Source organism: Vigna unguiculata, chromosome 3, assembly GCF_037176805.1.
Source record: "Vigna unguiculata cultivar grain cowpea cultivar isolate G323 ecotype 2 chromosome 3, ASM3717680v1, whole genome shotgun sequence".
Classification (NCBI taxonomy): domain Eukaryota; kingdom Viridiplantae; phylum Streptophyta; class Magnoliopsida; order Fabales; family Fabaceae; genus Vigna; species Vigna unguiculata.
In genome coordinates this window covers 26056067-26195825 of record NC_140794.1, presented here as the reverse complement: position 1 = coordinate 26195825, position 139759 = coordinate 26056067, and the positions used below count along the sequence as shown (strand labels likewise).

The window sequence follows — 139759 nt, the reverse complement described above, 5'->3', positions numbered from 1 at the left end:
TTATTTCATTTTTAAAACACATATTAAAAATTATAAAACATATAAATTTTAAAAAAATCACTTTAAAAATTAAAAAAGTAATAAAAATAACTAACAAAAAATTAAAAAAAATTTATATTAAAATAATAAAACTTTAAATTTAAAAAAATTAAAATATATATATATATAGATAGATATAGGAATCGGAAGTCCGATTTCCGTGTATATATATATATATATATATATATATATATATATATATATATATATATATATATATATATAGTCGACTTCCGTGTATATATATTTGTATATATATATATATATTTTCTTTTTAATTTTTTTTTAATTTAAAGTTTTATTATTTTAAAATAAATTTAAATATTAAATAAAATAAAACGAAGGAGAATAATTTTTTATTTATTTAAAATTTAATGTTATCTTAATTTTATATTAATATTTATTTATCAGTATATTAAATAAAAATAAAGTTATATATATAGATATTAATATTTTTTAAAAATATTTATTAAAAAAATATAAAAACATAAAAAATAAATAAAATAATAAACCAAAAGAATCATTAAAAATTAAAAAAAGTAAATTTTAATACACATATTAAAAATTATAAAACATAAATTTAAAAAAAATTACTTCAGAAAATAGATAACAAAAATACTAAATAAAAGAATTCAATATATATATATATATATTTTTTTTCTTTCTGTTTTTAAGTTAATGTTACTATTTTAATTTAAATTATTTTTCAATTTTATTTTTAATTTTATTTATTTTATTGATATTATTATAATTTCTGTTATTTTTAATTTCTATTTTTTGAATTTTTGAATTTTGTTTAAAATTTAAATATTTTATTTTAATCAAATTTTTAAAATCATTTCAATTATATATTTTTTTATATTTTTAAATTTAAATTTATTTTTAATTAATTTATTAAAAATTTAATAAAAATTAAAAAAATTAAAAAAATCATATTTAAAATAACATATATAAATAATATATAAATAATTAAATTTAAAATTTTAAAAAAACGAATATATATATATATATATATATGTATATATATATATACATATGTATATATATGTATATATATACATATATGTATATATGTATATATATATATATGTATATATATATATATATATATATATATATATATTTATATTTGTATTTTCTTTTTTATTTTTTTTTAATTTAAAGTTTTATTATTTTAAAATAAATTTAAGTATTAAATAAAATTAATTGAAGCAGAATAAATTTCTTATTTTTTAGTTTTTTTTATTTAAAGTTTAATATTATTTTAATTTTACTTATTTTTATATTTATATTTATTATTCAGTATATTAAATAAAAATAAAATTATATATATAGATATTAATATTTTAAAAAAAGTATATATTAAGAAATTTGAAAACCTAAAAAATAAATAAAATAATAAACGAAAAAAAATCATTAAAAAGGTAAAAAATGTAAATTTTAAAAAGAATTAAAAATATTTAAAATAAAATTTGATTTTTTACTTACGGAAGTCAACTTCCGTAGTATTTTTTTTGACTCCCGGAAGTTGACTTCCGAGAATATTTTTTGACTTCCGGAAGTCGACTTCCGAGAATATTTTTTGACTTCCGGAAGTCGAGTTCCGGTGATAATTTTTGACTTCCGGTGATAATTTTGACTTTTGGAAGTTGACTTTCGATGATACATTTTGACTTCCGGAAGTCGACATAATTTTGAGGGTGTGGTGTCTGCGGGTTTTCTTAAATGGTCAAAGGGTTTTTTAGGAATTTAAAAAAAGTTTGGAGGTGTAGAAGAAATTTTGGAGGTGCTGGAAGAAAGACCCGTCATTCTTGTCTTTTTTTATTGACTTGTTATGGATCATTTGATTGAGTTTTTTTTTTCTTTTTCTCATCTGGTTTAATATCTGTTAATTTCTAATATATGATTAGATTGAGAGGTATTTTATCCAAATATTTCGCTTGTATTTTTATCTTATGTTGATATAGCCTCTGATTCTTCTAACTTCTTTATATAGGTAGTTTATGCTAACTTTATCATCATGTTTTATTTTCTTGCTAAAAGTTGTGCTTTGTTCTTTGAATTTTTTTCTAATGTTCATTGTTGTTGAATAGTTTTTAGTCACTAATTTATTCCTTGTTTTGTTGAGAACTTGATGAAGGATTATCTTGTTTCCTTTTAGAGTTATGAATATGGTGAAGTTGTTTAAGAAAGCTTTTTGAAAATTTCTACTGGACATTAAGATAGCATGCTATCTAGATGTGAAGGTTCATTTCTCAAGCTCTTGAAAGGAAGAAGATAGTTGGATTCAAGCTTAAACACACACGACAATAACAACACTAAAGAGCAAAATGAAAGAAGAAACAATAAAAATGGAAAGCATAGAAGATGAAGAATGGAAGAAGCACGCCACTCATAGGGGGGGATCTAAGCTAACCAAGCCCTAGAGATGAGTGATGGTGCCGCCACTTGCAAGCAAGATAAGGCAAAGGTGAGTTCACTTCTAGGAAGGAGAGCTCACAAAAATTGGTGGTTGAATGCACAAAGTTTATAACAAAATGATCAACCCTTTTACAAGACAAGGAGTACCCTTTAAATAGGAATTCATAGGGGTCCTTTAACAAATACAAAAACATGAAAAAGGATTAACTAGCAAACCCTAAACCTAATGTGAGAGTGAGTCTTGGCCAAGTGAAGGGAGATGATTGGTGGAGGCATTCCCATGAGGATTCTAGGCCAAAAGAGGAAGGAGACCAAGTGACCTTCTAAGGCATAAACCACAAAGGCAAAAAGAGACAAGGTACATGCCTACTTTTGCTTTTGCTTTATGCTTTTTGTTTTCCTTTCTCTTCCACTTCATCCAAGTGCTCCAATCACCAAGTGCCACCTAGCCATGCTCTACTTTTTCTTAATTACCTACAAAACAAGACAAACAAGGATTAGCATGTTGGTTTAAGTTAATCTAATCTTGGTCAAAGGTCAACTTTGGATCAAAGTCAACAAGTCAACCAAAATAAATTAACTAGAAACCAACTTAGGGAATTCAAACTAAAGTAATGCAAAACAAAGATAAAGGTGATAGAATAGAAGACTCCCCTCTAGACATGCTTCTAGTGATCCTTCTTGAGGAAGTTTCTAAGGAGGTGGTCATGCCTTCATCAGAACTTCAAGATTATTTTTTTTTCCACTACTTAATTTTTACATGTATTTTGAGATGTACATGGTTAAATATAAAATATAATTCCATGCTAATATACATGTAATCGATTGAGAGACTACGAATTAGTTTGTATATATCTTGGGACGAACATTGAATTTTTTTCTGATGTGATTAACATTTCATTAATTTTTCTAGAATGTATTGTTCGAAAAGGTTCAAAATAATAAACCATTTGGAAAATTTCAATGGAATGTCTTTTCTGATTCAGATAAACCAGGAATTCCTTCCTAGGCTTAAAATAGTACATGAGACCAAACAACCATATATACATTTGGAGATTCATCTTGAAAGAAAAAAAATCTCCAAGTAAAGAATCTTGTGGAGATAAAATATTCAACATTTTTATCTTCGAAAATTGAATAAAAATTATTATGTCAAGGATAAAGATTGGGATGATCTGGACCATTAGATGATGGACCGAAATTTTGGAAGGCCATCTGAGATGCACGCCAATAGTGACATGTGACAAGGTTTGGTGAAGACTAATAGTTGGAAAGTTGAGTTGCTTTGAGTCAAAGTGATGAGAACGTGTGTGGTTGAAATGAAAAGAAATAGAGATGAAGAGAAAACATGGAGCTGTTAGGAAATGATAGCATTTTTGTAAGCGGAACTAGTAGACAAGACTACCTAACCCCGACTCATTACCATCCTACACTAACGATAATTATTCCCAATTTGATTTTTAAAACTAAAAACAAATCATCTTTCCATTGGGGTAAAACCTTACACATCATTATGCTATTGATAAGATGAGCTTCCATGGTGGTTATTAGAACCATAATACCACAATCAATATAGGTGTTGGTTCCACAGTAAAGTGAACAATGTTCCACAGTAAACCTTCCCAAGAGTAAGTATGTTGAGAGGGCATCAGGATCCGATGGCCTATGTGAAGATGTTCAGAGTTGGGATGTTGTTGGATGCAAGATGTTCTCTAGAATGTTGTTTGAGGCTTGTCCCGAGCATAGTATTACATCCTTCCACGTCTTTTCTAGCTTACTCGTCGATCCTTTTGCGGCCAACAAGCCCAAGATAGGGGGAGTTGTTGAAGAGTTTTATGGGTCACTTTTGTGAAATGTCTGTCCAAATTACTCCACCCAATGAGCCATGCTTTTTATGCCTTCACTAAAGGGTTAATGGTAGGTTAATTTGGAGAATCTCTCGTGGAAAGAAATTAGAAAACATCACAGAGGTTAAAGAAAATAATATTTTGATTGCACAAACTATTTAATATTAGGAAGATGTTTTTTTTTTATATCAAATACTTTAAAATAAATTATAATTATTTACGTTTTAGATTATAGTATCAAATAAATTTGATGAGAACCAAAATATTTATTATATTTGCAAACATTAATGAAACCTAGTTAATAAAATTTAAAAATATTTTTTAAAAAGATATAAAAGGAAAACAAATATTCAAATTAAAATATATTTTAAATATTTTTTTACTTCAATTTTTTAAATTCTAATGAATCTCTTTTTTATACACTAATAAAAGTTATAATACATCACTTTATCAAAATGATGTAAAGAATAAATAATAAACATAATAATAAAATTTTAACATAGATATTGTATCTTTTGAACTCTAATATATGTTGGATAGTGATAAAAAAAAAATTCATGCAATTACTTTAAATTTTTATATTATAGTAAATAAAAGTTATTTATACAATTATAGTGAAAAAATTATAGTATAATTGATAATGTGTAGGCTTGGCAAAATGGGTCGGCTCACTAACCCGCTTCAAAAAAGGTAGGTTGGGACAGAAATTACAGCTTGTTAGCCTGTTCCAACCTGGCCCACTCGGCCCGTTAGCCTGTCAGGCCAGCTTGTGCATCCAGGCGGACCAACCCGCAACACGTTATCAATTTAAAAAATTGGGCTGCATAACTCGTTCACAATTTAAAAAAAGTGGGTTGCATTAGTTTTGTTTACCACACACAACAACATCACTCTCGAACTTTCACACCAACACTCTAAAACTCACATCAACACTCTCATCTCCCACCACCACCAGTGAAAAAGCGAACCCGCCTCCGTGTACAACAATCACCCACTGCAAGCAGCAACCACCACTACGAGAAGCAATCGCCACTGCGAGCAACAACCACCATTGCGGCACCATGTGACATGATGGAGAGCGAGATTTGGAATGGAGGCGCACATCGATAACAACCACCTCCTCGATGCAAGGGAGAACGAGATCGTCAACCTACACGGTTGTGGCTAATTTGGAGAGGATGTCGGCTCTGATGTTGTCGGTCCTGGGGATGTGTTCGATGCGGACTTGTTCAAAGACGGATTGGATGACTGTGCGAATCAAATTGTAATATTGTAGAAGGATGGGGTCTTTAATATGGAATTCGTCGTTTAGGTGTCCCATAGTAAGCTTGGAGTCGGTTTTGCACGTTAACATTTTGACGCCAACTTCGCGGGCAAGGGAAAGGCTGGCGAGGATGGCTTCATACTCGGCTTGGTTATTGGATGTTTTGAAGGCAAAGTGGAGGGATTTCTCAATGAGAATATCGTTGGGTCCTTCTAACACGATACCAGCACCGACACCTTTCGGGTTTGAAGAACCATCTACATGAAGTGTCTACTAGTTCTCCGTGGGTGTCTGTTGAAGGTCATTGACAAAGTCTAGGAGGCATTGGACTTTAATGGGGCCATGAGGTTCATAACGGATGTTGAACTCTAATAATTCAACGGCCTAGGATGACATCCGTCCTACTAGGTCCAGTTTTTGTAATATCTTTTGGATGGGGTAATCGGTTTTGACCGTGATGTTGTGGTTTTGGAAGTATGGGCGCAGGCGGCGAGCTGCATGTACCAAGGACATGGCCAACTTTTCCACCATCTGATATCTAGTTTCAGGATCCTGTAGTGTTCTGCTAACGAAGTAGACAGAACGTTGCGTGCCTTCTATATCTTAGACAAGCGCGGCGCTGACAGTGTGGTCAGTGGCTGTGATGTAAACTAGAAGGGGTTTGCGAGTGTCCGACTTGTGGAGGATAAGTGGTGAGGTGAGGGTGGTTTTTAGTTTTTGAAAAATTTGTTCACAATCGTCAGTCCACATGAATCGGGCAGATTTTTTGAGGAGTTGTACTATGGGTTGGGTTTGTTCAGCTAATTTGGGAAGGAAGCAGGAAATGGTTATAAGGCGACCTATGAGGCGTTAGACCTCTTTGATGGTGGTGGGGCTACGCATCTCGATAATTGCCTTGCACTTCTTAGGATTGGCCTCTATGCCGCGCTGGGTTAACACAAATCCAAGGAATTTACCGCGGTCGACACCGAATACACACTTGTCGGGGTTGAGGCGAAGGTTGTATTGGCGTAACGCGGAGAAGACTACGGAGAGGTCCTGGGCGTGTTGGTGATGGCTTGGGGATTTGACAACCATGTCGTCGACGTACACTTCGACACATTGTCCCATCAGATGGCTGAAAACTTTGTCCATTAGCCGTTGGTAGGTTGCTCCAGTGTTTTTAAGACCAAAGGGCATAACTCTGTAAAAGTAATTGGCATCGTCCATGATGAAGGCGGTCTTGTTCATGTCTGATGCGGCCATAGGGATTTAGTTGTACCCAGAGTATGCATCCAAGAAACTAAGTACTTTATCCCCTGCCACGCCGTCAACAAGTCGGTCGATATTGGGTAAGGGGTAGGCATCTCGAGGAGAGGATTTGTTTAGATCTGTGTAGTCTACACACATCCGCCATTTGCCATTGGCTTTCTTCACCAAGACTACATTAGAAAGCCAAGTTGTGTATTGAGCTTCTTCAATGAATCCTGCGCTCAGTAACTAGTCGGCCTCAACCTTAGCTACTAGGCGTCGTTCTTCGCGGAGTTTGCGTTTTTTCTGGGAGATGTAGTGGGCTTCTTTGTAGATAGATAACTTGTGGGATGCTACTAGAGGGTCTACCCCGAGTAAGTCAGCGGTTGACCAAGCGAAAAGGACCGTGTTGCTAACCAGGATAGGTGTGATGATGGCACGATCGTCAGAGTTCAAACCGGTGCCTAAGTTGATGGAGTGGCCATTTGGAAGTTCTAGAGGGGAGGTTTCTTCAATAGGTTCGAGGCGAACATCCCGGCCCACTCTGGGGTCTAGATCTTTGCCCGATAAAGCGATGCCAGAGCCAGGTGGTCGCTCAATGTTGTTGGTTTGCTGGATTGGGAGTTGTGGGCGTAGGCTGGCCATGTAGCATTTGCATGCCAGGCGTTGGTCGCAATGGACGGTGAGGATGTCGCCAGAAGGGGAAGGGAACTTCATGGCCAGATGAGGGGTGGAGACGACAATGCCGAGGGTGTTGAGCGAAGGACGGCCAAGGAGGACATTATAGGATGTGGGCGCGTCGACGATAAGGAAGCGGATGAGAATGGTTTTAGTCTGGGTTCTATCGCGAAACACGGTGTGAAGGTCAATGTAGCCGCGGGTGGAAACTTGTTTGCCAGAGAAGCCATAGATGGGTTCGTCATATGGAACCATGGCAGTGTTTGGGAGCTGGAGTTTTTGATAGGTGGCCCAGTAGAGGATGTCGACAGAGCTGCCCTGGTCAACAAGGACTTTCTTAACGGCGTAGTTTTCGATTTTAACAGTGATGACCATGGGGTCGTCTTGTTAGTGGTCGATGCCGTGAAAGTCGTCGTCTGTAAAGATGATGGGAGACATGTGGCGTCTGTGATGGGAATGGGTAATATAGTTGATGGATTGAATATGGCGGAGGTGTTTCTTTCTGGCAGAAGAAGTGGATCCTCCACTAGCGAAGTCACCAGAGATGGTGTTGATAGTGCCACGTAGGGGAGGATCGGCGGGGGTGATGTCGGTGCGAGCCGGTTGGGGGTCCTGGTTAGCGGGTTGGGCGGGGCGTCTGTCGTGGCGAGAGTCGTGTGGAGGGTGTCTATGGTCAGATAAAGGGGGGTGATGGGATCGAGAGGGATGATCATCTCTACGGATGAAGCAGCGAAAGTGACCAGCACGTACCCGTTTTTCTATTTTTTCCTGGAGTGCTTTGCAGTCCTCTGTAGTGTGGCTATGGTTGCGGTGGTAGCGGCAATATTTGGTCATATCAGCATTAGGGGGAGTGGTTGTCTTTCGTGGCGGCGGAATGAGGTCAGCTTGTAGGGCCTCATCAAGGAGGCGGGATCGGGCTACAGTAAGGGGAGCATATCTGGTAAAACGGGTTTGGCGGGGCTCGCGTGGGCGGGTGTCGGAGCGAGGGGGTTGTGGGGTGGGGTTGGCGGAGGTGGTGGCATAGTCATTACAGAATTTGGTATGGAGGGTCTGCACTTCCTGCATGCGAACATACACTATAACGCCAGGTGGAGTTCCCAAATACGAACATAGTTCGCATAGTCCCAAGACTACCAAACTTGTCAGCCAACTACTGAGGAGGGTAGTCTATCTGGACCCATCCGTACTGGCCACAACCAGCACACTCACACCGGCAATACTCGCCAACCCGAGCCACAACTCAAGGGTTCCTCGTGTTCATCCGCCATCCCAAGCCACAACTCAAGAGATGCTATTTCGAGCCACAACTCAAGGAATACCACGTGCTTAACCCCTATCTCGAGCCAACACTCAAGAGATACGTTCTGAGCCACAACTCAAGGAACCCAACAATCCTACCTTTAAAGCATCACTAGAAGCCTCGTAGATCACACATATGAAATCAACAATTTCAAGCTGCAACAGTACAAATCACTTGGTAGGGGACACGTGCCGCCAGGCACTGCCAGCTCCCAGACCACCTGGTGGGTGTTGCATACCGCCAGGCGCACAACGCCTCAAAAATCCTTCTCGCTGTAGGTACCGCTTGGCGGGACTGCCCTCACCGCCAGGCGCACCAAGCCTTGAGACCCCACTGTATCCCCGCTACCGCCTAGCGAGTCGTGTATCACCGCCAGGCTCCATGACAGTACTGCGTGTTACTGGTGTCTACTCACGTCTGGCACAATTTCTTACATCATTTCCATTTGATCACTTCCCCAGTATCATATAACTTAGATGGTTACTAACAACAGTGAGGTTCAGTCTTCACTCCCTAGCTTGATAACACTACATATTCAATTATAACATCAAGCTTCTTCCTTCTCAACCTATTATTACTCTTGGATTCCTTAACCTTAAGTTGTTGCCAAGCCTATTACACTGGTATAGTGTCCTCTTCACACAATCAAGCGCCGACGCTAAAGAAATCCCATTACTTTTTCTATGATTCCCCCCTCTCTAGCGTTAACTTAGGGTTAAACTCCCATTCAAAACAATTGGTCAATTCTCTAAACCCCTTGCACCCAACTTATCCAGATCCAGAATCCCTACTATGCCATTATATAGGCAAGACCTATAATAGCTAATATCGTTACCTCCTAAGGTAGTCCCAACCTCTTTAGTTCATACACGAAAACTCCATCATCAAACTCCCACAAATATCACAAAAATCCAATCTACTGATCCCAACTCAACTGAAACAGAACCCAACCTCGGCGCATGACATCACAACCACGCAGCAGCACTGCCACTACGCTGGCACCTGGCGACTGTAACATCCCGATTGGATATTACTAATTTAAGTAATAAAAATTAAGAAATATGATGAAACATCATTTATTATACTTCGCTTCCCAAAAATGCGGGAAATTTTAAAACATTTATTAATCGGATGTTATCCAAAAATCCATAATTTATGAAACTCCAATACAGTATCCAAATTCACAAATCAGTAAGACACTATTTACAAATTTCATAAAAACAATAACGGTAAAACTCCAATAAAAGCTTTTCCCAGTTAACCCTCTCTCCAATGCTATGCCTCATCAGCACCACCTGCAACATCACCTGCTCCCGTGTAACGCATTACACGATCATCGCCAAACACAAGCAGATAGGGTGAGCTCATAAATAGTTAACATATAAGTTAATAAAAAAGTCAAGATACACCCATCTATTTTATTCCAGTTAATTCTTGGCCCAGACCTTAATCCCCAAGGCTTTTCAACCTTCACAACACATAAATAATTAGCCTCGGATTCAAGGTTTATGATGCTCACACGAACCTGCCCGCTCGTGGTTCTGCCTCTACGAACCTCCCTGCTCGTAGTCCTGCTCTACGGACCTACCCGCCCGTAGTCCAACACATGTGATCCACCGGCTACGTACCTCCCCGCACGCAGCATCTGTCAAGTGTGAGCACGAAACATACGAACCTACCTCGCTCGTATCCCCACACGAGAGTAACATGACACGAACCTCCCCGCTCATATCATCACGTGTTCACCACCATCCATGAACCTACCCGCTCATGGCACAACATCCCCTGATCCAAGTTTCACAACACAACATGATAAAGAAAACAAGCAAAGCACACCACCCTACACAAGGTATATACTCAAGCTGGTCTTAGGGATTCCTATGCTTCCACGAACCTGTCCGCTCGTGGTCCAACTCTACGAACCTCCCCGCTCGTAGTCCAACACACGTGATCCACCAGCTACGTACCTCCCCGCACGCAGCATCTCTCAAGTGTGAGCACGGAACATACGAACCTACCTCGCTCGTATCCCCACACGAGAGTAATAGAATATGAACCTCCCCGCTCATATCGTCACGTGTTCATCACCAGTCATGAACCTACCCGCTCATGACAACATCAAGCATATCCTAGACCAGGACCTACACCACAAACCATGCAAAACATATCACAATGCACCCTACCACTACACCATCGCCTAGCGTAGCCTAAGCGCCGCTAGGCGAAATGGCAGTACAGACCGCCTGGTGGTTCCACATCACCGTCGGGCGCCACAACTTATAAGACATTCCTGTTTCATACTATCGCCTGGCGGTTCAGTCTACACCGCTAGGCGCTACACCAGTAATGTGACACTACTGGTTTTAGGTACTCTAATTCATTTCCTAGAATTCAACCATTTAATTCTCAAACATCCAGAAATCAACATACACATTCATATATTCCAAATTACAACATCACAACATATATGCATTTTTCAAGTATAAGCACACATTCCTCTCTTTTATAATTCATATATACTTACCTCTTAAATCAATTCCAACACACACTTTATTTTCCCCTTCTCATTTTCCCAACCCTTTGCATGCTTACAATTCCATTACATTTAAAGTATGATTATCATGTTCCCATACTTTTCCAAAACCCGTCATGATCATGCAACACTCCGTCATAGTGATATCATCAATTGTGGCCTTATTCCCACACTTATAACATCTTACATTCGAGCTAACATATATAGGTTCATATATTCAACATGTCTCAACAAGCACTACCAAAAACATACTCATCAATCATGCATCAATATATTTATATATATACATTCACCAATCAAGGCCATACCAGCACTTGATCACACTTAATCATCCATTAGTATCATACTATTAGGGAATTCAACAACCAATCATGAGTGACGTATATCTCCCTCTTCAGGCATCCAATTTGAATCTCCACCGTTCAAAGTGAAGAACAACATGTTGTGAAACACCTTACAAAATTTCACCCAAATCGGACGGTTAACGAAGCGGGAAATGCAGTTTTACGAAAATTGCGCAGACCAGAAAAATCGGTGGCGCCTGGCAGCATGAACTAGCGTCGGGCGGTTCCTGTTCCACAAAAAGTACGAAAAACAGCGTTTTTCATGAATCAGACACCACGCTTCACTGATATGGCGCCTGGCGGTAACCAGCGTGCCGCCAGGCGGTTCCTGCTATTCTAGGAACCCCAACATTTTTCTTTGCACTTGCGAATCTCAACCCTTTCAGAACAACTCTGAGTTCAACCAATTTATGACTCTATAGGATACGATTCCATCTTTTAGGATTACAATTCATTCTCTAACACTTCCCATACCCGAATTCATTCACCCTTTCCATTTAGATTAGTGTCGTTTTCGAAATCCCCAATTCATCATCCCTAAGATAACCTTCATGCAATCTTTTTCTTAATTAAACTCCAATTCCACGAATTTCCAATGAAATACTATGTTTAATCATTCATAAATATTAGAAATCAATTTCTCCTTGATTACAAACCTCCCAGGACCTGTGAAACATCAAAATCGAGACAAAAGTGGCTCGCGTCGCCTAGCGGGTATTCGTCACCGCTAGGCCCTTCATAAAACCCAGAAAACTGGGTACTCTAACATGCACCGCCTGGCGGTTAAGCCCGTGCCACCAGGCGGTTCCGTCTCCAGAACCCCCAATTACCCAGAAATAAGATGAGTCGCCTGGCGGGCGATTTCTGGAAAATTGCAGAAAATACGAAAATACATGAAATAGCAGAGTACATGCATTCAAATTCTCATACATTTCATACAAATAAAAACAAGAAATAAAAGATTCAGTTCCAGCTCCCCTAACCTCTGATCCTCGCTCCAAACACGGATTGCACGTGACTTTTAATTCAAACTCACCCTTGCTCTTGCCTCACTCTTCCACAATGGTTTCCCACTCCAATTCTCCTCTACAATTCGTGCCAATCGCCCAGAAGTCTGTGATTCCGTATGCACTCCCCTGTCTCAGACCCTTAATCCCTTAATTATCCTCTCTCACTCTAATTCATTCCACCCTTAATTTCACTTAACCTTTTAAAACGAAAATTACAATAAAAGTGTGTGTTAATGTCTACTCAATATCCCTCACAGTGTATTTTTCCAGCACTCACGGCTGCCTTCTTGGCTACTAGGTTTTTCCAAACCTTTTCACATTCATGCCAAAGGAAAAATTGGCAAAAAAAAATTATTTAGTTCTCAACAAGGTTTGAACCCACACCCCCCATACACATACCAAACCAAGGCCAAACCATTCAACCAATCCAGATTTCATGATAACTCTTACAATTCTAGGAATTTATCATCACCCCATGCATTCAATATATAAACACACAAAAACGCATAATTTAAATAACACCCAAGTGGCACACATAAGACTCGAACCTAAGTCCTCACACACAATAAAGTACTCTCAACCACTTAAGCTAGTACTTTTCCACATCATAGTTCCTCACATTAATTACTTTAAATGTTTCTATTACCCGCCATAATTAAATAATTATTTAAATAACTATTTAATTTTCTCGGGTCTTACAACGACAAACCCCGAACCGCCAGGCGGTGCTTATACTCCTGGCAATTTTCCAGAATTTCTGCACCTGCAACTCCATCCAACCCCAGTTTTTTTTTCTGATTTTAATCGGGTTCACTACCCAATGGCTGCACTCATGTATTCATAGTCATGGTTCATTCCTCAAATTCATAACATACTATCCCAAGAACAATTACCAATTAACACAACGCGAACTGGAATAGTCCTACATAATCAACCCTAAAATATCTACTACTGTTCCATTCAATTTCCACTTCAATTTCGTGATTATACCAACATTAAGATATCTAAACCATTCTTTAAGAATATGGTTAGCTTTCGTCCCGAAAAGAAATCAGCCCATGCACCCGAAAATACCAAAAATGAAGGAAAAGGTTCGCGTCGCCTGGCGGTTGATCGTCACCGCCAGGCAGTTCAAGCCAAAACCTAGAAAACTAGGTAAGTCTCCAAGCGTCACCTGGCGGATAGAGTGGTGTCGCCAGGTGGTTCCGTCTCTAGAACCCAAAAACACCATAAAATAGCATAAGCCCCTGGCGGCTTTAAATGCCCGCCAGGCGGTTTCTGGAAAATTTCCAGAAAACACGAATATGACAGAAATCACAGAGCATGCATCCAATTTCACAAAGTAAAATAACGATTATAGCTCCCTTAACTTGGATCCTTTTGCTTATAATTAGTTTGCTTGAAGGACTCCAATGATCACCAACGTTCCCCCTTTCTGGTGTGCTCTCACTTTGACTTCAGAACCTCACTCAAACCTCACCAATCTCTCTGATTTTCGTGCTTAGCTTTCTGGTATAACCTCAGTTTTGAAAAACTCTAACTATAAGCCAAATCTTTCTTTTTTAAAGGGTGTCTAAAAACTAGGTTAATTACCTAAATGAAAATCCAGTCTTTAATTGAGTTGTTAATGCCATTTACCATCTCCTTATGACCATTTTCCAACCACCTCTCTGCTGCCCCCACTAGGGTTTTCCCCCCAACCTTTCATATTCAATTCAAAGCCAAAATACCAAAAAATTAAGGTTTTGGTTTGGGTTCTCCAAGGTTTAAATCCATTACCACTCAATCACAATTCAAGAGCACAACCAATTCAACTAATCATATTTCATGCTTAACAAATCCAATTCAGACATCATATCATTCCATAACATGATTAATATAGATTTAAATAATAAAAACAATAACATAAAAATTAACATACATAGGACTTGAACCCAAGTCCTCTCACACATATATAGTACTCTCAACCAATTGAGCTAGCACTTTTCCACATCATACCAACCATAATTTAATGTCATAAATGTTCTTCCCTCCCTCATTTATTAATTAATTAATTATTTAATTAATTAAATTCCACAGGTCTTACATTATCCCAACCTTTAAAAATTTTCATCCTCGAAAAAGAGAACTTACCAGTGAAAAGATGAGGATAAGACCTCCTCATGACATCTTCCATCTCCCATGTCATTTCCTGAGTTGCCTTATCCCATAGCACCTTCACCGTTATGATTTCCTTCCCTCTGAGCTGCTTTACTTGAGAATCAAAGATTCTCACTGGTCCGACTCCAACTGTCAAGTCCTCCCGCACTTGCACATCATCCTTGTAACATCCCTGGCTACCCCTCCTCGGGCCCCAGAGGCTGTCAGGTTACTACAGCCCAATGCACCCCAACCCCTCACCCTTCTCCGTCCATTCATACTGGGTGGATTGTTGCCAGTGGGAATCGAACCCCCAACCTGACCTTTAACACCTCTGGCTCACCAGCAGATGCTACCAGTTGTCCTCCAGGACATGTGTAGGATCTGTTATGTATTTTCTCAGCTGCGACACATGGAAAACATTATGCAAGTTTGCCAAGTGTGGTGGCAAAGCGATCTCATATGCTGCAGGACCAATCCCCCTCGTGATCTAATACGACCCAATGAATCGAGGAGTTAACTTCCTTGATTTAAGTACTCTTCCAATGCCAACTCGAAGAAACATGTGATCACCTGCCTCAAACTCAAGCGGCCTCCTCCTCTTGTCTACATAAGATTTCTGCCTGCTTTGAGTTGCGCGCATCCGATCCTGAATCACTCTCACCTTCTCAGTAATCTGTTGTAAGAACTCTGACCCAAGAACCACTGACTCACCATCCTGCTGCCAACACAATGGTGTCATGCATCTCCTACCATACAGAGCCTCGTAGGGCGTCATTCCAATACTGGAATGATAACTGTTATTATAAGTAAATTCTACCAGCGACAACACATCACTCCATGTACCCAAATGGTCTAAAACACATGTCCTTAGCAGATCCTCCAACGACTGTATAGTCTGCTCAGACTGTCCATCTGTTTGAGGATGGTAGGCAGAGCTCATTCTCAGCTGAGTGCCCAAGGTGTTCTGTAGTGACTGCTAGAACCTCGATGTGAACCTTGGGTCTCTATCCGACACAATGCTTGCCAGTACCCCATGTAATATGACAATCTCTCTGACATACAAATCCGCCAGTTTATCCATAGAGATCTTCTGATTAATCGGCAGAAAATGAGCACACTTCGTCAATCTGTCTACTATCACCCAGATTGAGTCATGCCCTCTCACTGACCTCGGCAAGTGTGTGACGAAGTCCATAGAAATGTTGTCTCATTTCCACTGTGGAATATCCAGAGGCTCCAACATACCACCCGGCCTCTGATGCTCAATCTTCGCTTTCTGACATACCAAGCAGGAAGCGACGTAATCAGCCACATCTGTCTTGATGCCCGTCCACCAGAAAGTAGCTTTCAAATCTTTATACATCTTAGTCATACCTGGGTGTATGCTAAGACGACTCTTATGCCCCTCATCTAGGAGCATCTTCCTTAAGACTCTACTGTTGGGAACACACACTCTCTCCCTGAACCGTAGGATACCGTCCATGCCCATCCTGAAGTCCTTCCTCTTCTCAGTGCCCAACTCACTAATGATCTGTTGTAGCTCCTGATCATTACCTTGTTCCACTCGAACCTCATCTAGGAACTCATTAGTTATCCTTAACATAATGCACCGTATCTGTCTTGCCCCCATATCCAGCCCCAGATTCATATCTCGTAGCTGCTCTATCAGTTCCAACTCCTTAATCATCATGGCTGCCACATGAACTCTCTTCCTACTCAGGGCATCTACTACGACGTTAGCTTTACTAGGGTGGTATAATAGCTCAAAGTTGTAGTCCTTTAGATATTCCATCCAGCGCCTCTGCCTCATATTCAGCTCCTTCTGATCAAACAAATATTTTAAGCTTTTATGATCGTTGAATACCTGAAACTACGTTCCATACAAATAATGCCTCCATGTCTTGAGGGCAAACACCACTACCGCTAACTCCAAGTCATGCGTCGGGTAATTTTTCTCCTGCACCTTCAACTGTCTCGATGCATAGGCCACAAGTTGTTTATCCTGCATCAGCACACAACCCAACCCCTGGTACGAGGCATCACTGTATACCTCAAACATTTTAGTCGTGTCAGGGATTGCCAGTACTGGTGCGGTAGTCAATCTTCTCTTCATATCTTCAAAGCAGGCCTCACACTCATCTGTCCATGAGAAGGGTTGGTTCTTTCTGGTGAGCTGTGTCAGGGGACTCACCATCTTGGAGAAACCCTCCACGAATCGCCGATAATACCCTGCCAAACCCAGGAAACTCCGCACCTCTGTAACTGTCTGTGGCCTCTCCCACTTCACCACTGTCTCGATCTTGGCCGGATCAACTGATATTCCTTGGGCTGAGATTAAATGGCCTAGGAATTGTACCTCCTCCAGCCAGAACTCAAATTTTGATAACTTCCCATACAAATGATGTTCTCTGAGAATCCCCAACACCACCCTCAGATGCTCTGCGTGTTCTTCTCTGTTCTTAGAATAGATCAGAATATCGTCAATAAACACTATCACGAACTGATCTAGTTATGGCCGGAAAATCCTATTCATATAATCCATGAATATGGCCGGCGCATTGGTCACCCCAAACGACATCACCACATACTCGTAGTGACCATAGCGCGACCTGAAAGCGGTCTTCTGTACATCCTCTGGCCTGACTAGGATGTGATGGTACCCCGACCTCAAGTGTATTTTTGAGAACATCGTCGCTCTCCTCAGCTGATCCAACAGGTCGTCAATCCTCAGCAGTGGGTACTTATTCTTTATCGTTAACTTGTTCAATTATCGGTAGTCAACACACAACCTGGAGCTACCATCCTTCTTTTTCACTAACAAAACCGGTGCTCCCCACGGTGATGCACTCGGTCGGATGAACTTCTTCTCAAGTAAATCATCAATCTACTTCTTTAATTCAGCTAACTCAGCTGGCGCCATCCTGTACGTTGCCATAGAAATTGGCCCAACGCCAGGGATGAGATCAATGGAGAAATCCACATCCCTGCTAGGAGACAACTCTGGAATTTCATCCAGAAAAACATATGCGTATTCATCCACTACTGGAATCCTGCTGATTTTCTCGGCCGTACTCATCTTCTCCGCATGAGCCACTATCATAAAATATGTAGCTCCAACCTCAATCTCTTTCACAGCCTGATTAAACGAGATAAGCTCCAACCCGACTGTATCTGGGAACACTACCCTGTGTCGTCCGTAACCGATGACAACATGGTTGCTCGACAGCCAGTCCATTCCCAGAATCACGTCCAAACCCTCCATCAACAGGCAAATAAGATTCAACTTGAACCTGTGGCCTGCCACCTCCACAGGGCACCCCACACACACAGAATTGGTGGATACCTCACTAGATGCTGGCATCGCAACTATCAGTTCGCACCCCAGCTCTCGCATCGCAAACCCGAGCCTCCTCACACATTCATTAGACACGAATGAATGGGTGGCTCCTGAGTCAAACAACACCACAACCTCATGGTTACACAACAAACACAAAAATTGCACTAGGTTACCTTACTGTGATGCCTCGGTGGTCGTCAAGGCGAACACACGCCCCGGTGCTCTAGGTCGATCACCGACAAGTTTATTATCTGGTTTACCCCCAGCTGATTTTCTGTTAGGACACTGGCGTGCAAAGTGTCTCGTCTGCTCACACACGTAGCACTTACCAGTGCTACTGCCTCCGCCTGAACTGCTAGCAGGTCTAGTACAGTCCCTCCTTAGATGCTCCCCGCCACAATTATAGCACTGTAGCCTCCTAGAGGTAGTTGGTGGCCTGCTTTATGGTTTTTTCTGTGATCTGACATCTAGAGTAGTCTTTTGTTGTCTCCCTCCCCTACTAGATCACGTCTCCAACTGCTCCACAATTTTGGTCTACTCGACCAAAACTGGAAGCTCTCTAATCCAGAGCGGCACAATGAAGCGGCGTAGCTCATGTTTCAGTCCGCCCTCGAATTTCTTGCACCTCCACTCCTCTGTAACTACGAGCGAGTAGAAACGTGCAAAGTACTCAAATCGCTCAATGTATGCCTGCACGGTCATAGTTCCCTAATGGAGGGTAAGGAACTCTGCCTCCCGCTCGTGCCTCGCACTATCTGGAAAGTGCTTCTCCAGAAACCTCGTCCCGAAGGTAGCCCAGGTTACTTGCTCATCACGGGTCTGCATCAACTGCTGCATCCCCTACCCCAGTACTCCGCGTCTACCACCAGAAGGAATGTGATAAACAATAGCTTCTGAGCATCCGTGCATTCCAGCACTCTGCAAATCTTCTCGCACTCCCGCATCCAAGAATCTGCCTCATCAAGAGTGGCCTTGCCAGAGAACTTAGCTGGCTGATGTTTCATGAAGTCCTCCACAGATACCGGTCTGGTAGGTGCCACTATGGCTTTGGGTGGCACCGCTATGAGCTGCATCGCGTCCATCATGCGATGAATCGCCTGAGCTATGTCATCAGCTCCAACCGTGTTCCTTCTCCTCCTGTTAGCCATAGCTTGCGCGCGCCACATATTACAGTTGTTCACACACACAGCTCAAAATTAGGATTTCTCATCCAAAAATAGCACAACATTACAAACAATTAGTCACGCTAGTGTAACACAATAAGCTCACTCCCCATACACCCCAAAATCATTTTGAAAACCATTGCTCTGATACCAAATGTAACATCCCGTCAGGATATTACGGATTTATAAATAAGTAAAAGCAATAATTTAAAATACACAACATTTAATAATACCTCATTTTCCCAAAACACAGGAAAATTCAAAATTTATTAGCTAACCAATAACTGTTCAAGTCCATAATCACTAAACAAATGATTATAAAAAAAATCTCGTAAGGGTTTACGTCTTATTTCAAAAACCAAAGAAAATAAACAATAGCTTTTCCCCAAATCTATCCCCTCTCCGCAGCTAAGCTTCACCTGAGCCACCTGCATCAACAACATCTGCTCCCGTGTACCGCATACACGATCATCGCCAATCACAAGCAGATAGGGTGTGCTTAACAAATAATACATATAAAAACAATACATCATATAAAACACATTTATATTTAATCATCCCCAAACAATCCTTAGAGTACCATGTTTTATAACCACACCATAACTTTTGTGTCCTACCTCTCCTAGTGATTACTTCAAGATGACTTGCTGCCATACCTATCGGCCACAGCCGATAGAGCACGTGCGGGAAACCATGTTACGGATCATACACCATAACGCCAGGTGGAGTTCCCAAATACGAACATAGTTTGCATCCTCCCAAGACTACCAAACTCGTCAGCCAACTACTAAGGAGGGTAGTCTATTTGGACCCATCCGTACTGGCCACAACCAGCACACTCACACCGATAACACTCGCCAACCCGAGCCACAACTCAAGGGTTCCTCGTGTTCATCCGCCATCCCAAGCCACAACTCAAGAGATGTTATTCCAAGCCATAACTAAGGGAATACCACGTGCTTAACCCCTATCCCGAGTCACAACTCAAGGGATACGTTCCGAGCCACAACTCAAGGAACCCAACAATCCCACCTTTAAAACATCACTAGAAGCCTCGTAGATCACACATATGAAATCAACAATTTTAAATTGCAACAGTACAAATCGCTTGGCGAGGGACACGTGCCGCCAGGCGCTGCAACTCCTAGACCGCCTGGCGGGTGTCGCGTATCGCCAGGCGCACAACGCCTAAAAAATCCTTCTCGCTGCATGTACCGTCTGGCGGGACTGCCCTCACCACCAGGCGCACGAAGCCTTGAGACCCCACTGTATCCCCGCTACCGCTTGACGGTGATACGCGAACTGCTAGGCTCTATGACAGTACTGCGTGTTACTGGTGTCTACTCACGTCTGGCACAATTTCTTACATCATTTCCATTTGATCACTTCCCCAGTATCATATAACTTAGATGGTTACTAACAACAGTGAGGTTCAGTCTTCACTCCCTAGCTTGATAACACTACATATTCAATTATAACATCAAGCTTCTTCCTTCTCAACCTATTATTACTCTTGGATTCCTTAACCTTAAGTTGTTGCCAAGCCTATTACACTGGTATAGTGTCCTCTTCACACAATCAAGTGCCGACGCTAAAGAAATCCCATTACTTTTTCTATGATTCCCCCCTCTCTAGCGTTAACTTAGGGTTAAACTCCCATTCAAAACAATTGGTCAATTCTCTAAACCCCTTGCACCCAACTTATCCAGATCCAGAATCCCTACTATGCCATTATATAGGCAAGACCTATAATAGCTAATATCGTTACCTCCTAAGGTAGTCCCAACCTCTTTAGTTCATACACGAAAACTCCATCATCAAACTCCCACAAATATCACAAAAATCCAATCTACTGATCCCAACTCAACTGAAACAGAACCCAACCTCGGCGCATGACATCACAACCACGCAGCAGCACTGCCACTACGCTGGCGCCTGGCGGCAAACCCCGAGCCGCCAGGCGGTGCTTATACTTCTGACAATTTTCCAGAATTTCTACACCTGCAACTCCATCCAACCCCAGTTTTTTTTTTCTGATTTTAATCGAGTTCACTACCCAATGGATGCACTCATTTAATTATAGTCACGGTTCATTCCTCAAATTCATAACATATTATCCCAAGAACAATTACCAATTAACACAATGTGAACTGGAATAATGCTACATAATCAACCCTAAAATATCTACTACTTTTCCATTCAATTTCTACTTCAATTTCGTAATTATACCAACATTAAGATATCTAAACCATTCTTTAAGAATATGGTTAGCTTTCGTCCCGAAAAGAAATAAGCCCATGCACCCGAAATACCAAAAATGAAGGAAAAGGTTCGCGTCGCCTGGCGGTTGATCGTCACCGCCAGGCAGTTCAAGCCAAAACCTAGAAAACTAGGTAAGTCTCCAAGCGTCACCTGGCGGATAGAGTGGTGTCGCCAGGTGGTTCCGTCTCTAGAACCCAAAAACACCATAAAATAGCATAAGCCCCTGGCGGCTTTAAATGCCCGCCAGGCGGTTTCTGGAAAATTTTCAGAAAACACGAATATGACAGAAATCACAGAGCATGCATCCAATTTCACAAAGTAAAATAACGATTATAGCTCCCTTAACTTGGATCCTTTTGCTTATAATTGGTTTGCTTGAAGGACTCCAATGATCACCAACGTTCCCCCTTTCTGGTGTGCTCTCACTTTGACTTCAGAACCTCACTCAAACCTCACCAATCTCTATGATTTTCGTGCTTAGCTTTCTGGTATAACCTCAGTTTTGCAAAACTCTAACTATAAGCCAAATCTTTCTTTTTTAAAGGGTGTCTAAAAACTAGGATAATTACCTAAACGAAAATCCAGTCTTTAATTGAGTTGTTAATGCCATTTACCATCTCCTTATGACCATTTTCCAACCACCTATCGAAGATGTGACCAAATTTAATTTTTATATCAAAGTTATAATGATGTGAATTTTAATATATTATATAAATATATTTAATAAAAAATGTGAATTTTAATATAAAAATTAAATTTGGTTTTAATTGGGAGAGGGACCAAATTGGTTAATGTTAACAAAAATTGGGACCTAATTGAACAAAACTAACAAATATAGGAACCAAATTGAATTTAGAACATTGACTTTGACACGATGCACACTACTAGGTTGACACGTGGACATTTAAAAAAAATCAAAGAAATTCAAAAAAAATTCAAAAAAACCACGAAGTGACATGTGGCACGCTCCTAGGTTGACACGTGTACATTTAAAAAAAATTAAAAAAAATTAAAAAAAAATTAAAAAAACTTAAAAAAAAGTAAAAAAGTTCAAAAAAACCACGAAGTGACACGTGGCAGTCACTGTTCATGGCCGTTAATGATTTAAACGGTGTTAGCAAAAAAGGACCCAATTGAACAAAATTGACAAAAATTGGGACCTATTTGAACACAAAACCAAAATTAGGACTTATTTAAAAAAACTTGACGAAAATTGGGACAAAAAAAGTATTTTAACCTAAAAACAATAACACAAAAATCAACATACATAGGACTTAAACCCAAGTCCTCTCACATATATAAAGTAATCTCAACCAATTGAGCTAGCACTTTTCTACGTCATACCAACCATAATTTAATGTCATAAATGTTCTTCCCTCCCTCATTTATTAATTATTTATTTATTTAATTAATTAAATTTCACGAGTCTTACATCCAACATTACCAAGTAATCTAAGAAATATCTTTTAATCAAATTTTAGAAAAATTTTAATTTAGTTTTAATTAAAATGTTTGAAATTTTTTTATAATAAAATTAATTAAATAAAATTAACTAATTTTTATTTAAATTATAAAAAATGATTTGATTTTTTTTTTTAATTTCAACAATAGAAACGTGTAAGACCCACTTTAATTTTTATTCCTTTCTGCCCTAAATCTTAAGGGCCTATCTTAATCAAATGGGCCTAAGATTGGCCCATTGAGTGCCAAGGCCCCCCTAAAGCAGCCAAACCCCATTCTGGTTTCACTTTTACAAAAACAGTACTCATTCCTCTCCCTTTTTCCTCATCCAAAGCTTTGCTAAGGTTTCAAAGTTTAATCAGATTCAAGTTTAGCTCGACCTCATTTATGCTCACGTAAGTGTTCTTCAACTCATAATTTTTCTCTCTGATCTAGTTTCGTGGTCATTGTTAGGTTTTCCGTAATAACCCCACTTCTGCTCACTGGTTCTAGCTCGCAAATCTAATTCTAGAGTTGTTGTGCTCCATGGTTCAGTGTCGGGGTCTTGTACTATCTATTTCTAGGTAAGGGAAGTTAGGGTTTCGCGTTTTAAGTCATATTTGATGAGTTCTGCTATTTTTTCGTGATTTTGTAAGCCTGAGTGAAGTTTTGATGATATGAATATGGACTGTGTGATTGGTGTGGTTAAATGATTGAATTGTGCATACGCGAACAGTGGAGGGTTCTGATTTTCTCGCCCAAGCGAGCCTGTCTCGCCTAGGTGAGATTAGCAGTAACTCACCCAGATTGCCTGCGCAAGCTGTCGCTTAAGCGACGAGCTCCAGTTTTAAGCAAGAGCACATCTCGCTCAGGCGATGAGGTCTCGCTTAAGTGAGAGTACGTGACAATGCCACTGTTCCTCTTTTCGAGCCCTCGCCTGAGCGAGAGACCCTCTCACCTGAGCGAGACCCTTTTACCTGAGCGAGGAGCTGGGCGAGAAGTGCGTTTGTTCTATGGTTTCTTGGTTTTTGGACGTTGGTCATATATTTGGACTGATTATATATTTTTAAAGCATGAGTTGAGTGATTTTGCATGAGCAAGATGAATGATGGTTTGTGGTTTATGAGTTTAACAACGATTTGGCATGATACATGTATGGGATGGTTGGTACTAAAGTGACATGGAATTGGTATGAGCAATACTTGTATATTGGTTGTTGGAACATGTTGTTGGTTTAGGTTAAGGCGTAATTCCATGAGCCTCTAGGTGAGACCTCATGGTGGTGCCTCAGTTGGTCGGGACATAATTCCATGACCCCTGTTAGTGGGAGTTCATGGTGGTGCCCCACTTATATAATTTAGTAAGGATTCAAGGTAAGGTTGCATCCTGACACTCTAAGGAGTCAGTTAGTCTCACATAGAGCGGACTGACTCTTGTGGTGAGAGTAGCAGGAGGCCTGAAACCCATTAAGGTCTAACCTTGTGTGTGGGGGTTGAGACATTGTAACACATAGCTCGGGGGAAAGCAACTTGGTAGAGCAGGGAAATCCACCACAAGTGCAAGCATCCGCTGAATCTGACTAATTATATGTATTTGGATGAGTCGTGTCTGAGTCTTAGTGTATTGGTTGAAAGGTCATAACATGTTTGGTTGGCATATACATCTTGGACTGTGAAATATTATGTATTGTATGATAAATTTCTTACTACTCTAGCTTACCCTGCTGTTTGTTTGTTGTATGTTCTATATGTGTGGTTTCCTCCTTTTGCGATGATCATCAATTTATTGATGTGAGCAGATGTGAGAAACACCCATGCTCATCAGGATGATGGAGGTTCCGCTACGTAGCCATTTGGGCTGGGTTCTGTTCATTTGAGTCTCTTTCAGGGCTATGGCCCGTGTATTTTTCTGTCTTTGGGTTTATTTTGAAATACTGTCGAATTATTATTATGCTTGGTTACTGGCATCGTGGTGTGCCTTAGGTCATTTCTTGTTTTCCTTTGGATAACTGTAAGGAGTAGTAGTTATACTGTAAGACCTGACATCTATTACTATTGTGTGTAATGTTTCATTTAATTATATTATATTTAAATGGGACGTTACAAAATGCATAAAAGAAAATAATATCTTTGAATTAACATTTGTGTAAAAAGAATATTTAATTTACATTAGTAAGCAAATATATACAAAAAGGAAAAAATTGGTTGTTCAAATAAAAAATAATTGTCAAGAATAAAGTAGAATTCATTTATAAAATCAATAATTTTGGTGAACATGCACCGAAACAATTTTTATTAGGATTAAATATGTTTTTGATCCCCTTAATTTTCATTCAAAATTGAAATTTGTCATTCTTTGAAACTTTGACATATGTAATTTAGTCCTCAAACTTTAGACATATGTAATTTAGTCCTTTTAATTAGATTTTGTTAAGTTGATTTGATGTTTTAAACGCGTTTTGTGACAACATTTGAGTTGTTTACATAGTTTGACACGTTTTCTCTTTAGTATTAACTGAGAAATGTGTTTGAAACGTCAAATAAACTTAATAAAATTTGGTAAAAGTGACTAAATTCATGCATTTATTAAAGATGTAAAACTAAATTGATCTAGAATTTGAATTTAAATGAGAGACTCACTACTGAAAAATGGGCTTATAATGACAGGTAAAACGAGCTTACTATGACAGGTATTCTGGTGTCATAGTTTCAAGAGTCATAGAAAATGCGCGCTTTTTATGACACTGCAGAAATCTGTCATAGTAAGTCTGACTTACTATGATAGGTGTCCGATTAACAATCATAATAAGTCTAACTTACCACTGCACAAGTTGACGATGCTGGGACAATTAGTGAACTTACTATAACAATTTTTTGTTAAACCTATCATAGTAAATCTAACTTACTATGACAGGTAATGCAAAGTATGTCATAATAAGTCCAAATTACTAGGATAGGCAGTGCAAACTACGTTATAGTAGATCCAAAAGTTATTTTCTATTTTCCTAGATATTTGTGTATATCAAACATAGAGTTTTTTTTTTTTTTTTATAAAGTTATAGCTATTATCTTCTTCGATTTTTTTTCACAACCATTTTTCAAAGCGTTAAACTCTTTCGGAATAATTTTTAGTTTCAAGTTTCAAAATTCTAAAAATCACAATTAACTTTAGTTTAAGATGATTTTAATTTTAAAAATTATTCTTTAATTATAAGTTTCCAAATAAACCACCAAAGCCATAAAAAAATGGCAATGTGATTAGAGATAGACACGAAACACTTTGGCATAAATATAATTTGATCAATTTGGCTAGTTTTGACTAATCAATAAACTAATTAGATTTTAAAAATATTTAACCTAATTAATTTGATATTATTTATCTTTTAAATTTATATTAAAACATAAATTAAAACCTAAACATTTTTATTTTTAATTGGTTCAACATGTCATATATTGATCACAACATAAAATAATAGTTTGAAGGAAATTCAATTTTAGTTGAGCTAACCCCACTTTCCACATTTGATCCATTAGGTTGAGTCAAACTCACCGACTAACTTTACAGCTTAATAAAATAATTTAAATTTTGTATGATATTAACAAAATTAGATCATCATTATATTCATATGGCAGTAATAATTCGATGATTGTGTTGATAATAAGAAGAATAATAATTTCGGTACAAATCATAATTATGATAATGATGACTCTCATAATGAATATTGCAATAATACCGGTTGTAATAAAAAAATATTACCATATATAATGTTAATCTTTAGGTAGGGATAAAAATGGATATTGTCCTATCCGCGGTCTGAGTTGGAAAAAAGATCAACTCCTACTTATTTATTTATCTATTGCATATCTATGTAAAAGATACTTGTCAGTTTAAAAATTTATAAATATACGTGAATATTTAAAAAAAAAATATTATAAATTTTTATAATAAAATATATAATATAAATTAAATTAAATATAAATTAAATTTTAACGTTAATTAAATTTAATCTAATAAAATATAATTTTAATTTTAATTAAATTTAAATTAATAAAATATAAATTAAAATTTAATTTAATATTTTTAGGATAAAAATATTATAGGTACAAATAATATGATACTTGCATTCGACTATTTATAAATACATGTATTGAAATACCCGCTACTCGCAATAATAAATATTCATGAGTACCAACTATCAGGCACAAGTACTTAAGATACTTTATCTGACACTCAAGTCAAAATGTCTTAGATGACAATAAATGTAGTAATAAGTAATAAACATAGTCAATTTACCTTGTGCAACGTGCTACTTAAATTACTGCTCATAGGCCCTTACTTTGATGATCCTAGGGCACATGGTCCAATTATCTTGGTTGATCGATCCTCCTTTAAACTTTTTTTCTTAACTTGATTATATTTTACCAATATCAATAATCTACCAAGGTGGTCCCTTTTTAGTCAAATATGATTGAGACAAATTTATGTCAACCAAGTGACAAAGATATACTCATATCATATTATATATATATATATATATATATATATATATATATATATATATATATATATATATATATATATAAACTTTGTCTAATTTAAACTTGAATCGAAACTCGTTACAAATTCATTTTCTTATCATCATTACCTCGTAAACATGTACGATTATATATTATTTTTAAGAAATGAAAATTTTAAAATACATTATTAACTTTAGAAATATAGCTCGATAATGTTTTAAAAATTATTCTTAATTTTTTTAGCACAATATTTATTAATCGATAATAAGAAGTCCTATAACAATTTTGAAATACATTTACAACTATTTCATAATACCAATAAGGATTTGTATATATGTATTAGAAAATAAGAGTGAATACTTTCCATAATATTGATTTACAAATATATCTCTCTTCAGTGGCGGATCTTGACCAACATTGTTGGGGGTGCCCAAATAATACATCCAAAATTTATACATTTCATTATTGTCACTAACACAATAAAAAATGAAGTATACGAAGAAAATTGATAGACATAAATACCAAAAATGATTTATCAATATACCTATTTAAATAATATATTCCTTTATTTTTCATCAATATACCTATTTAAAAAAAATAATACTAAAAAATGATTTATCATAATCTAATAAAAAATTGAGAGACATAAATACCAAAAGAAAATTCGATGATAATCAAATCACACTTAAAATTCAATTATAAAAAACACACAGTACAATCATTTTTTCTTCTATGTTGATAAAATAAAAAATTAATATAAAAGAGGCTCATTAAATAAATTATTAAACAAATATTTCACTATCAAGTGAGACAAAAGAGAATTACCTTCTTCTTTATTTCTTCGAATGGAAGAGAACAGTTGAGAGATGAAAGCAAAAATAATTGATCTTTTTCTCTTTCGAAAGAAAAGAAAATAGGTAAGAATGGAAGATGAAAACAATTTGTAAGAAATTCAAGACATAGACATATAAAAGAGGCTCATTAAATAAATTATTGAATTAATATTTCACTATCAAGTGAAATGAAAGAATTACCTTCTTCTTTTCTTCCTCGAGGATGGTATATTTTGGTATAGTTAAGACCAAGTTTGTTGATGATTTTCTTAGCCTCATACAAAAAAAGAGGCAACTTTGCTTCATTAAATGCATCTTTTAACAAATCTAGGATCATAGTCATTACCTTGTCACTTAATCCACACAAAACCTTGATATGATATAATTTGATTACAAATTCTAATTTTGTGTACTTGCTCCCATCACACAATGTTTGATTTCCATCATTGAGAAACTCATTGAACTCATTATGATCCTTCCTTGGCCTTTCATTCAAAACATCCTCTACACCCAATGGTTGTGTTATGCCTAGATTAGTACCTTCTTGCCTATAGTGCCCAAATGCTTCATTAATCATTGTTTCCATTGGATTTTCAAAACGAAATGCCTTTCGTATATCATCTTCATTACTAGAAATATCTTCTATTTGTTTCTCACCATGAAGATTCCATATAACATAATTTATGGGAAATGCTTTTAAAATCAAGTGCTCCTCAACTACACCTCTAGTTTGCCATTTCATAAACCCACATTTGGGACATGGGCATTTAATTTTATCTCCAATAGCCCCATTCTCAAAAGCAAAATCTAGGAATTCTTTTAAACCAATTGAATATTCAATTGTATTTTGAGGCTTAGCAATCCAAGATTTATCCATTGAAATAGATACCTAAACAAAATGGCAATGAGTATTTTATAAAATAACACTTATAAGATATAATATATAAAAATATAATTTTGGCACAAGCAAGCTTGAAGCAAAGAATTGATAAAGTCATGTGCATGAAGATCATAGGTGTTTGATGAAGATTGATGAAGATCCTCTTGAAGATTAGGTTTTAGTGTGTTAAATATGAAAATAACATGTTAAATGTAATGTTTTAGTGTTATATCATGTTGGTAGGCTATAAGACATAGGTTAGATGTCTTGTGTGCCTTAGTGTGTATCTTTTAGTTTGTTAAAATGAGTTTTAACAGGTTAAAAGGCTTGTTGTTTATATTTTTTAGTATGAATGCATTCAGTCAGTTGAATTATTTTTCAATCGAATGATTTCACTTAAGTCAAGTGAAATCAGCTGATTGTATGAAAAATTCAATCGACTGTTTTCACTTAAACCAGACTATATAAGATGTGTTTTCACAAGCAGAGGTGTGTATATGAGTTTTTGTGCACGAAACTTTGTCATTATTCTCTGGAAAGCTCTCTCTTTGCAATACACAACTACAATTCGTGTTTTGAAGATCTTGGTTGATCTTGGAGGCGTTTGGGCTTGTGAGTAGCTTGAAGAACACATGTATGGTTGGCTAGGGACAACCACCATCAAGTTTGGATGTTCTTGTGCCTCTGGTTAGTTTGTCTGATGTGATTTCAGGTCTGTAACTGTGATTCTTGCAGGGTGTGTCTAGATTTTTGTGAGTCAAAAATCTTGTGAGTTTCTTTGTTCAAAAGTGTAATCTTGGTGTGTGATTTGTAAAAATTTTGAATATAGTGGAAACCAAGCTTAGGTTGTCCTAGTAAACTGGATGTAGTTTTGTGATTGAGTGAACCAGTATAAAAACAACTGTGCAATTCTCTCTCCCTCATCTCACTCACTTTGAATCTCTTTAAAAACTCAAGAAAACCAAGCAATTCATTATTTGGTGTGATTTAATTCGTTCTTGTGTAATATGAGACTTTATACTTGTTATAAATATTGATTGGAACAAGTCTTGTATGTAAGAGATTGTTGTTTGAGTTGAATTTGCGAATTCTGCATAAATCTCTAGTATTTTAGCCGACTGATTTATCTTTTTAATCGACTATTTTATAGCTCAAAGAACAAATTAGTCTGCTATTTTATATTTTATTTGACTGAAAGTGTATTGGTTTGCTGTATTTACATCCAAACTTTCCAATCTATTTGATTCAATTGAAAAGAGGTTTAAGCTTTCAAAAAAAGTTTTATAAAGCCAATTCAACCCCCTCCCCCCTTCTTAGCTAAAATCACCATTTCAAAACTAACATATAAGAAATATGGTTCACCAATAACTAAATATGTAACATTTTCATTCATTAATATATATCATACCAAGGAGGGAAATAACATAAATAACAAAGATGTGATTTCTAGTCATTTCATAGAAAAATCAAGATGCGTGAATTTAAATCATTCATTTTTCTCTTTTTTTCCTACATAGGCCATTCAAATTTTAATAATACATATATCCTAAAACTGTCAAAAACCTATATTTTAAATTTTTCTGCAAAATAGAGACACGAATGCTAGTTGATCTTCTATGTAGGCCACAAAAATTTTAATAATGCTAGTTTTAATAATATAGATCACACAGACATGACAAATGAAACAAATAATAAAGCAAATGAATAAAAAGACAAAGAATAGAACCAAGATGCTAATTGATATTAGGTGATGAGTCCATTGATGGTTGCAAGTAAAAACATAAAGAGAACTTGTTGATATATTAGTTTACATGGTGATGTTGGTGATTAATAGATGAGAAGGAAACATTGAAGTTGTTGGACAAAGTGAACAACAGTAGAAGCAACAACAACAACAAGAAGAAGAGGAAAGTTGGGAAGTGCAACAACGAATCCCATTTTGTGGATGCACAACCTGAAGAAGAGTAGAAAGAGGAGAACAGTAAGATTTCATCTAGCACTTTCATACAATTTAACAAAAAAAGTGATTTTTTTTGTTTCGAAAAAACCAAAATCGTTATTAAATTGATTCTATTTATATTTTAAATCCAAATTAACTTGAATAGTATGCACCATGCTCACATGCCACACTATAAAATTTAGTCTACCCAATTGTTACACACAATCCCTTGGATCCTATGGTCCTAAGTGAGGAACTCCTATTTTTATATATTTTTCCTTTTATTATCTTAAGATATTTGGCCTTTAGGGTTACTATGTGTTAAATATATTAGTTTGTCAGGTATTAATTTTTAGTTTTTTTACCTTTTTTTCTAAATTATTATGGAAAACAAATAAAACATACTAATAATTAAGCAATGAATTAAAATAATCTATTTGTTACATGTGAATTAAGATTTAGACTAAAAAATATTAATTGTTGAATGCAATAAGAACTTTTCTTACACTATCTTTATAACAAAATTCATAATACAAGAATTCAAACTTTAGAAAGTTGACTTAAACTTTTCAGATGAAGGATGCTTGAGGAGCCATTCGATGATTTGTGTAAGACCCAGGAAAATTAAATAGTTAATTAAATAATTATCTAATAAATGCGGGTAATGGAAGCCTTTAAGGCATTTAATGCAGAGGGATATGATGTAGAAAAGTACTAGCTCAAGTGGTTAAGAGTACTTTAATTATGTGAGAGGACTTGGGTTTGAGTCCTATGTATGTCATATGTGTGTTATTTGATTGATTATTAATTTTAATAAATTGCATGGTTATGTTGGGTACTAACATAATTATATAATTAGAGGATTTAACACAAACATGCCTTGGTTGAATTGGTTGTGTCCTAACTTTGGAAATTCAAGGATGTGTGTTTAAATCTCATTCATAACGAAATTGCTCTCTTTATTTTTGCTAATGAAATGGTGGTCTGAATGTGAAAGAGTGGGAAGACTCTAGAGGCAATGGGCAGCCAAGAGAGATGGGAAAACAACCCATAATGGGCCTTAAAATGCATTTAGAGACACTTAAAAGAATAAGAATTTCATTTTTAGAGGGAATCAAGAGAGCTGGAATTAGAGGGCACCAAGAGAAGTTAATTTTGGGCAAGAAGAACCATCATCCTTTCTTGTTTAAATCCTAGGAAACCAGGTTAGGGGAGCTCTTCTTGGTAGCTATATACATAATCTGTAATTTTTTTGTGTTTGCTGTAGTGTGCAATGAATAATGGTATCTTTGCTATAAAAATTTGAGTGCTCTATATGTTGTTATGGAGTTGTGATTGTGATTGTGGTATTTGAGCAAACCCTTAAGTTTCTATATGAATATGCTAATGGTTTCTGCAATGCGCGAATTGGTAAGGTGTAATCTCATGTTTTGGGGGTTTATTTGTGTACATGACCTGTGCTCGTGAATGGTTGTTAAAATTAGACTCTTGGTATGTTGTAATGAAGATTTAGGGACTTAAAATTGGGGTATGTGTGTGTGAACAGATGGGAGGTTCTGCCATTCTCGCTCAGGCGAGCAAGGTCGCTCAAGCGAAAATAGCAGTAACACGAAACCGGATATTGGTCAAGCAACTCGCTCAGGCGAGTAGCCCAGGAATTGGGCGACAAAACACCTCGCTCAGGCGAGAGGTACTCGCCTAAGCCAGAAAGCGTGATGGATTACTTGTGGTTGCAGGACTCGCCGCCTAGGCGAGAGAATTTTGGGGTTTAGGCGAAGTGTGCTCTCGCCTAAGCGAGTAAGGTCTCGCCTAAGCGAGTTATCGTATCTTGTTACTGTCACAGGCTCGCCCAGGCGAGAGAGCCTAGCTTAAGCGAGTCAGGCCTGATCGCTTAAGCTATAGCTTCTTGCCTAAGCAAGATTTGTGGTTTGTGTGTGTTGTTTGGATGCAATTGAGGCGAAACTTGGATCAGGGGATGCTGTGCCATGAGCGGGTAGGTTCATGGATGGAGGTAACACGTGATGATATGAGCGGGGAGATTCATATTCAGTTACTCTCGTGTGAGGATACGGGCGAGGTAGGTTCGTATGGTTCGGCTCACACTTGAGAGATGCTGCGTGCGGGGAGGTACGTAGCTGGTGGATCACGTGTGTTGGACTACGGACGGGCAGATCCGTAGAGTAGGACTACGAGCGGAGAGGTTCACAGAAGCAGGACCACGAACGGGCAGGTTCGTGCGAGCATCATAAACCCTGAGTCCAAGGCTAACAATGTTAAGTGAATTGAAGGTTGTAAAACCTTAAGAAGTTAGGGACTTGGCCAAGAATTAATTGGAATAGAATAAATGGGTGTGCTATTGTTATTTATGTGTTATTATATGTTATTTAATCTTTTATAAGCTCACCCTTTCTGTTTGTGTATGGTGATGATCGTGTAGTTCGTTACACGAGAGTAGATGGTGTTTTAGGTGATGCCGAGAACGCTCAGGCGACGGAGTGAGAGCTAGCTGGGATTAAGCTAGGATTTTGTTTATGTTATAACTTATGTTTTGATTTGTTTTGGAAATTGTAAGGTTTTAAATGCTACGATTTTAATAAATGTGGCGCGATGTTTAAACAATCTAATTTTCCCGCGTTTTGGGATTAATAATATCATGATGTTTTTCTTTCTTTTCTTTATGTATTTAATTAAATTAATAATATTTCTTAGGGATGTTACAATTTGCAATAAGTTGTTTAAAGATTAGATGGGTTAGTTCCTTTTATTGTTATGTGCCATCATCCTATGCTATTTCAACTTTTTTCTACTCTTTTCACATTGAATTAGGAATCAAATGTCAAACGCACCAATTAATTATCTTCTTCCTCTCACTCCAAGTCTTTTTATCCTTAATATTATTAACTCCTCATAAATGAAAAAAAACACAACTTAATTTATAGCATAAAAAGATTCAAGATCAAGAAAATATGGAAAATAAAAGTACTGAATTGGATTATAACAAGATGTTATTACCTGCAAACATATTCTAAAATATTGAGCATTTAAGCATAAAAGTGAATTAAATTAAAAGCAATATGATGCATGGTGGTGAAGCTTTGAAAAATAGTATATTTGAAAGACTTAACAAACTTTTTGGTAAAAGAAGAAGAAAACAAGATCTTATGAGGTTGAACAGGTAATGTACTTTAAGTTTTTTGTGATCGAGCCATATTTGGTAACTTGCTCATGTTTTTTATGTTGTTTCTTAGCACATGACAATTTTTTTATTTTAGTCCTTGGACTCCAACAAAGTATAACCCACTATACTCTATAATAATTAAACTCATCCTCTCTTTAGTAAGGTTCTTAAAATAAATAATAAGCAGAGATAAAAACTAATAAACAATTCAAATATTTTGTAAGTTTTATATGAAGTCAAAACATATAAAACATCCTTTATAATATTACTTGATATAATTAATTGATTTTCCTCTAATGGACACTCGTATTTTGATAAGTGTCTGCATAACATACTAATTGCATAATATATTAGACACTTATTTTAGGTTAAAATGTCATTTTCCAAAGAAATATGCCTTTTTCTATAAAAACATCATGCTCCCAACTTTTTGGAATGATAAATGAGGAATCTAAATGAAATGCCACTCTTTTGCAGAAAAACAATAGAAAAAGGTATCAATTGGCTAAGCCATGCCAATCTAACTCAACCACAACAGTTGAAAACACAGAACACAGTTAGAAGTCCTTCTGCTATGCCAAAAGAACGTTGTTAAGCCATATACTTGAAAGTTGATCAGTGATGAGGAGAAATCAATGAATTCAATGACAAAGGTATCTCAACACTGATCTAGACTTTGGGCTAAGCACAAATAAAAGGGAGGTCCATAACATGAAGATTGTGTGGCTGAGCTTGGGAAAATTGGCTGAGCACCGCCCATACCAAGCTATAAAACAATTACCCATCCCTTTACTAGAGGAAGCAGATATGTAGAGAATAGGCCTTTCTTCTATTCTTTCTTCCTAAAATTTCAATAGATCAATTGTATAAGGGAAAAGAGGAATGAATTGTTGTAATGGGAGAAGATCAATGCTCACCATGAGTGGCTAAAACCTTAAAGAGGAAAGGTTACATTGTAATTGAGTTCCCTTTCTTTTATGATGAATTTCCTTTCTGATTTATCTCTTACTCTTTAAGATTATTGGTTGCAAGTTGTTTAGGTAAATTGTGATATTTTTAACTGTTTAAACTAAGTTGGGAAACTAGTTTGAATTGTGGTCCTTTTTACAACAAGTGTACTATTGTATTGTAGTAGAAAGTCGTCTCAACAAGAACTTGCAAAGGTTTATCAATAATTAGATCATAACCATTACACACCGAGAATTTGAGTTTTAATTAGAGATTATGAAAGTTAAATAGTGGATTAGAGGACAAGGTTGATTGCTTTTGCCTTCCATTTTAATTCAGATTATAATTTCCATTCTTTTATCTGACATTTCTTCAACATCATTTCTCTAGAAGCACTCTTCTTAGGTAGATGCAGATGCATCCCTGCTATCTAGAACCTAAGGAGTTTAAACCCAAGGTGATCTCTCAACTCTTGGAAGAATAAACCCCTACATTATTGCTTGAGCCTTTCCTTGCCCAGCATCCCCAGTGGATACTTGGTTTTAGAACCAATACAGGTATGGCCAGCTTATAGGACCACAATACAAACTAGTTTCCCAACTTAGTTTAAACTAGTTAAAAGTATCAAAATTTATCTAAACAACTTGTTGTTGACATGTGAAGCATGTATCGTGTGTTTCATGAAGATTTGATGAAGTTTTGTTGAACTAACTTGAAGCCATTGCTTTGGAATCATGCTACATTGATGAAGTTATGGAGATTTGATGTTATTCATGTTGAACAAGCCTTGAACGCGTGCCCTCCACATGGATCAATCATCAGGAAAGAATGTTTGATGTTTGTAATTCACATTGTAGACCTTGTAGCATTAGTTTGATGTATTTGGTCTTTATTGTGTTTTTTAATCTATTGAAATATTTTTCAACATGTTAAAATGTGTCTTTCTGTTGAATGGATTTTCAAAAAATTAAAAGGTTAGATGTAATAGTCTTAAACTGTGACTTATTCAATCAGTTGATTTATTTTTTAATTGACTGATTTCACTTAAGTTAAGTGAAATCAACTAATTGATTTAAAAATAACTTGTTGAATCTCGTAACAGTATGACTATAAGTGCTGTGATTTTTGAAAGAGAGGTAGCAAGACCATTTTTTAGCGCGAAACTGTTCTAGAAACCTGGGAATTCTCTCTTTCGTGATCATACTGATTACAGCTGGTGAAGATTGATCTTGGGTCAATTCTTGGAGCTTTTTGCTTGTGTTTGAAGGTTGGAGAAGGTGTTTGTGGTAGGCAGGGTTGTGCTACCACTAAGGTTTGATCTTTCTCAAGCTTTGTGTGTGTGCTTGGTGGTTTTCTAGGTCTGCAAGAGGTGTCTTGCTGTGCTGTTGTAATTATTGTGTGATTCAAGAGTCTTTTGTGTGTGTTTTTGCTTATTTTGAAAGTGTAAGAGTGTAAAATTTGTAAATCTTTTGAAATAGTGCAAAGTCAGGTTCAGGTTGCCTTGACAAACTAGATGTAGCTTAGGTTTGAGTGAACTAGTATAAAAATCTTGTGCATCAATATTTTCTCCAACCCCTCTCTCTTGCATTATCATTCAAAGTTTAAATAATTTGGATTTAAACCATCATTTTTATATGCTTGAGTGTTTTGGTGGCATTTGTAGCATTGAACATGTTTGTATAACTAATTGGAACCTGTCTTGATTGATCTTTTACATTGTTCTTGCTTTAAATCACAAATCTGCATTTCTGTATTTTTCCTAGTATTTCAGTCAACTATTTTTCTAATTCACTCGATTGATTATACCAGTACAACATATGTCTAGTAAAACCGATCGACTAACTCTGTTTCTGATCGGTTGAAAGTATATTGTCCAGAGGTGTTTGCATCCAAACTTGGTGATCAAAATTGATTCAATTTAAAATAGTTTTAAACCTTCAAAGACATCCTATTTTTTTATCTAGCCAATTCAAGCCCCCCTTCTTGGCATTTCAACCATTTCAAAACTTACACTTGCAGACAATAATCTTAAAGAGTAAGCGGTAAATTAGAAAGGAAAACCATCATAAAAGAAAAGGAATTCAATTACAAAGCAACTTTGCCTCTTTAAGGTTTTATCCACTCATGGTGAGCATTGATCTTCTCCCATTACAACAATTCATTCCTTGTTTCCCCTATACAATTGATCTATTGAAATTTTGGGAAGAAAAAGTAGAAGAGGGGCCTATTCTCTACAGATCTACTTCCTCCAACAAGGAGAGGAGTTACTATTTTATAGCCTGGTATGGGCGATGCTTAGCTAGTTTTCCCAAGCTCAGCCACACAATCTTCATGTCCAAAACCTCCCATTTATTTGTGCTTAGCCCCAAGTTTGGATCAGTGTTGAGATACCTTTGTCATTGAATTCATTGATTTCTCCTCATCACTAGTCAACTTTAAGTTCGTGACTTAGCAATGTTCTTTTAGCTCAGTAGAAAGACTTTTGACTGTGTTTTGTGTTTTCAATTGTTGTGGTTGATCTAGATTGGTGTGGCTCAGCCAATTGATACCTTTTTTTCTATTATTTTCCTACAACATAGTGGCATTTTATTTAGATTCCTTATTTATCATTCCAAAAAGTTGGGAGCATGATGTTTTTACAGAAGAAGGCATGTTTCTTTGGAAAATGACTTTTTAACCTAAGATAAGTGTCTAATTTGTTATGCAATTAGGATGTTATGCAGACACTTATCACATTTTCTTGTGCTAGATATATTAGGCTCTGCATCAGATTTGTATTTCCTATATTTCACTCCTTTCACATCCTAATAATACATACGTCATTCTTTTGGGTTGTCCATTATATTTATCGGATCTTAGAATAATGACAACAAAACCAAGATCAAAAGCAACCCCTTGAACCTGCTTAATTAAATCTTCACGTGTGAGGAAAATCTCTTCGTTTATAAAGTTAGATGTATAATCTCCTTCGCATATATCATTAATGAAAGAAGAACAATTTGACATCAAACTCAAATTTACTTGAAAATCCGAAAAAATCAAAAGAAAAACTTCCATAATTATAATCGCCTACAATAATACAATAGTATGACATAACATAATCATACAATACTTAAAACAATTAATTAACAAAAAACACAAAAATATCAAATCTAAAAAAAAATATTTATGTAAAAAAAATTACAAAAATAATTAATAACTCAATATTTTGAATACAAAGAATTTCATATTCGAAATGTAAAAAAAATGATAAATAAAAAGTACACCCTCAGCAATAAATTTAAAAACAAATATAAAAACTAAAATAAAAAATTACAAAATTTATTAATATGTTAAAAAAATTATAAAAATAAGGTATAATTAGTCGTAATTATACCTAGTTTCGTCCCAATGTGTCTAAATGGTACCCACTTTTAACTTTGCATCTACTTAGTACCCAAATTAGTTAATTTGCATTAATGTGGCCCCTTTTCGTTTACTCCGTTAAATAAGATAACGTCTGACTGTGTTGACCAGTTAAGTGAGAAAAAATGTTATGACGTGGCACGAGAGTAGTGTGTGGTGTGGAACAGTGCAGCGTAAGAGGAAATTGAAAAGAAAAAAAAGGCACGAATTGGGAATAATTTGTGCGATAGAATAGGGGTTTTCTGGAGTTAGGGTTTATGAAATTTGGGCCATTTCATGCGTTGTGGACAAAATTGAAGGTATAATTGACATCAAATTGGTAGCTATTTGGGATTGTAGGTGCACAAACCATTTGTTTTTTGTCGTTGATTGCATTATTTGTTGTTGGGATGGTGGGGTTTAGGGTTAGTGATTGAATGTTATGCGTGGTTTAATTTAATGGTGTTTTGGGTATTCTGAAGGAGATGGGTTATGCCAATGTGAAGGAGATGTGGTATTCCACCCACTGACCCAAATACAGAACCAGGAGAAGAAACGTTGTGGTTATGTGACCCACACGAATAAGACGACCACGAATGAATAAACCATGCGACATTTTTCACTTCACTTGCCACCTTACCCCTGCAACAAATCAGCTTCCCGACGAAAAAATGAAGATGAAGATGAAGATGGGAATGGGAAATTAGGGCTTTTTGAATGGGGACAATCAATTCAAATAGGACATGACACGTTATCCACAAATTGTCACTGTACAATTATTTTCATTGACACATATCCGTTTTGCAATGTCACATCACTGATCTGTTAACGACGTTTCTGAAAACTTAACGGGATGGACCACATTGATGCAAATTAACTAATTTGGGTACTAAGTAGATGCAAAGTTAAAAGCGGGTACCATTTAGACACATTGGGACAAAACTGGGTACGTTGTGACTAGTTATACCTAAAAATAATTAATAACCCTAAACATTTAATAGAAAAAAAAATACATATTTGAAATGTAAAGAAAATGTGGATAAAAAGTACACATTAAACAATAAATTTAAAAAAAAAATAAAGATAGTGTTAATTAATTTACCTGTGCATGCATTTGTGGCCATCAATATAGGTTTGAGAATTCCGCTGCGTCCCCACAAAAATTAACCCGTAGTAGCCATGAACTAAGTCAAGCACTGGTTGTTTTACAAAACTCTAATTTCGTGGTGAGAAAGCCATTGACTAACCAAACGCCACCGTCTCCAATGAAGCTCCATTGCAAACCATAGAGTGAACTTTAAATCTGCCACCACTAAATACCAAATGTCTACAACTCGTAAGTATGTAAATCGGAAGTGGACATCCACTTCAGAACCATGACATCCGTTGATTTTTTATGATACCGATTATTGCTATCCGGTGTATATGCATACTTTGTTAAATTATATATTAATTTAATATTTGGTTCATGTAATTTAAAAAATAACTTTAATGTAAAGATTCTAATGTGATGATTATTAGAATATAAGTTATTAAAGTTATGGAGATTATTTTAGACTTATTAAATTAATTCCCTTACTTCTCACTTCATAGGGGTATTATAGTATTTTATTAAAGTTTTAAAATACTAGAAGAAAAGAATGACAGTTGCTCCTGAAAAGTGGTAGAGTTTTATGTTTCAAGAGAACGTAAAGAAAGGTGACTTTGACAGGAGAAGACTTTGTACTTGGTAATTCTATATCATCAAGAAGCCATTAAAGAGAAGTAAGAGAAGAGAAAACATTGATTAAGAGAACTTTGCAATGGATCCAGGTAAGTTCTTAAACTCTTCTAATAATATAATTGTGAGAATCATAATTCCTAAACGTTCCTCCTCTATGATAGAGTAGTTTCTTAAATTGATTAGAAAATGGAAACTACATAAATTATATATTTTACATACTTGACATTTGTTTTATCATTAAATTGGATGTCGTTGATTTATGTGCTTATCAGATGTCGAAATTTGGTACATGTTATAATCTTCTAAAAATTTATTGTATTATGGATGTCCACATCCGGTATTCATATAAGTTGGATCTCGACATCTAAGTTGGATCTCGACATCTGACTTTTGGATTTACCAGATGTCAATAATTGGTATAATCTTTAAAAAAAAATCTTGTATTACAGATGTTCGCATCCAGAATTCATATAAACCGAATCATAATATTTTATTTTTGATATACCGGATGTCAACGACCGATATGTTTTTTATTATATTTTTCTTTAACGGAGGTTCATATCCGGTATTTAATGAAAAATTTTATTCAGTTAAAAAATGCACAAACAATATAATGGCCATCTTACCTCAACAAACATCACAACTGATATAGTTATACATGCAGTGCAAATAAAACTTGTGCAATCAAAATACATCTTACTGAAAATAACTTACCTGGAAAGATGACAATGATACAGATGAACAATGACAACGAGAGATAAGAGTGGAAACGGGAACCACAGCTTCGAACAGGAAGGAATCACAATGTTGATGTTAAAGCTCACCACTCAGTGGCATAGTATAACATTTCAGAAAAAAAAATGTTGTCAGAGGATGTCGGACAACAGATGACGGAGTGTTTCCTTCAAAACCTGAAAACTTTGGAGGTGCAAGGTTTCAGTTAAAATACATGGGAGGACAGTAACCTTTTTAATTACCTCATCTATTTTGGTTGATAGGAACATAAATGTAATCAATGCAGATATTTTGGGTAGAGGAAAAGTTGTTGGAGGTGCAGGAGAAGCCCCCAATGCCATGACTTTCGATCTCTTTCATTGTCCACCTCATTTTGACATTCAATCTCTCATCTTATGAGCCCTTCGTCTTTGTTTGCCATTGGAAAAAATCAATGGAAAATCGAAACCAAAATTATAAAGAGCTATTTTTTGTTGTACTTAAGGTGATGTTATGAGAAATTTTTTAAGGTTCCGTTCTACTTGTAAAAATCCATTTTAAATTAAAAAAACATTTCTATCATTTTTATACATAAAAAGGATAAATTTTTGTATTTATAAGAATTGAAAAATAAAAAATAATATGAAATAAGTGTAAGAAAATTTTGACTGTGAACATGGCATGCTAATTTCATTTAAAAGGGGACAGCAGTGTCCATGCAGTGCGTCGTCATATTAAATATAAAACAACAGGTTCCTACTTTCTCTCGCTTCCGAAAATCTTGAATGAGAGTTTATAGATTACTGTGCGCTAGGTACTCTGTCCCTTTAATCCCTTTCTCTCTCATCTTTTTCTTCTTTCTCTCTTCCCTTGTCGTCTTCTCATTGCTTCATTCTGCTCCTGAAGACCACCAATAATTTAATTAAACAAAAACAAACACTGTAATTGAAACAGTTGAATCATCATCATCATCATCAATTAATCCTACCCATTTGAATCTGGAGATCTCCTTCTGGTAATAAATTCTGCATTTCCAAATTCTTATTCATTCTTTCTATCTCAATCTCATTTTCCTCGGTAATGCTCTGACTATGCTTGTGAAAAATCTCTTTGTGTTCATTTGTGCTTTGAAAGTGATCTGATTTGCGGATTTTGTTTTCATTGCCAAGTTCTCACACCTCTTTCATGGCTCCGGGGGTATAGGATTGTGCTAAATCATTTTTTCCCCTCAGTTTTTCTTCTTTCTTTCTTTTTCTTCATTTTCTTTTAAATTTTCAAGCATACCCTTTTTAGATTTTGAATCAGTTTGAAGGCATGTTCGCTCTTTGTTATAATTTTGATTCAAATTTCATTTCTTCAAGTTTGGATTCGGTTTATTTTAATTCCCCAACTTGATTTTGCATCCTAGGATTGTAGGGTTAGGTATTGTGAAGTTTCACTCATTTGATGATATGGCTGGTTTTATCTTCCGTTCAGTTTAACCTGATTAATTTCAAGCTATACTAATGTCTTAGCTTTGGTGCCTTAACTTTGTATGTTTTAATATTTTCTGAGGTGTTGATAAAAGTCATTCCTTGATCTTCTTCTAACAACTTTAGCTTTTGCAATGGCTTGTTCTTGTCATTTAGAAGTTATGATTTTGGAGCAGTTGATTTTTTGGGAAATAGTGCAATACCGATAATTTTTCCAATTCATCCCTCTTAATAGGTACTTTAATTGAGCATATATCTGTTGTCAAAATTATAGTTTTCTCACTTAACTTGTCTCACCCAATTCTAATATAAATAGTATTTAATTGCACGATGACATGCTTATTCTTGGTACAAATATGGCTACAAAGACGATTTTGGGATCCACAGAATCAATGATCCATGCCATGACTTTTGAGCATCTTTTACTCCCATATAGCCTGTTCATCCTTATGTTTGTCTTTATCAGGAGCAGAAGCATTGCCATCAATGTGATCCCAAGATATTTTCCTTTGACAAATATATATAAATGGAATCTCCAAGTTATAGTTCTTGCCATTAAGGTGATTGAAACATCAAAATTATTTTGAATACTTGACTAAGAACCAAAACTGGATTAGGAAAAACTGTAGAAAAGAACCAAGATGGTAAGAATTGTGAAATTTGAAACAAGGTAGAGAAAGAAGTAAGAAAAACTGTAATGGTGTTAGGAGTGTAAGTGAGATTGATAACATGTAAAACTCATAAAATTACGTTATTTTTCTTGAGAATTCTCAAATTAATCGTATTCTATTGCAAGCTGACATGCTGATTCTCAACTCAAAATATTGGGTAACTCGAGTTCAAACATTTATCCTAAGTAAGAAGAGAATAACAATTAATTTAATGTCCAGAAATTTTTTTTATTTATTCTATTTAAGGAGAGAATAAAAACTACAAAATAACAGCTAATTCAAAGTCCATATATTTTCCATTAATTCCATTGACAAGAACATGCCTTAATTCTTCTATTCATCTTTACCCAGTTATTATTCAGTGGGGTCAATAAGAAAATATCCAGTTATCTGCGTAATTTCTAGTTACTGCTTTTCTTAGTGACAATGTACCTGTAAAAAAATTATTTTGTTTTTTGTTTCTCTTCCATCTAAATCTCCTGATAAGGTGTATGTGCACCAGCCCATTTAACAATACTCTTTGTCAAAAAAAAAAAAAAACACGCATGTTTGAGATATGGTTCTACCTAATTTATGTGTTACTAGAGTAGTTTTTTAGACTTTTCATTGAACTATTTTTCTATCTATTGTTTGATATCTTACCTCATTGATTTTATTGCATCGATTAAATAGTTAAATTTCGACTGTATATGTGAAAAAGCATGCTACACCCTTTAATTTCATGACAACAGTTGTCATCTGCAGGCTATATATATGACTCTGGCACACACCTTACTATAGCTTGAGATTTGAGAATCTAATATATGTTTTTTGTTGATTAATTTAGGTGGGATAACTTGATTCTGATCTGATGCAAGGTCAAAGGAGGACTGTTGGATCGTTCCCAGCAATTATTAGTATGATGCAAGGGCCCAGTTCTAGTGGCACTGATACAAATCATCAGTCTTCCTTAAATCATGTGCAAAATGCTGTAGATTCCCGATTTTCAGATTATGGGGGATCTTTTGGTGAGACTGCATGTTTATGTAGTACTAGTCATGATGTTCAAAGCTTCAGTAGTTGGAATTTAGGGGAATCTAGTTCTAGACTGAATCTGACCAACCAAGGCAATGCAGAAGGTCTAAAATCAGAACATGGTTTATCTTCTTCATATAATGCTACTAGCGAGGATGGTCTTATATCTGAGGAAAGACAATTTGAACCAAATAGAGTAAATTTTCCTGTTAGCTCAAATAATAATCTACATGGCAATGAACCTAGAGTTTATCCTTCCTTTTGTCAAGGCTCTAGTTCTAATCATATTACCCAAAATATTAGTCTAGATATGGGGCATGTTGCTAATGCTTCTGACCGTGGGAAGGGAAAAGAAGCTAGTAGTGTTGATGACTATAATACTAGTGGAATAGATAGAGAAAAGACATTATTTTGCAGTACATCATGTAATTACACAGGAGCTTCATCTGAAAACTCTGGATCCATGGCTTGGGGTGACGGTGATAGTTCAAGTTCTCTAGTTAATTGGGGTTCTTCCTGCAAGAGAAAAGCTCTTGAAGGTAGTTCTAGGCAACTGTGCTCAGGAGGAAGCTCAAGCACTTTTGCACAATCTGAAAATGATTATTGGCCTATTGGTCCTGCTGATCCTAGAGCTTCTAGCAACTTAAGTGATGTTACAACTTTGGAGGATATTCCTGTTACTAGTCCTCCATTACTGCAGAATGTAAGAAATGAAGTGAGACAAAAAGCTTCCAATGCATTTCCGTTGATAAGTATTGCAGAAAATCTAGAAAGGCCTGTAAGAAACCTCAATAGAAGAATGAGCCAACTACAGGATCAGGAATCTATACATGTCAATTTACCATCAATAGGGAGTTTTAGGCATCTTAATCATTCTTCTCTGAGTCAAATACCCGGCTCTCAGTCACTTAATGATTCATTGGAATTGAGGTTAACAGCCGGAGTAACAAATGCTAATTCTGGTACTTTAAACCAATCACCTGCCCAGCGTATCCATTCTTTTCCTTTGAGTAGAATCGCCAATCCTAGGGGGGGAAGATCTTTATCTTCTTATAACTCTGGAGATAGAGTTATTCGAGAAGATTTTAATTTGAGAGTGTTTCCCAGAGATAGTATTGAGCACCCTATGAATGCACCTGCATCTTCACAACATGAATCTACACGTTGGCATACACCTTCTGGTAATATGAACTTTTCTGAAGGTGTACCTCCTCCATCCTGGATTGGATCTAGTTCAAATGCCCACTTTTCACATAATTCTGGCTGGAATTTTAATCATGAAGTCCCAATTGAAAATGTGCAGAGTGTGTCAGAGTTTAATCTTTGGCCCCTTTTTCCTTCAGTTTGCTCTGCATCTGGTGTTCATAATGGTCATTCTACTCCATCTTCTTCTGGTCACCCCTCGTTTACCCAAGGTTCTGGCGACAATCAATCCTATCTAAGAACAACATTGTTAACAGAAAGAAGAGGTGGTGATGTTCTCCCTAGTCCCCATTCACTGCAAGCATTAACCTTTGACAATGAGGGGAGACGACGACTACTATCCGAGGTATATTTTTTGTTTCTCTTCCTTTTTACAAATTATTTGTGCTGTTATTTGAAGGCTACAGCATGAATTTATCATGGTTTTACATGACAAGATATGTTCATATAGCCAAGGCTTACAATTTAAACAAGATATACAGATGAGTGAATAAATGATGCAATTTTTTCAGATTGATATTATTCTCTGATAATTCTTAGTGTCTTGATGTTTGTGCAATTTCTTGTGGTATCTCATTTTTTCATAACCTTTTTCAATTCACTTTTTACAAAATAGCTTATTTGTAGCAGCCCACTAACAAGCATCTTTATGAAGTGAAATTTCATCAACAAATTAGCTAAATTTGGTGACACCATTGTCGTATCTGTGCTAATTATCTATTTGTTCTTTGTGCCAGATTCGCCAGGTCTTGATGGCAATGCGGAGGGGTGAGAACTTACGAGCTGAGGTTTGAATCTCACTGTACAGATATATCTCGTGACAATTTATGACATTTGTTGATGTATTGTGAAATTAATATTGAGTATTTATGATAATTGTATCACACTTGGTGAACTTTAAGTGTGCCTATTTCTGTTTCATCTTAGAGAGAAATCTATTCAAGTATAAAATATTGGTTATAGGGTTGGGCTAATAAAAGTATTTGAGCAATTATCACCATTAGGGTTGATGCCATTTCTCTGCAATGTTTATTATATCTTGTGTTTCACATTGTTTTTAATAAGAATTAAAATAATGTAGAAGAAATGTTGGAGCCCAACAAGTTTATGGGCCGAAAGAGCCATTGGTCCATGAGACACCTAAGGCATGAAGGTGGTATTGCCTAAAAGGAAGAAGGGAAATCCTAAAGTTGAGGTGACATGAGTAGTGGAGAGGTTATTATAAGATTGAGGTGGCATGAGTCATGAAATAATACTTTTATTTAGACTCATGAGGAAGAGGGGGACATGCATTATGTTATTTTCTGATATTCTTTTAGAAGAGCTATGCTTTGGGCAATAGGAGGTTTCCTCCATTTGTAGCTTCCTTTCTATTGCAAATAATACATAATTCTCCAATTCCTTAATAATAGTGTGTAACATTTATGGTTTGACTTGGCGGATTTCCACCATCAAGGGTGAATGCCCACAACGAGAAAGACAGGATAGAAGAAACAAATTGTTGAATTAATGTTATCGGTCAAAGACAATGAAATATCGAAGGACATGAAGCATGCGTCAGACAAGTAGAAGGAAAACTAACGAGGATGAGAATAACTATGGAATTTTTATGAAGCCAAATAATCACCAACCAATCAACACTAGAATCTCTATGGCATGAGAATACATAGGTGTAAACCAAGCTTGTTGAAAGTCAAGTGAAGCTTATTGATATGATGTCCAAGAGCTTGGGAAAAGGCACAATGGAGGAAGAAGGAAGTTCCATGAAAAAGGAGAATGAACTACTGAATCATGAGCAACTGTTTATAATCGTAGGGTTTGGTTTGAAATCTCTCTACTAGCTTTTCATGGGTTAGTGGAAAAACCCGAAAGGTAGACCAAAGGAGTTTTGCTTTCCACATAATTGCAGTCTTGAGGTTCGAAGGAATTGATGGGGAAGGAGTTAATGGAAAATTATGGAAAACAAAACTCCTTTGTTCAAAGAAATTGATAGGGAAGGAAGTTAATGGAGAACAAAGAAAGGTTGATGTTGAGCGGTTGAAGACATATGAAGGAATTTTTAATGAACTAAAGGGACCATGCTTACAAGTCAAGGAGCATATGTTATCAATCTAGTTCAAGGTCAAGGGCCTATAATGTATGACCCTATTGCTATCCACACCATCATAAAATGAAATAGAGAGGCAAGTAAGGGAACTCTTGGAAAATGGATATGTTAGAGTAAGTCAGAGTTCTAGGTTGACCGTTTTGATGAACAATATTGCAAGTGACATCAATTGTACTATGGTGGAGGCTAATTGGCTAAGTCACAATCGTATCATGGCCCCTAGACTTCAATGCTCTTAAGTGAAAAGAGTTGCATCTTGACTATTAACTAAAGCTTTTGACCTAGTAGGAAGCGCTCAACCCAAAATTGGTATGAGAGCCAAGATTATATGTTTGATTCCCCAAGGAACAATTGTTGATGGGATATTATTGCAAGTGGGATCAATTGTCTCGTGACGGAGGCCAGATGGGTCAAGTTTCAGTTGAATTGTGGCACTTGGGTTGCTATGCTCTTAAGTAGAAAGAGTTGTACCCTGACAGTCAATTATAGTTTTTTTCTTAATGATAAGCACTCAATCCAACGAAGAAGAACAATAATTGGAGGATGTGCATGGACTATAGAGTAATAATTTAATAAACAAAAACCCAATTTTGGGCAAGTTTCTTGTTCTAGTGGTTGACGAATTGCTAGAAGAGCTTTATAGGGCCATGTATTTATCATCAAGTGCGCATGATTGAAGAGGATATTCCCAAGGCAGAGTTTCGTACCCATGATGGCCATTACAAGTACTTGGTAATGCCTTTTGGGTTGACCACTTTGTCTTTCACATTTCAATCTCTCATAAACGAGGTGTTTTGGGATTTATACCAGAAATATGTTCTTGTATTTTTTGATGATATTCTTGTTTGCAGTTCAGATTGTGTCTCATAAATGATGCACTTAGAGGCTGTTTTAAAAATTTTGTAGGATCAAATAACTATGTAAGAATTAGAATAAATGCAAGTTTGGTCAAAATGACGTGAACTATTTTGGACACATAATTTCTAACAGTGGATCTGAACAAAAATTGATAGTGTTGCAATGGTTAGTACCCAAGACAGTAAAACAGGTCAAGGGCTTCTTCCGGTTGACGGCTATTACTGCAAGTTTATTCATGGATGTGGGAAGATTGCAAAGCTACTCATTGAATTGACCAAGAAAGATGGAATCATGTGGAAACTGGAAGCTCAAAAGGCTTTTGAAGAATTGAAACTAAGACTCACAATAACCCCGCTACTAGCACTGCCTAATTTTGAGCAAGAATCCGAGCTATAGAGTATGATGCTTTAGAGGTGGGTATTGGTGTTGTATTGAGGCAAGCGAGAAAGCCTATTGCTTATTTTAACAAGACAGTTGGTGAGAGGAACTTAAGCAAATTAGGGCACTAGAAAAAGTTGATGGCAATAACTTTGGCTATTCAACATTGGTGTCACAAGATTTTAAAAGCTCTTGCTTCAGTGAATCTCGACGGACAACCAACAAAATTGGTAGGCCAAATTGTTGGGATATAGTTTTGAAATTATATATAAACCTAGAAAGGAAAACAAAGAAGCTTGACACTTTATCTAAGCGGATTGAAGTGGGGTTAGAGTTGCAGACAATGGTCTATTTTAAATATGGCTAGATTGTCAAGCGTTAGTAGATGAAGTTCATGCAAGTGAGAAGCATTGCAGCAAGGATCAAACAAGTATCTTAAGTTCTTGTATAGACAAGAGTTTTTTCTATAAGGATAGGCTGGTGGTGTACGAGGAATCCTTTTGGATTCTCCTATTGCTCAAAAAATTTCATTTGACTTCTCAAGAAGGACATTTTGGTTTTTACTAGACGTATAGACGAATAACTTCGAATTAGTATTGGAGGAGAATGAAGATAGCAATAAAAAAGTGTTTAGAGTTGTGATACTTGCCAATGCCAAAAATAAATCGGTGCTGCACCTTTTTGAACTTCTTCCTATTCTGGAATGGGTGTGGGAAGATATCTCGTTAGACTTTATCATAGGGATACTACGGTCAAAAGGGTATGAGACTATTCTGGTGATAGTGGACATATTGTCTAAATATAGCCATTTGTATCACTGAAACACCCTTAAACAGTGTAGGTTATTGCAAAAATATTCATGAAAGAAGTAGTTTGATTTCATGGGGTACCTAGTTTAGTGGTGAGTGATCGTGATCCTCTTTTCATGAGTCTCTTTCGGAAGTAGTAGTGGAGAGATTGTTAATCATGAAAGATTATTTTTGTTTAGACTCATGAGGAAGAGGGGATAGGCATTCTGTAATTTTCTGATATTCTGTTAAGAGGATCTATAGTCTGGGCAATGGGAGTTTCCTCCTCTTGTAGTTTGATTTCTATTGCAAATAATGCACAATTCTCCGGTTCCTTAATATTTTTTGCTTCCACATTTACTCCTATAATTGGTCTTTAACAAGATATGAACTGAACTTTGTATTTCAATATATAGCTCAAAAGAATTATTTGGATTCGAAGTAAGCTCAAACGGTTAGCTTGTGTAGACCATCTTGTAATTGACTGTGTAAACTCTAAACTATTGAGAAGTACTCTTTTAACATTTTCCTTTGCCACTTGTGAAATATCAGGATTATGCGTTATTTGACCCTTTCCTATATCATGGCTTGGCTGAAATACATGACAGACATAGAGAAATGCGCCTTGATGTTGACAACATGTCTTATGAGGTAAAAAGGGATATATGGTCTGAGTTGTTTTCTGTTGTTTCTTCTAACTTACGTTGGGGTTGTAGGAATTGTTGGCATTGGAGGAGCGTATAGGAGATGTTAGCACCGGATTGAGTGAGGATGTCATTGTTAAGTTGATGAAGCAACGACTCATGACACAGAGTTCTACAGTTTTGGAACCTTGTTCCATTTGTCAGGTATGAATGATGTTTGTCTGAGTATGAGAGAACATGAAAACCATTACAATGGTGTGTTTAACTTATGAGTTAGATACTGACTGCATTTTTTCTTGTTCTGATGGCAGGAGGAATTTGGTGATGGAGAGAATGTTGGATCAGTGGATTGTGGGCATGAGTTTCACAGTGCCTGCATCAAGCAGTGGCTAATGCAGAAGAACATCTGCCCCATTTGCAAAGTAACAGCCTTAGCTACATGACAGGGAGAAACCTTTATCCTGTGTCAGTATTTATAACTTGTTTTACTTTATGAAGTTATTCTGTCATGATTCGAGCGCATGTCTTCGTAATGCTACTTCGAGTCCTTGCTTAATGGACACTCTTCGATCTTAATTTATTTACAGGTTAAATATATTTTGGATTCCTAAATTTTGATATAAAATTAAAGTTCATTGTTTCAAATTTTGATATATATTTTTGTTCTTAAACTTAAAAAGTAAATTAATATAATTTTTTTAATTCAAAGATGTTAATTTTATTTACATGTTAAATAGTGTTTTAAATTGTCATTTAAACTATTTAATTCATTTGATACGCTTTAGTTTAAATATTAAACTAGAACATAATTTGACATGTAAAAAAGTTCAACATTATGGATAAAATTAATTATATTTATTGATTTTTAAAGTTTTGAAATTAAAATGTATCAAGTTTAAGACAAAAAAAAATTCATGTTTAAATTTAAAGACTAAAAATATTTTTAATCCTTATTTATATTATTCATTAATATTAATCTTCTTTTATTAGTTCAATGTATTCAATTAATACAAATATAGATGAATTTTTTTATATAAATGTGGGATGGGAAAAAAAATTATACACAACAACAGATATTATCTTTTATACTCGCGAATTATGTTTTTTTAATTAACTTCTTAAAAATTATCTTTTTATTAGCAATTTTTAATACGAACTTGTATATAAATATATTAAAAATAATACTTTGTTATTATTTATCAAAATATTTTTTGTAAAGTATATTTTAAAACAAGTGAAAACTAAAGTATCATGTCGTAAAAGTAAAAGATTGTCTTTCAAATACGAAAAACTTTTAATATTTGAGGGAAACCTCTTTTGGGTTACTCTTGAAAAAACAAGGAGATTGTCAATTGTTTTGAGTTTTTAAAATAATATGTGGTCTTAAAACGAAATAATAAAGATATATAAAACAAATATTAGTACATTTGTAATTATAGTTTTACTAAAAGTTATATTTACAATTTTATTTGTAATTCAATTTAAAATTATAATTTTATGATTTAAGTTTCTTACAATTTAAATATAGAAAACTTTAAAATATATTATGATATTTTTTTTATTATATAAGAATATATTATTTATAATGTGTGAACATATTAAAATTTTGTTACAAAAACTATGCTTACATAGTTATTAAATTATTAAATTTAATAAAGATATATCTATTAAATATAATATTATATAAAATACCAGTATATGCATTTATGTATATAACTATCATGTTATAGAAATTAGCATAGAAGTACAGCTGTACAAGTGAAATCACAACCTTTTCCATACTAAGTATAGTACATGAAAAATAATTAAGAAAAGAAATTCAGTTAAAGTAGTGACTAAAGGAGTTCTATGAAAAACTTAATGATCAATCAATTCAATAATAATATTAAGATTATAAAGCAATAATAGATTAATATAATTTGAAATTAACATGAGCGTAATTTTCCCGACAGTTCTCAATAGTCTATCTTCTTGTTTCTAAGCCAACCTAAGCTCTACTCATTTTTTGTTTGCAGATTTGGAAGCTTCTGCTTCTGCAACGTTGGAAAAGTTGGTTCTGCCACTCTTCAAGAACAATTTGTACATCAGTGATTCAGTGAAACCGTAGTTTTCGTATTCCAAACTGTGTTTTTTACTACCATTTAACATTATCTTTATTTATTTTCTTTTTCTTTTAAAAATATAAAAATTAATTTTTATTAAAACTATTTTATCCTTATACAATTATACAAATTTTTAAATTTTCGTCTGATCGTGTTAAACAACTTTTTTTCCTTTCATATTATAACGTTCGTATTTAGTCTTTCAGTCGGTGCTACCGTTTATGAAAATGATCACGCCACCGCGTTTCCTCGAAAATGATTACGTTTCTTTCTATAATTTGATTAAAAAAAATGTTCTATTTAATTGTTTAAATTTCAATTCAAAATTATTTTTCATCTAAAATAATTCTAAACAATTAAAAAGCAATGGAAGGTAAACACACACAGCCATCGTAATTACACATTAGAGCAAGTAATCATATTTATAAGTGTTGGAAATAGTTCAAGTGTGAATTAAAGTTCCACATTGCATAAAATAGACAAAGTTAAACATTATATAAGAATAACGACTCATAACAACATTGCCTTAAGGTTTTGGGGTTAAATTGGTGTCTAAGGTCTTATATGTGTAAGACTAATGTCATGTAACCATATAGAACCACAATCTCTCAATATCCATAACCATGCCAATAACTATGACTATAAATGCATATATGAAAAAATTATATATATAACCCATCAGTGGTATCAGAGCAACCAATCATGTTATGTTACAAGTGTTTCAATGAAATTCAGGTTATACACCCACTAACAGGAGTCATGGAATTATGTCTCGACCACTGAAGATTAATATGTTTCATGCCACTTAACAATAACCAACTCATTTAGTTCACATGCCAACTTTCATACCAGACCCATCACCTAAATTTCATGATTCATGCCAAGCATGCTCAGGCTGAAGGGTCTCGCTTAGGCGAGATGTGCTCGCTCAGGCGAGCCCCCCTTCACCTAGGCAAGGCCTCGAGGAAGCATCCAGAGAACATCACGGGATCTCGCTTAGGCGAGACCCCTCTCGCATGGGTGAGGTGTTCGCTCGCTCAAAAATTTTAGCGGGTCGCCTGGGCGACCTTTCGCGCATTGGGGTTTGGGCGAGCCTTCGTCAGACTCGCCTGGGCGAGATTAATAGCTCTCGCCTCTGATTCACCTGCAACAAAGATGTTTCTCGATCCAACCAAACATACCAAGCACTACACACACCAAACCAGTGATTTATCCATGCAAACCATTCACAAGCTCAAGAACAGGCATAAAAACACAACTTAGACTCGGACTCCAACTTCCCGTACCTAGAAAAGGGTTAACAGAACTTCGACACGGGACCTCGGAGCACAGCAGCTCGAGTGATGGACTTGCAGAACTGGCGGAATAGCGGAACAGTGGAAGAAAACAGGATTAGTTCGAACTCTAAACGGTGAAATACGAAGAACAGCTTTAGGAAGTAAATACAGTAGGGTCAGAATCACTTACGTGGTTGAGCTTTTAGGCGGACTGGTTCGAAGCGGGAAACAAACCCTAGTAGAGCTCTAGCGGTACAGTGGAGAGGAAGGCGGCTGCGAATCTGAGAATGAAGAAAGTGTGAGCGTTAGGGCACCCTGGACTTAGCTTTAACCTTTGGGCCAGCTCTTAGGCCTATCAGATTTGGGGCAGCCCCTTTATATAAGGTAGAAAAAAAAAGAACAGGGCCTTACATTCTCCCCAACAACAAAATTTTCGACCTCGAAAATAAAAACTCACCAAGTAAACAGATGTGGATGTGATTTTCTCATGTCCTCCTCTAACTCCCAAGTCGAGTCACCCGTCCTCCGATCCCAGATGACTTTAACAAGACTAAAGGTCTTTCCACGGCGTTCCTCAACCTTGCTATCCTTAAGAGCGATGGGTGGTACTTCCACGGTGAGGTCTTCCCTAATCTGTATATCTTCGGCTTCTAACACATGAGCTGGGTCAAACATGTACTTCCTCAACTGTGAGACGTGGAACATTGGGTGAAGGTTTGCCAACTGCGGGGATAAAGCTATCTCATAAGCCACCGGCCCAATCCTCCTCGTGATCTGATAGGGGCCAAGGAACTTGGGCGAAAGCTTCCTTGAGCGGATAGCCCTTCCCATGCCCGTGGTTCAGGTCACCCTCAAGAATACATGATCTCCCACTGCAAACTCCAAAGGCCTCCTCCTGCGGTCCGCATAGGCCTTCTGCCTACTTTGAGAAGCCTACATCCTATCTCTCACCATCCTCACCTTCTCGGTGGTCTGCTCTAACAATTCTGGTCCAATCAACACTACCTCTCCATCCCGATACCAACAGAGAGGAGTCCTACACCTCCTACCATAAAGAGCCTCGTATGGCGCCATGCCAATGCTCGCATGAAAACTGTTGTTGTAGGTGAACTCTATCAAAGGCAATACCTCATCCCAAGCACCCAGATGATCCAATATGCAAGTCCTCAACAAATCCTCTAATGACTGAATCGTTCTCTCAGACTGGCCATCGGTCTGAGGGTAATAAGCTGAGCTCATAGTCAACTTGGTCCCCAACGCCTCCGGTAAGGTTTTCCAGAATCGGGATGTAAACCGTGGGTCTCTGTCGGAAACTATGCTCGAAGGTACTCCATGTAACCTCACAATCTCCTTAACGTACAGCTGGGCCAACTTGGCCATGGACATCCTCAAGTTCATCGCCAAGAAGTGAGCACTTTTTGGTCAACCAATCCACTATCACTCAGATGGTGTCATGTCCTCTAAAAGTCCGCGGCAGATGGGTCACAAAGTCCATGGAGATGTTGTCCCATTTCCATACTGGTATCTCCAAAGGCTGTAGAATCCCACCGGGCCTCTGATGCTCCACCTTCGCCTTCTGGCACGTCAAACACGCCGACACGAACTGAGCCACATCTTTCTTCATCCCTTGCCACCAGAAGGTTTCCTTGAGATCTTGATACATCTTAGTCATGCCAGGGTGCAGACTAAGACGACTCTTATGTCCTTCCTCAAGAATTAACCGTTTTACCTCCGCATCATCGGGTATACATATTTTGCCCTGAAACCTCAGTATGCCATCATCACTCAAAGCAAAGTCTTTGGCTTCCTCTGATCCAAGCTGTTCTCTGACTCTGTTCAGACTGACGTCCAACAACTGCCTCTCTCTGATCGAGTCCAAGAAGTCACTAGATATAGTAAGGGTACTACACCTAATGGACTCGGACCCCAACTCCACCTGTATCCTCATGTCTCTGAACTTCTCTAGTAGTTCTACCTCTTTTATCATGAGATGCGCTGTATGTACTGTCTTCCTACTTAGAGCATCTGCCACCACATTTGCCTTCCCTGGATGATATAGGAGCTCGAAGTCATAATCTTTCAGGAACTCCATCCACCTCCTCTGCCTCATGTTCAGCTCCTTCTGATCAAACAAGTACTTGAGGCTCTTATGATTGTTGAACACACGGAACTGAGCACCATAGAGATAGTGCCTCCAGATCTTCAAGGCAAATACTATTGCTGCCAGCTCTAGATCATGAGTGGGGTAGTTACACTCATGCATCTTAAGCTGTCGTGAAGCATACGCCACTGCCTTCTTTTCTTGCATTAAGACACAACCAAGCCCAAGATGAGATGCGTCGCAGTAGACTTCAAACGGTTTCCCCACGTCCAGAATCACCAATATAGGAGCACTCGTCAACCTTCTCTTTAGCTCCTGAAAGCTCTCCTCACACTTGTCCGTCCAAGTGAAGGGTTGGTCCTTCCGGGTAAGCAAAGTCAGAGGCGCTACTATCTTAGAGAATCCCTCTATGAACCTCCTATAGTAGCCCGCTAACCCCACAAAGCTCCTGATTTCCGTTGCCGACTTAGGACTTTCCCATTTTACCACTGCCTCGACCTTCGCTGGGTCCACTGCAATCCCCTGGGCGGATATCACTTGCCCCAAAAACTGAACCTCACTCATCCAGAACTCACACTTGGACAACTTGGCGTACAACTACTTCTCTCTGAAAACATCAAGCACCAACCTCAGTTGTTCTGCGTGCTCCTCCTGAGTTCTGGAATAGATAAGGATGTCGTTTATGAAGACTACGACAAACTTATCTAGGAAAGGCCGGAAGATCCTGTTCATGTAGTCCATGAACACCGTTGGAGCGTTGGTCACACCAAATGGCATAACCACATACTCATAGTGGCCATATCTGGATCTGAAGACCGTCTTCTGCACATCATCAGCCTTCACTAAAATCTGGTGGTAACCCGATCTCAGATCTATCTTCGAGAATACCAATGACCCATGTAGCTGATCCATTAAGTCGTCAATTCTCGGAAGCGGATATTTATTCTTGATCGTCATCTTGTTCAGTTGCCTGTAGTCCACACACAAGCGCGAACTCACATCCTTCTTCTTCACTAACAACACTGGTGCTCCCCAAGGCGAAGTGCTGGGTCGGATAAACTGTTTCTCCATCAACTCTTCTATCTGTTTCTTGAGTTCCACTAATTCCACTAGAGCCATACGATATGGAGCCATCGACACCGGGTCGTTCCTAGAACCAGATCAATAGAGAACTCCACCTCTCTACTGGGAGGCAACACTGGTACCTCATCCGAAAACACCTCCTCAAACTCATGTACCACATGTATAACTGATGTTCTTTCTCTCTTTCCCACCTCCATACGGGCGAAGATTATGAAGCATTGCGCGCCACTCTGAATCTCTCTCGCCACCCCCTAAGGAGACACCAACTCAAACTCCTCTAAGTCAGGAAACAACAACCTCTTCTCCCGACAGTCTATCAGAATGTGATTGGCAGAGAGCCAATCCATCCCTAAGATTACCTCCAACTCCTATAGAGGCAGGCAGATTAGATTTACTTTGTACTTGCGTTCCTCTACCTCTACTAGAAGCCTAGCACACAAGAACGACGTCCTGACCAGACCTAACGCCGGGGTAGATACTGGAAGTTTACACTGTAGCTCGCGCACCGACAGACCCAAACGCTCCACACAAGCAATTGACACAAATGAGTGTGTCGCTCCAAAATCAAACAGTACACACAAAGATTCACCCGCTATCATGCATCGTCCCATAACAAGATTACCTGAGCCTGCAGCCTCTGCTCCGGTCATGGCATATACCCTGCCTGTCGCTTGAGGCCTGTTGCCTCTATCTCTCCGCTGGTGTTGGTGAGAAGCCTGAACTGGAGGGCATGCTGCTGCCCTAGCAAGAGTGGGACAATCCTTCCCAAAATGGCCTTCCTTGCCACAGTTGTTGCATCTACGGTAACCCTCCATACGTGGACAAGCACTCCTCAGGTGAGGGCCTCCACAAATGTAGCACTGAACTCGGCCCTGTTGAGGAGAAAAGCTCCTAGACCCTTGAGGCTGATGGTGAGGTCTATCATATGGTCTCCTCCGCTCCTAGTGTCTAGGCTTGGACCCAGATGGTCCACCAATCCTCTGAGGCGGTTGTGACTGCTGTGGGCGCTGACCTTCCACCTCACGCTTCATCTTCTCCATCACCCTGACTTTCTCCACCAGAGCGGCAAAATCCTTGATGGACAAGGGAGCCACCACCAAGCGGATGTCACCGCGAAGCCCATTCTGGAACTTCCTGCATCGCCAATCCTCATCGAGTGGCAGGGTGTAGAAACGGCTGAGGTACTTGAACCTCTCAACATATTGCGTTACCGTCTTCCTTACCTGGGTCAACTGGAGGAATTCTATCTCCTTGGCGTACCGGATACTGTCTGGAAAATACTCAGAGAGGAATCTCTCCTTAAAAGCCTCCCACATCACTAGCTCGTCTCTCTCCTCGAGGATAGATTTGGTGCTGATCCACTAATGCTCTGCCTCCCCCGTGAGCATGTACATAGAGAATGCCAACCTGTTCTCCGCAGGGCACATCTTCACATCATAAATGCGTTCCAGGTCCTTCAACCATTGGTCTGCGGCGTCAGGACTAGTCTTGCCATCAAACTTCGCTGGGTGGTGCTTCAGAAAATCCTCTAAGCTCCACTCACTGACTGTAGGTCGTGGTTCAGGACCAAACATAGGGGCAGTCGCCCTATTCTCCTCCAGCTGGCGGAATGCCTCCATGTGCTGTCGATGGGCGTCCTCAGCAGTTGCCCTAGTAGCCACCATCTGCTATATCACAAGTTATTGCTGTTCAAGCGACGCTGCCTGTCGCTACATGGATGCTTCGTGCTGTTGCATCATCGCGGTGCTCTGCTGCATCATAGCAGCTACCATTGCCTCGATTGCCCTGGCGTACGAGGAGGTGCCATGGATCACTGGCACACAGAAAATCACTTGGTTAAGTTTTGATAAGGCAAGAATTTAACTAAGAACACTCAAAAGACACAGAGAAAGCTAAGCGGACATCCAAGTCCACAGACCTAAGGAATAACCGTTCTGATACCATAAATGTAACGTCCCATTTAATTTAATACACAAAATTAAAGGAAACGTCACACAGAGATAATAATGTAGCATAGTCCTGGGGTTCTTAACACAACCCCAACAAACCGGGCACACCACGATGCCAAAGGAAAACTAAATAAAGGTCTAACAATAGAGCGTAGATCAAGAAGGCATGAAACAATACATGGGCCATAGCCCTAAGGAAACCATGAAAAGAATAAAATCCAGCCCAGATGGCTCAACAGCGGAATCACCATTCCCTTGCTGACCACGAGAACCTCGCCCATCTGCTCCCATCAATCAAATTAGTGATCATCGCAAGAAAGAAGAGCCACATACAAGACAACATTACAACAAACAGGGTAAGCTAGAGCCAAACAACATTTTCATCATTCAGTCAAATATATTTTCATCATCCAATATTCATACAACAACCAAGCATGTTATGACCTTTGAATCAATACACTACGACTTGACTCGACTCATCCAGATACGTATAACCTGGTCGGATTCAGCGGATGCTTGCACTTTTGGTGGATACCTCTGCTCACCCCCGAGCTGCTCACCCCCAAGCTATGTGTTACAAGTGTTTCAATGAATCAAATTTCCCTCACCACAAGGTTAGTCCTTAATGAATTTCAGACCTCCTGCTACTCTCACCACAGGGGTCAGTCCGCTCTAAGTGAGACTAACTGACTCCTTAGAGTGTTAGGATGCAATCCTTACCTTGAATTCTTACCTAGTTATACAGATGGGGCACCACCATGGACACCCACTAACAGGGGTCATGGAATTACGTCCCGACCACTGAAGCGCGACCCTGAAAGTCTCACCTAGAGACCCCAAGGAATTATGCACTGACACAGATCAACCATATTCACATAGCCAAATAATAATCACCACGTATAGATATACATTAATCGTACCAACCTTTAAAGTCAAAGCCTTTCATGATCCAGGCCCAACCCATTTCAAATCATCATATACCATTCATGCTCATAGGATCTTAACTCATCTCATTTTCATGCCACTTAACAATAACCAACTCATTTAGTTCACATGCCAACTTTCATACCAGACCCATCACCTAAAATTCATGATTCATGCCAAGCATGCATAATACTCCATTATATACATGTTTCTTATCATACATTCATACTCAAACCAATATCAGTCATCCAAGAATAAACAAGCACCCAAACAGCGTACTGCCTCGCCCAACCCATCGCTCAGGTTGAAGGGTCTCGCTTAGGCGAGACGTGCTCGCTCAGGCGAGCCCCCCTTCGCCTAGGCGAGTGCTCGAGGAAGCATCCAGAGAACATCACGGGATCTCGCTTAGGCGAGACCCCTCTCACCTGGTCGAGGTGTTCGCTCGCTCAAAAATTTTAGCGAGTCGCCTAGGCGACCTTTCGCACATTGGGGTTTGGGCGAGCCTTCGTCAAACTCTCTTAGGCGAGCCTGACTCGCTTGGGCGAGATTAACAGCTCTCGCCCCTGATTCACCTGCAACAAAGATGTTTCCCGATCCAACCAAATATACCAAGCACTACACACACCAAACCAATGATTTATCCATGCAAACCATTCAAAAGCTCAAGAACAGGCATAAAAACACAACTTAGACTCGAACTCTAACTTCCCGTACCTAGAAAAGGGTTAACAAAACTTCGACACGGGACCTCGGAGCATAGCAGCTCGAGTGATGGACTTGTTGAACTGGCAGAATAGCGGAACAGTGGAAGAAAATGGGATTAATTCGAACTCTAAACGGTGAAATACGAAGAACAACTTTAGGAAATAAATATAGTAGGGTCAGAATCACTTACGTGGAGTAGAAATCACTACTTGAGCTTTTAGGCGGACTGGTTCGAGGCGGGAAACAAACCCTAGCAGAGCTCTAGCGGTACAGTGGAGAGGAAGGCGGCTGCGAATCTGAGAATGAAGAAAGTGTGAGCGTTAGGGCACCCTGGGCTCAACTTTAACATTTGGGCCAGCTCTTAGGCCCATCAGATTTGGGTCAGCCCCTTTATGTAAGGCAAAAAAAAAAGAAGAAAAAATAACAGGGCCTTACAGGAGTGACTGACCGCATAACCATAACCATAACAAAAAGGGGTCACCGAAATATATCCATATGAAAAAGAAAAAAAAACAAGGGACTCACCCTTGGGATTTAGGGCTTTTGATAATATAAGAGATATAAGAGATATATGTGATATGTTATACGGAGGGACATATTGTATTTTATTGATATACCCTATATATAGATTTAAAATGTAACAGAATATCAAGTATAAAATAATTACAATATCTCACCCTTAATATAAAATAATAACTAATTTCCTAAAACTGAAATATATCTCTAAACCTGAAATATTTTCTAAAACCTAATTTAAATAAAAAAAATGATATTAAGTAATATTTCCAAGAAGTTCATCTCTTAATCTGATCAATAATGAATGACTAATTATTTTTTCTTCAATATTTAAAGATGGTTAATTATGTTCAACAAAGTTAGTGAAACTCTTACCTTATCAACATAGAACCATGGGCACGTTGCGTGTTGCAGTTTTCTGAGTTTGGTTTGAAATGTGTGGACTCAAGTGTGAGGAAAGCACTAGAGTTGCATGTATACGAATGAAAAGCTAACTTTTCGAACTTCATAGAAACTTAAAGCGAATAATACACTGTCCTTTAGTTATACCATTAATTACTGTCATTGGATTATATATCTCTCTTTATTACTTGTATCACTCCTAGATTACGTGATATTTATTATTATCTAAAGTAGCATGTTCAAGAGTCTGGACTCAAAGTTATGAAAATATAAAGACTTGTATGTAGTAAATGGAGCCATTATATTTTTTCCTGAGATAATCAAGTTTGATATACATGAAATATTTTGTCTTACTTAAATAAATAACATAAAACATTAAAAACTAGTTTATAAAAGTTTGTATGGGCTTGCAAATGCTGGCAAACAAAAGCGTTTTATCACTCATATATAAGATAAACCAGATCATGATAGAGTTATTAATAAGTTTTTCAACCTCGAACTATTAAAGAATTATATTTCATCTTTAAATTGAATTATAAAATATTTAATATATACACACTTCATAAAATGAAGTAAAACATTTTCTTTAATAAATGATATGTAAAGTATTTTATATATAACTACAAGTCCTGTGTGTTCACATTTATTTATTTATTTATATATATATATATATATATATATTAGTATGTAATAATATTGTGAATAGTTAATATATAAAGTAAATTTATATTTATTAAGAATGAAATGGAATAAATGAAAAAACAATAACTCTTGATGAATGAAAAAAAAATTATCAAGAAAATTTTATAAAAAATATGTAAAAAATAATTGTTAATTTCAAATAACTAAATAAATAATTTATTATAAAATGTAAAATAGGAATAAAAATTGTGTACACAAAACAGAATTTCTTTATATATTTTATATATAAGAATAGATTATAAATAGTTATAGATAAGAAGTTATACAATCAACTAAAATATAACTTCTATATATAGTTAGTCACAAGATATTTTATATTTTATGACTTTAATCAAATTTAACGATAAAATATTTTATAATTTAATTTATAAAATACAATATATACAATAGATTAAATATTTATTTATTAATTTGATTTTGTGAGATTTTAATTTTTTTTAAGTGGCATCAAAGTTTATTTTAATAGTGTTTGTTAGATATTTTGTCACTCAATATCAAACTGTAGAATGTAAATATTATCTTATAAAATCATTTCTAAGGTTGAATTGATCTTAAGCCTATTTTTCCGATATGAATGTTAAAATCTATAATAAAATTTATTCGAACTATTATGCCTTCTATTATTACATCTTGATTATGATCTGTGAAGTTAAATTCTCACACACGAATTTATAAATAAAATACGAATATTACTTTACTAAACTAATAATTTTATGATATTGAATTAAAATCACAATTCAATGTTTTTATTTTACTTAATATTTATATATGAGTTTCTTACATAATGGCAACAACCTGCATCTAAATCATGATTACTTTGTAAAATTAACGTTAGCATCTTTTTCTCTCATCAGGAAAGTTAAAGAGAGTGTATTCATTACCTAATACGTATATTTCTGTCCAAAAACACCATCATTTGCACTTGCAGATAAGAACAAAATTTGTTACAGGGAATATTATTATCATTAGAAAGATAATATAAATAATTTGTTTAACAAAACACATTAAGTTTATCAGTTTAGATTTTCTAAAGTAACGCAGATAAGAAGCATTAAAAAAATAATATAAACATGTAAAGATGTGAATATCTTAATTCAAAAGAGATTGTTATTTTTTAACTATCAAAATGTGAGTTTTAATAATTTTTTTATATCTATGAAATGGATATGTATTATTAATAGGTCATAACTAATGTTAAACCATAAATAAATCATTTTGTTAAAAACGCGTGCCATTATCATTTATTCATACAAATATTATCATATAACTATAAAGCTCATTAATTATTTACTTTTTTAAAAGAAGAATTTAATGGGATGCATATTTATTGGGATTTGAACACACTAGAGATCACAAACATGTTTCTTAACTATTTATAAGAACCAATAAATGTTTTTTTACCAAAGTTTTTTTATTAAAAACCAAGGTGGAAACACATTGTTCACAATAAAACCTGTAATTTTAATGAAAACTATGAAACCATTTTTTTAACATTTAAGTGATTTTTATTATGTGTCTATAGGTATATAATGTAAAAGGACATATTTTTTTAATTGCTTAAAGAATAATTGAATAACTTTTGTGTTTTAAGTAGAATTATAAATATTCTTATCCTTTTTATTTGTTTATCATATATTCACATACATCCAATACAAAAACTTTTTAAATTAAAGAGATTAAAGGCTTAATACGAAGATGAAATGGAAAAGACAACAAAATATAATAAAAATTAGTATATTTGACATAAGAGTTTTGAGAAAAATGTCTTTTGCTATCATAATAAATGTTAATCTTTCGAAAATTACCATTAAATGAAAAACAAAAATATCCAATAAAGAAGATCATAATTTATAACTTCAGATAAATTGCTATTTCATTGTCACCAAAGTTTACTCTACATCTGACAACAATAATAGATATAATATAATTTATTAAAATTGCATTTATATTATAAAAATAAATTACATATATGTATTAAAGAATGAAATAAATGAAATGAAACTCTTCCTAAAATCATGGTTACCATATCTAGTGGGACTGAAATAATATTTTAGCATAATTATGATGTTAATATATTTGTTGTGATTCAAAGTAACTGCATTGTGTTATGGTTATAGTTTGGAGAGAGTTAATCATCATCATTCATATCTTCTCTTGCATCTTCAGCTGTAAGCTCTCTCTCACTTCTATATAAACGTGTCTTCTCCATTCTTCTTCTCATCAAATCTGCCTCTCTTGCGTCAAATCTATCATGCTCTTCATGTCAGAAGATCAAAGTTCTCATGATACGAACGTGCTCTGGGGAAACACGAATTCACAAAAGCAGAAGAACGAAAAGGACGAAGGTGTCATGAAAAAGAAGCGAAATCGAGAGCTGAACAAAGCTACCAGTGCAGAAGGAAATGCTGAAAATAATCGCGAATCTGATCATGAAATGCATATATGGACTGAGAGAGAAAGGAGAAAGAAAATGAAAACCATGTTCGCTAGTCTTCATGCATTGCTTCCGCATGTTCCTTCTAAGGTAAATATTTTCCATCAGATTCATGTTCATTCTTAGGTTTACTTCGTTTCAACTGTTTGATCATGGTTTTGCAGGCGGATAAATCAACGGTTGTGGATGAAGCAGTGAGCTACATCAAAAATCTCGAGAGAACCCTGGAAAAGCTTGAGAAGCAGAAAGAAGAAAGGGTCCGATGTGGGTCCACGTTTGGGTATGGGTCATCATCACCGTCGATGTTTATGACTGCTCAGGGACTTTCTTCTAATTACGGCTTTTCGAACGCGATTATGGGAACTTCTTCAAACGCGCTTTTACTCCCTGCGCAGCAGCAGCCAGTAGCTTTTGATAAAACCTGGGCCTCTTCAAACATGGTCTTGAATGTTTGTGGAGACGAGGCCCAATTCTGCATTTGCGCGGCCCATAAACCGGGTCTGGTGTCCAGCATAGTTTTTGTGCTTGATAAATACAAGATCGAGCTTGTGTATGCCCACATTTCGTGCATGGGGAATGGAAATGCAATCATGATTCAAGCTCATGTACGTTTCAAACTCTTGTGCACTTTTCATTATTACTTCTTATAAAAAACTAAATATTTCTAATTACTCAGACACGCAATTTCTAAATTATTAAAAATACAAAAAATAAATAAATTTATTAATTACTACAGCTTTAATACAAAAATGACACGCATTCATACATTTACTTTAAAAGAATTCAACATTTTTCTTATTATATAGAAGCATGTTACATTAACATAAAATTAGGGTTAGTTTAACTTAGATGAAGTTTTTTGATGATTCAGGGAAAACGAGCTTCACATCAGTTCCTGGATGCAAATTCAGTGGAAGAAATTTACAGGCAAGCTGCGGGAGAGATTCTGCTATGGATCGCTTAAAACTTTGGTTGAAAACACTTATATTATTATTATTATTATTATTATTATTATTATTATTATTATTATTATTATTATTATTATATGTTTATTGTAATTAAGTAATTTTTCTTAAGACTATTAGTGGGATTTTGTGGCTTAACTTCATATGTTCAAATATTGTTGTTTAAGGATTAAACTAAATTTGTATGTTTAATTATCGAAAATCAATGAATAAAATATTTAAATTTATTTTCAACGTTTGTAACTGTGATTTTGTAATATAATAGTCCTAAAAAATAGTATTAATTTTAGATCTTCATATTTTTTTTCGTCCAAAAGACTTAAAAGATAATTAAGCCAAAATAAAGATATACCATTCATGATATAAGTATATAAATCTTAAGACAAATAAAGTTTGTATTCACAATAAAAACAAACATAAATTAAAAGGAAATTTTCAATTCGTTTAAAGTATATAATCGTGAAGTTAATGGTTAGGAATAGTATACAAAGTTTTATATTATCCATCGATGAAAAAATATTAATGGCATGATTCTAAAGTAATTTTTGTAAAAAAACGAAACTTTTTATACATTTTTTTTCATTAGATTAGACGATTATGTAGAGTTGTTTTATTTTGTTAGCACTTAGTCTATTTTCTCAAAATCGTGAATCCAAAGTAGAATTGTCTATATTGTAGGTTATGAAATTATTAGTTTATTTTTGTTTTAATTACTAACGATCTTGCCTAGTTAAAGGAAGCGTTGGAACAAAAAATTGTATAAAATGTCATATCAAAGCTATATGTTAACAAAAATATATATTAAATGTGTATATTCGCCTATATTGATAATTTATTAACGTAGTTGAGTCTTACTATTCCTCTTTACATAACAAAAGGATTTAACTTATTCCAAAACATATTTTTCAAAAAAGGTTTTTCGTGTATTTGATGAAATTGTATATTTGAAAATATAAATAAGCAAAATATTATGAAACCTTTTAGCAAAACAAAAATAATTGGATTTGAAAGACGACGAGGATGGTGTGTTTCTTTGATGAAATTAAACCCCAACAAATTTCTCAATTTTTAAAAGTTTTAAAATATTAATTTCTGAATAAATCAAAAATATAAATTATCATAATCAAGATGCTACAAAGCCTATGAAATTTTGGAAAAAGTATTTTGATTTAGTTTCAATTTAATTATTACTAACATGATGACTACCTATTATAAGAGACATATAGTAAACACAACGCTAACCTAAGGCCAAAATGGTAATACACTTGTTTTAAGTCCTTAAAAAAATATTTTTAGTATTACTATCTTCTATTAAATTATTTATAAAATTATGTTTGAGAATAAAATTTAATTAAAATATTATGTTACGGTTAATTTCTATTGGTATTGAAAATGATATTAGATAAAAATTAATTAAAATAGTGTTATGGTTAATTTTTATTGGTAAAAAAATGATAATGAGTTAATAACTTTTTTTAATAAATCATAACTTTAGTTAGGAAAAAAAATATTGGTTAATTATCTATATTTTTTATAATCATGACTTCTTATTTGCGAATTTTAGGGTTTAATTTCTTGCTTTTTCTATTGCTTGGCTCTTTGTTTTTTGATTGAACATTGTTTCAATAGTTTTAGAATTAACCGACTCATTTGAAATATTATGATGGTATTTAATAAATAAAATTTAAAGACTTATTGATTATTATTATGGGAAGTGATAATAAAATGAAATAAACTAAAGATAAAATAAAAACCAACTTGATGGACGTTGATTTATAAAGGGGATTGGTGTTCTGTCTCTGGCCATAAAGTTCTTTTCATAGTAACCCATCAAGAATGTGTGAGAAGAGAAAGAAAGGCAAAGAGGTAGATTGGGAAACGGTGGTTGAAGAGCACACAAAAATTATAAATTGAAGAACGCATATTCACACAGGTTAGTGCTCTATTATGTTTTATCGTGTGAGAATCATAAATCTTAATGATCCTTAATTAGTTTTACATGTGATATCAGAACCAAGTTTTATAGGATTTATGATTCTCCAATTTTATGACAATGTTTCCCAAATTTTAGTGAACCCTAATTATAGAATTTAGGGATTTTAATGTTTTTCTCCCGCGTTTATGTAAAAGAGAACCGTTTCTCTTTTGATTTTAAATCGCGTGTTAAAATCGTCATCAGTGGCATGAAACTAGTTTTTGGTGAAAACTATCATGCGTGGTTTAATTTGAAATTGGAAAGTTTTTTGTTCGTTTTAAGTGATTCAATTGCAAATTGAAAGGCATCAACAATTTTATGTTTATTGAATTGTATCAAGTTTTTATTATAAGTGTACAAATGTTTAATGCGAAAGAGCATGATGCCATGATGCCATGATGCCTCCCGTACGAATAGGATTAACTGGAATTGTGTGTGTGGTTTAACTACAAATAGATTGAACGTGCCATTATTGAATACGTGCCACTAATTGGAATCATGTTTTTCGCTACTGTTACGTGTGTACGTATGAAAGTTGTTTATTTTAATTTGGAATCAAGTAATGAATGGCATATTGTGAAAGTATGAAAATCGTTACTGTGAATGTGCCAATTCCAATTCCTTTTCTCCTTACGCTATTTTATTTTTTTATTTATTAAGATTAAAGTGTAATGTTTTTATTAGTTTATGTTGCCAATAAAATTAATATTAATTATTTTATTTATATAAATAATTAATAATTTTATTTTAATTTGCAATAATATGTATGTTTGTTATTGTTAAATTAAAATTAAGATTAATGAGGATGCTATATACAGTTTATAGCAATTAAATGTGTAATTATTTATTTGAAATCAAGTATGATAAATTTTGTTAGTCACCTTTAAAGTGGCCAAAATTTTTAAGTTTTTGTGATTTCAAATTATTAATGTTTTTATTTCAATTACCCTTAGTATGGATGCTAATTTATGAATAGTTAAATTTATGAGTTAATTGAAATTCATTAATTATAAGGCATTTCAGGATCGCCCAAAAGTTGATTTGTTCTTATAATTAATGAGCATGATTGTAGATAATTTTGTATGTGTCACTAGTTTTATTTATATACCCAAAGGTAGTAAGTGATTCTAGTTGATGCATATTTTAATTATCAATTATGTTATAATGATTAGAATCATTATGTTTATGTATTATTGGATCTCCCAAAGGAGAACATTAGTATGCATAGAATGATTGTTTATGTCTGAATCTGTTTTTACGTTTAGTTTTATGACTCAAAGCATTAATGTTAGGCATGTGTTAATTGCAGTCTTTGTTACGGTATCTTTACACTCGCATGCTTCGTCTGTTCCAGTCTTTAATAGGTTGAATTTCCCTGGCTGGAGTGAGCAAGTCCAATTTCACTTAGGTGTGTTGGATCTTGATCTAGCTTTTCAAGTTGAAAAGCCGACTACTATCACAGATGCCAGTAGTAGTGAAGAGAAAGCTCATTACAAAGCTTGGGAAAGGTCAAACAGACTTAGCTTAATGTTTATGAGAATGAGTATAGCAAGTAATATAAAGTTAACTCTTCCCAAAACCGATAAAGCAAAAGAATTTATGAAATTTGTGGAAGAGCGCTCCCAAACTGCTGATAAATCTCTCCTGAGACACTGATGAGTACGTTGACGAATATGAAGTTTGACGGTTCACGTACTATGTATGAGCATGTAATCGAGATGACAAATATCGCAGCAAGACTTAAGTCTCTAGGAATGACAGTGGATGAAGGTTTTCTCGTGCAGTTCATTTTAAACTCATTACCATCTGAGTATGGTTAATTCCAGATGAACTATAACACCATGAAAGACAAGTGGAATGTGCATGAATTGCACAATATGCTAGTTCAGGAGGAGACCCGATTGAAGAACTTAGGAAGCCACTCTATTCAGTATGTGAAGAATCAAGGAGCTGTATGAAAGAAAGTTACTAAGAAACATGGAAAGGGTAAAGAACCACTAAAGATTGTCGATTTCTCAACCAAAATCCAGAAGAAAAATGACAAATGTCATTTTTGCGAGAAGTTTGGACATTTCCAGAAGGACTGCATAAAGCGCAGAGCTTGGTTCGAAAAGAAAGATGAGCATAGTGCTTACGTATGTTTTGAATCAAACTTAACTAAAGTTCCCCATAATATGTGGTGGATTGATTCTGGATGTACGACTCATGTTTCTAATGTGATGCAGGGATTTCTTACAACCTGAACCATAAACCCAAATGAGAAGTTTGTCTTCATGGGCAATAAAGAGAAAGTTCTAATAGAAGCGGTCGAGACTTGTCGTCTAATCCTCGACATTTGATATCACTTAGACCTTATGGATACTTTTTATGTACCTAGTATCACTGGGAATTTAATTACTTTGTCTAAACTTGATGTTGCTGGATACTCTTTTAAGTTTGGGAATGGTTATTTCAATTTTTTTAAGCGTACTTTTATGATTGGATCTGGTACACTTTATGATGGTTTATATAAATTGAATTTGGATAATTTATATGCTGAAACTCTTTTGACTTTGCATCATAATGTTGGCACTAAACGTAGTTTAGGGGATGAACGATCTGCTTACTTGTGGCATAAACGTTTGGGACATATTTCCAAAGAAAAAAAATTGCAAAGATTAGTAAAGAATGAAATCCTTCCAGATTTAGATTTTACTGATCTGAATGTGTGTGTGTGTGAGTATTAAAGACAAACAAATAAAACACACAAAGAAAGGAGCCACGAGAAGCACTTAGCTTCTTGAAATCATAACACCGATATATGTGGTTCGTTTGATGTAAATTCTTTCAATAAAGAGAAGTACTTCATCACCTTTATTGATGATTTTTCGCGTTATGGACATGTCTATCTACTGCATGAGAAATCTCAATCAGTGAATGCCTTGAAAGTTTATATAAATGAAGTAGAAAGACAATTAGACAAAAAGGTGAAAATCATAAGGTCTGATAGAGGTGGTGAGTATTATGGAAGATATGATGAAAGTGGACAACACCCTGATCTGTTCGCTAAGTTCCTTGAGAAACGTGGTATTTGTGCTCAATACGCAATGTCAGGCAAACCACAACAAAATTGTGTATCAGAAAGGCGTAATCGAACCTTACTGGATATAGTTAGGAGTATGTTAAGTATTCATGTTTAATTGTATCATTGATGATGTATGCTTTAAAGACTGTCATGTATTTGTTGAACAGGGTTCCTAGTAAAGTTGTTCAAAAGACTCCTTTTGAGTTGTGGACGAGTAGGAAACCCAGTTTGAGACACCTACATGTTTGGGGTTGTCAGGCAAAAGTAAGAATATTCAATCCGCAAGAAAAGAAACTGGATGAAAGAACAATCAGTGGATATTTCATTGGTTATCCAGAAAAATCAAAAGGGTATATGTTTTATTGTCCTACCCATAGCACAAGAATTGTAGAAACTGGAAATGATCGGTTCATTGAGAACAGTGAAACCAGTGGGAGTGAAGCTTCACGAAATGTGGAGATTAAGGAAGTTATAGTACAAGTTTCTTCTTTATCAAGAGTTGTTGTTCCACATGTTGTAGAAACTCACAACAATCAAGAAGAACAACAAATTAATGATCCCGAGGTTATTAATGAACCAATAGTAGAACGACTACAAGAAATAGTATTAAGAAGATTTCACAAAGATAGAAAGTCTACTATTTCGAATGACTATGTGGTTTATCTACAAGAGTTAGAAAATGACTTAAGTATTGATAATGATCCAATTTCTTTTTCAGAAGCCATTAATGGTGATAATTCTGATAAGTGGTTAGATGCCATGAAAGATGAGCTTCAATCAATGACACATAATGACGTATGGGACCTTGTAGAATTGCCAGAAGGATGCAAGAGAGTTGGGTGTAAATGGGTCTTTAAGACTAAGCGTGACTCTCAAGGCAATATTGAACGTTACAAGGCCCAACTTGTTGCCAAAGGTTTTACTCAGAAAGATGGCATTAACTATAAGGAAACATTTTTGCTTGTTTCTAAGAAAGATTCTTTTAGAATTATCATGGCATTAGTAGCTCATTATGATCTTGAGTTGCATCAAACAGATGTTAAAAATGCTTTTCTGAATGGGGATTTAGAAGAGGATGTCTATATGGACCAACCAGTGGGGTTCGCTAAAGAATGAAAGGAACACATGGTGTGTAAACTTAAGAGATCAATATATGCACTTAAGCAAGCTTCTCGGCAATGATATCTTATGTTCAATGATACTACTGTGTCCTTTGGATTTAAGGAAAACACTGTTGATCGGTGTATATATCTGAATGTTAGTGGGAGTAAGTTTATATTTTTGATTCTGTATGTTGATGATATCTTACTTGCGACTAATGATCTTGGTCTATTAAGTGAGACTAAGAGGTTTCTCTCTAATAACTTTGAAATGAAAGATATGGGTGAGGCATACTATCTGATAGGAATAGAAATATTTCGTGACAGATCACAAGGACTATTAGGTTTGTCTCAGAATGCATATATTAATAAAGTTTTAGAGAGATTCAGAATGGATTAATGTTCAACATCTCCTGTTCCAATACAGAAAGGAGACAAGTTTAGTCTCATGCAATGTCCAAAGAATGATTTGGAACGGAAACAGATGAAAAATATCCCTTATGCATCTATTGTTGGGAGTTTGATGTATGCTCAAACCTGTACGAGGCTGGATATTAGCTTTGCATTTGGTATGCTTGGTAGATACCAAAGTAATCCAGGATTGGAGCATTAGAAAGCTGCAAAGAAAGTTTTAAGATACCTACAAGGAACAAAGAATCACATGCTTACTTATAGAAAATCTTATCACCTTGAGGTGATAGGTTATACAAATTCAGACTTTGTCGGCTGTGTGGATACAAGAAAGTCTACATTTGGTTATGTGTATCTTTTAGCTAGAGGAGTGATTTCATGGAAAAGTGCGAAGCAGTCTGTCATTGCTGCATCCACCATGGAAGCTGAATTTGTGGCATGCTTTGAGGCCACAATTCAGGCTAATTGGTTGCGGAACTTTATTTCAGGACTTAGAGTAGTCGAAAGTATTTCCAAGCCGCTGAAAATTTATTGTGATAATTCCGCAGCAGCCTTCTTTTCTAAAAACGACAAGTATTCCAAAGGTACTAAGCATATGGGGCTGAAATACTTTGTCGTTAAAGAAGAAGTTCAGAAACGTAGAATGTCAATAGAACATATTAGCACAAATCTTATGATTGTTGACCCTTTAACAAAAGGGTTACCGCCCAAATTGTATGATAGTGATGTAAAGAACATGGGCATTATGTCTACTAGTGAATGTTAAATGTTGATTGTTAATGTTATTAATGTTTATGTGACACTCTGAGCTCCCTAATGTATAAGTTTCTGAAATCTGTGTTTTCTTCTTTATGTTTATGCATGCAAATTATGATGAAGAAAACAAATTATGTTATGTTATTGCTTTGTAAAAATTACATTATGTTTGAACCCATTATGGACTTCTCGTTTTAAGGTCATATTAAAAAGAAATGGATTATATAATAGTACATGGAAGGGATCATGTCGGTCGAATGATGTGTGACCGCCATGACACTTATTATTTTTATATCTTTAATTATGAATAATGATGGAACCAATTTATACAAGGTCTTTTAATGTGTATTATGTTTATGTATTAAATCATATAATGTTATGACATTATATGAGTCAAGTGAGAGAATGTTAGAATTAATTGACGAATTAATTCTATTAGTGACTCATTTGAAATATTATGATGGCCCAATTGTAATTTAATAAATAAAATTTAAAGACTTATTGGTTATTATTATGGGAAGTGATAATAAAATAAAATAAACTAAAGATAAAATAAAAATCAACTTGATGGATGTTGGTTTATAAAGGGGTTGGGGTTTTGTCTCTGACCATAAGGTTCTTTTCACAGTAACCCATCAAGAACGTGTGAGAAGGGAAAGAAAGGCAAAGAGATAGTTTGGAAAACGGTAGTTGAAGAGCACACAAACATTATAAATTGAAGAACGCATATTCACAGAATCTCTCATAGATCAAGGTTAGTGCTCTATTATGTTTTATTGTGTCAGAATCATAAATCTTAACTATCTTTAATTAATTTTACAAATAGTTCGATTTAAGACATTAGTCATATAAGATAAAATGTTAAAAGTAAAAAATTAAAACTTGATATATTGTTATTCATTTAATTTACCTGTTTGAATTCTAAATCGACCTTGGTTACATATTTCTTTATCAAATGATAATTGTCTTTTTTATTAAAAAAGTGTTAATTTAATATCTTAAATATATAATATCTTGATAATTTTTAATTGCATAAACAAATTTTATATATATTATTAAGCTTCTATCCAAATCTCTCTGTAATCGATCTTCAAAATATATTTTTTAATTATTTTATTAATGATTAATAATTAATAAATAAAAAGATATCATTATTACGTTTGTTTTAGATTTTTTAAATTCTTGAGTCATTCTTGACTCACAAGATAAGAGTATAATTTAATCATTTGTATATCTATGAATAAAGTTATTAATGAAAGTTAACAAAAGAAAAACTATTTTTTATAACATAGTGCAGTTTTAGTAACTATTTTGTAATTTTGTCTTTTAAGTCGCTTTGCTGAAATTTATGAAAACAGTTACATTGTGATTTGTAACTGAAAATAAATTAAATTAAACTACATACACAATCAATTATATTGTCAAAATAACAAATATTTTGAAGTATTTTTTGTATACATAATTAATTATGAGTCACAATAACGTAATGCATAATAAATTATGAGTTTATATTATAATAATAATAATAATAATAAATAATTAAAAAATGATATTAAAAATAATAAATAAAGTCTCTAATAAAAAATAAATTTATTTTATTTTTTATTATTTTATATTTTTTAATTTATTAAAGAATCACACTTTTCACTTTATAGTTTTTCTTTTTATTTTTTTCTCTCACTTTCTTTTGTACCATTGAAACTTTAATTTTGTGTTTTTAAATTAAACAATATTTTTTTTACATTAACATAATCTTGTGTTTGGACGAAGGATTTCAACAATTTTAAAAAATTAAAATACATAAAATTCAAATTATTTATAATTGAATTTTCTTCATTTCTTAAATAATTTGTTTGGATGGAGTAAATGAAATATCTCATATTTCAAATTTTTTATTTGGATAAAGCAATTGAATTTCTATTTTAAGGGAAACTCAACATTATCATTGAATCCAAGTTAAGCTAGCTCGACTATAGAAGATTCAACTTGGGACGATAGACCCGACCTTTAGTCTGGTTAACTCGTCTCAACCTTCACTCTAGGCTGACTTGACCTTTAGCACAAGCTAACTCGACTCAAACTTCAATATAAGCCCACTCAGGTCAACCTTCGCCCTAGGCCGACTCAAGTTGACCATTGGCCCGGGCCAACTCAAGTCCACCTCTGACCTAGGCCAACTCTATTCAACATGTGGCCCTTATTGACTCGGCTCAACCTTCGAACCACGTGATTTGGCTTAGTCTTCAGCCCGGGACGACTTAGCTTGACCAATGGCCCGAACTGACTCAGCTCAACCTTCGTGTTGGGCCCGATTGACTTGACTTTCATCCTAGGCTGACTCAGTTTTGCCTTCGGCCCTTCGATTGGGCTGACTCGACTTGAACTACCTCCCAGGCTAGCTTGGCTCGACTAATGGACCAATGGCTCATGCTGACTTGGCCTGATCTTCCATCTTGAACAACTCGGTTCGACCTTCGTCCCAGGACAACTTGGCTCAACTTTGTCCTGCCCTTGCTCGGCTCTACCATTGATATGGATCGACTCGACTCGACCTTCGGTCCGAATTGACTTGGGTTAACCTTTAATCCGAGTCGAATGGGGCTGACTCGTGAAATTTCACAACTTGTGAAATTAAAATTTTCTTCTTTTTTGAGTGAATTTCCAATTCTATCATTTTTATTATTTAGGTTAAATAATGTCTTTGGTCCCCATTTTCGTAACAAAATATAGATTTGGTCCCTCTATTCTTTTTTATCTCAATTTGGTCCCTATTTTGGAAAATTTGATGCAATCAAGTCCTTTTTGTTAGTGGTGCAATAACAACGTTAAATAGGTGCAGCGTGTCAGTCCCTGGATTTTTAATATATTTTTTAAAATTTTTAAAAAAATTAAAAATTTTATTAAAAAAACTAAAAATTTGCCATGTGTGTCAAGCTAACGTCATGCCACATGTCACTATTATGTTAGTTGTCGTTTCCTCATTCTCAATTTGGTCCTTGTATTTTTATTTTTATCTCAATTTAGTCCCAATGTTTATAAAAATTGTGCAATTTCGTCGCTCACCAAGTTGAAATTTTTTTTTTATATAAATGTTATACAAATATTTTTATTAAATTTGATATTTTTATTCAAATTGATATTTTATAATATATTTTTAACAAAAATAAGTTTATTTAAATTTGTGTTTCACATTCAAATTTACTTGAAATTGTTTTCAAATTTTAAATTTATTTGTTTTGGATTTTTACATAAAGTTGTTAAAATTATTTTTAAAATTTATATAATTGTTATTTTTACACTAACTCAAACATTTGTATAGAAATTATTGAACTTTACTATTTAAAAACACACAATTATTTGAAATATATATTCAAATAAAAAAATAATATTAAAGTATGATGTAATAAAATATCAATATAATTTATGATTTGTTTTCTATTAGCATTATTTTCTGTTAACAACTTTAAAACAATTTTAAATAAAATTCATTGTAAAATATAAATTTAAATAAATTTAATCTTGTTACAAATTTTTACTTGAAATATCAATTTTGATAGAAATATTTGTGCATATTTATATAAAAATTAAATTTGGTTTCAATTTAGAGAGAGACAAAATTGTTCAATTTTTTACAAAAATTGATACTAAGTTGAAACAAAAATAAAAATACAAGGACCAAGTTGAGAATGAGGAAGTGACACCTGGCATGATAGTGACACATGTCATTGTCACTGCCACATCACATTGTTACTGTCATCAGTTTGACACGTGGCAAATTTTTTCATTTTTTAAAAAAAAATAAAAAAATAAAAAAATTCAAAAAATCAGGAACTGACATGTGACACCCCTTCTAATGTTGTTACTGCACCACTAACAGAAAGGACTTGATTGCATCAAATTTCCCAAAATAGAGACCAAATTGAGATGAAAAAAATAGAATGACTAAATCAATATTTTGTTACGGAAATGGAGACCAAAGACATAATTTAACCTATTATTTACCCTTCTTAAAGTTCTTCAATTTCAAATTCCTTTTAATTTCGTGTCCAAATAAATCATTTTATTTCAAAGAATTTCAAATTCTCCAAATAAATAAATTACTCTCTTAAATTGTTTTGTCCAAGCACAAAATCTATTTTTCTTCTATAGTTTTTATGATTATGTAGTTTTTGTTCCTATACAAATTTAATTGTACATTTAAAGTTTTCCAAAATTAAATAATTTGTTGTCTACTATATTAGTACGTGATTCAATTACTATCATAAATTTATGGCGGTAGCAATATCACTTACTTATTTATATATAAGATATTCATGAAAACTATTATAATAATAATGATTAACATGTAATTTCATGACTAGATACTTTTATTTTAAAAATTAAATAATATATTAATAACTATCTTTTTTTTTCAGAACTAAAAGATCCAATTAAATTTTTATTGGAATCAAAATTATTCATTGTAAGACTACAAAAAGTAAAGGTGAATTTTAAGTATATTTATTAACCTTATTCTTTGCAGGAAAAAAAAAAGTGATATTTTAAAGTAATTTTTGTGTGTTTATAATGCATAACGTGAAAATATTAAATACCTCCAAATAAATATAGATTGTAATAAAAAAAGGAGTACAAAAATATTTTTATTTTTTATCATATAATTGTATGCACAATAAAGAAAAGCTCTTGTTGAAAAACGGTAATGGCTTAATATGATGCTGATAAAGAAAAAACTTAATATGAAGAAGAAAACAGAAAGATAAAGAAAATAAATAAATTTATATTCCAATATAAGAATTTTGATAAAAATAATAGTTAACATCATAAATGTTAAAGGTTTCAAATTTATCAGCGGGTAGGATTTAAACAAAAGAAGAAAATATTGAAAAAAAATCACAATTACATGAAAATTACTTTTTTATTGCTACTCCTCTATCTTAATAATGTCACCAAAATATTTTAAGTTTCAAAATGATGAGAAATGTCATAAAATGTATTAAATATATTCATAGTATTAAAAAAACTATATTTTTGAAGAATGAAATAAATGAAGCGAAAGCTAAGAAGCAAGTGGGTCAGTATGTGGTGGGATATGAGGATAGATTGAGGTACACAACATTAAACTATATATTAAATGTTTTTATTATAATTCAACGTAACGCCATGTTCTTACGAATGTATTTTGGTTTTTTCTTAGTAATTTTGACATTTATATTTTGTCTTTGTACCTTCCTAAACTTCGTCACCTGAGTTTGAACCATTCTTCCTAACATCAAACTCAACTTTCTTAGCCTCTCATTTCTTTCTCTCCACACTTTCTAGTCACAAAATCAGCTTTTACTTCTTATGGATTTCTTATTGGAAAATCATACAGACACTTCTTCTAGTTCTAATCGTTCCAGTGAAATTAAAACAAACCAAAACCTTGTTGTGAATACGATGTCAAATGAAGATGTTGTTGATGAAAATGAGAAGAAAATTATTACTAGTGGTGAAGAGTCCTACGATCCGGGAACTAATACTGAACTGCATCTATCCATCGAAAGAGGCCGAAGAAAGAAAATGAAAGAAATGTTCGACGATCTTAGTGCTTTACTTCCCCAACTTCCTTCAAAGGTATGCATTTCATATTCAAGGTTTTTAAGGATATTTAATAATATTAATATTTATCAACACACACAAAAAAAAATACTGAAAAAAGTGAAAGAAAAATCCCTTTCTTGCAAAAAGAAAAAAAAATCTCATATTACATTCTTAGATGATCATTGATCGAGCCAAAACACTTGAGATACTTTAAAAGCTAAAATATTTAATATATGTAGATTATTTCATAGTATAAGAATATATTTACAACTTCTCCTAAATTTTCGTAATGGGATCTTGTAAGCCTGAACATATAATTAAGATGATGGGCCTAACCTTCAAATTATTTAGTGTGTTATTGTTCCCTATTATAAATGAGATTATATGATGTTCTTGTATTCATTATAATACAAACATTCTATTGACAAAGTAAAAATATCTTAATTAATACCAATAATATAAGATGGTTGAGTCATACTCTCTTCTTTTATTGATTTCTAGGAATAATTTTTTAAAGGAGTTTAAAGGAATATTACCAAAGTAGGATGACGGTTAAATTATGACCATAAGAAATAATTTGAACAAATCTAAAAAATATTAACGCATTTGAATTTTCTCTGCAAAAGCCGCTGAACAAAGGTTACGCACAAATACAGATTATTTTAATGATATTGATATCATAGTATTTCTTAACATCTCACTCATTAATCATTTGTGCTTTATGTAGTTTTTGTTTTTTTTTTTTTTTTATGTAGTGTGATTGTAAACTTTGTTTCAATTGTGTGTTGCTCATTCTCCATCCAGAACATTGGTACAAGTCTATTTACAAATAGTATGATAAGAAATGGATCAATTTAATTGAATATAAGATATATATCATACATTCTTCTAGCTGTTATATACTGTTTTGTATTAATTCATGTTTGCAAACAACTTCATTCCAGATTGATCTTATTATTTCAACTTTTTCCGAAAATAAATTTATATTATTGTTGTTATTGTTACTGTTAATTTAATGAAATGGGTAATTATTATAATAAAACAAGAAAGAGAGGGAAATTTGACATTAATGAAAAGGGAAAGAATTTAAACATATGGCGGTAGGAATTTGGTATTTGTACTTAAAAGCACCGCCATCATTACTTATTATTAGTATTAATTATTAACATACCTAATTAATGATCAAAGTCAACACTTTTTTTTGGGATAATATTAAAAGAAAGGAGTCATTATTGTGACAAGAACTGTGTAGCACATGAGGACAAGTGAGAACGTTAAGGTTAAAATGCTATTCTGAGATGGTTTCACATATGCTACTTGTTAGGCTGATAAAGCAACCATAGTGAACGAAGCAGTGAACTACATAAAAGTTCTGCAGGAAACCCTAGAAAAGCTAGAGAGAAAGAAAGAAGAAAGGGCAGAAGATGGTCTGAAACAAATAATGGGAAAGAGTTGTTGTGCAGTTTCAGTGTCTGAGAAGCAGAAAGTAGGTTTTGATAAAACTTGGGCAGCTTCAAACATGGTTCTGAACATTCGTGGAAATGAAGCTCAATTCTCGATTTGCTCGGTTCATAAGCCAGGACTCATGACCAACATTGTTTCTGTGCTGGAAAAGCACAACATAGAACTCATTTCTGCTACCATTTCGACCAATGGAAATGGAGGAACATGCATGATTCAAGTCCATGTAAGTTTCAAACTTCATTCCCATCTCACACCATACGTGTGTATCTTTCTTATTCATAATTTCTCAATGCATGTTTAAAGACTATGTTAAATGCCTTTTCTTAACTTTAAAGTAAGAGTTTTTAAAATACATAATTTTTTATTTTAAAACATCATTTATTTTAACTACCAGTTTTATAATTTTTTTTAATAAGTAAATTTTATTTGTTTCTTAAATAAGTGTTTTTTAAATTATTTATTTCATAAACACTTATTTTAAATTTAAATAAATTAACTAAGATTGACTTTTTAAATAAACCTGAAAATAAACAGATTAAACAAATACAAACATATTCTTCCTATTTTATCAAATTTTTTTCTTCTTTTAAATAGAGTACACAGGACTAACCAAAATTTATATTTTCTATTAATTAAAAATTACAGTTAGTATGAATATTAAGATAATTATTTTAAGTATAAACAAACTTATTTGATGTGGTATGTTAGATTAAATTGACCAAATTTGAACAACAGTGAGTATATATATAAATGAAATATGAAATTCTTTGTTTATAAAAACACCAAGAAAGTAAATCTTAAAATTGTCACTAAAAAGTTAACGCTTAAACTATAGTAGAATTTTTTTTTATTACTTTAAAAATTTAATATTACATTAATTTTTTATTCATTATGCTTTTTATGTCTTATATAATTTAAATATATATTTATTATGTTAGATGAAAAAAAAAATCACAATTGTTTCACTAAAATTAAAAAATGTTACTAAAGTCGAAATTGAAGTGTATATTTTTTATTTCTTTATTGTCTAAATGTTTCTCTTCCTCATATGGCATCAATATATTTTCTTCTTCCTCTCCTATATATAAATATTTTTCTAGCCGGCTAAAGAATCAATAAGATAGTAAATGAATAATGGATGAATTGCATATACATTAACATTGCCACTATTATATTACATTTAGTAGACTTTAATATGTATTGACCTTGAAGGTGAATTATATTATTCTTAATATCTTCAATTAGTTTTTTTTATAATGTCATTAACCATTTACGTGCTAACTAATAAGTAATAGAGATGTTATTACCAGGTGATCTTTGGTGACCAGGATATTCTTGAATTTGTGTTTGTGTTCATGACATTGTCCATTTATCTATCATCCACTTCTTTACACTTATTTAACTTCGTTGAAACTACTATATAATTCTAGAAACTTCTACTTTCTAGAAACAAATAAAAAGTTACAATTTATTATGTCTCCTATTTTCCTTTTCAAGTTCTCTAAACTTTCTTCTTGTAAGCCTCTCTTATGCTTCTTCTTTGTTTCTTCTTATCATTCCTTTGTGTTGCTCACATCATGAGGCTCTCGATGCTAACAACTTTTTATTAAATATTTGAAAGAGTTTTTACTAATTTATTAATAAATTATTTTTAATTTATGAAAAAACGTGTTTCTTTTCTAAAGATTTTTTCGCAAGATATATATTCTTAGTTAAATTTATTAAACTTAGTGAATTGCTTATGCCACAGGGAAAACAAGCTTCGGCTGCAAATTCAATGGAGGAAACTTACAGGAAAGCTGCTGAAGAAATTATGCCATGGATCTCTTAAAATTTTGGATGATAAAAACTTATACTATCACATCATCTTACAAAACTTTGATGCCTAAACTGGGATGGTTGGTTTTCTTTTGGTGCAGGGTGTGGTTTAAGCATGTGCAAACTCAACCTTTGTTAAGTATTATTAACTTTTTAAAATATGCGTGCCTTGCTAACAATCTTTATCACGAGTCTGTAGCCTTTTATGAATGGGATACCATAAGAATCCATTCAACCATTGTATTATGAATTTAATTTGTTTATTCTTGAACACTAAATTTTAGTTGCTTGAAAATACTGATATTTTGGTTATTGTAATTTATTTAATTTAAAGTGAGATGTTATTGTTATTTTTTCGGCCAACCCATCAGCATGGTATGAGATGACATTGGATCCGCTGGTAATATTAAACATAAGTTATCTAAAGTAATAAAGGATTAAGGTAATTAATCACAAAAACTAAGATGGGATACGTTTATGAATTCTAGGCCCAGAAAGGATAATGATTCATATAAATATTATAAATAATCATTATTCACGGATTACGTTAGTCACTTTAATTATTATAGACTTAATTTCACTTAGTTCTCTGATTTGTTTGAAAAATTTATTTAGACCCGTAATTTTTATTTAATGCAATTAAGTCTTCTAATTTTTAAAAATAATCCTATCTATTAGGTTGGGATTAACAATGTCCATATGCACGTGACCCCGATAACAATCTTACTTTTATGTATTTTTCTCTTCTAAAAATTGTTTTAGTTTAAATAAATATGTGTTTGTCTTTAATAATTAATTTTTGTTGATTGTTTAGAAAAGTAGAGTTTTCAGAAAAATGTGATAAAAAGGTTAATTTTAATAGTATTTTGTTACATTTAGTTTTTTCTTTTTAAAACTCCTCATTTTATAATAATTCAGTTTGTCATGAAGCCCTTCTTTCTTGCTATTTTAAGTTTTGAACCTTTGACTCTATATTTTTTCTTATTTACAGATCAACCATTGTCTTGGTAAACCAACATGGTTGACCCATTATGCAAAACACTTGTTTAACTTAAAATGTCTGAACCTTTGTGATGCTAAATCAAGGGAGGAAAAAGGAACATTCCATCACAAACCAAAACTTGATGTTGTAGTCTTTTGCACGAACCAAGAGCTTGATGTGCGAGTGTTCTGATTTGAGGGAGAAGAAAGGCTAATTGGCGATGGATGGAGACAATTTGAAGATCAAGATGATGAGATTGAGGCATGGCTTAATGGACGAACAAAGGAGAGGATCAAAGTTGATCAAGGGCGCAACGAAAAGGGGTTCAGGTTCGCGATTCTAGAATTGGGGGCAAGAAGAAAAGCCGTAGATTTTTTTTTTTAGTTTTTGGAAATTTTTTTAGGGGTTTTAAGTTAGGAATTAGGTTTTCGAGAGGAGGCTCTGATTGGGAGAGAGTTTAATGATGTTCTGAGAGTTAGGTTTTTTAGTGTTCTTTTGTGCGAGAGAGAGGAAGTCAATTGTAAGGAGGTTTTCTCACATTTTGACGAGCATGAAGCGGGCAAAGGTGTTGGATTTCCTCCACTATGCTAGGTAGTTTCACTTGGTCAATCATGACCACAAAGTAGACAAGACTGAGCTAAGTGAAATTCTCTTCACCATTTTAATTTCATAACTCTTCTTGATCTCTTGTAATCTTTCTGAATTTTCAATGAAATACAATGTTTTTGCTTCAATTCTAATTCAGTTAAATTTTGTTAGGATTGACGTGAAGAGAGAGAGAATGAAAAAGAGCTTTTGTATTATATTGAAAAGTGAGTTACCTATTACAAGCGGAAGCTTTATATAAGAGAAAGCAGAGAACGTAAAAAGGCAGAAAGCAAAACTAACTTGTAACTAACCTAACAGATTTAAAACTAATATATCATCTAACATGCTTCCGTAAACTAATGGGGTTGAGGAAGCGAGCACACCATGAGTTTATCACGAAACTGAGAGAAGGTTCCACCAGAAACTAGTTTTGTTAGAGCATCAGCAAGTTGAAGACGAGCAGGAACATGCCGAACAAAGATTTCACGTTTCTGGACTTTGTCTCTGATATAATGTAGATCCATTTCAAAATGCTTGGTGCGAGAATGCATGACAGGGTTGGCAGTAAGAAGCACAACACTAAGATTGTCAGAGTTAATAATTGGAATAGAAGTGTGCAGGTTTATTTCCTTGAGAAGAGACATGAGCCAACTGATTTCGGTACTGGCAGAAGCGATACTCCTATATTCTGCTTCAGTGGAGCTGCGTGATACAACGACTTGTTTCTTTGAAGACCATGATATCAAATTTGTGCCAATGAAGATGCAATAACCGATTGTTGACTTTCTATCATCAGGATTTGACCCCCAATCTGCATCTGTGAAAGCTTGTATGGAGGGGTGTGTGTTTGGAGTGAACAACAATCCATGAGTTGGAGTGCCTGCAAGGTAGCGTAGAAGACGTTTCATGGCATTCCAGTGATAGGTTTGAGGTTGGTGCATATATTGACAAAGCTTGTTGGCAGCGTATGAAATGTCGGGACGGGTAAAGGTTAGATATTGTAGTGCTCCTGCAATCTGACGATATAGGGTGGGGTCGTGAAAGGCAGTGGGTGCATCTGCGGTGATTTTTAAAGAAGAGACCATAGGAGAAGGAAGAGAATTAGCGTCTGTCATTTGAACCTTGGAGAGAATTTCTTTTATGTATTTTGTTTGTGTAAGATGTAAAGCACCACTAGAGGACCATGTAGCCTCGATTCCAAGAAAATAGTGAAGGGAGCCAAGGTCTTTAAGAGAAAACTACATGTTAAGAGCTGCAACAAGAGCAGTAATGGCATTAGTATCATTGCCTGTTATCAAGATATCATCTACGTAAATGAGAATCAAAATGATAGAGTTTGCAGTAATATTAGTAAATAAAGAAGAGTCACTAATAGTTGAACGAAAACCCATCTTGATTAACGTGGTGCTCAGCTTGTGATACTAGGTTCGAGGTGCCTGTTTTAGGCCATAAATGGCTTTGTGCAAACGACAAACAAGCTTTGGACTGGTTGAAAATTTCGGTGGCTGATCCATGTAAACGGTCTCTGTGAGCTCCCTATGCAAGAAAGCATTATTTACGTCTAATTGGCGTACTTGCCATTTCGCAGCAACAGCAACTGAAAGAACCACACGAACAGTGGTGGGTTTAACAACAGGGCTAAAAGTCTCAGAGTAGTCAATGCCAACAACTTGGTTGTATCCGCGAGCAACAAGACGTGTTTTTCGTCTCTCGAGAGTGCTATCTGAATTGTACTTGTTTTTGAATATCCATTTGCAACCTATGACATGTGCATTGGGGGGAAGCTCAACAAGAGTCCACGTCTTGTTCTTTAGAAGCGCATCATATTTTGTTTGCATGGCCTTCTTCCATTCAATATGTTTAAGAGCTTCTTTGGCTGTAATAGGAACAACATTAGTAGCAATAGCAGAGAATACTTTAGGCTTAGTGATACCTGACTTCCCTCGAGTTTGCATTGGATGTATATTAGTGGTGACAAGTTGTCATTGAATATCGGTAGGAGAGTTGGAATGTTCAGGAGATACAGATTGATCAATAGGAGAGGACATGGGATGGTCTGTTTTAGGGGAATTAAGGTTAGACTGATGAGGAGATTTTTCCGGTGAACAGGATGTGGCAGTAGCATCTTGAGGTGCAACATTGGGGATGGATGACACTATACATTTTTCTAATGTAATAACAGAAGGTAAGGGTGGTGAATTGATATTGGGTGAAGATAGAGGTGTGGGCTTGGGAACTATAGTAGGTTGAGTCTCAAACATATTTGTAGCAAGTTTATAGGGGAAAACCTGCTCATTGAAAAGAACTGAACGAGAGAAATAAATTTTTCCAGAAGGATGTATACAAATATAGCCTTTCCTATTCAGACAAAGACCCAAAAATAAACAAGCAGAAGATTTAAAGTTGAATTTATGATTGTTATATGGTTTTAATAAAGGATAACACAAACAACAAAAAATTTTAAACATATTGTGATCTAACGTATGACCAAACAACACTTGATAAGGAGAACGATTATTAAGCACTGGGGTGGGCAAATTGTTGATAACAATTGAAGCATGAATGAAAGCATAATTCCAGTATTTTAATGGGAGAGAAGCATGAGCAAGTAAGCTTAGGCCAGTTTCAGTAATATGTCTATGTTTTCGTTCAACAGAACCATTTTGTTGATGGGTATGTGGGCACGTATAGCGATGAGCAATACTAGCATTATGGAGAAACTTATCAAAACATTGAAATTCTTTAGCATTGTCGATTTGGATTGCTTTTATCTTTGTTCCTAATTGATTTTCAACAAGCAGTTTAAAACGTAAAAAGAGAGTGAAAGCCTGAGATTTTGAGTGTAAAAGATATACCCAAGTAAACCTGGAATATGCATCAAGAAAGGAGATGTAATATTGATCACCATTAATAGACCAAACATGTGAAGGACCCCAAATGTCTATAAAGACAAGTTCAAGCGGTTTAGTATAGCAAGTATTTGAAGATGGAAAAGAAAATTGATGTAACTTAGAAAGAGCACAAGAATCACAAAATACAGTTTCACTATTAGTACGTATGTTGCAGAAATTTAGAAACTGTTTTACAGTTTTGTAGGATGCATGACCAAGCCTTGCATGCCAAGTATGAAGAGTGTTGGAGCCAGCAGTGGAATGATGAATTTGAGGAGCTGGTGCAGGTTTTAGAGGTGGAAAAACGTAGATACCATCTTTAAGTTTTCCTTGAAGAAGGATCTCCTGAGTTGCCTGTCGTTTAACATTGCAAAAATTAGGGTAGAATTCAAAAAATACATTGTTATCTTTTGCAAATTGAGACACGCTTAACAAATTTTTGGTAATGGTTGGCACATGTAAAAGATTACGTAAGAGAAAAAATGATGAATTAGCATATGAAGACAAGAAGGCTGAACCAGAGTTATGTATTGGCAAACCTGTTCCATTGCCAAGAGTAATTTGTTCATTACCAGTATAAGAAGATTTTGAAGAAAAAGTGGAAGGATCATTGGTGATATGATGGGAAGCTCCGCTATTCGGATACCACAGTGGATCAATCAAGGTGCTAGTAGAAGAAGGCTGATCTGTTTGGTCACTAGGAAGAGATGACGTTTGGGAGTTATGTGCCTGAGGAGGAGGTTGATAATCTTCTTTGAATCTGTGCCAGCATTCAGGAGCATTGTGTCCTGGTTTATGACAAATATGACATTGTATCTTGGTGGAGGAATTTTCTACTTGTGAAGACCATTGTGTCCGGGTAGGGTTACGAGAGTTAAAAGATCCAATATGGCTTCAATGTGATATTCTTCACTGATGGGTGCACCTATGGCAGCAAGCGCATCTGTTACCCGCTTGACATCAAGAACGTAGACAACAACTGATCGATCACGCTTCGGAGTTTTAAGTTGACGCTTGAGCTTTTTGATCTTTGCTCGAGATTGAGTGGCATAGTAGATCTTGAGCTTCTTCCATATTTGGGCTGAAGTTGTGAGACCCACCATCTTGGTTAGGAGCGTTGGTGTCATAGATGAAAGAAGCCATGCCACAATTAAGCTATCTTGTCGACGATATTGGAGAAATCTTGGATTGATAATATTGGAGACTTGATCTTCTTGACTGAAATATTGTGGAGGTGCTGTGGAGCCTTCAAGAAACTCTGAAAGTTCAAGGCCAGTAATTGTTGCTTGAACTTGTTGTTCCCAGGTTAAGAAATTCTTTTCATCTAGTTTAAATTGGATAGGGGTAGAGAAGACATGAGGAGTGGTAGAGGAATGAGCAAGAGTGGTGGCAAGAGTGGTGGTGCGGGAGGATGATGAATTTTCAGAAGCCATGGCCCAATTTAGGCTTTGATACCATGTTTGGATTGACGTGAAGAGAGAAAGAATGAAAAAGAGCTTTTGTATTATATTGAAAAGTGAGTTACCTATTACAAGCGGAAGCTTTATATAAGAGAAAGCAGAGAACGTAAAAAGGTAGAAAGCAAAACTAACTTGTAACTAACCTAACAGATTTAAAACTAATATATCATCTAACAAATTTACGTGATATGGTTTATGATGTTTGAAGTTTAGTAGTGTGTGCTGGGATGGTGGTATAGGACTATCCTTAGATTCCAGGGATGGCAACAGGGTAGGACGGGGATAGGTTTCACTATCATACACATCCCCATTGAAAAAATTCATCCACATCCCCATACCCAAACCCAACAGGTATCAAACTTTTGTCTCATCCTTATCTCCATCGGGTAACGATTATATACTCGTATCCATACACATACTAGTTTTCTTACTATTTTAATATGAATAAATTAATTTTTATAAAAAAGAACACAACAAAGGAAACATAATATTATCAAATATTCAATATTAAGATGAGGGTTGTTTCTTCAATATCAAATGTTTAGAACGAAATTATATTATAATTGTATACATTTTAAATTAGAATACCAAATAAAATTTCATGAGAACCAAAACATCTATTAAATTGCATATATTAATGAATTCTAGTTGATAAATTTTAATTTTTTTTGAAAGAAAATATAAAAGGAAAACAAATATTCAAATTAAAATATATGTTAAATGTTTGTTTACTTCAATTTTTAAAATTTTAATAATTTTTTTTATACACTAATAAAAGTTATATTACATCACTTGATCAAAATAACACAAATAAAAAATATTAAACTAATAATAATAAAATTGTAACATAGATATTGTATCTTTTGAACTTCAATATATGTTAGATGGTGATAAAAAGAAATTCATGACAATTATATTAAAATTTTATATCATAGTAAATAAAATTTATTTATACAATTATGGTGACAAAGTTACAGTATGATAATGAGTTTAAAAAAATAATTATATAAAATATATCAAAATAGTATTTTATATTATAAACATAAAAAACAAATAAAATTATTAAAAATTTATCAAATGTGTGTCTTAGAAACAATTTGAGATACCATTGAATGAAATCGCACAAAGGAAAATAAATATATAATTAAAGGTATGATAAAATGAAAAATACTTTAGAGATCTAAGAACACTTTTCAAATATCAACATAGTTAATGATTGAGAAATAACGAAAATTGTTTTAGTGAAACAAAATAGTTCTTTAAATGAAACAAAAAATAATAATAATAGAGCAAAGATAAATTTTTTATACTACCTAGTAAATTGAAGGTTTATGCTATTGAACACTTGAGAGGGTTAAACGTTCTCATGTGAAAAGAAAATATACAATAAATAAAAATATTTAAAAAATAAAAATATTCAAATGTAAGACATAAAAAATATTTAATTGACATGCATCATTTGAACATAATTGCATAAAGTTTATTATAACATGAAAAAAGATATGAAGATCATGACTTGGAATCTATTTAAGGCTCTTGATGCTACAAGCAACTAGAAATTCAAAGGATATGAAGATCATGACTTGGAGCACATTTGAAGAATAATTCTTAGGAAATTAGTTTATGTTTTATAACTTTGGGTTTTCTTTTAGAAATTAGTTGTTTCTCTGTTTTTTGGCTTTGGGCTTTCATTTATAAATTAGTTGTTTGTGGGCTCCAGCCTTCTTATACGATTTCCAGGTTTTCATAAACTTATGTGGCTATATATAGAGATACCAAAAATTGACGTAGACATTTTTAGTCATATATTGAATTTTATTTCATTAAAGAGGGGATTCTCTTTGTTCTTGGCTTAGGCCTCAAGTTCTTATCAAAGATTAACATCTTTGTGGCGAATCTTCACTTGATTTATCAATCTGCTAGATTGTGACAACCTTCATCTCTGTCTTATTTTGTGTTCTTCTTTGATTTATTTTTGTCTTCATTCTGGAAGATTCAAATTCAGAAATGATCGTATACTATTTCTTTGATAACATCGTATCAGATGGTGTTTTTTAGCACAGTTCAAATTTTTGCACACAGTTTTGGTTTCTTTGGGGAAACCATGTGAACCCAAAGTGGGCATAACTTCACGGGATGTCTTCTCGAGTGCAAAAGAATCATTGTTCAATCATTTAATCAGTCTTCGAATTCATGTTTATTATGTAGTGTTTATCTATATCCAGGCACATTTTTTGTTTACTGTGTTATATTTTATATAATTTTATTATATAAAATTATTATTCTCTATGTTATTATTATGGATTAGCATTAATAATAAATTAAGTTATTTGTTAATGTTAATTATTATATGGGTAATATATATAATTTTGGGTTTTCTGATGAACGATCCGTGATGGGTTGCATTGTTTAATAAACGGTATGTGATGGGCTTGAATAATCAGATACATTTTGAGAGGTCCCTGATCTCTGCTGAGAGGTTATAAACCTAATACCCATTAGTCAGTTTTTTAGTAACAACCTAAAATACTCGTACGTTTTTAGAATACCTATCAGAAAGATAACAGTAGCATCTCATACTACGTGCTTCCATGGATCCTTCATTAATTCCAGGTACACAATGTTTAACTCATACTTGAATATGATTTGGATATATTGTATTATTGTATCTTATACATATTTTATTCCTATCAATTGGTATCAGAGCCTATAAGATACAAAATATAATTATTCTTTTGGAAAGTATATGGAGATATTAACTTTCTCGTTTCAATTAGAAAATTGATGAAGGGGTTTAATTGATTTTACGTTTTGTTCTGGATTGCCATAAACATTAATTGCTATCTGTCCATTCTCTTTCTGATTTTCGTTTTCCTGGTGCTGCTCCAAGGTAAAATTATTGCTAATTAATGAATTCCAGAAGAGATTAAAATTATTGAAACCCCAAATCAAAGAAACCCTAACCCTAATTAAAATTCCTTTCGAACCCTTCTTCGTGCTGCTTTGAAATCGAACGGCCTGTCACTGGCGGCGGAGCTACAGTGCGACTCGACTTGATTCGATATCTATCACTGATGCGGCGAGTGTAGTGCTGATGTCGCGGAGGTTCACTGTGCGAACGGTGCTCGTGTTTGTCGTGGAGGTTCGTAGTGCGAACGGTGGTCATTTTCGTCGCGGAGGTTCGCGACAGTGCGAACGGTGGTCGTGCGCTCGAGCTGGTGGTCCCTGTTCATGTCACGGTGGCTTGTTCTTTCGTGATGGGATGCGATCCTGCGGCATAGTGATGGGTCACATTGCTGGATCTGTGTGGTGGTGGCCCGCTTTACGCTATTTTTGTTGCTCGTTAAACGTTTCTGATTCTACTGCTCCAATTTGAGAGGTTTCTGACGGTTTGCATAATGTCTGCATTCTCTTAGTCGAGAAGACGAGTGGTAGCGGCGGATCAAGCAGGCTCCACATGTGTCTCAACCTATTGGGCCTAAAGGACACAAAGAAGTCCAAATGAAAAACATGAGCCAGCCCATTCACATCTTTTTTTTTTCTTAAATTAATTTATTTATATATAATATATTTAAACAATGATGAAATGTGGTGAAGTAGATTCGAAGCACTTAATGTGAAATATATATATATATATATATATATAATAATAATAATAATAATAATAATAAATAAAAATAAAATTATTATTATTATTATTATTTCATGCTTTATATAATCTATTATATTCTTGTTAAGCAATGATATAATTTTATATAATTGTTAACTCACCTATCGTGGGTATAATTGTATGAAATTTTGTGGGAATGATATAATTTAATTATTTTATTAATTAATTTGATATTACATTAATATAAATCATACCCTATCAGTATTTTATTATTAATGTATTTTATTTTTCTTGATACAATGTATTTTTTTATTTTTTTTATGTCAATTATTTGTCTTGTACTCTATCGGTATTAGATTTCTTTTGACATGAGATGTGCATTGTATTTTTTTTATTCTAATTATATTTCTTATTTATTATGATTCGAGACCCTTAGACGCGATCATAGTAAATGAGAAATATTTTGATATTATAGGCATATTTTGCTGTGTATTCAGAAACATTTATTTTGTTTATTTACACAATAAATGTGTATTAAATGTTTCTTTATTATTTTGATACCAGCTTCTTTGCCTATGCCATTGACTTCGGTCAAAACTTTAAATTGGACAAATTTTGAGGACTAGAAAGAATCTTTGGATTTGTATCTGGCAATTACCAATATGGACTTTTCCTTGAGAGAAGCAAAACCTTCAGCTCTTACGCCTGAGTCCACTAGTGTCCAGAGAGCTGCTCGTGAAAATGGGAACACTCGAACAGGGTGTGCCTAATGATGATGAGATATACCATGGAGAAGTCTATTCAATAGAGCATTCCAGATAATGACAATGCTAAGGATTTTATGAAATTAGTTGGTGAGAAGTTTAAGACTTTTGACAAAGCTCAAAAGGGTCAATATCTGTCACTTCTTGAGAAGACCAAATATGATGGCTTCAGTGGTGTTCGTGAGCATATGATGAAGCTTGTGCACTATTATAACAAACTCAAATCTCTAAAGGTAGAGCTTGGTGATAGTTACTTGATTTGGCAGGTTATGGAATATCTTCCTTTTTAGTTTGATGTGTTGAAGACTTCTTACAACACTCAGAAGGAGGAATGGACAATTGATGAAATGATAGCTATTATTTCTCAAGAGGAAGCATCGATTAAAAAGACCAAGTCTCATAGTGTGCAGTTCACATCTACTACTTCCAGCACTAAACCTATGAAAAAGGGATTTAAAGGTAAATCTCGTCCTGAAAAAGGGAACACAGGGAAATCATCAGTGGTTTTGGAACCTAAGAAGAAGTACTTCAAGGGGAATTGTGCCTATTGTAAGAAATTTGGACACAAGGTAGCTGACTGTTATATTCTTAAGAAGAAGAATGCTGATAAAGAAGCTATACTCCTATATGCTCTAGCTTGTTTTGAATCTAATGTTATTGATGTTCCTCCCAATTCTTGGTGGCTAGACTCAAGTGCCACTATTCATGTTGTGAATTCTTTACAAGGGTTCACAAGTCTGAGAAAACCAAGTGATGTCGAGTCCAAGATTATAATGGGAGATGGAGCTAAAGCACTAGTTGAAGACATGGGAGTAGTTTCTTTATATTTACCTTCTGGACATGTTTTTTTATTGAAAGACGTTGTTTATGTACCTTCTATGAGAAGGAATTTGATTTCAGTTTCAATTTTGGATAAATGTGGCTACACTTTTGAATTTGGCAATGGTAAACTTGTTGTTTATTTCAATTCAATTATTGTTGGCTCAGGAGTTTTATATGATGGACTTTACATGCTGAATCTGAATGATATGTCGGTTAATTATGTTATTGGACATAAGCGTAGTAGAGTTGATGAAAATTCCTCTATGTTGTGGCATAGATGTCTAGGACATATTTCTATACCTCAGATTGAGAGGTTGATTAAAGAGGGTATTTTACATGATCTGGATTTTCTGATTTTGATACTTGTGTTGATTGTGTTAAGGGCAAGCTTACCGCAAAAGTAAGAAATACAGGAGCAAACAGGAGTGACAATGTGTTAGAGCTTATTCATACTGATATATGTGGACCTATCACACCCACTTCCATGAGCGGATATAGGTATTTTATTACGTTTATAGACGATTATTCCCGTTTTTGCTAGATAGATCTCCTACAGGAAAAATCAAGTTCCTTGGATGCTTTTAAGTCTCTCAAAACTGCTATTGAGTTGAAAATAGGAAAGAAGATAAAATGTGTAAGGTGTGACAGAGGTGGAGAGTATTATGGCAGATATGATGAGACTAGAAGAAATCCTAGACCTTTCGTTAGATTTCTTGATGAATGTGGTATTGAAGCTCAGTATACTATGCCTAGTACTCCTCAGCAAAATGGAGTTGCAGAAAGGAGGAATCGCACTCTTTTAGAGATGGTGAGATGTGTGTTGAGTCATTCCTCTTTATCGGATTTCCTTTAGGGAGATGCTTTAAGGACTGTTGTGTATATTCTTAATCAAGTACCTAGCAAGTTTGTTTCAAAGACTCCTTATGAACTCATGTCTGAGAAGAAGCCAAGTTTGAGACATTTCCATGTGTGGGGTTGTAAGGCAGAGGTGAGGCCTTATAATCCTCAGTTTAAGAAACTTGATCTCAAGACTGTCAGTGGGTTCTTCATTGGTTATTGTGTGGGTTCTCAGGGTACCATGTTTAATTATCCTTCTCACTCTATGCGGGTTATTGAGTTTGACTGTGCGGTATTCTTTGAGGATGATTTGGACAGTGGGAGCAATGCACCACGACCAGTCACTTTTAGAGAAAATCGTGTTGTTACTCTCGTGCCATCCATTTATCTTCCTGCAGATAATGTGATTTCAGTCGTCCGTGATGAAAATGAATTTGTTCCAGATCCTGTAGTAGATGATCAAGTTCATGATGATGTTGTTGAAGAAATTTCTTTGAGGAGATCTCAAAGAGTACGCAGGTCTTCTATACCTGATGATTATCTTATGTATCTTCAAGAGCATGAATATGATCTAAATAATGTTGATGATCCTACTACTTTTGAAAAGGCTATTTCTAGTTCTCATGGTGATGATTGGTTAAATGCTATGCATGATGAGTTAGCTTCTATGGCCCATAATGATGTTTGGGATCTTGTGGATTTGCCACTAGGTTGTAAACCAGTTGGGTGTAAATTAGAGCCATCAAAATGGGTTATAACCCGCGAGCCAACCTAGCTCATCACGGGTTCGGGTCGGGTTGGGTTGAAAAAAAATTACAAATTTCAGTACGGGTTAAAAATGAACCCAACCCATTAAGAACCCGACTCATTCGGGTTGAACTCGTGATGAGCCAGGTTGGCTCACCAACCCGCCAATAAATTTTAAATATTTAATTAATTAATTAATATATATATATATATATATATATATGTATAATATATATATATATATATTATACATAATTTGATGTTAGATAGTAATTTATATTTTTGTGATTTTGGTTTTGTACTGGACCAGAGGAGTGATTCGGTTGTAGACTGAGAGGACAAGTGGATTTTGGTATCGGGTCGGGGAGGCACCGAGGGAGAATATTAACCGAATTAAGTTCCGTGTTTGGTGTCATTTTTAGGAGTTAATGAGGTTGTTATCATATTTAGAGATATTTTAGGAGCAGAAGATAATTTCATTTTTTATTTTGTATATCTAGAATTTAATATTTTGTAACTGATTATGATATAAATAAGAAGGTTGCTCCCATGGTCAAGGGGGGGAGATTTTTTGACCTAAGCAAGTCTTAAGCTATGGTTAAAAATATTTCTTTCTTTTTGTTTTTGGTTAAGAATTATCTGGCACTTTTCTTGACCATAACAGGTTTGTATTTGGAGTTTAACATAATTAGGGATTTTATTTGGATTGTATTGAAGTTTATTTAGATTTTTAATCGGAATTATAATTTAGTTTTCTTGAGATTGAAGAAAAAAAATTGTGTGTGTTTTTTTTAATTAAGTGAGCCAGTGAGCCAACCCGTTTAACCCGCCAACCCGTGGTGGGTCGGGTCGGGTTCTAATTTTGTTGGCTCGCTAATAAGTGAGTCGGGTTGGGTTGACCCACTAAGTGGTCAACCCGTCGCAGGCCGAGCCGGGTTGGGTCGAGTGACCCGTTTTGACAGCTCTAGTGTAAATGGGTCTTCAAGACTAAGCTCCAGATGAAAAAGTTGAAGGTATAAAGCCAGACTTGTAGCAAAAGACTATAGTCAGAGGGATGGCATTGATTATAAGGATACTTTCTCACCGATCTCTATTAAGGATGCTTTTCATGTTGTTATGGCTTTAGTAGCTCATTTTGATTTGGAGCTTCATCAAATGGACGTCAAAACAGCTTTTCTGAATGGAGATTTATTTGAAGAAGTGTATATGGTTCAACCTGATGGCTTTGCTAAAAAAGGTAAGGAGCATTTGGTTTACAGGTTGAAGAAGTCTGTTTATGGACTAAGACAAGCTTCTAGGCAATGGTATTTGAAATTTGATCAGGTGGTCACTTCTTTTAACTTCAAGGAAAATGCCTCAGATCAATGCATTTACTTGAAGAAAAATGGGAGTCATTTCATCCTTCTTGTCTTATATGTTGATGATATTCTGCTTGTTAGTAGCAGTGTTGAACTTTTGACTGAGACAAAAATTATACTAAATAGCCACTTTGATATGAAGGACCTTGGTGATGCTTCTATTGTTCTGACATTCAGATCTCTCGTGACAGGTCATGTGGCATTCTTGGTTTGTCTCAAAGAGGATACATTGATAAAGTCCTCAAGAGGTTTAACATGCATTCTTGGTCCTCATGTGCAGCACCTGTTCAAAAAGGTGACAAAATCTCCAAATTTCAGTGTCCTCAAAATGATAATGACAGAGTTGAAATGAAAAAAATCCCATATGCTCAAGTTTGTACTTGTCTCGATATTGCTTTTGCTGTTAATGCTTTAGGGAGATACTTGAGTATCCAGGTTTGGATCATTGGAAAGCTGTTAAAAAGGTCTTCAGATATTTGCAGGGAACTAAGGATCATATGTTGACCTTTAAGAAGTTTGATCAACTTCAGGTCATTGGTTATTCTGATTCTGATTTTGCTGGTTGCCCTGACGACTGAAAGTCTACTTCTGGCTTTATTTTTATGATGGCAGAAGGAGCCATTTCTTGGAAGAGTGTTAAACAAACTCTTACAGCTACTTCCACTGTGGAGGCAGAGTATGTTGCTTGTTATGAAGCTACTTGTCAAGCTGTGTGGCTTAAAAATTTGATTTCTGGCTTTCAAATTGTTGAAAGTATTTTTAGGCCACTTGTGATATATTGTGACAACATTATTGTCGTCCATTTATCTCAACAACAGAAGTTCTACTCGCTCAAAGCATTTTGATATAAAATTTTTGTTTGTCAGAGAGAAAATTTTGGATTATCAAACTCGGATTGAGCATACTGCTATAGAAAATATGTTAGCAGACTCACTAACTAAAGGCTTATCTGTTGGAGATTTTCAAAATCATGTAACTCATATGGGTGTGGTTAAGTCTTTTGATGTATTGGGTTATTAGGAGTATGAGATTTAAACTTTATATTATTATGGTTTTCATGAGATGTAAGTTTGTCAATTATGTCAGTTTCGTTACATCTTTTTCTCTTTCTACATAGAGAATTTATGAACCATTTTGGGATCACATATTTATTATGTTTGTTTTTATTCTATATATTATCCATTATTTAAGAAATCTAAGCATAGGGTAAGTATCCCTATTGGATATTATCTTTGTGATCCATGTTTATATTTCTTAATTGGTATTTGTACTTATGTTGCAATTGATATAATTTATTTATTTATTAATGTTATCTAAGTGGGAGAATGTTATATTTTATATAATTTTATTATATAAAATTATTATTCTTTATGTTGTTATTATTATGGATTAGCATTAATAATAAATTAAGTTATTTGTTAATGTTAATTATTATATAGGTAATATATATAATTTTGGGTTTTTTGATGAACGATCCGTGATGGGTTGGATTGTTTAATAAATGGTATGTGATGGCCTTGAATAATCAGATACATTTTGAGAGATTCATGATCTCTGCTGAGAGGTTATAAAATTGATACCCATTAGTCAGTTTTTTAGTAACAATGTAAAATACTCTTATGTTTTTAGAATACCTATTAGAAAGAGAACAGTAGCATCTCATACTACGTGCTTCCATGGATCCTTCATTAATTCCAGGTACACAATTATTAACTCATACTTGAATATGATTTGAATATGATTTGAATATATTGTATTATTGTATCTTATACATATTTTATTCCTATCATACTATTCTACTATTGTTTGTGGTTTTGTTCTGAAATCAAGTTCATGTTTTAGATTTAAATTATTGCATTATTAGCATTCATGAACTCCAACAATAATTATTATTAGGTTTCTGTGTTCTAGTACTTGTTAGCATCAATCTTGTTAGTTTCTTTTGCATAGAGCATGCTGGCACTATATTTAAATCACCCAAACAAATGTTGATTACATAGAGTGATTTGTTGTTGTGAGTTAAGTACCGAATATGCCTTTGCATTCACATTTTATCTTGATACAAATCTGAATTTTGATATGAATTGATCAGGGTGTGCTTTTGTTATAATGTGTGGGTTTACTGCTTTCATGGTCTAGATTTTTTTTGTCATTTGGTTTCACATATCCTCTCATTTAATTCGGTAGCATTTATATTTCCATTCATTCATCTTAACCATTTCGCATGTAGTTATACCAGTGCATATGCATGAAATTGCATCTATGCAATTCTGGGTTGCTTAGTATTCATGTTTAGGATTCAATTGTGAACCAATGTTGTGATAGCTTGCAGTCCAGTTTAGTTGTGTTAAATTATGCATTTCTTGCAGTTAATTTCCATTGCATGAGTTGCTTCAATTTTTTACTGCATGTTAGACCCATTTTAATTGCATTCTACAAACCCATTTGTGCACTAATTGTTGTCACATACTAGTTTAATGCTGGCATATAATTCACGCATGTTCTCATCTAGTCCCACAATCATTTATAGTTCCATTCATTCACCACCAGTTTAGATCATTTTAGATCATCTTTTGCATCCACATTTAGTCATAAATTGTGTAGTTTATGAGCTTATGCATGACATCACATTCACATTCTGGTTTGGGTGCACACATTCTGCCACTTAGGTTTGAGGCATGTTTTGTAGGTCTGATTTCACGTTGCATAATTCTAGAGCATTAGTTTTCCTTTCCATTTCTTTACTTGAATAATATTCAACTCTGCCTCACATCTATGTTCAAAGCATTTCATTCAATATGTTGTCATGGCTACGTTTGAAAGTGATTTTCAATCCTAAATGCATGTGATCACATGGTTTGATTTCATTTTGTATTGCTTCCATCATCTTCGAATTGTCTATTCCTTTGCATTTAAACTTTAAAGTCTGCACTATTAATACCATTTTGAATCATTCATGTCATTTCGCATTTGCATCCAATGCATTTAGGTTTAATTAGACACTTTCTTAATTTTATTTTAATTTCCCCCTTTTTTGCATTGTTTATTTCCTCTTTAGCAAAATTAAATTACTATGATTAATAAGCACCATTTCCTTGGATTTGATACTCAAGGTTTCCCTATCAGGTGTTAGTGTTTGTGCTATATGACAATATTTCGTATTCAATTTAGTGTCTATATTTGAAATTTTGACTCAATATAGTCCATTTTTTTTAAATAGAACAATATTGTCCTTCTCCAAAATGGGACCAAATTAGCAATTAAACTTAATTACAACTTATGTATACATGTTAATATAATTTTTTAAAAATTTATACATAAAATCACTCTACCTAAATATTGATATTAATTTTATTTTATACATTTTGAATTTCAATAAAAAAATCCCTATTTTAAACTTGGTAATGATTGTGTCAAAACATTTAATGAAACCCGGTGACATACAGGTTAACCATCTGAGTGTCATTCTTTTGAGGGATGTATGGAACACAATGCACCAGATAATGCGTTGTGTATAGATCGATCTAAGTCACGAAGATGTTGATGTGTTCATCTGGGTTGATAGATTCGTCATACTTTTCAAAGGTCAGCATCCAATTGTCCAACAATGGGATCTCCATGATTGCTTCAGTAAGGGGTTGTGGAAGTAGTGACGTGTTAATCACGGGTGACGCCGTGCATAGAGGATCTTGACTGGTAGTTGTACTCCTATGCATGTGTATCATTAGTTTGGCTCAAATGAGTGGGTTGAGTATTCTTAGGTAAGGTATACTCGGGGTTTTCTAGCTTTTGCCTCATGTAGGCGTTCTCTGCTCGGTTTTGTATTTTTGTTTTTCAATGTTTGTTTATTTTTGGAGCTCCCGAATCATGGCAATATAATCCATGTGTTCCTCTTCCTCCATCATTTCTCTATTACTGATCATTTTTCTCATGGTTACCATGGGATTATAGATACTTCCACTCGGTCCTACGGTAGACTCCAAAATGTTCTTGTAGGGTCGAGTACACTCTTAATCCCATAACTCTCCTAGCCTGTATATCACCATCAATCGTCTTGATCTTGTGTTGTCTAATCGTCCTTTACGACACCGTCCGATCAAATACCTACAAAAGGAATTCTGACGCTTAAGTAAGTGTTTAGTAAATTGTTTGATATCAATTACTGTAATAAATGCAGATGGTTCAAAAGTATTAAATGATTTACCAACATGCCTTGTTTGTAGTACCCTTAATGGGCTTTTACCTTTTGGGAGGCTTAATTGTGGCCCAATGATGCTCTAACCATACTTAGTATGGTAATATGTAAGTCCTCCTTATAATCCATTTTTTGTCCTAACTTTTCGATCAGGAATGTTGGTTTCGAGCTTTAAACTGATCAGTACCATGCAATCAACTAATATATATTATTATAAACTATATCAATATATGTTATTTCAAATAAGTTCATGTTAGGCATCATTGTCATTACATGAAGATTTTATTAAAAAAGAAAAAAGAAAAATATTGGGGGCTACACCAAACCCATGATAAAATTACATCGCACACATAGCCAAGAAAAAAGATACCTGTTATGAAAAAAACTCATTATTTCCTTCATGAAAATCATTCCATACTTTGAACTACGTATACCAGGAAAAAAGGTAAATTCCTTAGCATATTAAAGAATTTATCATTAGTCAATCATCTCACACTCCAAAAAGCTTTAGAGATTTTTGCTTTGGAAGATATAATATTAAATTTCTTTGACCTACCCCTACCAAATTTTCTTGTAGTTTGAACTAGCTCATCATCTCTTCACTATTATAATGTTCCCCTCTCATTAAACATATTAGTCAATTTATAAATTGTTCCTACCGTACCCAATAGTCTCGCACCGCTTAAAAGTTGAGGTCAAAGGTGGTTTAAATACTCTTTCCTCCTTCCATCCTCCAAGATGCCTTTTAAGGACAAAACCGTGACGAAGACTACGCTCCAAAGCAAACAATACCTGAAATGTATGGTGATTAATAGCGATTCTATCATCAAACTTGGAATCGGAACATTGGCTCCCACCGTTGGTCTAATAACAGAACCATTGGTCCTACGGGACCGATAACATAACCATCGTCTCTTAAAACCTCCATTGGAGATGATCTGCTCGTTCCCTTAGACTTCAATTGGGAGGCCTATGTTCCTACCACACCCAATAGTCTCACATCACTTAGAAGTTGAGGTCAAAGACGATTTAAATATCTCTTCATCCTTCCACCTTCCGAGGTGCCTTTCGACAGAGCCCACACTCCAAAGCAAACAAAACCTTAGATATATAGTTATTGACAACGATTCTATCATAAGACTTAGGATCGAAACAACTACTTTTCAGTGAGATGTGATTCATATGTAAGGTATTTAAGTAATTACATTAAACCTAATATTACTTCTATCCAAATAAATTTGTATAACTAAACTTTTTATTTTGTAACAAATTTTAGGATTTGTTTTCATTTTTTAAACGAAGTTTAATCAATTACTCATAATAATATTGGCATAGTTACGCATAGTTGATTATTGTTTCATGAGATTAATAACAAACACCGCACAACATATACATTCTAAATTTGATTAGTTTTATAGATTGTAAATATTTTAATTCAATTTTGGAAAAGCAATTAAAAGTTAATATTTTTTATTGACATTATGTTATAATTACTGAATTAGGTACATAATCTATAAAATTATTATTTTAGAATAATGAATTTAATGAGTTGTTTATTTTTTGCGTTGTAACTTCATATTATTTTGGATGGAAATAAATGGGCAAAACACCATATAAGGTATACCTTTTGCTCTACTCGGTAACATTTCTTGGTAGTTTGGTAAAATGAAAACAAACAAACAACCCTAATAATTTGGATTCGGATGCCTTTTTTTTGGCTTGGCTCTATGAGTTCCCAAGCTAAACCCTAAACTCACTCGACCATAAAATAATGTGGCCCAGTTAAAACGATGGGCCTATAGATGGTTTGAATTCCATAAGATGGTGAAATAATAAGGGCATCTCCAAAATTTTTTCTACAACTACAAAATTTTTTCTAAATCTCAAATATATTCTCACCATTTAAGTAAAGTCACAGACATCACATTCCCAAAATTACTTTCGGATATCAATTTTCGGAAGTCAAAATATCTGAAAGTTAAATATATTATCGGAAGTTGACTTCCGGAAATCAAAATATATTACCGGAAGTCAACTTCCAAAAGTTAAAATATATTGGTTTCTGAAAGTTAAAATATATTAACGGGTTTCTGGAAGTCAAATATTAATTATGTTTTAAATATTTTTAATTTTATTTAAAGTTTGTTTTAAAAATTTTAAATGTTTTTCTAGTTTATTATTTATCATCTTATTTATTTTTTATATTTTCCTATTTCTTAATATATATTTCAAAAATAAAATAAAATATTAATATCTATATATATAATTTTATTTTTATATAATATACTGAAAAATAAATATAAGTATAAAAATAAATAAAACTAAAATATTATTAAACTTTAAAAAAAATAAATTTGTTTTTTCTGTTTTTTATTTTATATTATCTAATATTTAATATCTTTAAAATAAGAAAATTTAAATTAAAAAATAAACAATATTATATATATATATATATATATATATATAAATTAAAAAATATGATTAAAATTAAATATTTAAATTCTAGATAGAATTAAAAAATTCAAATAAAATATAAAATACTATACACATTAATTATATAAATAAAATAATTATAAAAATATCTACAAAATAAATAAAATTAAAAATAAAGTAGAAAAATAATTTAAACAAAAATAGCAAAATTTTAAATTAATATATATATATATATATATATATATATTAAATTTAAAGTTTTATTATTTTAATTTAAAATATTTTTAAATTTTATTTTTCATATTTTTTAACATATTTTTTGTTTATTTTGTATTTTTTAAAGTAATTTTGTTTTAAATTTATATATTTTTTAATTTTTAATATTTTTAATACGTGTTTTAAAAATAAAATAAAACCTTAATAAATATATATATATATATATATATATATATATATATATATATATATATATATATATATATATATATATATATATATATATATATATATATATATTTACATTCAAGGAGTATTTTACTGGAAGTCGACATTAAAAAACAATTTTGAATGTATGATTTATGTGGCTTTGCTTAAATAATTGCTTAAATAATCAAAAGGCATTTTTGAAATTTTAAAAATTTTTGAAGGGGCAGAAAAAATTATTGGAAGTGTAGGAAGAAAGACCCATTGGTCCAATAAGAATCCAAGTGGACTAAGGAGGGTTCAACCCAATTGAATTTAGTTGTCTGTCAAAACCACAAATTTACTCTCTGGCTAGTTCCCGTATTTATTAGTAACATATTTGTACTCATGTAGAAGCATGAACTTTAATCACCATAAGAGATGCAAGCTGTCCTCAATTTCACAAAAAGAAAAAAAAAAATAGTGGAACCAAATATAAATCAGACAGTGTTACTTTAGATGACAATTGGCAAGTGTGAGGAACAATGGTCACCATCAGGGACACTCATAGTCCTTGACAACAACAGCTCCACTCTTGGTCTCTGAACTCTAAACAGGAAGTGCACGATTGGAATCACCCAACATTTTGTCAATGTAAACTTGAGAAACAAAGCAGTGAAGAAGAGCACGTGTGAAACTTTATTGTGTTCAATAGTGTGCGAAAGTGATGGTTGAATCATAAGAACCCAATATACATGCATGCCATGCACAGCAGGTGGTAGTAGTAGTAATCGTCATTGTTCACCATAGACCAAGACTTTGAATTGTTGTCTGCAGAAAGCATTTAACTGTGTACTGTAGGACTGCTGAAAACAACACATCAAGCACGCGGAGGAACAGAACACCCTCATTGTCAAGCATCAATGATATCATGCGTCTCCCATTAAGAGGGGAAACAATGTAAATATCAATTTGACTTCTTTTCTTGGAGACAACCCAAAAGCAGCAAGACACTAAGACACCGATGAATCATGGATGAAATCTCACCCTAACTATCTTTACATACAATACACAATCTCTGACTTGGAATACTTTAATTTACTGTTAAAACTCGCTGGAAAGGTTTCCCATCACCTCATCCCTTAGGTGGGTGTCCCAAAAGGAGGAATAAAAGATAATTAGAAAAAGCTAAAAAGGGCGACAGTAGATGATGGGTCCCGGCTGCTACATATCCTGACCTTCGATTGGAAGACAAAATAAATTTCCATCTGTAAGGGACTGTGGAGCAGAAACAAAGTTGGGCTGTGCATGTGATGTGTGAGCACCAGTGGTTGTAGCAGTACCCATCACAAAAATTGAAAAAGGAGTGAAGAGAATAACAAATAAGCAAGCACCCATGTGACACAATGGTTTGATTCCCACCAACATGTGACCTTCCTCCCCTCTATTTGTAAGCCACATAAACCATTTTCCCAGTCCTTGTAGTAGGACCCTCTGGACCCCACCATGTTCCCTCACATGTGCCCCCTTTCCTTTTCATTCAAAGACGTTTCAAATCCGTGCAGCCTTCTGCTCCCTCTCTTTTGTTCTTGCTCAAACTTCTTAGTCATAGACTAGTGTACGCTGTTCAACTACAAGTTCATACATAGATGGTAATGCCCCTACATAGATACCCTTCCATTGGAATGCACCATCTGTAGTTTCACTTTCACATTCTTTTATCTCTCTCGATTATCTTTCTTCTACACTTCCTCTGTCAATTATAAAAAATACCCCATCACTTATAAAATAAAAACACCCCATCAAGTAGGTTGTGGTTACTTTTAACAGATTCCAATTCGAGCCGCATCCATCCTCCTATAAACTGGGTTAAGAGCAGAAAATAAAAATCTTATTGGGGTCGCAGTATTGTCCAGAACAAAATTGATGTACAGAAAAAAAGGCTTAAGAAAAAGCTACATCTATTCACACACAGAAAAAGTGTATATTCACAAAAAAGAAGATAAAGCTACATTTTTCTTCTTTGGTGAGCAGTAGCAGCCATGGAGAAGAGTCCCCAACATAATGATTATTCAAAATGACGTTCCTCGGAAGTCAAAAAGACTTCTGCCTATGGAGCTAACAGAAACGTGTACTTCACCCAATGGCAGTGAATGTTTCCTTTCCCCCAATAATCCACAAGGTTCCCACATGTAAAGCATATTCACCCATTCTAATAACCAACCATTTCGATCACGATTAAATTCCTGAACATATACTACATAACTAGAAAGTTGAAACAAAGAAAGGGAGAAAAAAGGAGAAAAAAAAAAGAGAAAACAGAAAGTTAGCTCTATTTTGATATTTTTCATCTTAAAAAATTACAAACTCTGACGAAGCAAACATTGTGCTTTCGTTCATCACAATAATCCTTACATACAAAACAAAGAGAAGAAAAATAATTAAATACAGAATTACAACTCTATTTATTTACCAATCTAGACAAAAAGACTAATTAATTAAGCTTCAGACTTCACAAACTTTGTCCATTTTTCTTATCTTCAAATCTAATTTTCCTTTTTCTTCACTAAAATTATGGAGATTATTACAATAGCAAAATTAAAAATTGTCAGAAGGGAACCACAACAACCTGGCTGCATGCAAAATCGTCAGAATTTCCGATGCAATCCTGCGGCCACGAATCCCGAAGAAGCTTCAGCAACATCTGGGCCTTCCTCTTAGCTCTCTCCGTGCAATCGCTCTGCACCAGAAGTAGAAGCTGGGTCAACACCCCCGCCGTCACCGCCTCTCTCTGGCACCGCTCCGATTCGGAGCACAACGACAGCAACGCTCCGGCTGCGTACTCCGTCGCGCGGTCCGATATCTTCAGTATTATCTTCACCAGCATCGGCACCGTCAGTGCATGGCTAGCGAACGCGGCACATCCCGTGGGAATCCTGCAGAGGAGCTCCACCGTGGCGAGCGCCCTCTCCGCGTCGCATTTCTCGAAGTCCGCGAGCCTATCAACGAGAACCGCTGGTGCACCAGCGGCCACCGCCTTGTGCCGTGTCTGCTTCACCAAGCACAGCGCGAACAAAGCCTTGATCCCGATCTTGAGCGCGCGCGGGTACGAGATCGGGCTGCGGAGCAGGTCCACGACTCCGTCATAGATTTCGTCAACATCGCTCACCTGTGCACGGAGCTCCGGCGAGTGCGTCCCGGCGACGACGATCTCAATCAACGCGGCCGAGTTGACTCGGACTTCAAGCGAGCTGTGCGAGAGCAACCGCGAGAGATAACTAACCTTGTCGGAGTCGGATGCGAGAGCGGCGCAATCGGACTCGGCGAGCGGGAACAAAACGAGTAGGGCGAGCGACTCGTGCTTCAACTCGTCCGCACCGCTGAAAATGATAGGGAGAAGGATCTGGCGGACGTTGTGAGAGGAAATGAGGGAGCGGTTCTTGTCGGAGTCGCGCGCAAGTTGTCTGAGTCGTCGGAGAGAGGAGAGACGAAGGTGAGTTGGAGCGGATTCGGAGGATGTTTGGTTGAGAAGGGAGCGAACCAGGGCCGGGTCTGCGGGCTGTTTGGGAGTGGGGATTCGCTCGACACCGAAAGCGCGGTTAGCAACGCACCAGTCCTGGATTAGGCGGCGGAGGGTGTGGTTGGGGATTAGGGTGAAGTCGGTGAGAGTGGCACGTGTGACGGGACAGGTTGTGTTACCGGCGGTAACCCAGGACTCGATGCTGGGTCGGTCGTAGGTCTGACCGGTGCAGACGGTGACTGGGTCTCTCATGAGTTCCAGCGAGATTGGGCATCTGAAGTGGTAGGGTATGTGAACCTCCAAATCCAAGGGTTCTAAACTTCCAGGCATTGTTTGTAATGGAGGGGTGGAAGAGAGTACGATGATGATGATAATAATAATAATGATAATAAAAAATAATATTATTAAATTGGGGAAAAGAAAATAGTTGTGCCAAATGTGAAGGGTCTGCAAATTCTCTTTAGGTATGTCACGCTTTGGTTTCTCTTATATGAGATGAAACAGAGGAACATACCCAACAGGCACAGAGAGGGACTGGCTCTGCCATACCCTGCCCCTTATCTGACTCCTCCTTCCCCCACACGTGTGGAATCTAACCCAACGCCAAAAGATTGGTCAAACCAAATATGCCACCTCTGGGTCCCACTTTCTCTGCCTAAAATCTTACTCCTCTTAACATCATCACCCAATTTATTATTCTCTTCTCCTCTTCACTATACATTGCACATTGCCCCCTCCTCTTTTCATTCTTCCGTCTCTTTCACCCTTCTTCTCCACTCAAATCACATAACATAAACCCAATACTTTCATCGTACAATCTACAAGCTATTAGGGTATGATACCCCTAAACAATAATCACAACATAATAATAATAATAATAATAATAATAATAATAATAATAATAGTAGGTAGATTCGCTACCCTACACCCACCACACCTCCGATCTTAGGACACAAATCCTAGCTAAAAATAAAATAGAAATTTCAAAAACAAATGTTAAATAAATAAATAGACTTTGTCCATGTACATTGCTTTGGTAACTATGAAAAGTTGTAGTCATTGGCAAGCACTTTCCCTATCAATAATTTGATAACTTTTAAAGTAACAATAAATAAATAGTTTAATAATTGGGCACTACATGATACCCGTGATAATAAAAGAAAGCAAAAGGGGGAAATGGAGAATAGAAAAAATGAAAGGGATCATAATGCAAAGGAAGTTAGAGAAGTGGATTAGGTTGAGTCAAAGGTCAAAGATGAAGAGGTTAGAAAGGGGGTCCAGGTTGTGATCCACCTCTTTATTGTGGCTAAAACAACTTTGTTGTGGATAACAAGAAGAAGGGGTGCTTCCCATGCATCTTTCTTCATTGCTTCATTCTCACTGTACCAGTCACATCTGCATCACAAATTCCTCCATCTTTATATTCAAATGCTGAAAAAATAAATTCCACATTTATTCAAATTTATTCCTTCTATTTGATCTAAGGATTTGATTTTTCTAAAACAAAATGTTAAGGATTTGATGGATACCTGTTTTTATCATTGGCGACTTTTCAAACTTTTGTTATTTTGCTAATATTTCAAAATTCTCCAACATTAATGTCCATTATCGATAAAAGCATATCTTAAACAGTATTTTACTGTTTATTGCATGTCTTATCTTCTAAGTTTTCAATTTAGTCTACATTTGGTACTGTTTTTCCATTGAAATTTATGTTGATGGTCTTTGGACCCTTCAACAAACTAATGAAGAAAAAGTGTACACAGTCAGCAAACAAATCAATGAAAAAGTTCAATGTGTTAATGATTCCATGTATTAACCCATTCAAAACTTTAAATTGATCAAGATTAAGAATACAATTATTTAACATTTTAAAATTTATGATTAAGAAGAGTACCGATTTGTGCATCTTATGTATGTCTGTAAGAAATTAAATAGTTCTTTTCTAGATGTCTTGGGAACCACGTGTCACAATCCAAGTGTTTATACTTTTTTAAACTTAAAATATAATAATTCAATTTAATGAAAAATGTATAAAAACAATTTTTTAAATATATTTGAATTGATCTTTTCTATTTCTTAGATGTACGAAATATTGAAAAATAAAAACTGATTAAATTTGTTAGAAAAATTAACAAATATAATGTATAAGATATTAAAAAATAAAAATTGAATAAAGCAATAATAAAAAAATTACCAACTATATATCTTATATGTGAAAAAAAAATTGTAAAAAATTTATATAAAGTAAACAGAGAAATTTTATATTATTATAAGTATTAAAAGCAAATGCTTCTTTCAGAGAACAAACTATTTTATATTTTTTTAATTTCAAATAAATCATATGTGACTTGTCTATAATATAAATAATATTTTTTTTTGTAAGTAAAATTATTCAAATTAATTTATAATATGGTATAATTGTTTTAAGTCTTTTTTAACACAATATTAAAAACATAAATATAGTTAGTTTATAGAAAAATAAAATTATGCAACTCTACTTGAATTTGATCCAATTTTCATTGATAAAAAAGTTGTACAACATTCACCTTGTATACCTTATATTTGTACGAAAGATTTTAACAATTCTAAAAAATTAAAATACATTAATTGAATTACTTACAATTTTTTTAGAGAAACATTTTCAATTCTAAATATTTTAATTTTAATTAAAATATTTTAAATTTTATTTTTCTTATTTAGATAAAGCAATTTAATTTTTATTTTACGACGAACTTCACTTTATCTTTAAATTTAATTTAACTTAATTCGACCTTTAATTCGATACAACTTGTCTTCACTATTCGTTCAAGTCGACCTTCGACCCAACTCGACTTGGCTCAACCCGATCTGACTCAACGTTCGACCTAGACTGAACCAACTGAACATTTGATTTGGATCAGTTTGACCTTGTATAGGCTAGGCCAACTCAACCTTCGGCTTGACTCAACATTAGACTTGACCTTTGGTCCCGTCCAACCTAGTTTGACCTTCGGTCCAGCCTGGTTTGATTCGACCTTTGGTTCAAGCCACACAGCCACACAGTTCGACCTTTGACCTTAACTAGCCCGACTTGACCTTTAACTTGAACTAGTTCGGCTTGACCTTTTGTTTGACCCAACTCGATTTCGTAGACTTGTAAACTTTTTTTGTCCTGGTTAATGTGCAATTCTACAATTTACGGAATTTCAATTTTCTTCTTTTTCTAAATAAAATTCAAATTCTACTATTTAATTATTTGAAATGTTTTCTTAAAATTTCTCAATTTCAATTTTCTTTTAATTTTCTCGTCCAAATATATTATTATTTTTGAAAAAAAAAATTCAAATAAATAAATATTCTCTTAAATTGTCTCATTCAAACATATAGTTAGGGATGGCAACGGGGCGGGGCGGGGACGGGTTTCGCTATCCCATACCCATCCCCGCATAAAAAATTCATCCCCATCCCCATACCCAAACCCAACGGGTATCAAACTTTTTTCCCATCCCCATCCCCACCGGGTAACGGGTATAATCTCGTACCCATACCCGTACCCGTGTTCTAACTACTTCAATATTAATTTTTATAAAAGAAAAAAAATTACGGTAAAGAAAACATAATATTATGAAATATTCAATATTAGGAGGATTTTCTTCGATGCCAAATACCTTAAAATAAATTATAATTGTTTACATTTTATATTAGAATACCAAATAAAATTTCATGTGAACCAAAACATTTGTTAAATTTGCAAACTACAACATTGATGAACTTAGTTGATAAAATTAAAAAATATTTCAAAAAAATATAAAAGGAAAACAAATATTTAAATTAAAATATATTTTAAATGTTTGTTTACTTCAATTTTTTAAATTCTAATGAATATCTTTTTTATACACTAATAAAAGTTATAATATATCACTTGATCAAAATGACACAAAGAATAAATAATAAACATAATAATAAAAGGAAAACAAATATTCAAATTAAAATATATTTTAAATGTTTGTTTACTTCAATTTTTTAAATTATAATGAATCTCTTTTTTATACACTAATAAAAGTTATAATACATCACTTGATCAAAATGACACAAAGAACAAATAATAAACATAATAATAAAATTTTGACATAGATTTTGTATCTTTTGAACTTCAATATATGTTGGATAGTGACAAAACAATATTCATAGCAATTACATTAAATTTTTATATTGTAGTAAATAAAAGTTATTTATACAATTAAAGTGGAAAAAATTACAGTATGATTAATAGTGAGTTATAAAATAACAAATAATTAGATAGAATATATCGAAATATTATTCTACATGATGAAAATAAACAATAAATAAAAATATTAAAAGACTAACAAATGTGTGTTTTAGAAATAATTTGAGAGACTATCGAAAGAAATCGCACAAAGGAAATCAAATGTATAATTAAGGTATGATAAAATGAAAAATACCTTACAGAACTAATTATTAAATTATGTTTGAAGTGGTTAAAATTAAATAGAAATATCATTAGTGACCAAAAAATTTGTCATTAAATTACATATAAATTAGTAATTAAATTGGTCACTAAATCAAGTACAGATTCGATCATTGAATCGGTCACTAATTTAGTCATTGATTCAGACAATAAATCAACTACTACCACCAATGACGAAAAATAGTGACTGATATGGGTTACTGACTAAATCAGTCACCATTTCATGTTTTTCTTGTAGTGAATTATCATATACTATTCCTAAATATCATTATATATATATATATATATATATATATATATATATATATATATATATATATATATATATATATAATTTTAACCACTTCAAACAGAATTTAAAGTGAAAAAATTACATTATGATTAATAATGAGTTATAAAATAAAAAATAATTAGATAGAATATATCGAAATATTATTCTACATGATGAAAATAAAAAAAATAAATAAAAATATTAAAAAACTAACAAATGTGTGTTTTAGAAATAATTTGAGAGACTATCGAAAAAAATCACACAAAGGAAATCAAATGTATAACTAAGGTATGATAAGACGAAAAATATCTTAGAGAATTAAGAAAACTTTTCAAATATTAACATATAATTAATGGTTGAAAAATAACAAAAATTATTTTAATGAAACAAAAGAGTTCTTCAAATTAAACAAAAATTAATAATAATAATAAGTAAAGAATTTTTTTTATATTATCTTAAATTGAGAGTATAAACATTCTCATGTGAAAGAAAAATTTATAATAAATAAAAATATTAAAAAATAATATAAATATTCAAATGTGAGGCATAATTTTTTTTAATTAACATACATCATTTTAACATAATTACATAAAGGTTATGATAAGATAAAAAATATATTGGAGATGAGAATGAGTTTCATGACAAATGAAATAATTAAAAAAAATAAAAAATAGAAAAAAAAAATATATATATATATATAGGGGTTACTTGATTAATTGTGAATATTTTAATAATTTAAACGAGAATGAAGATATGGCGGGGACGGGTATTATGGCGGGTATATGTACATCCCCATACCCATCCCCATACCCAACTGAAAAAGTCGGGGATTCCCCATACCCATACCCATACCCAGTCAATGCGGGAATTCCCCCTCAAAACGGGGACGGGTTCGGGCAATACCCACGGAGACGAATTTATTTGCCATCTCTACATATAGTCAAGTTTTGATACGAATTGTCAACAAGCCAATTATTTAGTTGTTGAAGGTTTTTCTTTTTTCATACTCTTCAAATCAGATGTGACAACATTTTTTAGTAACAGCAACGAGGAAACAAATTTTAAACAAGAACGGCAATTTACATTATTGTTTTCCATTTTTCTTTAAATGTCTTTTTTATACAAATGATTTTTAATCACTGCCAAATAAAGGTAGTATCTTTTATACAATAAACAAATATACATATATAGAGAGAGAATTAGTTAGTTGGAAAATAATACTTTGATAATTCTCCAGAAAATACACTTATTTGACAATTTTTTTAATAATACAATAATGTATATTAAAATTTTAAATTAAAAAATAAAATAAATATAATTAAAATATTTTATTTTGAATTATTATTTAAATATTTTTTGTTTTCAAAAATGTCAATATATTATCACTTATTTTAAGGTAGACTTCTTTCTCATACGAGGTTCCACTTAATTTAAAATATATGTCGATATTTCTAGGTTTCAGTTCATGAGAGGAGTGAATTAAACTTTTACAAATTTTCGAAAGAAAATAATGTTTTTAAAGTATTAAATTAGTTGTTTTAATTGTCATATTTTAATTTTGTAAATGTTTTCGATTGTAGTTTTAAAAAAAAATGAGAAAACCGGATTAAAGTTTGTTATCTGAAAATGGAATGCCAAACATGATGAATAAACAGTGTGGATCATATATTAGTTAATTATTTTTGTTGTTTCAGTGTGAAAGAAAAAATTGTAAGATATAGATGTGAAGGAAGAGATATCTAAATATACTTGACACGGGTTTTCTTATGACAGAAAACGTAGGGTGGTCCTTTGGTTATCCTAAATAAATCTGGCACAGTACTTAAATGATTTCCCACGAAGGACACAGAGTAATGACCAAGTGAAACGCTTTAATGGTAAAAAGTTAAGCACTACCTATGCATCCTCATTCATCAAATGGGAATACTAAATTGGTCACATAAATACTCAAGTGCCTACATTAGCTCTCTTCTTTTTTTAAACCATTTGTAAATTAAAACGTACACTATATAAATAGATATATAAATCTTATTTTATATAATTGAGTTAGATTTAAAATTTAATTGATATTAAAGTTAACTAAAATTTATCTTAAAAAAAATTTATTTTACATCTAACATGTATATAATAGATGTAAATTTATATTTGATTTATAAGTGTTAGTAAAAACTTTTTTTTTACATTAAGTTAGATGTAAATGTATTTAGAAAAAAAAACCTATATTACTCGTTTCTCTTCACTTTCTATCTTGCCCGAAACTCTATCAAATACAATAACATTTTTGTACGAATTAATACTTCTATTAATAATCAAAAATGACATTTTTAGCCATTTTCGTGTGCAATTTACTAGAAAATATCTTTCCTTCGAATATTTACTTTTTTTATATTAAGATCATTTTCTCATCTTTCTTGAAATAGTATTGTCGCACGTGACTGTTTTTAGGGAAAATTCATTCATTATTATGTATGAATGTCCTCATTATTTGTCTTAACTGTGAGTTTTATAATTTTCTATCTATATTAGATGTTTGATTAATTTTAAATTTAGTAGATGAAGAATAAAAAGGAAAAGAAGAAGAAGTAGAAGTAGAAGGAAAAGAAAGAGAAGTAGGAGAAGAAGAAGAAAAATGAAAAAAAGAAGAAAAGAAGAAGAAAAAATTGAATGAGAAAAAAATTAATGAAAATTTATATAAATTCAACCTACGTTAAATTTATGTTTGTTATTAAATCAACAAATTATATGACTATATTTATGTATTCCATAATTATATCTGACCTACAACATATTAAAAAAAGTCTAAAATAACATGTAAAAAAAATTATCAGTGATAGAAATTTTAATTTATAAATTAATTTTATAAAATTAAATTAGATTTAAATTATTATTTTTATGAATTTATAGATCGTAGAATCCTTTTCAGGACATAAATACTAAAAAAAGTAACTAAGTTTATCTTATTTGAATTAATGGTTAAAGAAAAAGAAGCGAGTGAGTTGAGAAGAGACATTTTGTAGGGTAGCGTGTCCCACGTAGGAAAGTGTGTGTGTGGGGGAAAGAAAGGAAAGGGTAGTTGGGGCTGGGAAGAATAATGTTTGTGCTTGATTCGTGTAATCTAATTTTGTTAAGATAAAAAATGGTGTAGTCTAATTCTTTGACTAATAATTGAACTCACTTTCCACTCTGTTCAAACACTTGGACACCGCGTGTACACTCTATTATTTTGTTCATATAGCAACATACACCGATGTCCCCAAATAACTCCACCCTCTTCTGTTTTTTCAACATTCACCTCTCACTAACACCATCTATGCATGTGTTAGGAAAAAAGATTAACTAATTTTACATTATAAGGTCAAACAACCAAAGGTTATTTCCAACTCAATATTTCACACCTGTTACTTTTAAATTTTTTCTATTTCATATTTTCCTTTGGAACAAAATTAAAATGCTATTAATTGATTTCCTTTTTATATGTTTTAAAAAAAACTAACTATTTCTTGAAAATGTAGATAAACATATATACTAGAATGTTGACAACCTCAGCATAAATTTGTTAACTATGAACGGTAATTGGGCAATTGAGATTTTTTTTGTTTGGTAGTATAACCGATTTAGATTGAGGTGTAGTCAAAGTTTGAATGAAGTAGTTAAAAGGTTCCCAAATAAATTAATGCAACTGTGTGTTATATGTATACCTATAAGAAGCCATAAGATATGGGCGTGCATTTAAAGCATGGTAAGTGGAAGAAAAATATTAATGCCCATCGTGTGCATGAGTGTCATGCAACTCATCTCAAATCTCAATGTCCCTTACAACTTACTCATTTTAAGGGATTATCAAGACACCTAACTTTATATATATATATATATATATATATATATATATATATATATATATATATATATATATATATGATCTCAAATTCAATTAATTCTAATAAGCATCGTGTCACAATATAATTCATTTAAATAAAATCATAAATCAATCGAATACAAATATTTATATTAATCTTTTATTTATAAGAAAAAACATATATAATTAAAGAGGTACGAAGAATGATTTTTTTAGCTTGACCAGAGATATGCTTGCTAGAATAAAAAATTCGGTAGAAACTAAGTTGAGTTGTGATATTATTTTTATTTCAGCGGAATTTATTTCATTTGAAATAAATATGATTAAGAGCAATACTATTTTTAGCTTATCTTCGCTTGAACGAAAATAATATTGAAAGTAATTGTTTGAATCTATGTTCTATTTCCACTTTAAAAAAATAGGTATAAATACAGATTTGGTATCCTAACTTTTTAAGAAAGTTCAATTTAGTACTCGAACTTTAGGAATGTTTAATTTGGTACCTAAACTTTTTAAACGTGTTAATTTTGGTACCTTCCGTTAAAGACTACATAATCCCGTTTGACAAATGTTGTTCAAATTTAAAGTTCTTTTTTGTAATTACAGCCCATGTAACATTTCAAATAGTAGAAAAATAAATGTAAAACTTTGACAGATGATTCACATTTTCCATAACTCCAAACTTTAAGTGATTTCATTAAATTTGATATTACAAAAGAACCTTTCAAACACCTAAAGTGAAATCCAACAACTTTAAATAGCTAATCTCAACAGAAGGCAAACGATGTTATGTAGTCTTTAACGGAAGGTACCAAAATAAACACGTTTATAAAGTTTGGGTACCAAATTGAACATTCTTAAAGTTCGGGTACCAAATTGAACTTTTCTAAAGTTCGGGTACCAAATTGAATTTTCCGAAAAAGTTTATAAAGTTTGGGTACCAAATTGAACATTCTTAAAGTTTGGGTACCAAATTGAACTTTTCTAAAGTTCGGGTACCAAATTGAATTTTCCAAAAAAGTTGGGGTACCAAATCTGTATTTATACCAAAAAAATAAACCTCAGCAAATCAATTTCAAAGGTATTTTCATAACCATTTTAAACCATACAACTTCTAATAATTTCAAATGATCAAATATTATTCAAACATCATTTTTTACTCATTTGAAATCATTCTTATTCCCTTAACTCAAAGTATGCATGTTTATATACTTGTTTTAAATTCATGACAATTCATAAGAAAAGTTATATAAATTTATTTATTTATCTAAACTATATTCAAAACTCCATTCAAAGAAACATTATACTTAACATGCGTAATCACAAAATCAACTCATGAGTAATAATAGTCCAAAACAGTTTAAATAATTATTTATCAAATCAAACTCAACAACACTCAAATTTAAACATTCAAAAAGATTTTCAACTAAATAAAATCCTTGCATAGAAATAAAAAAATCTAGTGACAAAGTCACCTTCACATATAGGTGATCTATCTTTTGTTCTGTCAAAATCATAGTTTTGATTACCTCAAATGTTCAATTTCAAAGCAATTTCCAAAACAGAACAACAATTGTTCCAAAATCTATTTACCCAAAGTTAGGTATCTAAACATAATAATATTTTAGTATCTGATAAAACAATGAAAGGATCACATTTTTTAATTGATTTCATTGTGATGTTAAAATAAAAAAGAAAAAGAAAAATAGAACAATAATAAATAAGAACTTATTTTATTTGAAAATTGAATCAAGTAGGAATATTCACGAATCCCTCACTTAAATGTTGAAAAAGAGGAGGTATATAAGAAAAATTTTAAACAAAAGAGATGAAAAAAATATTTAGACAGAAAGGTTGAAATAAAAGAAAAGAAATTGGATAGGAATAGGAAAGCTTGACTATTAATACAATATTTTTGTGTATTTAAAGATAAGGTTAAATATGTTTTTAGTGACTTAATTTTCAGTAAATTTTAAAATTAGTCCATTTCGAAACTTTGGACTAATTTAGTCTTTCATATTTCGAAATACGTGGATTTAGTTCTTTTAATCAAATTTTGTTAAATTTATTTGATGTTTCGTACGCATTTTAGGATTATATTTGAGTTGTTTATATTGTTTGACACATTTTTGCTTTAATGTTAAGTTAAATACTATTATGAAATACGTTTAAAATGTCAAATAAACTTAACAAATTTTGAATAAAAGGACTTAATTTACGTATTTTGAAAGATGAAAAACTAAATTGGTCTAAAGTTTTGAAATAGTCTCTAATTCCAAAATTCACTGAAAGTTAAGGGACAAAAAATATATTTAACCCTTAAAAATAAACCATTGATATAAACCATGAATATTAATAAAATATATAATATTTTATCAGTACAATACCTAATTTCACGCTCTAACGTAATTAACAGTTGAATTAGAAAAATAAATATACAAATTAAGTTTTGAAGGACTTGAAGTTGAACTCCCCGTCAAACTCTATATTGGAATGGCATGCGTATAAAGTTTAAACCATTCATCTACTTTTTTTTTTTCTTCTTTTGAATAGTTATTACATGATGAAGGGATAGTACCCCAAATTGCGGTCAAGGGAACAGCCAATGGATTCAGGAAACACACATTGAAGACTTGCGAATAACTCAAAGTTATAAAAATTAAACACCCATATTTTTTTTAAACCATATATCATATTCTAATTTTAATCATAAATTGAAAATTATTCGAGCTTTGCTTTTAGTTGAAGAAATTATCATCCACGCATTTTATATATAATGAGATCTATACACATAAAGAGTTGTCAACAACAAAAAAAAGCCACACAATTAAGGAATAGTGCATAATACATTGACAAAAATAACTCACCACACTTACAAGTTGAGGTTAAAAATAACTTGTAAAAATTATGTGACTAACATCTGACGCTAATGTAAATTATGCATCAGATACAACAAGTTTAATATTCCAACCAATTTCAACTTAGAACAAATATACAAGATTTTTTATTTTATAAATTTAACGAGTGTTTGATTTAACATTTAGAGTTTAGGATATGAAAGGTAGAAGTTAGTAAAAAAAAAAAAAGTTTAAAATTAAATGTAGATTACACATCAAATCAAACATACACTTGGAACAAATATACAAGATTTTTTATTTTATAAATTTAACGAGTGTTTGATTTAACATTTAGAGTTTAGGATATGAAAGGTAGAAATAGTAAAAAAAAAAAAAGTTTAAAATTAAATGTAGATTACACATCAAATCAACCATACACTTTTTATAGTTAATTAAAAAACAAAATGAAAGTACTCATTCTGAGGGAGTTTTAGTTTTTAAGTTTCCAAATTTTTAAAAAGTAAAAACAAGCTTAGTTTAGAATGGTTTTTAAAAAGTTCTATTGAGTTAAAACCAGTTTAATTTTTTTTTTATCCTAAGATCTTACCATCCGAGTTCTACTTTCACATTTTACCATCACAATTTTTTTTTTTTAACATATTTTATCATCGTGTTGATTCTAAAGCAATGCTATTTTGCAGTAAAGTGGGATGGAATAACGTCGTTCTACGAGAACACATAAGCATTATGTTAGATACTTAATAAATAGATGAAACACACAATGATAGAATAAAATTGAACATTAAACAAAAATATATTAATTAAGTGATCAAATATGCAAGTGTAAAATCATTGTATACCATTATTCTTTGCGGATAAAAAAAAATAAATTGTATACCATTATTCACAGGAACTCTTTGATATTGTTCCCTGCTTTTTTTTATTTTTTTATTTGCAAGATGTGAGGGAAAGATAAACACTAAAATCGATCATTGATTGAATCACTATAGGTGCACCAATCACTATCACAAAAAGGTTTTTAGATGAGCGGAAGTGTTGGGAGAAAAAAATAAACCAAGACTTGGAGCTCTCTAATATATTTGAGAATTCTAATTACTGTAGTATAGTGAGCAATAGTAGGCTTAGCAAGAAACTGAGAAAGTTGTTACACCAAAAAGGTTATATCAGGTCAGATATTAATGAGATACATAAACTTCCAATCAATTAATTATCCTAAGGTTAGATATTACTCCTTAAATTAATTAGTTTGGGTAGAAGTTGTATGATATTAATATTTTCTTCATTTATTTTAGTGTAATACGCATAATAATTCTTCAAATTGGGTACCACATCATACATTGGATCAAAATTATCATTAGGTAGGAGTCACTAAAAATTAGACAACAATAAATATTTATAACTTGTAGTATAGTTTGTAGAACTTTATATATAATAACATCAGGATTCCTCACTTATATCAAAGACCTATATCAAAGGAGGATATGACAAAAATAAGATGAGAATGGACAAGCTATCTCTTGAAGCATTAAGAAGATTAGGTTTCTAGATCACTAGTAGTAAAATTGCTAGAATTGATGTTATGTGTAAATTTGAAGGATTTGATTTGAAGTTTTTGATTGGACGAGACCCTGGGTATATAAAACCTATCTTGTATCTTAGCTTAACCAATCATCTTTAAGGAGTTATTGTCCTAAATGTGACTACCATCAGAATCAAATGTAAACACATAAGATAAATCATCAATCAATCTTACTACTAAAAGAAGATTAAAGGGAAGCAAGGAATATACAAAACATTGTGTATGACATGGATTTGATTGAGAAAAACACTTCTACAATAATTGGTGTTGACTTGATTTCCATTTGGTAATTTGACACATATATGGTTAATTTGATGATATGAAGTGAAATGAGTTAAGAATGAACAAATGTGGTCAATAACACCATTGTCAAGTATCCGAAAACTAAAGGAAGAAATAAATTTATTACCAATGTTTGTTGTCATTTTGGAAGGAAAAGTAGAGACTTGATTAGAAATATTATTTTTACTATTGTAGAAGAGCTAACAATGCTTGATCTTACTCAAGAGTAAAACTATTTTGTTGAGTTTGCAGTTCTGACTTTAAACCTTCATGATTTGCTCATCCTCATTATTAGAATTTGCATTCTAAAAAATTGCATTAGTATGACTCTGATCATGGTTCTGGTTTTTAAACTTCAAATGAGGTGTAAAGGCATGATTTATATAACATGTATCAATGGTATGCACTAACACAAAAAAATATTTTTACATATGTTATTTTAGGTTTTCTATTTATGTTATTTTAGGCTTTTTACGTTTGTTGTATGTCAGACGTAATTACGGGAGACGTAAATTTATGTCTGTTAAAATCACCGACATAAATTTACTTATGTTGAAGGTATAACATACGTAAATTTATGACTATTGAAGGTCTAACAAACATAAATTTATGTCTTTTGCAAACACAACAAACATAAATTTAGAGTTTTTTTTTTCAGTACTACTCAAACGTCTTCGCATCCCAACCTTTGAGCTCACTAAGCGCTTCGTCCTTTTCCATAATTTTAAAGTCATACTCATCCTCGTCACTTCCCAAACTCCATGCGACGAAATGCAGATCCTCAACTCAACCCTCACACCCTCCCTCTACCACCTCATCGATATTCCTTCACTATACATCGTTGCCCTTGTTGGCCAAAACGATGTTGTTTTTGTTTTCCAAAATCATAAAATTCACATTCAAAACAAACAAGGAGGTCATTCATGCATAACTATGATTAAGTTCCCCCAGAAAAAAGTCACACACATAAATTAGTGAGAAGTATAGGAAACTAACCTCAATGCAGAAAAATAATTGGAGGGAAAGATGTTTCTCAAGGAATCACAAACGAGAATGGCCAAAAATAGCGTCACTACTGTGACGCAACCTAAATCGCGACGGGACGACGAACAAAAATAAATTGTTTTGAAAATAGAGATTTGAAGTCGCCACCATAATTTATTCTGGAAAACTATGGAAAACCGTAAAAATAAAATAAAGTCTGCGAAAACCAAATTTAGGGTCTGGGAGTTGGTTACGCGTAGGGAAGGTATTAACATCCTACAACGTCCACCCAAAGGCGGTACCTTTAATTAAATTTGCAAAAGAGATGTGTTTATTTTAAATATTTATTTTTCCCATAAATAAAAAAATATTGAACAAAATTATTTTTTGAGTAAAAAGGACTCAACAAGGATTAACATTGGTCCTACGTATTCTCATTAAAAAAAAAGAAATAAGGGCTACGTAGTTCTTTATAAAACTATTTGAAAATAATTTGGAAAACCTTTTGATTTTTGAGAAGTGAACCTGACAAGAACTTGCCCTGCTCCTATGTATCTCCAATCACAATGGAGAATCAAGGATCATGTAGTTCTTGATAAAAAAGTTTAATTAAATTATTTAATTTTTAAAGTGATATTTTAACATTTTTGAAAAAGAGTGTCGTGTGACGCGAGCGATCAATTAGACACCAAAACATTTCTCTTATTTTTTATATTTTTCGTGCGACGCGAGCGGTTGATTAGACACCAAAACTATTTTTATAATTTTTGTATTTTTTAAAAAGAAGTGTCGTGCGACGCGAACGGTCGATTAAACACCGAAACTATTTTTATAATTTTTATATATTAAAAAGAAGCGTCGTACGACGCGAACAATTGATTAGACACTAAAACTATTTTTATAATTTTTGTATATTAAAAGCAAAGTGTCATGCGACGCGAACGGTTGATTAGACTCTAAAACTATTTTTATAATTTTTGTATTTTTTAAAAAGAAGTGTCGTGCAACGCGAACGGTCGATTAAACACCAACGCGAACGGACTACACCTTGCCGCCAAGCGCCTCGCTGTTCGTCACCGCCTGGTGCACCCCTCTTGCGTCGCCAGGCGCCACGCACCATCAGACCTCTGTTGTATCATTCCGCCCGGCGGAAACATCCCTACCGCTAGGCGCCCTACTCGCACTGTGACCACTGCCACTGGTTCGTGTCTCGTTCGCCTAGCGGCTCGCCCACGCCGCCAGGCACCATACCAGTAGCCCAATGCTACTGGTTTCTTTGCACTTTAACATATTCACAAAGGATCCCAATCACACCACATACAAACTTGTAGCACAATTATTGCACTCCAATCACAATTCCATACTAAATTGTAAGGCATTCCATCCATCATATTATAGTACACTTATGGCATTTCAGATAAGATTCTATAACTGGATCACCAACTTCACAAAAGTCAAGCAAAAATAATTTGCAATATATTCACATACCTTAGATAACTCGAATATTGTACGTGCAATCCAAACCAACACCAAATGTCAATTTCACTCATCTAACCATAATTTCAACAATTATATGCCACATTCTATTTTATGTTCATCATTTTTACCTTTTGAACAAATCCAAAATCATCCAATTACATAATATAATGCACTAATTCCAAATTACAATTTACAATTTACAATTGGAGATGATCTTTGTACCCGCGCATGACCAAGCACCCCAATTCCTGTACACGCTATCATGTAGCAGTAAAGTCTAATATGCCCATCATACAAGGATCAACTGCATTCATTTGAACATTATTCATATATATATCCCAACATGTCCATAATTTACCAATTCGATGCTTACTCACCACCAACACTAGCATAATCATAAATTCCCCATTTCATTCATGAATTCAGCAGACCATCTCACATACATTAATATTCATCATGTAACGACATAAGCATATGACAAAATAATCTCATAATTCTAAACAGTTACCAAACATTCACACAGCCCACATTACGTGGATGCATACTGGTTTGTTCAAAATAACATTAATCCCCTCAATCAATGTATTCATCATAGTCATTAGTCAAACTGAATTCTATCAAATCCCTAACATAAACCCTAACCTTTATTTCATATAAAATTCATGCATTCAATATAACCATAACTACACAACCAACTATACTCATCAAAATTTGCATTCGAGTATGAGATCATCACAACGTCCTCACAAATACCACAAAATACTCAAAACAACGAAAAATATCAAAATCGTACCCGTGTTGCCGGGCAGCTCATCCTTTGCCCCCAGGCGGTTCATGAAGGGAAACCTAGAAATTGGGTCTGTAGCTTGTGACGCCTGGCGGTGCATGCATGACCGCCATGCAGTTTTTGGAAAATTTCAGAAATCCGACTGAACTCAGATGAAAACGAACAACACGCAATACCAAACACTTAACAATTCACGATTACATGCAATGGCAATTAAACCAATCAAAAGGAACTCCCCTAACCTGGATTTCCTTGCTCAACTTGACAAATCTGCTACTTCCTCTTTGTTTGCCAATCTCCTTCTTGCTCTTCTACCAATTCAGACCCAAACCTCACCCAACACTCACAGAAACTCTCCTTTCGTGCTCTATTTCTGGTATAGTTTCAACCTTGCCAAAACCTTTCCTAATATTCAACTTTTACCTTTTAAACATTGCTTAAAAATTAGGTCAATAATGCAAAACGGGATTTCCCACTTAATTGATGGTTAATGGCTATTCATGGTCTCTTTACGGTAGTTTTACAGCCACCCTTGGCTGCTAGATCAATTAGGGTTTCCTTTAACCCTTCCCATTCCACCAAAATCTAGCATTAGTAGTAAAAAAAATATAAAGTTTAATTTAGGTTTTCCCTAAGGCTAGAACTCACCACCATGCAATTGCCAAGTCAATACCAAACCATCATGCCAATTCATGTTTCATACCAACTAGTATAATCCAATTACTATATTCTTTCTTACACGCCCATGCATATTAGTAAAACAATAAAAATTAAATATTATACAAATGGCATACATAGGACTTAAACCCAAGTCCTTTCACACATCCAAGTACTCTCAAACACTTGAGCTAGTACTTTTCCACGTCATGAAAGTTAGTATTTAATGCCATAAAATCTTCTCTTACCCACATTTATTAAATAATTATTTATTTAATTATTTAAATTTAGTGGGTCTTACATTTAGCATAAAGAAAGAATGCAAAGAGTTTTTCTTTTCACTTTTTGGCAAATCTACCTTGTTTATTATGAAAATAGGCAGATTTTTAAAATATTATGAAAATAGACAAGTCGTGCAGCCCCTACACGATTTCATTATGAAGAAATTGTGCACCCCCACACGTTTTCCCTTTGGTCAAATGCCAGCTCTGAAATCGTGGGGGTTGGACGTTTTTTTTTTGTAATCGATTACAAAAGGGTCGTAAATGATTATATTCGTCTGTGTTGTGCACTTGGGTTTTTGTAATCGATTACAAATACCATGTAATTGATTATCAAATATTTTTGGACGTGTAGTGATTCATTACATTGTACATGTAATTGAAAAAGTGGTAGGAAGCGTGATTAATGTTTTATAGATAACGAAAGTTAAAATTGATAAGATTAAATCATTATGTAGTGTATATTTTATTGTTATAAAGTTCATGTTTATAATTAAGTATAAAATGTATATAGATTATTGGATATTGAGTGATTCATTTTCTTTAAGCAATAAATATAAATAATTTATTCATTCAATGTTAGATTAAAAGATTGGTGGTTTGATTGTTGTCACTTTCAAGAAAAGTGCTTGCCATGTCATCGCGTCATAACAATTGTTCTTTTTCTCATCTATTTATAACAAAATTTATTAGTCATGTTTATAGTATGTATACGATAAATAAGGCTTATGAATTCCGGTTCCATCCACTGTGAAATGAAGATTATTGGTCAACCTATATAAGTCCAAATTTTATACCAGACCCTCAAACACGACATAAGTCATCTGGATGACCAAGCACTACGCAGATCCATAACGAAATGGATCAACCAGTTCCAAATAAACCAAAAAAATATTCTTACTGTTGTACGAAAGGTCATCATAGAGGCCAATGTCCATTTTGCTAATGAATTATATTGCTTTGTAATTTTAATAAATTTGTATTCAAATTCAGTCTTGTATTATCTTTTATTAATAAACAATTTTGTAAAATGGTCATATCTTCTAAATTTACTTATAGCCAAATTTTAATTTCGTCCATTTAAAGCCATTCATTTTGGAGTGACCAATTTGAATTATAATGTTATATACCATTTCATACAAAAATTGGTGTTGTAATTAATTACATTTAATTCGTAACCGATTACAAAATGTTTCTCAATGACCAAAACTCTCTGGTAATTGATTACAAGGTCGTCATAATCGATTACAGAAACTCAGAACCACACTTCTGACATTTGTAATCGATTACAACTAAGGGTGTGTTTGGTTCATCATTGGAGAATTGTATACTATAGACTGCCATACTTAATTTTCAAATTGTATGATGTTTAACTTGACCCAATATAAAATTATTATTTTAAATTATTTAATTGAAAAGACTTCTAGACCATACAATGCAAAAATAACTTTTACAGAATAAACAAAAAATTATAATAATTAGGCGATAAAAGATATAATACTTAAGTGACAAAATGTGCAACTTGTAACATCCCGAATGAATATTACGAGTTTAATTAATAAAATAAAATAGAGATTATAAATATACTACATTAATTGAAATATCATTTTCCCAAAGGCGGGAAAATTTAAAACTTTATTACATTATAAAGTATTTCAAATCCTCAATTTATAAATTTAAATATAAAAATCATGTTCACTAATCCAAACATTTACATAATCCTTAAAAATTCATAAAAATAATAAACTCTTATAAAAATCTTCTCCCAACAGATCTACCTGCAACATCATCAAAGGGCTTAGGAAATCCAAGTTTTCCTTCCATATGGTCTTCCTCCAAATTACACTCCACCCATTGGATTTGACTAAGAGAAAAAGGTTGCAAACTTCATGGCTTCAACACATGATACGAAGGAGAATGAACCTGGGGCAGTCACCTCCATAGGTCTCGAGAAAACCATCCAGCCAAATGTTTTGCACGTAAATATGACAAAGCAAGTTGAGGTAAAGCCTTCACCCCATGTTGTTATACTAGTAGATGTTGACTACACTGAGAGTAAATTGGAGATGTTGGAGGAAAGTTTAAGAGCCATAGAGGGTGGACGAAACTTTGACTTTGGCAATGCCTTATGGTTGTCCTTAGTTTCAGATGTGGTGATACCTCCAAAGTTCAAATTGCCATAGTTTGAGAAGTATCAAGGGAACACTGGCCCAAAGAATCATATAACTATGTATTGCAGAAGAATGACAACTCATATTCATGATGAAAAATTGTTGTTTCATTTTTTCCAAGACATCTTAACCGTCATGGCACTAAACTAGTACATGCATTTGGAATCAACCCAAATTCATTCCTGGAAAGATATGGTGGTTGCGATAGATTATAGTCACAAAAGGGAATTTGAGACTTTCAAAGAGTATGCTTTAAGGTAGAAAGAGATTGTTGCTCAAGTATAGCCATCTTTGCATGTCAAAGAGATGATGACTATGTTTATAAACACTCTATAATCACCCTTTTAAGAGCACATGTTGAGTAATGTTTCCTCAAACTTTACACACTTGATGATAATTAGAGAAAGAATTAAAATTAGTGTGAAGAGTGGAAAAATTGCACAAAGCTTACCCGTGGTGGCAAATATGAGCGAATCTAAGTCCAAACTGTAAGTAATGAAATGGTTGGTTTAGCCAATAAGGGGATGGGTTGAATAAGCTTTATAAAACTTTTAGAAAGCTTAAGAATCCTTTTCTTTGAATTAGATTGGCCACGTAATCAGAATACAAAAGTTGCAATACAATACACTTTCAACTGATTAAAATAAAAAATAGCAGGTTAATATGTTCATACATTATGAATCAACAAATTAAAATATGAAAACAATTAGCCAAAATTCCAAGAAATTATGAAAAAATGTGAAATGCACGAAACTCTCTCAAACAACATGTTTTCTTAATCATGATACGTTTCAATCCATGTATCTAACTTGATTACATTACCAGACAACGTAAAAATACATGCATACTTAAAAAAAGATTGATTTCCTTTGTTTTCTTGAGATTTAAAGATGAACAAGATAAGGGAAAGAAGATCACACACTTGTTTTTATACTAGTTCACTCAATCATGAGCTACATCCAATATACCAGGACAAGCTATGCCTGGTTGTCCACTATTATCAAAAGTCTTACAAAACCACACAAGATTACACTTTTGAATGATGCACACACACAAAGTTTTTTGAATCCCACAAAAATTGACACCTTGTTTTCTCTTGCGTATCGGGGTTCCGACACTCTGATCTCTGCACCAAGGTTTTGGCACCCTGTTTTCTCTCGCATATCGGAGTTTCAACACCCTGATCCATGCACCAAAGGTTTTAACACTTTGTTTTCTCTTGCATATCGGGGTTACAACACCTTGATCCATGGACCAAGGTTTCAATACCTTGTCCATACCTCTTACTTTAAGGCATTCTCCGATGGAATGATCATTGATTTTTATGTTCATATCGAGATCTGATAGAGGCCGTACCCCACCAAATTAAAACACTTAAAATGCAGTATGTGATAGTTGAACCAAGTCGTCTTCCAACGACCAATGTTCTTGTTTAAACCTTCAACTTCTAGATTCAAACACAAATGGGGGGGGGGGGGGTGTGGCAGATTCATAACACAACAATAAAACGTAATTGTAATTTTTTTGATTAAACAACCTCAAAGATAATAGTGATTCCTTGCTTCGAATGAAATTTCACCCATCACAGATTGCAAACTGAATTGGTTTCGTTATTAGCTCATCACGCTGTTAAACAACTAAGCAGAGGTTAACCACGAATTCGACATGCAATTAAGCAATGCAAGCATTCATGAATTTTGTCAAAGTTCATTAAGCATGAAAATCAACTAAAAACGAGTTTCCCACTCTGAAGATTAAGCAAATTCATATTGGATTCTTCAATAAAATGCACACACAAATCCACAATAGAGAAACAACAAAACCCATCGAACAAAACATTAATCTCAAGGTTTCATTTCATTCTTTGCAAGGAATCAATGCATTTGAAAATTTGTTGCCCATAGAATTCGAGTTAGGGTTCAACAGAAATTCAAATTCAACCATTCAAATGAGTTCAAATTGGTGCTGAAAGCTTAAAATGGTGTAGCAAACGAAATTGAGCAAGGAATAACAGACAAACAACGAAAACAACCACCAAAACCTTAAATGCTTCAATATAAATGTTACCCAAGGTGCATAAAATGTAAATACAAGCAATAGGTGCTGTCCAAGACTCATAAAATTTCAAAACCGAATGGAAAATGTGAAAAATCAACTTGTGTCTCCATGGGTCACCTTCCAAAGCTTGAAAAACCTAAAATAGAGAATGGGGAAGATGATGGTGCGACTGCATGAAGGAGAAGACCCTAAAAAACGTGGTCACATCAAATCTGCCACTCGTATTTACAAAATTGTCACTCTGCCACTCAGAATTACAAAAATGTCACTACTAGGTCTCAAATGTTGGCCCATTCACTCAGATGACATGGAAATGATGTGACAACTCTCTGCAACTGAATATTGATGTCCAAGCTCCAAAATGGCTCCACCCAAATACCTAAAAATAATTAAAAACGAAAATTAGGCCAAATAATGTGAAATTAAGCCAAATTCGGAATAGTGGCCAAATAAAGCTCAATAGATGAAAACACACTAAAGATGAACAATTAAGCATTAAACAATTGTCAAAATGGGTACACAAAGGCTTGTGGAATGGAGGAAAATAATGACTCATCAAAATCAACCACACTTACCCTTTTGCACTCTTGGGCAAAATTAAAGAGTAAAGCAAAGCAAGGACATCACAGACATAACAAGAGAGACAAAAAGAGACACAAGAGAAATAAACTCAACACAGACAAATGGAAACACATCAAACACAAAAGGATTCAAAGCTGCAAGGTATCCATGAACATCATCCAAGTAGTTCAAAACATGTCAAGTACTCAGTTCAGCTCAAAGAGAGAATTTAAAGCAACATAACCTCACAAAATATGCATTGTATCACTCAAATCTCTAGGCTACTGTTTACTTCAAAGCACCCCTGAAAAAAAAAACATCAAACAGACTTGGCAAGCCTCTAGAACCAACAACCAAACCAAAACACATGCAGGTCAAGATAAGAAGGGCTTCTCAAGGTTGTAATAGGGTTGAGGACAAGGTGTGGAACATATGGATAAGTAGTTAAGCAACAAAGGAAATAGAGGAGCAATGGGGAATAAGTCTCAATCAAGCATGAAAGTAATCCCAAACACCAACACTTCGAAATTCGGTTCTCACACAATGCTCAAATCCAAGCTCCTTTTATTTCTTTTCTTTGTTTTCTTTTCTTTTCTTTTCTTTTTGTTTTCTCTTTTATTTTTTTTTCTATACAAAGAACATCCAGAGAAACAACAATTTTGAAATCCCACCTGGGTATACAAATGAGTAATTCCAAGAACAAATAACAAGTGCTTGCACAACCACATTTGTTGTGCGCGACAACACTTAATTGAGCACCCATTACCAAAACAATTCCAAAGCTCCAAAATTTTCTAAGGTAGGAATACTCATGGTTTTTCAGGCTAAGGGCTTGTAATAAGCTGTAGAACAATGAAAGGGTATGTAGGCTCAAAAAGGGCTATCAACGGAAACAGTTCAAGGTAGGCTCATCTAGCTATAGGCTCATCAAAACAAAACTGCCTAAATCATATCCAAACATGCATGTGAACCAAAAAAGCATCAGAAAGAGTCAAGCCAAGATCATTGTACAAGCATTCAAGAGGCATATATCATACAACAAAGAACATAAAGTAGCTCAAATTCTCACACAGGGTAAAGCAATTCAAAAGCAACTTGACATGCAAGGAGAAAGCAAAGATATTAGTCCACAAAATAACTAACAACTCATCCTCCAAAAGTGAAATGAGTGTCCCAAACAAAAAACAAAAACATAACACAAATTAACATAAATTAACAAAAATGAAACAATAGCAGACAGACCAAGACAAGTGCAATAAAAGTAAGGAAGGAGAAAGAAAACTCCCTGAATCATAATGAAACAGAAGTGGGGTCAAGCAGGGAAGTCTCCTCTACAACAGTGTCCACCAAGGCAAGATTGCTGAGGAATGGCTTTAGATGATGCCCATTCACTTTGAAGCTCTTATCAATGGACTGACTTTTGATTTAAACTGCACCATAAGGATAAACATTAGTGACAACAAAAGGACCAATCCAATTTGACCACCGCAACTTACCCCTTATGAGTCCAAGTCTGGAGTTATACAATAACACTTACTGACCAACAACAAACTCCTTTCTAGCTATAGAGCTATCATGGAATCTCTTGGTCTTCTCTTTGTAGAACATAGAGTTCTGATATGCCTCCAGATGGATCTCATCTAACTCATTCAATTGCAACTTCCTTTCCTCCCAAGCTTGATCAAGTGAGAAGTTGCATGACTTGACAACCCAGTAGGCTCGGTGCTCTATCTCCACTAGAAGGTGGCATGGCTTACCAAGGAAACCCCTATAAGGAGACATCCCTATAGGTGCCTTGTAAGCAGTCCTGTGAGCCCAAAGAGCGTCCTCAAGTCTGCTGCTCCAATCCTTTCTATTGGGCTGCACAATCTTCTCTAAGATCTGCTTAATCTCCCTATTTGAGATCTCGACTTGCCCGTTAGTTTGGGGGTGATATGGTGTAGAAATCTTGTGCACAACCCCATACTTTCGCAGCAAAGCCCCCATGGACCTATTGTAGAAATGGGTGCCCTGGTCACTAACGATAGCTCTAGGACTTCTAAACCTGCAAAATATATGAGACCTGACAAAGTCTATAACAACTCAGGCGTCGTTAGTCGTGGTGGCTTTAACTTCCACCCATTTTGAAACATAATCAATAACAAGCAAGATGTAAGTGAAACCAAAAGAGATAGGGAAAAGGCCCATGAAATCCATACCCCAGACATCGAACACTTTACAAAATAATATGGGTTGTTGAGGCATCTTTTGTGTCCAAGAAATGGCTCCTCCTGCTTGTTGGCATTCCTCACACGTGCTACAAATCCTCCACGTAACCTTGAAGATGGTGGCCCAATAAAATCCGCAATCTAGCACCTTGCGAGCTGTCCTTTGTGTGCCAAGATGACCACCAGGTGCAGATGAATGCCAAAATTTGAGGACTGAGTCAATCTCATGGTCCAGAATACATCTCTTGGTAACCTGATCACTGCATATTTTCCACAGATAGGGGTCATCCCAAATGTAATACCTAGCATCGCTCTTGAGTTTATCACATTGAGCTCTAGATGCTAGGGGAGGAAAAACAGAAGCAACAAGATAATTCACGAAGTTAGCAAACCAAGGTGAAAGAGAAGTAGAAAGTGTCAACAAACTTTCATCGGAAAAGTCATCCCAGATTGGTGAAGCATCATTAGCAGACCTCTCAATCCTACTCAGGTGGTCTGTAACCAAGTTTTGTGCTCCGCTCCTATCACGGATCTCCAAATCAAATTCTTGGAGCCAGAGCATCCATCTTATCAGTCGAGGCTTGGATTCTGCCTTCTTCAATAAGTACTTAAGAGCTGCATGGTCAATAAAGACAACAATAGGAGAACCAAGCAGATAAGATCTAAACTTTTCAAGTGCAAAAACAACCGCAAGGAGCTCCTTCTCTGTTGTGGTGTAGTTTGCTTTGGCAGTATCCAATGTATTGGAGGCGTAGTAGATTACCCTCGATTGTTTGTCAATCCTTTGAGCTAGAACAACCCCCAATGCATAATTGGATGCATTGCACATCAGCTCGAATGAGGCTGTCCAATCAGGCGCCTGAATGATCGGAGTGGTGGTCAGGGCCTCTTGAGGCAATCAAAAGCCTCTTTGCATCCTTCATCAAAGATGAAGTCAACATCCTTCGCAGCAAGTTGGACAGTGGAAGAGGGGTAAGGCAATTGTGAAATAATTGAAATCTTGCCAAGGTCAACTTCAATGCCCTTACTCGAAATTATGTGCCCAAATACTATGCCTTATTCTACCATGAAATGACAGTTTTCAAAATTGAGAACAAGGTTAGATTGGATGCAGCTATTTAAAACTTTGTCCAAACTTTATAAACATGCATCAAAAGAGGACCCATACACAGTAAAATCGTCCATAAACACCTCTATACATTTTTTAAGAAAATCACTGAAAATGCTAAGCATGCACCGCTGGAATGTGCCAAGGGCATTGCATAGGCCAAACGACATCCTCCTATAGGCAAAAGTTCCAAAGGGACAGGTGAATGTGGTTTTCTCTTGGTCCTCAGGTGCAATATGAATTTTAAAGTAACCAGAAAACCCATCAAGAAAGCAATAGTGGGACTTACCGTAACATCCCGGTAGGAGATTACTTAAAATGAATAATAAATAATAAATAAATAAATAAATAATTAAACAAGGCAGAAAAATAAATACCCGATTTATTATATAATCCGTTTCCCAAAACACGGGAAACTTTCAAAAACTTTAAAGCATTAGTAGTCTACATATTCAAAAATTCATCTGTACAACTTTAAGATTAAAATCCAAAACTATAAAAAAACTGTAATCAAATTACATGGAAATTAAATAAAAACAGTTCTAAAATCCCCTCATATGCTAAGCCCACTCTTCGCCACTAAGCGTCTCCTGGCTCACCTGAAACATCATCTGCTCCCGGATAATAAATTACCCGATCATCGCAACACACAAACAAATAGGGTGAGCTATGCACATACAGATAAATAAGTATGGAATAATTTCAAATCCCATTCATAAATATTTATTTAAAAAAAAACATCCACTTCCCACACTCATAACTTGTACACCCAAAACTCTCACCTCTCAATCTCAAACTCGTGCTCCTTTCAAACTTCAACTCTTAGCACTGCCAAAACCCTCTTTTTTCCTCAAATTCGCCCTTTTTATATGTGTCTCCATTAAGGGTTTAAAAATAAAACGAAAATAAGCTTTATGGTGGGTTTAATTCCTATTGAAGGGTAATTATTCAATGGTTTTTCAGCCTCTTTTGCTAGGTTTACCCCCATCTTTTCACATTCACTCCAAGCTAAAGTTGGCAAAAATAAAAGTGAATTCCTATCTACCAAGGTTTGAACCCATGACCTTCCACTCGTAAGGCCAAAGGATAACCACTATGCCAATTTACATTTAATGATGACTATTATAATTCTATAATTATAATATCACTCGCTATTTACAAATATACTATCAAAAATAAACAAGAATAATTCAAGCAATACACAACAGGCATTCATAGGACTTGAACCCAAGTCCTCTCACACATATAAAGTACTCTCAACCAATTGAGCTAGTACTTTTCCATGTCATACCCATTAACATTTAATGACTTCAAAGTTTCCCACCACCCGCATTTATTACTTAATTAATTTCCACGGGTCTTACATTCCCCCCCAACTCAAAAGAATTTTCGTCCTCGAAAATGAGACTTACTAGAAAACAAGTGAGGGTATGACCTCTTCATGACGTCCTCCATCTCCCACGTCATCTCCTGTGTCGTCTTATCCTAGAGTACCTTCATCGTCTTTAACTCTTTGCCCCTCAGCTGCTTGACCTGGGTATCCAGTATGCGAACCGGTCTAACTGGCATGGTCAGGTCCTCACGCACTTGCACCTCATCTGACTCGAACACATGATCTAGACTTGCAATGTATTTCCTCAACTGTGAGATGTGGAACACATTATGCAAGTTGGCTAGGTGAGGTGGTATAGCAATCTCATACGCCGCCGTTCCTACCCTGCGTGTAATCTGATAAGGTTCTATAAATCTTGGAGTCAACTTCCGATACCCGTGGTTGGAGTAACCCGGAGAAACACATGGTCTCCTTCATCAAACTCAAGTGGCCATCTCCTCTTATCAGCATAAGACTTTTGCCTACTCTGAGTGGCTCGCATCCGATCCTGAATCAATTTGACTTTACTAGTCGTTTGTTATAGAAATTCAGGACCAAGCACAAAGGCTTCACCATCCTGATACCAACACAATGGAGTTCTACACCTTCTTGCATACAATGCTTCATAGGGCGCCATGCCAATACTAGAGTTGTAACTATTATTTTATGTGAACTCCACCAAAGGTAGCATATCATTCCAGGTTCCCATGTGATCCAACACACAAGACCTCAATAAGTCTTCTAGATATCGAATGGTCTGCTCAGACTGTCCATTTGTCTAAGGATGATAAGCTGAGCTCATTCTCAACTGTGTACCCAAGGCCTCTTACAATGATTGCCAAAACCGTGATGTGAATCTAGGATCCCGGTCTGACACTATGCTTTTCGGGTACCCCATGCAATCTCACAATTTCTCGCACGTACAACTCTACTAACTTGTCCATAGACCACTTATGATTCATAGGCAAGAAATGTGCACATTTTGTCAATCGGTCTACTATCACCCATATTGAATCATGGCCCTTTGTCGACCTCGGAAGATGTGTCATAAAATCCATAGAGATACTGTCCCACTTCCACTGAGGTACGTCCAGTGGTTGCAGTGTACCTCCCGGCCTTTGATGTTCAATTTGGGCCTTTTGACATACCAAACAATGAGCAACAAAGTCTGCTACATCTGCCTTCATGCCATTCCACCAAAAGGACTCCTTCATATCCTTATACATCTTAATCATACCTAGATGTATGCTAAGACGACTCTGATGACCCTCCTTCAGAATCTGCCTTCTGAATAAAGGTCCTCTAGGCACACACACACTACCTTTAAAGCGTAGAATGCCGTCTGCTCCCATCTGATAGTCCTTCCCCTTCTCTGTACCCAACCACCCTACAAACTGTTGTAATTCCAAATCGTGTCCTTGAGCCACACGAATTTCATTCAAAAATTCATTGGTGACTTTCAACAAGCTGCACTGTATGTAGTCTTGCCGAAACTGCATCCCCAGATTCATATCTCTGAGTTTCAATCAGCTTTAACTCCTTTATGATCATACAAGACATGTGCATCTTCTTCTGGCTCAGAGCGTTGGCTACAACATTTGTCTTGCCCGGGTGATAGAGCAATTCAAAATCACAGTCCTTCAGATACTCCATCCACCTGTGCTGCCTCATATTCAACTCCTTTTGATCAAACAAGTATTTCAGACTCTTGTGATCGCTGAACACTTGGAATTGGGAGCCGTACAAATAGTGCCTCCAAGACTTAAGAGCAAACACAATGGGTGCTAGCTCCAAATCATGAGTCGGGTAATTTTTCTCGTGTACCTTCAATTACCGTGAGGCATACGCCATTGGCCTCCCTTCTTGCATCAATACACACCCCAAACCTAGGTAAGAGGCATCACAGTACACTTCAAACTTCTTCTCAGTATCCGAAATTACTAACACTGGAGCGGTAGTCAAACATTTTTTCATTTCCTCAAAACATTCCTCACACTTCTCCGTCTAGGAGAACGACTGATCCTTCCTCGTGAGTTGTGTTAAAGGATTTACCTTCTTTGAAAACCCCTCCACAAACCTTCTGTAATAACCCGCCAGGCCCAAGAAGCTCCTCACCTCTGTTATGGTCTTAGGCCTTTCCCATTTCAGCACCATTTCTATTTTGGCTGGATCCACTTACAATATCTTTAGCTGATATTACATGCCCGAGGAATTGCACTCCCTCAAGTCAAAACTCGCACTTGGATAACTTGCCGTACAACTGATGTTCTCTGAGCACATCGAATACCACCCTCAAATGATCAGCATGATCTTCCCGATTCCTCGAGTAGATAAGAATGTCATCAATGAAGACGACAAGAAACTTATCCAACCAGGGTCGGAAAATCCTATTCATGTAGTCCATGAATACTGCTGGTGCATTCGTCACTCCAAATGGCATCATCACATATTCATAGTGACCATATCTGGACCTGAATGCCGTCTTTTGCACATCTTCCGGTTTTACCAGAATCTGGTGATACCCTGACCTCAAATCTATTTTGGAGAACACCCCTGCACCCTTCAACTGATCTAGCAGGTCGTCGATCCTTGGCGGTGGATATTTGTTCTTAACTGTCAACTTATTTAGTTGTCTGTAATCCACGCAAAGTCGCGAACTCCCGTCCTTCTTTTTCACCAATAAGACTGGAGCTCCCCACGGTGACGCGCTCGGTCGGATGAACTGCTTCTCCATTAGCTCCTCAATTTGTTTCTTGAGTTCTGCGAGCTCTGCTGGTGCCATTCTATATGGAGACATAGACACTGAACCTGCGCCAGGAATGAGATCAATGGTGAAGTCAATGTCTCGACTCGGCGGCAATCCTAGCACTTCATCTGGAAATACATTCGCATACTCGCTAGCTACAGGTATGGATTGGATCATTTCTGCAACACTTTTTTTCTCTGGCTTGGCCATCACCATGAAACACATGGCCCCTTCTTGCAGTGCTTTCACAACTTCTCGAGTTGAGATCAACTCCAACCCTTCATGTTCTGGGAATACCAAACTGCGCCGTCCACAATCAATTATGATGTGATTGTTAGACAACCAGTCCATCCCCAATATCACATCCAGTCCCTCCAAGGGCAAGCACACCAAGTTCACCTTGAATCTGCGACCTGCCACCACCATTGAACACCCAACACAGACTGAACTAGTAGCTACCTGACCCGAGAAAAGAGTTGAAACAAGCAACTCACACCCCAAGTCACGTTTCTCCAGACTCAATCTCTCCACACATGCATTAGAGATCAACGGATGTGTTGCGCCAGAATCAAATAATACCATTACATCATGCCTCATAAGTAAACAAGGTTTTAATATTAGATTACCTGACTGAGTAGCCTTAGTATATGTCATGGCAAAGACCCTCCTAGTTGCTCTAGCTCTCTCTACTCCAGAGGTTGGTGATTTCTTCGTGGCACTAGCCTTCTTCTCAGGGCATTGGTTAGCGAAATGTCTGGGCTAATCGCAAATGAAGCATTTGCGAATGCTTCCCTGTTCGCTGGGTGAACTCTTCAGTTGCGGACAATTCCTCTTTAAGTGCACTCCCCCACATTGGAAGCACTTAAAATCTCCTGAGGTGGTAGGAGGACGACTGTAAGGCTTCTTCATCTATCGAGCCTCCGTGACATTCCTCTGATGTCAGACAACGGGACCAAGGCCCTTTGTCCAAGTGCTCATCACTCTTGGCTTGCTCCACTAGGATTGGGAATCTTCTCTCCCTCAAAGGTGTCACCACCTTCTTCAACTCATGTTTGAGTCCTCGCTCAAACTTAAGGCATCTCCATTCCTCGCTAATGTCTGTCGAGTAGTACCTCGCTAGATGTTCAAATTTGTTCACGTACTTCTGCACTGTCATATCACTCTGCTGCAATGCGAGGAACTCTGCCTCTCTGTCCTGCCTGGCTGTGTCAGGAAAGTATTTCTCCAGGAACCACGTCCTGAAACTAGTCCACTCTACCTGTTCGTCCCGAGTCTGCATCTGTTGTTGCATTCCCACCCACCAATACTTCACGTCGTTATTCAACAAGTAAGTAGCAAACATGAGCTTCTACTCATCCGCACAATTCATTACTTTGAAGATTTTCTCACATTTACGGAGCAACGCATCCGCTTCATCGGGAGAGGCTTTGCTAGTGAACTCAGCTGGCTTGTGACGTAAGAAATCCTCCACCTTTGGCACCCTAACTGGTGCAATCGCCGTTCTAGGCTGCGCTGCATCGCATCCACCATCTGGTGAATAGCCTCTACGATGTCATCAGCACCATTCCCACTCCTTCTCCTCCTATTAGCAGGCATAGCCTAAATACGCTACATGTCAACTGTTAAAATCAATTCACTTAGTTAAAGAGAGCCATTCATACCTTACCAACATGCAACTAAATCACACACACAATCAAACGGTAAGCTCACTCCCCAAAAGCCCTAAAATATTTTTAAAATATTTTCAAAACTTTTGCTCTGATACCAAATGTAACATCCCGGTAGGATATTACTTAAAATGAATAATAAATAATAAATAAATAAATAATTAAACAAGGCAGAAAAATAAATACCTCATTCATTATATAATCCGTTTCCCAAAACACGGGAAACTTTCAAAAACTTTAAAGCATTAGTAGTCTACATATTCAAAAATTCATCTGTACAACTTTAAGATTAAAATACAAAACAATAAAAACTGTAATCAAATTACATGGAAATTAAATAAAAATAGTTCTAAAATCCCCTCGTATGTTGAGCACACTCTCCGCCATTAAGCATCTCCTGGCTCACCTGAAACATCATCTGCTCCCGGATAATAAATTACCCGATCATCGCCACACACAAATAGATAGGGTGAGCTATGCACATACACATAAATAAGTATGAAATAATTTCAAATCCCATTCATAAATATTTTTAAAGAAAAACATCCACTTCCCACACTCATAACTAATATGAGTTGATGCATGTACTCTAAATCTGGGGTTTCATGTGCTTCCACGACCCTCCTCGCTCGTGGTCCAACCTACAAGCCTATCCCGCTTGTAGTCCTGCTTCACGGACTCCCTCGCCCGTCATCCGAACTCCTCGCTCGGACCGGGACCGCATATCCACCTTTCCTACTATGAACTCCTTCGCTCATAGCATTCTGAAGTTGAGCATGAGATGAACTCCCTCGCTCATTCATCCCAACAAGAGTACCTCCGGTGAACTAAACAATTCACGTTCCGCATGTAGTCCACCCATCACGAACTCCTCACTCGTGACAAAATCCAAGCACATCCCAAATCCTATGGACTTAGTCCTTCAAGCCCAAACACCACAAACACATGCATGTGAATACGAAGCAAATAGTCCAAACAGTGCATAAGAACATGGCTCCTCGCCATTCTCGCTTAAGCCATGCCTATTCGCCCAAGCTAGAACCTCGGTCTCGCTTAAGCTAAACAACTTTGCCTGAGTGAGTATGAACCAGTGGTTGATCCACAACACCTCGCTGAGGCGAGCCCTGCTCTCCTGAGCGAGACTGCGTTTGGTCAACACATAAAACTCCTCGCCTGGAAGAGGATTCAACACAATCAGCACCAATGTCTCATCTCGACCTCGCTTAGGCGAGCCATTCTCGCTTAAGTGAGAGTATCAGTCACTCAACACCTCAAAACCCCTCGCCCGGACGAGAAGTCGCGCTCAACATGCACAAGCTTCATTACGACCTCGCTTAGGCGAGCCTCTCTCGCCCAAGCGAGAGTATTGGTCGCTCAACCCTGATATATGTCGCCTAGGCGAGGGATGCGAAACAAAACCCAAAACGAGACTCTACAACTCTCGCTTAGGCGAGATGGACTCGCTTGGGCGAAAATTGCAGAGGTTCTCCTCTGATCACACGTGAAAACAACCAACCCATGCCACTCAATCATTACCAACACAATGTAGTGGCTAGAAACTCAAAATCATGATTTCTAATCATCAGAACTACACCAAAAATCGAGTATACAATCATCAATAACCCCCAAGATCAAAACCCTCATCCAATTCATATACAAACCCCAAAACCCTCATCCAAATCATGTTAAACATAAAGGCTTGGCCACAACACCAAGTATACCAATTCTCAATCACAATACGCATACACTAAAGTCAGAATATTCAGATTTGAATTGAGAATCTCAGAGACAAAATACATAGTACAACACATTAAATTTTTATACACAAAATGGCAGCTTCCCCTAACCTGGAAACTTGATTAAAATTGAGAAGAATGACAATTCCTTGGTTCACCCACGCTTTGCTTCACCTCTCTCCCAATTCAGCCCTTGCACACCCAAAAATCTCACCTCTCACTCGTGATCCTTTCAAAGTTTAACTATTAGCACTGCCAAAACCCTTTTTTTTCCTCAAATTCGCCCTTTTATATGTGTCTCCATTAAGGGTTTAAAAATAAAACGAAAATAAGCTTTATGGTGGAGTTAATTCCTATTCAAGGGTAATTATTCATTGGTTTTTCAACCCCTTTTGACTGCCCCTTCTGCTAGGTTTACCCCCACCTTTTC

General features: G+C 34.6%; 4 protein-coding genes and 2 pseudogenes across 7 annotated transcripts; 4 read left to right on the top strand and 2 right to left on the bottom strand.

Moving 5' to 3' along the window:
• Nucleotides 1-17692: 17692 nt before the first annotated feature.
• Nucleotides 17693-18202, bottom strand: LOC114175220 (uncharacterized). The gene has a single exon (XM_028059984.1). The coding sequence runs from the start codon at nt 18200-18202 to the stop codon at nt 17693-17695; it is 510 nt and encodes a 169-aa protein (XP_027915785.1).
• Nucleotides 18203-41820: 23618 nt separating this feature from the next.
• On the top strand, nt 41821-50906 carry LOC114178354 (E3 ubiquitin-protein ligase MBR2). 4 transcript variants are annotated; one of them, XM_028064197.2, is made up of 7 exons: nt 41947-42141; nt 43065-43158; nt 44096-45832; nt 46224-46274; nt 50170-50268; nt 50334-50465; nt 50573-50906. In XM_028064197.2, exons 3-7 carry the CDS (start codon nt 44120-44122, stop codon nt 50702-50704), a joined length of 2127 nt encoding a protein of 708 aa, XP_027919998.1. In that variant the 5' UTR covers nt 41947-42141; nt 43065-43158; nt 44096-44119; the 3' UTR covers nt 50705-50906. The 4 variants fall into 4 exon arrangements, with proteins under 4 accessions (XP_027919999.1, XP_027919997.1, XP_027919998.1 ...); XM_028064198.2 differs by lacking the exons at nt 41947-42141; nt 43065-43158 and adding an exon at nt 41821-41940; XM_028064196.2 differs by lacking the exon at nt 43065-43158 and having other exon boundaries at nt 41906-42141.
• A 13266-nt stretch (nt 50907-64172) lies between these two features.
• LOC114175717 (transcription factor bHLH95-like) lies at nt 64173-65647 on the top strand. Its single transcript, XM_028060501.2, has 3 exons — nt 64173-64546; nt 64621-65061; nt 65328-65647. The coding sequence occupies exons 1-3, from the start codon at nt 64274-64276 to the stop codon at nt 65418-65420; spliced, it is 807 nt and encodes a 268-aa protein (XP_027916302.1). The 5' UTR covers nt 64173-64273; the 3' UTR covers nt 65421-65647.
• A 6304-nt stretch (nt 65648-71951) lies between these two features.
• On the top strand, nt 71952-72737 carry LOC146887641 (secreted RxLR effector protein 161 pseudogene; annotated as a pseudogene).
• A 5270-nt stretch (nt 72738-78007) lies between these two features.
• Nucleotides 78008-81824, top strand: LOC114175671 (transcription factor bHLH95-like). The gene is made up of 3 exons (XM_028060452.2): nt 78008-78340; nt 79632-79994; nt 81522-81824. The coding sequence occupies exons 1-3, from the start codon at nt 78071-78073 to the stop codon at nt 81600-81602; spliced, it is 714 nt and encodes a 237-aa protein (XP_027916253.1). The 5' UTR covers nt 78008-78070; the 3' UTR covers nt 81603-81824.
• Nucleotides 81825-103062: 21238 nt separating this feature from the next.
• LOC114179051 (U-box domain-containing protein 26-like) lies at nt 103063-106754 on the bottom strand (annotated as a pseudogene).
• Nucleotides 106755-139759: the final 33005 nt, after the last annotated feature.

What these genes read in the sequence shown, in the direction of transcription:
- LOC114175220 (XM_028059984.1), bottom strand. Translation starts at nt 18,202, where the DNA reads ATGCGAGAGCTGGGGTGCGAACTGATAGTTGCGATGCCAGCATCTAGT.
- LOC114178354 (XM_028064198.2), top strand. Translation starts at nt 44,120, where the DNA reads ATGCAAGGTCAAAGGAGGACTGTTGGATCGTTCCCAGCAATTATTAGT. An exon ending in GTGAGAACTTACGAGCTGAG is followed by an intron (nt 46,275 to 50,169) that starts GTTTGAATCTCA and finishes GTGAAATATCAG; the next exon opens with GATTATGCGTTATTTGACCC. An exon ending in TTGACAACATGTCTTATGAG is followed by an intron (nt 50,269 to 50,333) that starts GTAAAAAGGGAT and finishes TTGGGGTTGTAG; the next exon opens with GAATTGTTGGCATTGGAGGA.
- LOC114175717 (XM_028060501.2), top strand. Translation starts at nt 64,274, where the DNA reads ATGCTCTTCATGTCAGAAGATCAAAGTTCTCATGATACGAACGTGCTC. An exon ending in TTCCGCATGTTCCTTCTAAG is followed by an intron (nt 64,547 to 64,620) that starts GTAAATATTTTC and finishes ATGGTTTTGCAG; the next exon opens with GCGGATAAATCAACGGTTGT. An exon ending in CAATCATGATTCAAGCTCAT is followed by an intron (nt 65,062 to 65,327) that starts GTACGTTTCAAA and finishes TTGATGATTCAG; the next exon opens with GGAAAACGAGCTTCACATCA.
- LOC114175671 (XM_028060452.2), top strand. Translation starts at nt 78,071, where the DNA reads ATGGATTTCTTATTGGAAAATCATACAGACACTTCTTCTAGTTCTAAT. An exon ending in TTCCCCAACTTCCTTCAAAG is followed by an intron (nt 78,341 to 79,631) that starts GTATGCATTTCA and finishes GCTACTTGTTAG; the next exon opens with GCTGATAAAGCAACCATAGT. An exon ending in CATGCATGATTCAAGTCCAT is followed by an intron (nt 79,995 to 81,521) that starts GTAAGTTTCAAA and finishes CTTATGCCACAG; the next exon opens with GGAAAACAAGCTTCGGCTGC.